The sequence below is a fragment of the Grus americana genome, chromosome 3, assembly GCF_028858705.1.
Source record: "Grus americana isolate bGruAme1 chromosome 3, bGruAme1.mat, whole genome shotgun sequence".
NCBI lineage: Eukaryota > Metazoa > Chordata > Aves > Gruiformes > Gruidae > Grus > Grus americana.
This window is the reverse complement of record NC_072854.1, coordinates 43371843-43516021: the sequence shown is the minus strand read 5'-3', so window position 1 is coordinate 43516021 and position 144179 is coordinate 43371843.

Here is a 144179-nt window from a genome sequence, read left to right as displayed (position 1 = left end):
TACAGGGGGACAATCACTTCCCTACTCCTGCTGGCCATGGTTATGGAGCTGACTTTGATAAAATAACTTTGGAAGATGGTCCTAATATGACAAGTCCTGACACTGAACTTCTAGAGAATTACAATCAATAGTCAATGATATATAAATCAAATCCAAGCTTTCAGTTGACTTCTCTTGGAAATAACCAGTGCTATCTAATACCCTTCTACAATCAAATTCCATCCTACAATAGAAACTTAATATAAGTGCCTGACACATTTTCTGAATGCATTTGTTCTTACCCTTTAACAAGAGAGAGAGAGAGAGAGAGCGAGCCTCTTGCTTGGACTAACTTTGACTGACAATAGATGAGATGAATCCTACTTTGTATGGCCCATATATATATTCAGGAGGAAGTCATAATACCTAACAATTAAATATGGTATTAAAATGTCTGATTTTAATTTAGAAAACAGCTCACAATATTTTTGCAGCAAAACACAAACAAACATGTTTGTGAAAAAAGTATGAACATTATTGAAATTAAAAGCAGCTTAGCAATAAGTGACTAACTGCATTTTTCTGTTTATACTAAAGAGCAGTGACAGATGCTCTGCCATATATTCAATCTGTTTCAGTAAATTCTATCACAGGAAACAGATAAGATTTGGGTTTTTTTCCAAATAAAAAAGAAATCCTTCAAGCCACATTTTCACTTAAAAACCTTATTTTTTCTTCTAATGCCTTGTTTTAATGCTGAACTCTTCTGTCATATGAGTCTGCTACATCAGAGGGTATCCATTTGCACAAATTTTGGGAAAACAGCATATTTTAATCAGCACAAAAGGAAAGAACTTTAATACTGTTTCTTGAGAAACAGCTTTTAAACAATGTAGAATATAGACAGATTTTTGCTTCCGTGTTCTCTACTGGCACATATCATAATCAAGTCTCACAAATAAAATTCAAGGACACAGTCCTTCACAGGGCACTAACATTCAGAGACTACACGGCAGAGCTGTCTGGTAAAATACAAGCAGGGTAATGCACAACTGTTCCTAAACCTATCATTACTTCCCTTTTCTTTTGTTATAATGACAAGAATTGATTTTTTTTCTAGCAAGTCTCTCCAACCAAGGATCTGAGAACAAAGTAAGAGTCTGGAAAATCTCTTCAGTTCAGTTTGGTATGTGTAAAGCTAATATTAAAATACAAAATTAAAATGCATGTTGATGGAATTTTCTTATGCTAAAATACTTTTTCAACTTTCAGAGGGCACGGAGGGTAACGACAGAGTACTCTCAGGCTGTAAATAGATGTTGTTCTGTTGTGGTACAGCTCTCTTGTTCTTTTTATTCCTGCTCGGTAACATAAGGAACAGGGGGCTGAGTGTCCTCTCCTATTTTGCTCATCCCGCAGATCTGCCTGTTTAGCCTGGCTGTTGGCATTTATGTTTGGACTCCAGATCTGCCCTTCTCTGAAGCACCAGTTATTTGACACATCCGGAGAGTGGATTTGATGCGTTACTTAATGTGATATTCTAAAGTTTATAAGCTTGATTTACAACAGGATAGTGCTGCACATTTTATTGCATATGATACCTCTGATATACACCAATGTAAATGAGTTTCAAAATCATATTAATTTGCCACATTGAATAGAGTGTATATAGGGAAATCATGAACAGTTCTTTTTTAAGGACAAAATAGTTCTACGTTTGAGAGTATCATCAATTCAGTGTTAGATCCTTTGTGCATCTGGATAGCATACATGGGAATGTAAATACATTTGTTTTACTGTCAAAAAGTTCCCCAAATTTGTTGTAGTTTTACAGAAAAGAAGTTTAATAAAGACAGTGAAAATACAGTTAAATATTAAATATAAGACTATGGTGCCCAGGAAGAACCAAACAAAGCAACACACAAAAAAAGCAGTATCTAAATGTATTTAGTTGGACAAATAAAATTATTGTTATGGACACACTTAGATATGCTTATCGAATGGTATATAATGTACCTAAAATAAGATTTCAGTGCTTTTCACTGTCAGGGCAATAATGCAGATTTCAAATTAAGTTAAATTCTGTAACAAGAATAATAAAACAATAATGATCTTTCCTAAGTTGCCTTCAGCTCACTAGTGTGATTCAATTTGCCATACAATTACATGGTCTAAGTGAATATAATGAACATGTTTAGAGAATGAAGAGTTTCAAAATTATTCTTTCATATAGATGTACTTAGTGAGATGCTCATTAGTCAGTGTATTGCCTTGTTCTGTTTAGATACATGTCTTCTTTTAAGCATTTTATGTTCTACATTTCTACTAAGGTAGACCAAGGGAAAGAAACCAGAAAGAAAAAATCAAAGCAAACAACCACAAAAAACCAAAACCTCATCTCTGCAGAAGCTAATAACTTCAGATTTCTCTGCAGTCAGCACTTAATATGATTTCTAATCTTTTGATGAGGTGCATTCCTTAGAAAAAGAGCATATGATTCTTTTGTATCTATTGTTTGTTTCTTTTATAGTTCATGCATATAGAAAAAATAAAAATTAAAAAAAACCACCAGCACACTTTTTCTTGCTGACATTGTGTTTGTTTAGAGAAGCAGCGGCAAAAGAGCAGAGGGATTTCGTATTTTACTGACTGAGCAAAGCTGTGTGGCTTATTAGACAAATTGGGAACATGTGGGCACTGGTGACAGCACAAAATAATGGGTCAGATTCAAATTGATATAAGTAGATATAGGTTTATTGAAGAATAGGAGGCAGATCAGTCTACCTTAGCTGAATATCTGGTCTACACCTTTAAAAGAAACTAGATCATTAGTCAGTTGCTGTATGTCACAGATTGAGCCTAACGTGAAAAGACACTATTGTATTATTGTCCTTTTCACTGCTGGCAGTAGATTTCACAGAGAAGCCTATTTCATCCTTAATTAGGACATTCCATTTTTTAATAAGCTTACTAGAGAGTTGCTGAATTTTGCTGGCTTCTCTGTGACCTGTTATCATACACTTGAGAGGCGGAAAAAAAATCCACACCGTTTTCAGTGGGATTTTAATTTGAGTAAACACTGCATGATTGGCCCTCAGAGTGTGGTAAAGATGAATAAGCTCTGGTTCCATTTGGCTACTGTAAAAGCAAGGAGATGGTATCAAAAAGCAACTTATTTGCTTTTGGAGGTCTGATTCACGGCTCGCTGGATCCAAATGAAAGATTCTTAATGACTTTAATATGTTTTGGATGAAGCCTTACATCTGAGAATAGAGTAGACATACAATAGTGAGATTGAAACACCACACTTACATCTGGTGATTTTAAATCCCGCATTTTACGACTGTCAGTATGGTGCGGCACTTTCTCAGCTGTGACAGGGTTCCCTAGGATTGGGGCTACCTCAGCGTACGTCTGTTCACAGTCTGGCGGGATGCAGCGTATCAAGGGAGAGGCCCTCTGTATGCAAAAGAGAAATTTTATGGGGGAAATGGAAGAGTGGATGCTGTTAATTATTTGTATTTGAAAATAAATCCACTTTTAACATAGTCTCTGGCTGCCCCTTCTTTAACAGTGACTTCAAACAGCCATGTTTATGAAAGAAAGAGGACTAAGTAAGCTTTCAGGTTATACTTCCTGCTCCTTCTGAAGACGTTTACATCATGAAACATTTTTTCCACTGCTCGGACTTCTGAGATGTGAGCCGGATAACTCTGCCACATGCAAAACCACCTAGGCATTTGTTTGACCTCCAGCACTGTGTGAATGAAAGGTGCATACCTGTGTTAATGCCACACTACACACCACTAAGGTGATATAGTCCACAGCAGGCCGTTCTGATGTGCTGTTATTGTTACGTGAGCTTTACAAGAGCTTAGACGTTTGCCAGAAATTCTTTTCATAGAGGAATAAGAATTATTCCATTACAGGAATTAGTCCTCAAAACCTCCCTTAGGGAGAAATGCTCTTCTTGCAGAGGGCAAAGGTAATTTCCGGCCCGGGCTGAATGGCACAGACTGAATGGGGATTAACTGCACTTTGCAGGAACTGCTGTGTTTTGTATTACCTGAATAAAAAAATTTACACTTTCAAAATATTGTTTTCATGCAAAAACCCCAGAAGATGTAAGGAATTTGTGTTACCCTTTTCATAAATGTGTTAGGGCTGAATGTTTTGGATTTTACAGACCTTGGACAACAAACACAAATCTGTGATTTTGAATTTGTATAAATGTGTGAGAATCTTTCCTGGAAACATTTCCACTTTTCTCTGATGAATGTGATTATGTTCGATAGTATAAATATAGCCTTTCCATCACTCTCTATTGCTCAGCAGCAATGGCATAAGTTTCAACAGCCAGCCTTTCTGACTGTCATTAGTTGTTGGTTACATACTGTCTTCTTTATTGCAGTGTCTATAAAAATATCACTTCACGTTTTTTCTGAAGGGCAAGATTTTTAATTGTTTTGGCAAATATTCTCCTTTCAGTTTCATTGCAGAATTCATTTAAAGTTTTGGTATGCATTCACTTTGTTTGTTTTACTGAAGTGTCTCAGATACTAAATCTGCTGAACACTATTTTGTGCACAGATTGAGACTAAATATTTGAAAATAAAGTATGCATTGCACAAAAGCTCTTTTACTTTGTTTGGGATTAACTGACATTAATATTAGCTATTTAAAAGGCAGAAGTGTAGTTTCATGGGGCTGTCCAGGCTCCCTCCATATGCTTTTGGAAAGAAACATAAACTGCATCCGAGTAATTCACCCGGTATAATAATACAGGGTGATCATCCCCCTGAGTAGCCCACCTTTTCAGTGAGCAGTAGCAGGAGCCCTGATAATTAGCTTATTAGAGCAGCCTAGATTTTAGATGACTAAGTTAACTGAGATGAATCCCACCATTAGGATGTCACACTCTCATTCTGTATTTTGATCTCTTGCTTCTTAAGGTCTGGGAATTGCATAGCCCCAGTGACATATTATTCTTTACAGAGAGACAGTTTTCCATTCTCTGCTTCTCGGGCTGCTTCCTATATTAATCAGTGATTTGAAAATCTCCGTCATCTTCCAGACTCCTGTATTAATTTCTAGTTTGTGATTTTAATTATAGTTCAAATCACTCCCTAGATATAAGACTATGCGTTTTGCCTACATCCTCATTTTCCCCTGTATCTCAATTTTGCCGATGTTTTAGTTAACATAGTATATGCCATTGCTCTAATTCTGTTTATGCAAATAGATGAATTCTACTCTCTGAACCTGCTATTTAGAATAGAATACAGTAGAGTTAATTACATTCTGTGTGTAATGTAATTCTGAACTCCATGGGAAGGAAACAGCATTTGAATTTTCTGTATCTTTGCTATCTTATTACTTTTGAGGTTTAAACAGATTTAGTTCAGGTGACCTAATATTCAGAGATTTTATAAGTGAACTGTAGACATCATCTTCATATGGGCTTACTTATGACTTAGTTTTCAGTCACAAAATGGCAATGAGATCTATGTCACTGGAGGTGCAAAAAAATAAAATCACAATCCCTCCAAAAATCCACAAATATCTGAGACCCAGTTTGTTACCACTAAAGTTATATAGTAGCTTTAAATTTACTTTCTTCATTTACTTCCTTTTTTTACATGATCAAGCAAACATGTTGTCAATTTTGAGGAAATGTATGGACTCAGTGCTACTTTTTTACTGTTGCTGGGTTTGATATGCTGTATTTTAGGAAGCTAATGGCAGAAAATCCCATAATTTTCAATGATAGAGTCTGTTGCATTACTCTTGGCAGTGCCTTATGACCCAGGCAAGTTTATTCAAGGTCAAATTTTTAGACGCTGCTGCAACATTTTTAAAGAAAACTTTCAAACTACATTTTTGCCACTTTTGCCATCTTTTTAAGTGTGATTGTGACTATGAGAACTATTGGAAGACAAACTCTCCCATTGGACCTGTAATTCTTTCTAGCTGTAATAGCAAATTTGTTCTAAAATCAGAGGCCACAATTTGGCCATAGGTTTTTAGGAAAAGTGTTTAATCTTTTCTCAGATACAGGCATTCTTTTGTTTTTATTGTGTTCTAAGCCTATAGGCTATATAGTCTTCTGCAGAGTAGCTGTGCAATAAAAATGTTGGGTCACACTGTCCTTGTTACATTTTTTAAATGTTTCTGCAAACAATATTAAACTGTTTGGAAGAAGAAACAATAAAGGAACAGGGATTCCATTGCAATAACAACAATAAAAACAACAAAAAACCTGAGTATTTTTGTCCCCCTAGTATGGGACGGGATAGGTAGGGGTGAGTGAGATGGAATTCCTAGATTGAAATATATATGTTTCCTTATATTTACCTGATGGACTATTAAATAAACCTTACTTTGGGTTATTGGAAATGTGATTTTCCTTATTGTCAGGTGCTGTGTCTTTTCTTGCAATAAAATAAGAACTTTGATAGATCATATTGTTTTCTTCTCTAAGAAATGCAGTATGTTATTGTATCTCTGGCTGTCCCACAGAGCTGTAAATTGCTTCCATTAGTTTCCCTGCTTTTTACTTTTGTTGTCTTGGCAACAAAACATAATTTGTTCTTACACATGTATTATAGTCAAACTCTGTAAGTTAAGGTTGCAAAATTTCTTTCAGTAATAAACTCCTATTTCCACCTGGACATAAATTCCTGGAGAAGTCTGACTTCAATCCAAAACTTTCTTGGCTGAAGTTTATAAGAAATGCACTTTATAAGTTAATAGGAAATAATTAGCTTCACTTGAATGATGCACAATGGCAAAAAAAATTCCCAAGGAAAAAGAAAATATTAATAAAAATGGGATTCTTCTCCCCTAATTTAGGCATCTAAAAGTTAGCCACATAGGTCTAATAACTTAAGGGTCCCTCTCAGTGGAGAGAAACAGACACCTCCAGAGATCTATTAATTTCATTCCAAAACAGGATTTTAAAATAAGGGAAAGTGGGAAGCTGAATTGCACTCTTAGGATGCCTATTTCTCTCCTTTAATTATAAGGAAAATCTTATGAGATTACCTCAAATTCAGCTGGCTAAGTTTTAAATGCCTAAACTGGGGCAGATGAATCCCATTCAAGAATTCTGTTCTTAGTAAGGGTAATGCAAAAGCACGTGATCTTAAAAACTTCCTCTTTTGCATATGACTTGTCCTAAACAAGGCTTTTTTTGCTCCATGAACTTGATTTCAAACAGTTAAGAAACTGTTCACTAATGGACAGATTCTCTCAAGCAAGAGGAGTCACTTGTCCTTGGCTATACACATTACAGGACTTCATACAAGTGTTTTACTCACAGAAGATTGAATGTCAACCATTCCTTTTCAGCCCTTCTACCAAAATCATCTAACGATTTTATAGTGCTTGCTGGATACTTTTCACATTTCATTGTGACAAATATAGAAAATGATCCAGGAGATGGAAAATGCTGAGCTGAATTCCAGGCCACAGAGTAGTCGGTGATCTTTGAGCAGTCATTGAGTCTATCCTTCTCTGTCAAATGGGTCATAATACTGAAGACATTGTACTGACTACTTTTCAAACTGTTTGCTCTTTCTTCTTTTAATTAATATCCCTTTAGGATATAAATTGTCTCCTGCCTGTTTCTGTACCTCACTGAATATTCTGATCTTCTCTTAAACATTTAATAAGAATGCCAACTTTTCATTATTTTTTAAGAGATATTTTCCTAAATTTCTACTCTTTGCACATTAACATCAGCATATGAATTGGATTGTAGACTATTAATGCATAAACTCTAGTGACAGACATCTTGCATCTTACTCAGGGCAAGCTATATATTTCCTGGCTAGACATGTTAGAATTTTTTTATTCTTAGCTTTGGCTAAATGCCAGCCCTGGTCCTGGAGAAAAGGGTTCTGGTTTATTGCTTAGTTTTGTCTCTTTCTTTGTAGAAAAATATGAAGTCATAAGGCTGTAAAGGTAACTTTGTGTCCTTTCTATATTTTTCAATAAAAAGTTACATTTGCTTTTATATGAAATACTCTTTGGACAATCAAACGTGAAACCTACCCTTCTCTTGATGATCTTGTCTACCCTTTTCTTTTTTAGGCCTTTCAAGGGTTACCCCTTTTGAGATTTCCATACAGACTTCAAACCTCTGTAGAGGTTTACATAGCCACACAATGACATTTTCTATTTTGTTCCTTTATCCTTTACTAACAATTTTCAAAATGCAGTATGTCTTCAGTGCAATTAGTTATTGAGCACTGAGCTGATAACTTTATAAATCTATCCACAGTGACTCCAAGCTCTCCTTTCAGAGTGGTAATAACAGCTAACTCAGAGCCCATGACTGTGCATCAATAGCTAATATTGTTTTACCTATGGGCTTTTTACATTATAATAATTTGTCATTTTATTACCCAGACTCCCCATGCTGTGAGATCTCTCTGCATCTCTCTGCAATCAAATTTCATTTTTACCATGCTGTATAATTATGCATAATCAGCAAACTTTTTTGCTGATGATACTTTCTTATCAAAAGCTTTTGGAAGTCTAGTGTGTTTAACAGATCATCACCCTGCAAGCCTGCAGACTAATTGAGAGAACTCTGATAGGTTTGTGAAACATAGTTTCCATCTACAAAACCTCTGTTGCTTCTTTCTCCATGTTAGCTTATTTAACTGAATATTTACTTGTTCTGTTCTTCATTAGAATTTTAAACAATTAACCTATTTCTGAAATCAAACCTATTAGTCTGTAATAGTTTGACTGTCCCTGAAGCATTTTTCCAAAGTTGCTGTAATTTTAGTCTTTCATTCCTCCAATTCTCCAGCTAATTTAAATTAGTCTATATAACACATTTCCTAATTAAAGAATTTTTAATTCTGAGTTCCTTTAATGCTTAGAATTAAATACTACCTAGCCTTAGCAAGGAGTTACTATTTATTTTATTTATTTGTTCCTACTTTCAGCTGACACTGTAGTTTGAGACAGTTCCTCCGAGCCATTTCCTGTGAGGAAAGGCTCCCGCATGGGACTCTTCCTAGGTTTTTCTGTAGTGAAAAGTGATGCCAATCACTGCTTCAGATTTTCTACCATGGTCTTATTCCTTTCCTATATTAAGTATCCTTCCTTGCCTATATTAAGCATCTGTTGACTCTGCAAACTTTGTGGCAAGTATTTTCCTTCTAGCATGATTGAAAACATCTTGTTAATAACTTCATGCCTTTGGCAAATTGTTCTTCAAAGTCTTTTTTTGGCTTATTAAAGTTTCAGATCTAATTTGCCAGAGCTTATGTTTTTTTCTATTCACCTTATCTGGAAACAATACTCGTTTTCTGAAAGATAACTCTTTACTTCTGTTATCCATTTTATTTTTACTGTTTAACTGTTGTTATTGTCTACTGTTTCTATTCTTTAACCAGATTGATTTTATAGTTACTTTGTCCCTCTGATAAGGTGTATTGAAGGAAGCACCATACTATCTACAGAAGTTTTCTTCTTTGGCTGGTTCTTTTGGTTTACTTTTAGCAAGTTTTCTAGTTTTACGTGATTTCCCTTTTTCGAAAGTGAACATCTCTGTAGTGGTTTATTTTGTGTGTGTCTTTCACTCCTGTTGTACTTTTGAACTGGAGCGTATCACACTTAGAGATACATGTTTTGAAACAAGTCCAATGTACATCTCACAAGAACTGTTTACTCACAAGTGTAGGCTTGCTTGAACAGCTGTTCTAAGAAGAAGCTGAAGTCTAACAAAGTAGCTTCCATCATTTGCAGTTTGATTGGATACTACTTGTTCAGATATTTATCCAAATCTTCCTGGAAATAACTACAATTTCCCATCATTACTGTGTTTATTGCTCTTGCAGCTTTTCTGGTCTCCCTTAGTCACAGTTAGTATCCAGAAAATGGTTATGAGTGTTGTAATATCATCCTCTTCCTGTTAATGTAAATATTTTAGTTTTTTATTTTTAGCCACGTGACTTATTACTTTCTTTGCTATAGCCAAAACCTTTGTTTGGCCTACTTAAGTCATTTTTAACCTGGCATGACATGTTTGAAAGATTAGCTTCCTCCTCCCAAGTTCATAAGTCTGTCAAGTTACTGTCCTCATTAAAAATCAGGCAATCTAATTCACCCATTTTATGCTCTACACTTCAAACATATAAATACATGAATGTATCTAGTTCCTCTTGGGATGGTTGTCTCCCTATATATGTCTTCCTTAAAAGGAGTTTCATTTGTTGAAAATGAGCTTGGTTTTTTTAATTCTTCATTGTTTTACAAGATCTTAACTCCTCTTTACTTAAAGAGTTTATTTCAATGTGATCTATGTGCTCTTTTGCAGTTCTGGACTTTCCCATTGTGCTTAGTGTAAAAGTTCCCCATAAACCTTTAAGTTTCAGCATCATGATTCTATTTTCACTTAGATGAAGCTCATCTAAAATAATAGTTTCATAAAATAGATATTCCACCTATTTAATGAGATTTTTCCAGTTTCCAATGAGCTTGATTATATTTTCTCCACACAACTGTCTTATACATGAACGGAAACTTAATCTGTCCAGACCGGTGCATAACGTTGGTCAGTCTTGGTCTTTTACTTCTCACCCACTCATTTAATTTTGGCTCCAGAATCTCTATTCTCCTGTCCCATGTCATGCTACAAATATGGGCCATGACCATAGTTTCCATGTTAGCACTATCTAGACTACGAGTTTCTTCACTGTATTAAGTCAACATATTCTCATTATTGTCATCACAGACCCAGCTATCTATCTGCCTGATCTACCTCCTATTACTGCTCACTTCTTTACTTCAGATTTTCTGGAGGAGGTTCAGGATATTCCTCTCTATCTAGTCAGATCTTGTCTGCTGAATATTTTCAGCCTTTTATAGAATCACAGAATCCTAGAAAAGTTGAGGTAGGAAAGGACCTCTGGAGATCCTCTGGAGATCTGGAGTCCACCCCCCTGCTTAGAGTGGCGTCAACTAGGAGGTTGGCCAGTACCATGCCCAGCTAGGTTTTGAATATCTCCAAGGATTTAGACTCCACAATGCCTCTGGGCAACCTGTTCCAGTGCTCAGTCACCATGACATTAAAAACGCTGTTATGTTCAAATAGAAATTTCTGTGTTTCAGCTTGTGCCCCGTGCCTCTTGTCCTGTTGGGCACCAGCAAGAGGAGTCTGGCTGTGTCTTCTTTACCTCATGCCCATCAGGTATTTATATATATTGACCAGATCCCCTCGAGTCCTTTCTTCTCTGGGTTGAACAGCTCCAATCTCTCTCAGCCTCTCCTTGCATATCAGTTGCATCAGGCCCTTCATCAGCTTCATGGCCTTCTGCTGGACTTGGCTGAGTTTGGCCATGTCTCTCATGAACTGGGAAGCCGAGACCTGAACCCAGCACTCCAGATGTGTCTCACCAGTGCTGAGTTGAGTGAAAAGGTCACCTCAATCAACTTGCTGGCATTCCTTTTCCCCTGATGGAACTACAGATGCTTTTGGCCTGCTTTGCTGCAGGGGCACATCACTGGTTCATGTTCAACTTGTTGTCCAACCAGACCTCCAGGTCCTTTTCTGCAAAACTGCCTTTCAGCTGCATGGCCCCACAACTTGGGCTTATTCCTCTCCAGGGTCACGGCTTGGCATTTCCCTTTATTGAACTCAGTATCCTCCTGCCAGGAAATGGTTTCCCCCAATGGCCTGGAAGTGGGCCTACTTAGGATGTCTGTGTACTTTCTCTGTGGTTAATAGTGTCACATTTAATTTATGTCATGTATAAAAAACAAATAAATAAAGGGAAGGAAAAAAGACAACAGCATGGTTTTGACCTATTGATCTGTGGTAGGTATATTCTACATCACTATGCCTGTCTCTATTTCTAAATTTACCTTTGTCTTTCTGTACCTATGCTGATCAGATATATGCTACCTTGGCCATGATATAGAACTAATAGTTTCAGTAAGCTAAATGATTCTCATTCAGATAATCTTAACATTTCTAATCTTCCTAATAGAACCTATATCATATGTTAGCATATGCTGGCAGCTGGTGCTGTCCAGTGTCTTATGATTCCTTCTAGTCACTTTTGCTTAAATAAGTGAGTAACAGTGATTTCTTACATTAAATACTCCAACATTTTTTCTCTGATAAGCAAAATCTATAGATTTCCTTAAGCTTTTTGGTTTTTCCCGCCCCCCCCCCCCCGCTGGGGCTGTTCCTAAACACTGAGTGATAGTCTTGCCACCACAGTACTGCTCAACAGACCTTGAAATTAGCAAGAGGAACTCAGGCTGTCTGACAGCTAGTCCTACCACGGCCGCCAAGTCTGAACAAACAGCAGCAGCTATTTTGCTCACAGGGGAAATAAGGTTAGTGAAAATATTAAAGAAAAGTGAATGCCACCGCTGGCATGGCAACACTTTGCAGTAATTGGCTCCTTGTGATTCATGCTGGCCTGACTCTGAGAGCTACAGATGGGAAGCTTAGAAGCTTTAGTTTGGAAGCTCTCGTTTGGAGCTTATAAGCTCTTCTTAAGAAATGGCAAACAGATCAAAAGTTCACTGAAGTAAGTGGAATTCTGTAAATTCCAAGAACATTTCTTGCTAATTTATTTTTGTTTGAGAGAATTCATCTATTTGAACATGTAGGATAATAACTACTGTAACCATTAAGTTGCAGGTGATATTTTTCGTGAAAAACTGCCATCTTTAATCTTTTCCAGAACAAACCCTAATTCATTCATCAACAGCTAGCACTGTCCATTCCTTCTTATTATTGAAAGTAGATTTGTACAACTAGATAATATGATTTATTTTGAAAGATGTTGCAAGTATCTTCCTGACAGTTTGGTGTCAATATTGTTAAAGTGACTAATAAAGAAGAAAACTTGTGTTGTTCAAAGGTTAAATACAACCCCAAAAAATCATTAACTGACACAAACAAATGGTGAACACAACTTGAAAAAATTAAATTTTCCACTCAGATATATATCTCAGTTATTAGATGCAAATACGAACCAATTCTGAGCTGTTCAGCTTGGCAGTTCAAACTGGAATTCTCAAATTGATTAGACTCCTGGTAATGTTGAGAAAATTGTTTGCTTTTGGTACTCTGTTGCTTGGCCAGGAAAGTGGCAGTTGATGGAGTTCATATTTCTGTTCCTGCTCCTGCCTTAAACTGTGAAATGGATGAGAACAATTAAAAAAAAAAAAAAGTGAATTTTCCAAACCTTTTCCAAGTTTTACATTTAGATGTGGGGATATTGCAGATGTGTTTGAGTGAATTCACTTCTGTCATTTACAGAGGATAAATGCTGCTTTCATCATCTGACCAAACTTTTACTGACTGACAAACATGATAACACTACAGGTTGATAATGATAGTTAATAGGTTGTCCAGAGCAGATATGGAGTCTCCATCCCAATTGGACACGGCCCCAAGCAAGGTGCTCTCGTTGACCCTGGTCTGAGCAGAAAGGATGGACTAGGCCATCTCCAGAGGTCCCTTCCAAACTCAGACATTGTGTGATAATCCCCCCAGAAGACGACCCTGATGAATTTAATGGTTGTGATATTTTTCCTAGTATACTTCTTTCTTGCCATGTTATATCAGAGCCCTGATCCTCAGTCTTCTGAGACTGCATGGGGTCTTATGAGGCAGGTAACCATTTACATTGAGCGTTCCACCTGGAGTACTGCGTTCAGCTCTGGGGGCCCCAGTACAGGAGAGACATTGAGCTGTTGGAGCGAGTCCAGAGGAGGGCCATGAAGCTGATCAGAGGGATGGAGCACCTCTCCCATGAAGACAGGCTGAGAGAGTTGGGCTTGTTCAGCCTGGAGAAGAAAAGGCTCCAGGGAGATCTAATTGTGGCCTTCTAGTATCTGAAGGGGACCTACAGGAAAGCTGGAGAGGGACTGGTTACAAGGGCATGTAGTGACAGGACAAGGGGTAATGAATGGCCTTAAGCTGAAGGAGGGTTGATTTAGATTAGATATCAGGAAGAAATTCTTTCCTGTGAGGGTGGTGAGGCACTGGAACAGGTTGCCCAGAGAGGTTGTGGAGGCCCCATACCTGGAAGTGTTCAAGGCCAGGTTGGATGAGCCTTTGGGCAATGTGGTGTAGTGGAGGGTGTCCCTGCCCATGGCAGGGGGGTTGGAACTAGATGGTCTTTAAGGTCCCTTCCAACCCAAACCATTCTATGATTCTATGATTTTCATTCCCTCTCAGTTTGTTTATAGGCAAAAATATGTAATTAATCTGAAGTTGAGTATACAACAATATGCCAAAATAAAGAGTACTTTAAAGACTATTACTGTCTTCTCAAAACTGCAAATGTTAATCTGGAAATGTAGATGTAATGTTGCATTTAAAGAAAAGCACATACTGTGAATTATGCAGCATGAAACAGCCGCCTTTATAACCCTGAAAATTCAAAAGAAATAGAGAGGAAGAACAGAGTGAAGCGGTGTGTTTCAGCCACTGTATCAGGTAGGTGCAACACCACCCATGTGGCTGGCAGCTACTGAGCCAGAAAATCAAGCTTTACCATGAGTGAAACATTAGATCCCACATGAGCCTAGTTTCCAGTCTAAATGGTTAGTAGCTTTAGTGGCATTTCATTAGGACTACTCACATCACCACATCCCAGTGATCCTGTTTCATATCTGCTCTGCCATCAGTTACCAACAAAATTCTTATATACTCTGCTTTGATTACCTGCAATATGAAAATACATTCAAAGATGACCTTTTAGTGAGTTATTTTATACGTGCTGAGGGCAGTTCTACTTTGACAGCTGAATTAAACAAAATATAGAGAATATAGCTAGTCGAGGCTTCAAGCATATTGTTTTTAGCATAGTAACTGCAAACAAAACTGCTTTATTCCTCCACAACTCATTTAACCTTGGAATTAAATATGCATGTAAATGTGATGGTCCCACACCTCAGTTCGTGTAGACTTATAACTATCCACTGTATTTTGTATTTCCAGATGCCTTAGAAATTCAGGTTGCCAGCTCAATTCCTTAAAGACTTGTCATGCCTACCCAGCAAAGTAATATTATGGATGTTTGATTAATGTCCTGATATTCCACTCAAATTAGCAGTGCCATTTCAAAGTATTTCATCTCCTGAAGGGAAATTGTAGCCCAATATTCAAGGGATTAAGTTGCAGATAAAAACAATTATCTTTTAATGATATCTCTCCTCCTCATTTTCATATTTTTTTTTTCATTATAAGGCAATAATACAATTTATAAACAGGAAAGGACTATGTAGCCAGCCTAACATATTTAGAAATGTTACATTTAAAAGACTGCATTGTTTGTCTTAGCAATCAAACAAAAGAAAATGTGACAACTCATTCAATCATTCTACACTTCTGCAAAACCAGCTTTTATTAGAACTGTAGAAATTCAGCAGAGGTGTGCATCTTCCTAGTGATCCCTTGTTTATCCTATGACTATTTTTAAATTTTAAAATAAAATCTTGGAAAACAGACATATTCATTGCGTAGTCTGGCTAATAAGAAGCAGATATCCTGTCTAGAGTGGACAGTCTCACTGAGCTCTCTTAAATAGGCCAGGACTGTAAGTAACAGCTTTTATTATCCTCAAAAGGGACAATAACAGACAGGATAAATGTAATAGGAGAAAAAAAGTCTGAAAAGCATACTCAAAGAACAGTACTGGGAACTCAATAATGTGTTTTAGTAATCAACAACCATTGATACAACAAAACCATCAAATTTATTCAAGGTTATATTGATCAGGATAAATAAATAAATCATATTTTTATCTCAAGTCAATTAATGTGGGACACATGTGATGACTATATATGAATCTACTGTTCATTCTCTTATTTGAACCTGTTCTGTGCACCAACCCAAAGAGTGGTGGGTGCAGTTTTGATCTGAACAAGCAAGTTGTTTGGCCTTGTGGCAATGATGATATTGTATAATAAAAGCATTTCAGATCCTGGAATGAATGGGACTAATGGGGCTACTGAACTATGTCAGGGGACACAATGCTTTCAACATCATAACAGTGCTTTGGACATTGGTCTCCTTCTGGTCGTTTCAGAAGAGAAGCATGTGATGCCAGGATTAGCCAGCAGTTATTTCCCTGTCCTTTCCGTAGACAATACTGTGAAGAAAAGTAAAAGGAAAAGAAAAAAAGAAAAGAAAAAGAAAAATTTTCAATCAGATACCTGTGAACAGAGAAGACAGCTTTGTCATACCTAAAGGGCACCGACAGGAAAGCTGGAGAAGAACTGTAAGGAATGTTTACAAGGGTATGTAGTGATATGACAAAGGGTAATGGCTTTAAACTGAAGGAGGGTAGATTTAGATTAGATATCGGGAGGAAATTCTTCACTGTGAGGGTGGTGAGGCACTGGAACAGGTTGCCCAGAGAAGCTGTGGATGCCCCATCCCTGGAAGTGTTCAAGGCCAGGTTGGACGGGGCTTTGGGCAACCTGGTCTAGTGGAGGGTGTCCCTGCCCATGGCAGGGGGGGTTGGAACTGGGTGATCTTTGAGGTCCCTTCCAGCCCAAACCATTCTATGATTCTATGATTTTTTCTCTAGTTGCTAATCTGTTCTCAGTGTGTTTAATGAAAATATGATAGGGACAGCTTCCTTCAAACACAGGACAGACTTACCACTGAATACAAGACCATTTCTGAACTTCCCTGTTAATTGATCTCTGCTGCAATGAATAAAATAGTGTCTCTGGATGCTGTTTCTGCATTTAAATAATTCTTTTGTTCCTTTCCTTCTATTTGGTTTACCTGAAATTGGTTCAGGATTGGCTTGTGACTTGTGCTACAGTTTCTGCCCAAGGAAGAATGAAGATGTCACAATGAGAGGTGTATTTATTCTAAAATATCACAGTTCTTGGTAGAATACCATGGGACAAAGCCCTGGAAGGAAGAGGGGCCCAAGACAGCTGGCTAATATTCAAGCATCACCTCCTCCAAGCTCAGGAGCAATGCATCCCAACAAAGAGGAAGTCAAGCAAAAACACCAAGAGGCCCCCGTGGATAAACAAGGACCTCCTGGGCAAAGTCAAACAAAAAAAGGAAGCCTTCAGAGGGTGGAAGCAAGGGCAGGTGGCCTGGGAGGAATGCAGAGAAACTGTCCGAGCAGCCAGGGAGCAGGTTAGGAAAGCCAAAGCCCTGACAGAAATTAGTCTGGCCAGGGACGTCATGGACAACAGGAAAAGCTTCTATAGGTATGTTAGTGATAAGAGGAGGATGAGGGAAAATGTGGGTCCCCTCCGGAATGAAACGGGTGAACTGGTTACCCAGGATATGGAGAAGGCTGAGGTACTCAACGACTTCTTTGCCTCAGTCTTCACTGTCAAATCCTTGAGCCACGCTGCCCAGGTCACAGAAGGCAGGGACTGGGAGAATGCAGAACCACCCCCTGTAGGAGAAGATCAGGTTCGAGAATATCTAAGGAACCTGAAGGTGCACAAGTCCATGGGACCTGATGAGATGCATCCGCAGGTCTTGAGGGAACTGGCAGGTGAAGTGGCCAGGCCACTCGCCATCATATTTGAGAAGTCCTGGCAGTCTGGTGAAGTTCCCACTGACTGGAAGAGGGGAAACATAACCCCCATTTTTAAGAAGGGTAAAAACGAATACCCAGGGAACTACAGGCCGGTCAGTCTCACCTCTGTGCCTGGCGAGATTATGGAGCGGACCCTCCTGGAGACTATGCTCAGGCACATGGAAGATAAGGAGGTGATTGGTGACAGCCAACATGGCTTCACTAAGGGCAAATCGTGCCTGACAAACTTGGTGGCCTTCTATGATGGGGTTACAGCGTCCATGGATAAGGGAAGGGCAACTGACATCATCTACCTGGACTTGTGCAAGGCATTTCACACTGTCCCGCATGACATCCTGGTCTCTAAATTGGAGAGACATGGATTCAATTGGTGGACCACTCGGTGGATAAGGAATTGGCTGGATGGTCGCACTCAAAGAGTTGTGGTCAAGAGCTCAATGTCCAAGTGGAGAACGGTGACGAGTGGTGTTCCTCAGGGGTCGGCACTGTTCAACATCTTTGTTGGTGACATGGACAGTGGGATTGAGTGCACCCTCAGCAAGTTTGCCGACGACACCAAGCTGTGTGGTGTGGTCAACATGCAGGAGGGAAGGGATGCCATCCAGAGGGACCTCGACAGTCTGGAGAGGTGGGCCCGTGCGAACCGCATGAAGTTCAACAAGGCCAAGTACAAGGTCCTGCACATGGGTGGGCACAATCCCAAGCACGACTACAGGCTGGGCAAGGAATGGATTGAAAGCAGCCCTGAGGAGAAAGACTTGGGGGTATTGATTGATGAGAAGCTCCACATGAGCCGGCAGTGTGCGCTTGCAGCCCAGAAAGCCAACCGTGTCCTGGGCTGCATCAAAAGAAGTGTGACCAGCAGGTCGAGGGAGGTGATACTGTCCCTCTACTTGGCTCTGGTGAGACCCCACCCGGAGTACTGTGTCCAGCTCTGGGGGCCCCAGTACAGGAGAGACATGGAGCTGTTGGAGTGAGTCCAGAGGAGGGCCATGAAGCTGATCAGAGGGCTGGAGCACCTCTCCTATGAGGACAGGCTGAGAGAGTTGGGATTGCTCAGCCTGGAGAAAAGAAGGCTCCGGGGAGATCTAATTGCGGCTTACCGGTGCCTGAAGGGGCCTACAGGAAAGCTGGTGAGGGACTGTTTATCAGGGAGTGTAGTGACAGGACAAGGGGTGATGGGTTTAAGCTGAAGGAGGGTCGATTTAGATTAGATGTTAGAAAGAAATTCTTTCCTGTGAGGGTGGTGAGGCACTGGAACAGGTTGCCCAGAGAGGTTGTGGATGCCCCCTCCCTGGAAGTGTTCAAGGCCAGGTTGGATGAGGCTTTGGGCAACGTGGTCTAGTGGAGGGTGTCCCTGCCTGCAGCAGGGGGGTTGGAACTAGATGATCTTTGAGGTCCCTTCCAACCCAAACCATTCTAGGATTCTATGATTCTTTACTATGAAACAAACAGCTCTAAAATTCTTTCACAATCCACTTGATTTGAAATGGGTTTGCATGCAATATGCTGACTTTTCTTCTCTGCACTTTTTGCACTATTCAAACACCATTTTTTAAACTCATAAGACAGAATATTAAAGTGCTTTAAACAGCGTACCAAGAACATTGGTGGAGCTTTCACTTCCTGTTAATATATGTGTGCACAAAGGAAAAATGCACTCCCATCAATATTTGCAGTAAATAGACAAACTGAGTACACTCTGAGTAAAGAAATTGGTGTGTGGTAATTTCAATAAAAACCCCAACATATACCTTTTCAGAAAATACTACTGCTCCTGGATATATTTTAGTTTTGCATCAATAACACCTCAGGTGACTGATTCTGTACATATAAAAAAGAAAGCTTGATTTATTTCCCAAAGAACTAAGTAATGTCAGTGTCAAATACACAGTGCAAACACACACGCTTGTGTATATACGCACGCAATCACACATACAAAGACAAGGTGTTAGAGAACATACGGCAAAATCAAACACTGCAGAGTGAGGAAACGTCAAGCAGCTTCCTTCACCTTCATGCTTTTATTCTTTGTAGAAAAGAGCACCTACGAAACTTTTGCAAGCTTTGCTTTTCTTTTCCCCAAACCCACAGCAGTCTGGCTTCACACTGATGGATTTTCATCAGCAGCAAGAACACATCCCAGACACAAAGATCATCTCCATCAGCCAGCAACGCGTATATTGTCACTCTAAAATAAGAATTGCTAACTGTTCTCAAGAAAAGTCTGCCAGAGTATTTTTAACATAGGCAAAGAAAATATTTTTACTTCACTTGTTCTTAGAAATGTCTGAATCATTTTGGCTGAAATTTTCTGGTTGTTTCTTCAGTGACAGATGAATTACAGATCTGACAGATGAGCTAAACTTTCTACTGGAGAAGAGATATACTTCTGTGTGTACGTTTTGGGTATTCAATCTGTCTACATAAAAAGTTAGAATACATATTTCCATGTTTTACATATGTATTTCTCAACCAAGCCACCTTGGGATGTGGTTTGTTTGTTTGTTTAATCTTTCATTTATTTCTTTTCCCCTTTATTTTTGCCCATAAGTCATTAGACAGTTCACTTCCTCTGGTGCTAGGGCTGTCCTTTTCACTCTTGTTTCTAATTGTCACCTTTTCTTAGATTCTAACACAGGCAACTACACAAAGAACCTTTTTTCGTATAAAGAAAGATATTTTTAAAAAATAGGATAATCATACAAAAGAAAGAGAGAAAAGAGGAATTGAGGAATGAGTTTTGCATTTTGTTGATCTAGTACATGGAGCATGTCAGTGGCACTCAGGGGTATTGTACTGAATCCTGCTCAGGTGCAGATTTCGTGTGTAACCTTGGTTTCTCTGCTGCTTAATTCATGTGTGTAAGTTGAGGACACTGTTTCTCGAGTATAACTAGGTAATTAGAGAGAGAGAGGCATCTCTGGAGGCCATTTCATCCTATTCTAAAACAGGTGTTTAAAACAGAGGAGATAAATCAGCAGAGGAAGTGACTGCCTCTCTCCATTGCCTTAGAGGGAATTGGGAGAAGTAGCTTAGATTGGATACTAAATTTATGGATAGCTAAAAGTAAATGAGACATATCACACTATTGAGGAAGAAAGTACTTTTGCTGCTTAAAGAATTGGTTGAATTTTAGTGTAAATAATTAGAAGAAAAATTCTATATTTCCAGGTAATAAAGAAAAAGTAGTTTGCTTTTCTGTCTGTGCTTCCCTTGCATACCCACCATATTACTATCTTTTTTTTTTTTTTTTTTTTAAATAGATTGTAGCTCCTGAGTTTTAGACAGTAGCCTTGAATTTTTGCAGCCCTTTAAGTTGAGTATCTGGTACCACCACTGTGAAAAGCAAGTGATTTATGCACACACACTTTAAGTTAAACATATACTGTTTTCTGTACGCAAGTCAAAACCGATCTTCTTTCCTTAGACTTCTTGTGTCCTCCCTTATTTCCCTGACTGTTATTTCTTTCCTTCTTCCTTTCTTGTTCTTCCTTTCACAAACTACTTTTTTCCTAAACTGTGTTTGGCAATCTAAGAAATGTCTCTTAAATCGAACAAGAAATTAACATCTAACAAGAAATAAGATGTGTTGAAATAGGCACTTGTCATATACACCATTAAGTAGGAAAACAATTCCCAGATACACAGAATATGAGATCCTAAAGATTCAGTTATATCCTCTAGAAATTATAATTTAAACCCATATGATCTCTCCAAAAGTGCATTGTTTGTTTTGGAGACCACCATGGTCACCTAGTTCCCAGAATGATTTTATAGCATTTTTGGGTTTACAGTGCTCCATTATAAGGGAAGATGAGGGAAGAACTGCCTTGCTGAACTCTATTTGTCAAGACAGACATCTCTTTTCCACTTTATTACATTTAGAAATCTCAGAAAAATATCTGTCCAAACAGCTATTAAAAAGTAACTGCAAAGATTTTGCTGCCAGAATGCAAAATACAATATATTTATGGTAAATATAAGCAAAGTCTTCTATCATATTTAGATAGTTCTCCTTCATAAACCTAATGGACTTCTGATTTTTAAAGCCAGAAGAGATCTTAGACCTACTGATTTGGGGTTTTACATATGACATGCCATAGAATATCATCAGAATTAGGCAAAATAACTTACAGTTGCCTAAAGCAGATGTCCTAGACATTTATTTTATCTTCCTCTGAAAATTTTAGGAAATGGAAGTCTAATGGAAAACAGAACTCTCTATCTAGTTTCACATGATGAACTGACTTTTGACCAAATGGAAATATTTGTAGAAGTAATACAAACTATCTGCTGGGCTTGATCAGAAATTGTGGCACGTCCGCATTATATCATTGGTCCAGGGCAAGATTATGACTGACTAATTTCTTGATCTGCCACCTTTGTGTTCCAGTAAGTACTTGTGAGTTTCCACATGCACATCTGAAAGTTTCAAGAAATAAAGTTCAGGGAATAGCTGAAGGTTATAACACTCTGCTAACAGCAAAACTTCACAAATCTGTATCCTAGAACTTTCTGCATAACGTAGTTTGGGAAGTGCACTTTCATAGGGATTATCCCACTGAATTTACTGTCTCCCAGCTGATGCATGATCTCAGTGTGATTACTCTTATTTTGTTTCCCCAATTAGATATCTAACAGATTAGTTGAAACCACTAGTGAAATTGGTTTTAGCAGGCAAATAACTGCATCAAAAAGGGCACATAAATTCATGTAATCAGTCTGAAAACAGGTATCTTCTTCTGGATCACTCTATAGCAGTAGAACAGGTTACTTTCTTTAGCTGCTTGTCATGCCTTCCTAAAAAGTTATGGCCTTCATTGATCTGTCAGTAGTGTAATTTGTATGAATACCCCCTAATTTGCTGAAAAAATTTAACACCAAAATTTTTGTCAAAAATAATGGAGCTGATTTTCACAATACTGCAGTCATGGTAGATTTGCAAAATACTCACATGCTTCATGAAAGTGTTGAGGAGCAATTTCAGATATTCAGCCAGCTGGATCAAAGGAAGACATCTGTCCTACAGCCTCATTTGCAGCTTAGAGACAGTTTAAGAAGCAGCTGCCTACTTTCTCCAAAATGAGATACTGATGATAACTGCTAGTGACCAAGCATGTAAGCATACCTTGTCCATTTCACTACAAAATCAAAACAGGTGAGTACCTTTGGAGATGACTTGCACAGAAATGGGCTGAGGTTGTTCACACTGTTAGTTAAAATCTTAAAGTGGTGTAAGAAGCTATCACTCACCCACTGTCTTCGGGACCCTGGGTGCAGACATAGCAAGAGAAGGTGAAACATCTAGGATCCAGAGGTGTAAGAGAACAGACCGCTAGCAAGAAAGACTCAGGTGCAAGCTGGGTGCACCTAATTGGGCATATACCCAATTGGACTCCAAAAGGTAGAATCTCACACAGGCTTTGCCTGTTTTGGCAAACTCATTAAGGGCACTGATTCAAGTATCAGCTCTTGATTAACTGTATTAATGATTAATTAGCACTTACAGACACACCAGGGGCTTTCCCAATTAGCAATCAGGAAGGTCAAAGACATACTGGTTTGGAAAGGATGAGAATTTACTTGTATGAATGTAAGTTGTACTATGCAGTTCTTCCTCTGTGCCAGAGATGAGTCCTTGACCTGTTTTTTTGTGGGTGTTTTTTTTTTTTAAATATATATTAGCAGGGAAGTAACCATAAATTTCTGTGTCTTTCTTTTTGATTGCAGCCTGTTATGGCAAAACTTGTAGCTGCTTAAGCTTAGGTGAACTGGATCTTCTAGAACCCAATAAAAAAAAAATCCTGTTACTAAATGCAGGTATTAATTGAGGACCAGATCTGAGGCATGAAAAACATGCCTGCAAGACAGGCAGATTGACACTCTGAGTGTCCTTCTCTACTGTCTTATAGCTAAAGTAGTTTGTAGAGTTATTATCATACTGATTTTACTATTACTTCTAATTATTCAGAAAATTTCCTTGCAAAGAAATTTTACTTTTTGTCTGCACCTTTCCAGGCCCATTTACCCTTATCCCTCAGGGAAAGTCCTACCAACCCTGAGAGGTATTTGACTCTTCCAAACTATCATGCTGCAATTTGTATAACTGGGTGTGGACTAAAAATTCAAAACCAAAATGAATCCAGAAGATCACAACCTGCTCTCTAGGTGGGTTGCCACAGCAAGACTGTGTTTATTTGATGGATGATATATATGCTGTCTGCTACATATAATGCATATTAAATTTTCTCAGTAGATCACAGTCTTAAATGATAGCTTAAAATATCTTACTAGCACAAAATTTTATGTTAAACTTGGTGATACTCATGCACATAGATGAGATGGGAAGAGGATAGTGAAATATTTTAAAGATTCTGCCTGTTGTCAATATCAGTATTCTCTCTTATTTATGATTTTAAGGAAAAAAAAAAATCACATTAATGGTTACCTACTTTGTTCTGTCCATCATGTTCCCCCTCCCTGGACTAAAAAGATATATTTGCTTGAACAGATCTTGATGCTTGACTCTTCTCGTGGTGTTATGTTCACCATGATGTGACCTGACTGACTCCAATTAAGTGTGAAGCACATTCTGTTATACACGTTTTTGAACAGTGAGTTCAACTACAGTTGCTTGATTCATATATTTTTAGCTTTGGGTCTGCTACTATCTGCTGCTGACTACTTGTCATAGTTTTCCCCATATATTTGATTTTATGCATTTAAAAAAATAATGATACATCTGACGTATATTTATGACAGTTGCCAATTCTTATGTTTCACAGCTTCTGTGTAAAGGATTGTGATTTTTACATTAGAAGAAGATGGCCTTACTAGAGCATAGATACTGGGTCCCATCCAGCACAGTTTAAGCTGTATGTGTTTTGCATTTTTCAGGGACTCACTAAGTGTTATAAATCTTCATTTCATTGGTCTCTTCTTCTGCTTCAAAGCGCAAAAGAGAAATGAACATTAGTTTTAATGCATTTCATTATTACTCTGATGATGTGTGAAAGGTTTGCTGGGATCTTTTTCTGGAAAACTTCAAAGCAGGATTTTAAAAAATGACATTGCCTCCCTTTTCAATCTGAATTTCACATGGTGTGGGATGTGAATGAAGTTAGGTGCCTCAGTTGGCCACACTTGAGTTGATGGGACCGATTATTAGAGGTGTGTAAAATTCATTGCTCATTGTTAAGTAGAGATCCTATAATATGTCATACTGCAATTAAAAAGAAAAACTGCAGATGTAGCCAATAAACTACTTCATTACCACAAAAGAACAACAACAAAAAGATTTATTATCACCTTTAAATTTAATGAGATTATAATTTTTCCACACGACCCACACTTTCCTTACATTTCTCACAAAATTTTATAATTCCACTTAAGCATCTGACTGTTGTTATTTATTTATTTAGTGATTGAAGAGAAATCAGAATATGTAAGACAAATTAATATTAGGAAAAGGAAGCCTTGCCATTTCACTAATTTGTAGATACATATATATGAGATCTATATGGTGGGGTAGTAACATCTGCTTTTGTTAAGAAGAGACAGCTAAGTAGGGATCCTAGTGTCCATCTTTAACTCTCTAATGGCAGAGTATAGTGAAGATGGAGTCAGATTGTTCTTGGAGGTGTGCAGCAAAAGAAAAAGAGAAAATAGATAAAATTGGAATCAAGGAAAAATCTGATTGGATATCAGGAAAAAAGAAATTTCACAAAGATCTGTTAAGGTTTGGAATGAGAGTCTGTGGCACTGAGCTACTGAGCAGGAGTAGCTGATCTCCAGAAGTCTGCTCCAACCTAAACTACTGATTCTATACAGGAAGTTTTCAATAGAATTGTAAACTGAGCCCTAATTTCCTATATATAACATAAAGTTAATGTAATCCTGTGAGCAGCAAAAGCTTGTTCTCTATAGCTTTCTGCATCATAGAATCATAGAATGGTTTGGGTTGGAAGGGACCTCAAAGATCATCTAGATCCAACCCCCCCCGCCATGGGCAGGGACACCCTCCACTAGACCACATTGCCCAAAGCCTCATCCAGCCTGGTCTTAAACACTTCCAGGGAGGGGGCATCCACAACCTCTCTGGGCAACCTGTTCCAGTGCCTCACCACCCTCACAGGAAAGAATTTCTTTCTAACATCTAAAATATGTTTGGATTCTCTTGAGCATTATAAGGCCAAGCTGACCTTATAGTCTTTCCCTGAGTAAGGTCACTAATAGTACTATTCTTAACAAGACAGCTGGTTTTCATAAAACTTGTAGGAACTTTATGGCTTAAAGACCTTTAGCCCTCTTTGAACACCTGTTGAAGTTGGCCAGTGGTTCAAGAGCTGTGGACACACATACCCAGTGCGATCATATAAATGTAGTTTCCTGAGGGATCCAGGCTATAACTGGTATGATTATGTGCCTGTCAGTCAGCTGGGACATCTTCAATTTCATGAACATTGGTGCTTCTTCCTACCTAGCTTGCTGGATGCAAGCACTCATGTGCCTGGATACAAACAGAAGTTCTTATACAGGACTTTGTGGACCCCTTCCCTCTCTATTGTAACCCTGAGTTTCCATTCTCTACAAATGGGAATATGGGTGATTATGCTTCTGTGTTAGTGCATTATTACTCATTTCAACGACTTTTCTGACAAAGAGAAATGAGATCTGAGAATAATAGGATCTTGTCTGTTGTAACTCTTTCTGCACCAAAGTAAAAGGTAAACCAGATTGATTGATTTATTTATTAAATAAAGAGCACTGAGGTGTGTGCATGTATTTACATGCACAGTCATGTCATTATGCAGGATTGCAGCCAGCAAGATTTGCAAGTCATTGGTGAAAGGATTATTACCAGTTCTTTTACTCTTTATTTATAATGTTGTGAAGTTTACAGAGATAAAGCTAATTCTTCAACATTTTGATGCTTAGAAATTTTAAAAACCCAAAGCAGTAGAGATAAGAATGAGAAGGTTCCTTGACAGGCTCGTACTCATGTTCATTGGGTGGAGCTCGATTATTGCAGGTTATTAATATTGTAAAACATAGTTAGCCAAGATATTTGTGTCTGAAGCCAGTAAATCCTCTGGACAAACTCTCAGAGTACTAGTTACTCAGGAAAAGAAAAAAAACAAACAAGCATCCCAAAGAGCTTCAAAGATGAAAGGTACACATGTGAAATGATCTTTCCAGAATTCATGGCCACATGCTGCAAATTAATGATTATTTGTAACATGGGATCATAAAGTACTTTGCTGGATTGAAATGTAGAGAATGAATTCTTAAAACTTTACATGTTAAAAGCCCCAGCTAATACGCATAGAAAGAAAACATGCTGGAACGGCTGAGCAGAATATTGTGAAATTACAGTTGTATCTGTATGTTTGGGATTTTTTAAAAAATCTTCTCTTAAGAGGAATAGAGCTGTTTAAGTCCCCTGTTGAACAGAAAAAGCTCCAATTCTTCCTGTTATATAACTATTCATATCAGTTCATCCTGGTAATCTTCAGAGTCAAGGAATAGGATGACATTAGAATTTTATGGTACTGATTGAAATCTGTGCTCTGTCAGAAGCCCTGCTAGAAAAATATAGGAAAAAAGAAGAAAAGTTTTGATAGATACTATGTTTTCAGACCAGCCAGCAAGTATTCATGAAGCCCAATGAATTCTACTAATTTCTGTTCTGTTTCCCTCTTCATCCTGCCACCATAAAAGCATATGTGTTCAACATCTTCTACCAAAAGAATACCTGTTCACTTTTGTAATTTATGTTAATCTCAAACCACTCCATAAGCTACCATAAAGTTCATAAAATGCAAGCATGTTATTAAATGTTGTGCATAGTATACTTTGTGGAACGAAATACTGAATATCAACCTGGGTCTTCAAAACAACTGAGTTTTGTTCCCAGTGCTGACACCAGCTTTAGGTAATTTTTCTCTTGTCTTTAAGTCCACCATATCTAAAAAACATTCACCCTTTTCTATGGCAAAATATCTATCGTATTGCTTTTAAACAATTCACAATACTATGTAAGTATTGATTATTATTTCTACTGTGAGTATTATGATGATGATTCATCAGCTCAGTCAGTTGAAATAAGGTGCAACATCATTTTAGCAGACATAGTGGCTGACAAACTAACCTGGTAACTTTCTCTAATAAAGTTATTTTCTGAGCGAAAGAAACAGAGTAGATGCCATGCTTCTGGACTTTTAGAAAAGTATCAGTTCCATGGGAGAGACACAGAAAATCATTAATTAAACCAGAGAAATACATAAGAAAGAGCTAGCTAAAAGGAAAATTACAATAGATAGTGATGTCAGGTTCATTATATTACTGTCAGATTTCCCTGAGGATCACAATAGGATAAATGTTAAAATCAGTGAAGCAGTGTTGTTTAAATTTGCTGATATCCTAAAGTTCAGAGATACTGCTGCAATGAAAGCTTGCTGGAGTGTCAAGAGAAATTGTATGATCTTGAGAACTTGTCTAATGAATATGAATGAAATTTAATAGTAAGGATTTCAGAAGACTCTTAGTAACTAATAATAACAATCTAAGCGTTACTCTGGAAATGTCAGCAGTTGGAATTTACTGAGGAAGAAAAAGAACTTTTCACATTAATTGATTACAGGTTGACTATGAGCAACATGTATCATATGGCTGTGAAAATGGAAATGTGATCCTAGATAATGTCAGTCTAAATATTTCCAGTCAGGTTTGGAAAATATTAACAAAATATAGAGCCTGCAATTTAACAGATACTGTGAGCAGTTCTGTCACGCAAGTCACCCATGTTGAAGAAGGATAAATTTAACCTCAATAAATGCAAACAAGAACTACTATGATGATCTGGTGTGCCTGAAAGTCAAGCATATATGTATGGTGTACAAAATGTAAATATGTTTAGCAAAGGTCTAGAAAAAGGAAGGAAGGGAGGACATGGTAGGTCAGTGTGTATGGGCAGAGGTGTAGGGAATGAGTGATATTGAGGGAACCAGAAGCACAGCTGCTTTCATTAGTGGGCAATGATGGTACTAAACTTATTAAATTATCCTCTACCATACAAGAGTCCAATAGCCTTCCAGTGAGAATATGGAGGGCAAAAAGTAATTCATAAATGGTATTTTATTCACTAACAAATAATCTGTGATGTAATTGCCTTCAGGGGTCTGGATTCAATAGTCCACATAGTCCCCTCCTATAAAAAGGTCGCTTTACTATAAGAAGTACTCAGGAAGTCAGTTGCCAAAAAATGATCTGCTTTTGGTTCTTTCTTAACAGGCTTACCAGGAGGAGGAGACCTATAGACTTGCAACTTTACCTGCATGTAAATGAGAGAGAGGCTTCTGCTGAGAGTCAGAGTAGCTTCAGGATGAGTCTATATTAGCATTTTAGTTTGGATCAGGAACATATGTTTGAAGGAAATCTCCCAGTTGTATCTGGTACTGAGTTGTGACACAAGATCTTGGGCACATAAGTTAGACTTCCTTCTGCTGAAACTAAAATACATGATTCACTCTGGGAGCCACCTAATACACTTTGTGCCCAGTTGAATGCTCAGTTCACAAAGCAGCGAGAAGTAAAATTTCATGAAATGTGTTGTGCACATTGGATCCTTAGCACCAGCTGCTCCTTTATATGGATCTGCTCCCACTGGGTAGCTGCTTGTTAATGCAGATATACCCCACGCGTCTCCCAGGGCTAAGCATGACCAAGAAGTAGCAAGCCCCAGACTGACTCTGGAAATCTGCCAATGGGTATGCTTATGTGTACAGATGACAATCGGTCTTGTTACACAGCTGCCAATATCTAGGAGTTTGACGTCCTTATATTTTAGTGCAAAAAATGAAAGAATGTCAGCTATAAGAAGAATTGTTTATAGCATGGGGGGTGAATCACGTTAATGTTTCATTAAGTCCTTGGTAGTGGGTTCCCACTATAGTAACCATTTGCTTGAACTGTTATGAATGAAATGAACCAAATTCCATTCTGCTGTAAGGTGGCTCAGCAATAGAGACTTGAATTTGGCTTCGATGTGTCTGTTAGAGAAGCACTGGTAATCTTAGAATGGATATTCTCCATGAGCGCATTTTCTTTTTTTTTTTGTTAAAATGCCTTTCTTATATTTTGTCGTGCTTTTGCCCCAGCCAGCAACTAAGCACCACACGGCTGCTCGCTCACTCCCCCCAGCAGGATGGGGGAGAGAATTGGAACAGCGAAAGTGAGAAAACTCATGGGTTGAGATAAAGACAGTTTAACAGATGAAGCAAAAGCCGCACGCAAACAAAGCAACACGAGGAATTGATTCCCCGCTTCCCATGGGCAGGCAGGTGTTCAGCCATCTCCAGGAAAGCAGGGCTCCATCACGCATAACAGTTACTTGGGAAGACAAACACCATCATTCTGAACACCGCTGCAATCCCCTCCCTCTTCCCCAAAACCAAGGCAGAAATGACGTCATATGGTATGGAATATCCCTTTGGTCAGTTGGGGTCAGCTGTCCCAGCTGTGTCCCCTCCCAACTCCTTGTGCACCCCCAGCCTCCTCGCTGGTGGGGTGGGGTGAGAAGCAGCAAAGGCCTTGGCTCTGTGTAAGCACTGCTCAGCAGTAACGAAAACATCCCTGTGTTATCAACACTGTTTCCAGCACAAATCCAAAACATAGCGCCGTACTAGCTACTGTGAAGAAAACCAGTTCTGTCTCAGCTGAAACCAGGACATATCTTTAAAAATAGTAACACTGAAATAATAACACTAAATTATATTTGGATTTTATTTACTGTCCTTTTCTCTTAATGGTACTCTGTGTCTTTTATTAAAAATGAAAACAGCTGCAAGTTCTGCTTAATTTGCTTTCTGCACAGTGCAAGACTGTATGAAGAATATACGTGTTAATTCATTACCAAGATGCAATAAGGGAGAATTTATTGTGGTACCAGCATGCTTTCCTACTAAAGATGAGCTATTAAACACTGTCTCACTTACACAGGGATTGCCTGTGATGAATGATACCAGGCGAAGATAAAAGTAAAGTAGCTGATGTAGATAATCTACTTACATAACTGTAAATGATATCATGTGTTTGCATTTATTTTAGAGTCTATCAGAAGTAACAGAAGATAATGATGGCAAGTGGTAGAAAACGTGTTGACCTTTTCTTTCATCTTTGTGCGTTTGTGACTAACTCAAAGCTACAGGATTCACAAATCATTGTATCATAGAAGGTAAGTGGGGGAAAAAAAAGCATTATTAATGAGTTACCTAAACCTTGGTTTATATACAATTATATTTGAAAAGGTGTATTCAGTACTCACATCTACATCCAAAGAACCGCAATTGATAAGTAAGGGTAATTAATGTTTGCTATATGCAAGTTCCTATTGCAATGTGTAATCTCCCTTACTCTGCAGTAGGAGATAAGCATTCAAACCAGGTGAGAACTTCTTGGGCAAAAGGCAGTCCCAGAAAAGGATTACGCTGGGACCCTGTTTCCGCCCAGTTTCTTTTTACGAAGCATCTCACTTTCGGTTTGATACTCCCTGAGGGAACCTGTTTTCAAATTAGGAAAAGGACTTGGACTCAGCTTTAACTCATTCCACGACTAGGCTACAGGTAGCTCTGAATGACTGTATGTACTTCAGTTTCTGCTGTGGAGTCATGGTGCATTGTAAACCTAATGAATGATTCAGTGGCATAAAGAAAGACTGAATGGGTACCTGGTTGATCTCTAAATTTTCTCTTTATTTGGCCCAGTGAATATTTACTTAATTCACACAAATATGGTGGAGATTCCATAGCAGGAATAGAAAGAGCCTTTATAGCCCCAGGCTTATTTCTTGGTGGAAGGGATATTTTCTGTGGACCATGTTGGTGTGTGTCTTCCCCACATAGCAAAAGATAATTAAAATTTTAATTGTCCAGACAAAGGCTGCTGGATAAAAGAGGGCTGGTGAAAACATACTGTCCTGGTGTTTGCTTTCTGATATGGTTGTTTTATCTTTCTCAGACTAGTGAGGACAGATTGAGTTGCCTAAACATAGGCTATTTTACACACTCTGGGGCATTCAAGACATCTGCTTGGAATTTACAGCTCTCACAGGCCCTGTGAGAGGCCCACATCCTTCTGGGGTGGCAGCTGGAGGATATTTGTTTAGACAACTAACACTATTGCTCCTCTAATTCTCTGAAGGGTTCTGCTCACTCTCTGTGATTATGGAATCTACAAGAGTTGGGGTAATATCAGTGCATGCTCAGTGACAGAAGTAAAGGACCACATGCAATTTATTGATATAATTTGTGGAAACGTGGGCAACCATAACACGTCAAAGGCTCTAGGATTTGAATTCTGAAACGAGGATTGCGAAGCTGCTGTTTGACCTGATTCTGTATCTGAATCTGACCTCAAGGGACAGAGGAGAAAGGTTCTTGGGCAACCACACAAAGAATAGTGACTAAATATAGCCAGGTTATCACAACATTTTCCTTAGGCTAGTGTTTCCTCATCTATACGGATCAACTCAACAGAGAATCATACTAGAACAGCTTGAAAATCATCAACTATTTTTCACATGTTAAAGCAATAAAAACCTCAAAACACTAGAAGTTATAAACAAAAATAGGGGTTTTTTTTCTGTTTCTGCCAAAACGACAACAAAAAACCAAAACCTGACCAAAACCTAACTTTATTTTTAAGATTCCATACCTCCCATTTTAACTTTTTTTCTCCACTTACTTTCTCTAAAATAATCCTTCCTGCTTCTCCAACAGAAATATTTTTCGTGTTTTAATTATTTTTGGTAAAGTAGGGATTATAAAATAAGGTAAAATGTCAAAGAAAAATGTCTTTTAAGAAACTTTTAGACAAAAATAATTTTTCTTCAAGATATATCTTCATGGGAAAATTTCATGTGCTCTAGGTAAAATCCTGTGATGTGACTGCAGTTATTTGTACAACTATTGTGCTGTTTAACACATGTTTTATACATATAGGTATTTCATAAACTACTTTTATACTAGTTATTTGAAAATTAAAGGAACAGCTGAGAAATAAGTATGAACTTTTCTATAGTACTTTCATAGAATTATATAGGCAATGCTCTATATTTTCTAGAAGTTATGCAAAACCTCCCAAAGTTCAAACTTAAGAAAAGCTTGACTTAAACAGTAGTGTTACTGAAGTACATGTAAAGATATACAAACATTATTTCTCACTTTTCTGTAAAATGATCATTCTAATAAAATATAGAACTTTTTGCCACTAATATAAATATCCTGTATTTTATTTTCTATTGAGACCTTGATGAACACCACCCTTGGTATTTATATTCCTTTTCAAATAGTTTTAAATGGACATATCACTAATATCTTGTTTTCTTGTTAACCCAAAAAAAAGGCAATAAGACACCACTCTCTTTTTCTAATGAAAACCAGTGCTATTTTTATTTCAGTAATTTTGTTCAACATTAAAGAAGGAGGCTGATAGTTCGCTGTTGACAATTTCAAAATCCTGAACACTGTTTCAAAGGAAATGACAAGGCTCTTTCTGTCACAATTCTGATTTATAGGGAATCTATAAGTTCCCCTGGGATCCACAATGTAGAACAATTGGTCATATTATAAAAATGAACAGAATCATTATTGTGAGTTCAAAAATAAGCAAATAAATTTGAAGGAAACAACTCTGTGAATTTGTATACAGCTGAACATCGTCAGGCAAAGCAAGAATTTCAGGGTTCAATATTTCACCTGTTGCCTCAAAGTAATTATTTCCTCAAGGGGCTAAGGAAGGCAGGAAAGGAGATGGGGGAGTATGTTGGGAAAAGTGCTGCATCACCCTTCAAGAAAGTAGGGTACTGTCGCCCAACACTAAGGGGACAGGTACTCATAACATACAGCTATATCCCAAACTCTTACATGCAGTAGGCGTGTAACTGTGGGCTCAAATGTGTCATTGTAGGCTTTAAAAGTTTTCTTCATCACCTGTCTTCCTCCCTTTACAATCCAAGAGGTTTTATGGACAGAGATGAAGGAACACTTTGGACATATGAATGTCTTGTTGAAGTCCTGTTGCTTTGCTTTGTGTTTTGTGCTTGTGTGGGGTTAGAACTAATGCAAATGGGACTCAAGTATTATTTTCACCACTCACATATGAACAGTCAGATCATTATATTATTCATAAGTTATATAGTACTGTGAAATGAGGAAAGCAGCTGCCTCACGGTTGCAGCAGTATAGCACAGATTGTTAATATGTTATCAAATAAGTAATATAAAAAATAATTTTAAAATAGTTTTGGTAACAAATTAAATTAATTTACTGCCAGATTCAATAACACCTAATTTTATCCCATCCTTAGAGCCTTTAACTTTTCTTCCCTTTTTAAAATTTATTTCTACTGTGTATTTAATCAAAATCAATATTCACATTTAGGCTAGGCTTGTGTTTTGAACACCCTTCAGTGAAACTTACATTATGGGTGTAAAGCTTGAGTAGCAGGCTTTGTGTCTTTTAGATTGTGTTGGAATTAATCAAAACCTTTATGTTTAACCTCATGGCTTTAGGCAATCTGACCTCTCTTTACCAAAGTGGTTTGGAAAAATGACTACAAGTCTTATGGGTGCTAAATTTTCCTCATACAAATGTGTTGTCCTATTTTTATAGTTTACCAAAGCCTACTCTTACCACTTTAATAAAAAGATTCTATCCAGGATAGGCAAGTGTGCATGGAAGAATTAAGATGCAAAAAAGGACCAGATTAACTCCTGATTTTTGTGAGGAGATAACTTATTTTACCTGTTGATCACTTCCTGTTTTATAAATCTCATCTGATAAGTCTATATCAGAAAATCTTGTAGACCCTGAAGACTTATGATTAATGAATTGAATGTAGACAGATAGCTTATATTGTGACACTGTACTGATGGGACCAGGCACTGAATAGGTATCCTGAGATCCAAATTCTATTTCTATTGATTTCTAAATGATCTGAAATGAGTAATTTCGGTCATTTCTCCTTCTACCTTCACAGGTTTCTATCTGTTATGTCTGTCATGTGTGTTGAGATAATTTAATTCATTGAGGCATGGACAACTTATAAAGTGGTTGGGACATTGGATGTCTCATTTCCTCGAGACCCTCCAGGTACTGGTGCATTAATAAAAACAGTGGAGTGATGGGTGGATAGATAAGGTCACCTACACAATTGGGAAGTGTAGACCCATTGGAAGCTCTAAAGGTTTATGGATCAGCACTTCACTAAAGCAGTCGTAGGAGAACTAAGACAAGGTGGACTCAGGGAAGGCAAAGACTAATGCTCAGGAGCTGTAAAAAAGTTGATTATATGTGAGTACAATAGCAGGTCCCCAGAGGTATTGTTCATGAAGAGGCTTTGGTTTGTGAATGAGGGATCGTTCTTTGAATTGGATAAGGTAAAGAAATAAAAAACTGTGTCATAGATCTGTTTGGTTTTTCCTTTCCTTTTTAAAGGAATAGAAAAGAGAGAGGAGGAATTCATTCAGTGTGGGTTGGGTTTTTTGCTTATCAAAATAATAGATATCTGCCAGCTTGTTATAATTAAATTGTCATTGAGACATTTAGAACGTCAGTATGTGTTTCAGATCAGTTTGGAGGAAGGAAATTGCTGTTGCACAACTATTTAATATTGAATGGATAGTTATTTTGAAGGCTGCATTACAATGAGAGGAAAAAGAGGTTCTGAAAATGTGTGAAGTTTATTGTTATAGGTTTATTATTGTTCAGCAATGTGCATGCTAACAAAAAGATCCAAACTACACAGAGGTTACACAAACTTACTGTATATGCTATTTATAAAGGTCCCATCACCTCTCAGTGTAGCTGATTAGAATCACTTGTAGCTATGAGAACGATCGTGTAATCAAAGACACATAAATGTGTTTTTTTAATTATTCACACCTGCACACATTCAAAACAACACACCCTGCTGTATCTTTTAGATGCTGTAAAAAACCCAAACATGCTGTTCAGATTCAGTGTGCTATTTTTAAACACCTGCAATTTGTTATTTAAAGCTCAGTTGTTGCATGTTTTTTTTTTTCCTTAAACATAGCAAAAAGCAATGTTTATCATGCAGAATCATGCAGAGAGATGTACAATTTTGTTTCATTTGGTATTGAATGCATTGTTCCATCTGAACTGAAAATGAAATGTTTGGTGTTGGGCTCTTCTAAGAAATCTAAAGGTAAAGAAAAATGGATTCATTGAATATATATTTTATCCAGCAGTTTGGGAATTACAGTGTTCACCCAAGACTGCGAGACATAGATTCAGTTCCCTACTTTGTTTGAAGAGATCTGAAGCCATACTGATACCTGTAGTGCTACCTGTAATTCTGTGTTAATGCTGAAGAATGGTGAGGTGGAAGAAGGAAACTAGTTCATGTCATATAAATAATTGGACCGTCACTGAAAAAAACTCCTAACTGGTATCACCTCCTTTTCTAGTGAATATATTGGATAAAACCCAAAAGATCATTCTAGTGCATGAGTCTCTGACTCACAGAGTATTTAAAAAGTCCTTACAGAGTGAACCCACTCTAACAGGAAAGATAGCCGTTGCAGTGCTCAATAAACAGGTGCTTAGCCTTCATGCTGATACCTACTCCAACTCTCACACTACATCTGTCTTTGTCTGATTCAGAAAAGGGATCTAAACTTGAGTCTTCCACCCTCCAGTTGAGTATGTTAACTGCACTGGGATACTGGCCCACTGCTATGTCATAAGAGTAAGATATCTAGAGAAGAGATGCTGTTATTTTGTTTCGACAGTGACTGTGATTTTATATAAGCTGTCCATTGCTTCTGGTTTTCCTTGACATCTTATATATTCAAGGAACCCCTGGGAGTCTGCTTGGCCTGTCCAGGCACAGCAAGGTTTACAATTTGAACTTACGGAGCCCCAAGGAGGCTGCTGGACACACTCCAAGAAAGTTGTCATAGCCACAGAATCTTCATTCTCTTTATTTGTATATGCTCCCCTATGTCATTCCCCCCATGGTGGTAATTCACATTAGACCTCCAGGATGTTGCTGTTTCTGTGCCTTAAACTCTGTCTACATCACCTGTCATTATTTTCAGGTCAAACTACAGCCAGGCCTTTTTCTTTTATGGTTAGTTGGTACTGCTGCTTTTCACATTACCTCATCTGGCTCCCTTTCTGTGAGAAAAAGCAGAGAAGAAACTCATGGCCTAATACTTTACTTGCTCTTTGCTTTCTCTTTTCCATCTTCCCTCTGGGTGGGCACATAAGGGGTCTCCATCTTTTCTCACTTGTTTGTCCTTTTCCATTCCTTTCCAAATAGGGATAAAAAAGAAGAGAATAAAACTTGCCTAACAACAGCACAACTCTGCCTCTACATTCCTCCTCCTCCTTTAACATTTATAATACAACTGCCTAACATTCTCTCCACCCAAACAAGTGCATACATTTACGTTAAAATCAATCTACTCAGTGAACCCTGTGAAGCTGGTGACGGCAGTTCAGCCCTGAGCAGGCAGCATCCACAAGCACAGTGGCACTGTGCCACCAGGATGGAAAAATTACCCTCCGTTGTGGAAGAGAAGGAAGAGGGAGGTAGACAGTCTGAGTCACGTAGATGGGCTGCAGGGTTTGGGATGGATCAGGAGGTGCATGGTCAGCCATGTTGTCCTACACCAGATTACTTACCTGGGTTTACCAGTCAGAGCCCAAAGGCTTCAAGTGCCACTGGTTTGTAGTCACACCCGCAGAGGTAGTCTTAATTGAGGGCAGTTCACAGCACTAGTGTAAAGATTTTGCTGATGTATCTGTCTATAAACAGCTGGACTTAGCCCAAGGATGAGTAGCCTTTCAGAAGCTTCCCACAAGCACCAAGATCTCTGTGAATTTTAACTCCCTTATACCTAATGCCAAAGGAGAAAAAACAAAAAGGATACCGTTTAGTTCTTTAAAATGTTTTAACAACTTCACAATTCCTTCTGGCAAGAAAGATTGTGTGAATGCATTTCCTCATAAAACCCACACTGGTGGAAACCTGAATTCAGCTCACACGTGAGGAGACCCACAGCATGTTTCAGTTCCTACCTGCTCCTGCTCCTCTGCTTCTCCTTCTTCTGAAACACATAGCCTGCAGTTTCTGAACAATTACTGCAGATAAAACTTCTGATTGTGAGGGCCCCTGAGTGTGCCACCAGTCCTTGCTGTCCGTGTCCACACCCTGGGCCTCCCCTCACCCTGCCCATGGACCAGGACACCACTTCATCCCCCTGGGGCCACCAGCCCCTGCCCCAGTGATGTCCTGGCAGGGCTTACCTCCAGCTCCCCACAGCCCTGCCCTGCCCGACCATGGGTCCCTGAGCCAGGCCCGCCTGCGGACCCGTGTCCCAGCCTGAGCTTGGCCTGTCCCCATCCCCAGTAAGGTGCTCGCTGTCCCCCGGCTGCCCTGCTCCTGGCTGCTGCGGTGGGACAGGCACTGGCTGGTGGCCCCCTGGGAGACCCTGGCCCTAACGGTGAGCAGAAAACTGAAGGAAACTTCATGAAAAGGGGAACGTTAGCCATTTTGTGAGACAGACGAAATTAGTAAATTTCAAACCATGAAATATTTGTCTTAAAAGTGTCTTATTTTTAACTTCATATAACTTTGTACAAAGAGTTGTAACAACCTTTTTGAGCTACCATAATCCTGCTCTGGAGTGGGGCTGAAAGTGTCCACCCAACTGTTTCCCAGTCTGTATCTTGTACCCTGACTGCGTGTTTCTGTTGCTTTCCTTATGCTGACAACTTTTTCATTTTTAATTTTTTTTCAGCATGCGAGGGGTGGGAGGAAGGCATGGCCAAGGGAAACTGCTGGGTGTGGGTGGTCTATCTTTAGCTGCAGCAGCATGGTTTTAAAATGACTTAATCTGTTTGAGACATCCTAAGAAACTCCAGGTTCATGTGTGATTCTACTAATACATATTAAACGTGGTTCTACAAATATAAACCTTCATGAGAGGATTCACAGGCGACTTAAATAAGGGGTTATATCACCTCATGGTAAGTGGGTATAAATGGATGAAAGTCACAGAAAGGTAGGAGTGCAACATGAAAATCAGCTGAGAAGGTGCGTGTGAGTGAGCAGATTCATCATATTTATTAAAAAACAATAGAAATATGTACTGGGATGCTTTTACTCTACCTCTGAAGTGCAGAGAAGTACTCAATATGCTTTCCTTCTTTAATGAATAAGGGAATAGCTACTCAGTTGTACAACAACCTTTCAGATTATGATTTTTTTTGTTTTTTAATCTGCAGGGTTATTTCCTGACATATGAGTTTCCGAATGTGTGTGGATAAAAGTAATTTATTGTTTTAGGTTCCAGCTTCAAGCAGCAGTGAGGAAGGAAGCTACACTTATACTAATGGATCCTTACCTTAGCTTTTAATATAGTTGACGTGGTTTAGCCCCAGCCGGTAGCTGGGTGCCACGCACCACTCACTCACCCCTCCCCCGGCGGGCTGGGGAGGAGAATGGAAAAACAACGGCAAAGCCTCGAGGGTTGGGATAAGGGCAGTTTACTGGGACAGCAAGGGAGAGGGAAACAATCAACAACAGTGCTGATAACAGATATTCACAATGGGTGATAACAAAGAACAATTTACCGATCCGAGGACCGACCGACCGACCGACCCGGACGCTCAGCCTGTCCCGGAGCCACACCGAACCCGCCCCTGCCCGACCAGCCCCCTTTTATGGTGAGCATGATGTCACATGGTATGGAATAGCCCCCGGCCAGCTGGCCTCACCTGTCCTGGCTCTTTGTGAAATTAACTCTATCCTTGCCAGAACCAGGACAATAGTCCAAAATTAACACATGCAGTTTAAAATGAGACACACGCAAACCCAACAACAACAGAGCTAGTTCCTAAAAACCTTAATTTGAGTTTCCAGAACACATTGATGGATAGTGCAAATAAAATATCAATGAGTTATTTCATTGGTAGCTGTTGATAAGAGCTAAAAATCAGTAAGTCATATAAAGATCCGGATGATAAAGTAGGGCAGGGATGACGGGGGAAGTGCAACAGTACTTGACACATTCAGAGTAAGACTCCTGATGGACAGTTGTTGTAGTGCCATTGCCAGCCCAGGAGTGTCTGCTCCAGAGACCACACAGTCAGGAAAACCCTTCATGTTTAAGTGGAGGATTTAAGTGTATATACCATACTGGCTGTTTAAGTGTATATACCATACTCTTTCAGGTGGATATCAGAGTACTGGCTGAAAATTATTGTCCTTTGAAGTGGCCTTGTATCTGCTCAAACAAAAAATCCAGGCTTCAAGTTACTCTGATGCAACGTTACTGCCTACATCAAAGGTAAATCTGTTAAGTATTACTGTCCCTCCCCAGCTGTTATCCCCAGCACCATTGGTGCAGCAGATTCTCTTTGTGTCTTGACTTGCAGAAATTAAAGATTTACCACAGAGGACAATAGTATTTATTGACAAGGAAAAAAGTTTCAAGTCTCAAAATATGGTCTTTACACACAAGAGGATCCATATTTATTTTAATTTAATTCTATGGTGCCCAAATTTCTTTGTTATTTAGTTATCAGCTAGGAAGATATAGATCATAGAACTGAAGCAACTCATTCTGTCTCCTCTGCTCCCCAAGTCCTCTACTTCTAGGGTCCTTTGAGACACTGCAGCTTCTTCCTGGACATTTTGTTCCCTAAAGGGTCCCCTACGGCCCATCGCTTCGCGGTCTGCTGGTGGCAGCCATCTAGGTCAAAGCCTATTTTCTCTCCACTGGCTTCTCTTCAGAGGTACATGGGAGAAGGGTCTACCTTTCCCTCAGGTTACTGCAGCTCTTCTAGTCAGTAAATGTGTCACAGAGAACCTAATTGGTCATATTTACAAAAACTGTTACTAATGTTATTCCTGATAACTTGGCACCCTGCCTTTCTTCTTTATATTGAATGTGCTTTTGCCTCAATATGCTGTTTACTTCTGCAGAACAGACATAATAGCAAGTTAACACACTGATAGAAGAAAAAATAATCCTCTCTGGCTGTGGTGATGCACTTGTCCTTTTCATATCTCTTTTGTTATAAGATTTGCAGTAATGGTTTTTATTAAGGAGGAAATCAAACTAGTCTTTCTCCCCCAGAAAGAAGAGGGTCTGCAGCTGATTGTCGTGAGGTTGTTTTAGTGATGCAGGGATATGGAGGAACAGGAAAAGACCTGTGCACATGAAAATCCCATATTACTGATTTTTCAAATGGGTGTGGAGAATTACTTGTCTTTTATGCTCTATTTTATTAATTTGTAAAATGGAAGCTATTTCTGTTGTTTTGCATGACAGTTACAGCACTTTCAATGCAGAGTGCTCTTGATGGATTTTAAGAATTATACTGTTTCTTTCTTAGCAAACCTGTAATAAGATAGAACATTCAGTAAGTGAAGTTTAATAATGTCTAAATTACATGCCCATGCATCAAATCCCCAAGTCCTTATTTAATGTAGTTTAACATTAGCCCTTATGCAGGTAAAATCTCCTAATCTTTGATCTCATGATCCTATATGTTCTATTGAATACTACTTTACAAGTATTTGCCATTGCCTCTAAGAATGAGTTAGGTCAATAAGTAATTAGAGTGGTCAAAAGTTTTCACATTCTGTATTGTTTTTTAAACCAAAGCTCCATTTCCTTACAGACTGCATTGCAAAAGAATTAAATTGCTTGAAATGCACACTGATGTATGACAAAAAGGACAAAATGAAATGGAGAACTTCTAATTCATTACCTACTGCAGGATATTTGAATCAATCTAGGCAGAAAGATATTCTTTATTGTTACTAAGAGTAGATTTCTTTTGCTTGGCAAACCTCCCTTTCCTCTTGATCTGAAGGGATACTCAGCATTTCTTGATGAAATCATTTCATGGCTTCTAAACAATGGTCTGCAGTTTGACAAGGGAGGTAACATGAAAAAGCCTCAATAGTTTGTAGCCTGACATTTAATTTTTACAGACAACATATTAAAAAGGACCGTTGCTGCTTTGTCACTGTGTCGGATTACTTTGACAATTTATATATCAGATTTTGTTATTTTAAAATAAATTCCTAAGTAGTTTTTGAAGGTGCTTTTCTTTAATACATTCAACTTCTTTGCATTGAGTTTACATCCAAAGTCTCAACAAATTTCACATAACACACATTATGTGTGTTAGAATTATGTATGACATCTACTAATGATCAGTAGGTTAAACCTCAAGTGTTAAATGAATTGCAATTATAAAAGGTCATAGATTGCATCTAGACTATAATTAGGCATTTGGGAGTGCTGGTTCCTTAAACCAAACATAAGAAAAGGTATTTAGTGAAAATTTTACCTAGAGATTTTATGCTATCCTTCCACTGATGAACATTTTTGTTATCTCCTGAGAATATACAGCTAAATGGGGATACAGCTTTTTTACAGCTGAAAAATCCTTAGGAACTTTCTTTACAGTTGTGGGGTTTTTTTTTTATAGTGAAAAAAAAAATCACAAAACCTATTAGTATTTATATCAAAGGCACATTTCAGATACAGACCAACTTTTCTGTCTTAATGGATGGGCAGAGTTCCAGAGCAAAATCCTGGCACACTTGGCAAGGATGAACTTTTTAAAGCCATGAAAATGTAAAAGCAAGAGAAATGTAGAAGAAAAATCTGTATCTTGTCATGTGACTCCTGCCAGCTGCTATTGCAACAGCAAAATATGAATATTAGGATTTGTTTTCCTCTATGAGTCTATTACACATAAAGGCATAATGAAAAATAGATTAAATACAACTGATGCTCACTCTGAGCATAAGATTTGTGTCCCTTCTCTTACCTAAGTATTCTTTTTATGTCAACTATTGCTGTTCAACATCTTGGACACCCATTACTCCAGACTGCTTATCCCTGTCTATTTGATTAAATACATTCTTTCAGCTTTCTGTTATGTTTTAAATAAATATATGTCTAAAAATGATAAATCAAAATTAAAAAAAAAAAAGCCTTGAACATTTTGCTGATCTTTTGAATACATTTTCTATATTAGAAATTAAGACTAGCTTATTAGCACTGTGAATACACACTCACTATGTTAAGACCTTAGGCACTTAATATCACAAGTAGACATTAAACATCTAAATATATACAAAAAAAGACTTTGAAAACCTTCGTATTGTCACCATTTAATCTTCAAGCTTATGTCTTGGCACTATTATTAAAATATCCATAGTCAGCTGAATAAGTAGACTTAGGCATTTTGACACTTTGAGTTATAAAGTCTGTAAGTTATGCACCTAACTCTGAAACTATAATTCATTTTTCTCACAGAGGTGTTACAGGTATCCCTGTACCTACACCTCCAGGATGGGATGCAATTAGACTGAGGCTGATGCAGAGAAGACTGACCAGAATGCTGAATTCTGGGATGCTTTTCTTAGCAGAAAGAATAAAAAGCATCAAAGACAGACGTGCATCTGAAAGTGCCTTTCTGCAGGGTCTTCCTTAGCTGCTTCTGTGCGACTGGGATTTAGGGTTTTCAACTTCCACTTCGGTTCATATGCACAGGTCACGCTTTTCACTTAAAATACAAGCAGGTAAAAACTCTACCTTTTTGGAAAATACTTTAGTGGTAGGAGCACACTGTGGGCAGCATAGTACTTGGTTCAGGTCTCCTTAACCTGGGAGGGTCTGAACTTCCATCTCCTCCATGTATTCTATACAAGTAAATAGACCGCAAGGGTAAGTGCTGTGGCACACCTCATGTCCTTACGGTGAAACTCTCTTTGTGGTTCCATTCATATTGTTTAGCTGGAACAAACCCTGGTCTGGCTATGTGGAATTGTGCCTCAGAGAGTACTAGTATGGTATGGACTGGTATGGGCCAAAACCATGCTGAAAGCGTGCTGACGATAGAACACTCTGAATGAGAAAGTGCCAGTATTAGACCACATGTCCTGGCCCTGCTTAATTTAGTAGAATAGACATAGTTAATGAATACCATGATCACAAGGTCATGGGGTGCTCTGTGTCCTCATCATTCATCCTTTTGGAGCAATGCCACTCTACAGCCAGGAATACTTGATTCAGAAGCCCAGAAAGAGAATAAATGAAAGACAATTGATATTGTCAGTGGAGTTTAAAACACTGTAAACAAAGAAAAAACTAAATCTAGGAGTCTTACACGCTTGACAAATGTTCTAAATGCAACATAGAACAAGCAAACATCACCTCTATTTCCCTCCTTATTATGTCAAAGAGCATAAGAACTGCTCAGTTCCTTGAAAGCATGTTTTTACCCTGTGGATTCAAAGCAGATGAATTCACCTTGAGCTTGAGGAGACAGAAAGATAAAAACTCAAAGATGCCCATATCTCCAGTTTCCTGCTCATGTTACCCTACAATGCAGAGTGCATCCACTTTAATAGGCAAGGCTCCTCCTAAACCCTAGCTCATTTGTACTGCAGACTTTGCACTCCATTCACCAGACCACATGAGAGGTAATCACTGAAAGAAGGTGGATTCCAATATTCTGGTCGGAATTTCAGTAATAGAAAGATGCGAAGAATTCTTGAAGTGTATTATTGATAGACTGATAGATTTTTTTTATCCTCCTTTAATGACATAGCTTGTGAAAAATATTTTTAGGTATTTTTTGACTGTAGAGGTGTGATAACTCTTTGGAGAAAGCCTGCAGGTTTTTTTAGGCAATTAGCTCCACAAAGCTGAAACAACACCTACAATGTGCAATAAAGCTGACTAAGACTATTTAAAGTCCACTTTAAATCACAGCTATCAACAGAACAGATGAGCCTCAATTATTTAATCCACACAGATGTTGTAAGTTGTATTCATTATTCTATTATAATGGGAACAATTGCTGTCTCAGGGTTTTCCTAAGTGTAGAGTGCTCTTTCACCGGTTCATTAAATACGTTGCCCACTAGGTGGGGGTAGACAACCTTATTCAAGCAACGGTATTTCTGGAAAAGGGGAGTTCAGGCGAAGATGGTATAAAAACCATGCTAAATTTAGATTCTTTGAGAGGTTTGGGTTCTAGGTTGTTTTTTTTTTTTGTGTGGGTTTTTTGTTGGTTTATTTTGGTTTTTTCTCCTGTGATAAAACGAGAATTGCTGTTTGTTAACTATTGGACATTAAAGGTAATAATGAACTAAGGTCACAGGCAATTAAGTTTAATATGAGTTGATGGAGAACTACAGTGTTGAGCTTCCAGTATTACAAGTCAGGTCATTTCTATAGCAATACAAAACATGTGCATTACTGGAAAATAAAATAAGTAGGTGAATTACTGAAATATCACACATGGGTATAATACATGTGCAGGCTACTGTGGATTGATTACTTTCAACTGCTTATTGAGCATCAGGCTCAATTGATTATAATAGGTAGTCTGCAATAGGTAGATCCAGGAATTTTTGAAATTTTAGAGGTAGCCATAGGAACAAAGGCAAGATGATCTACCTTGTTAGAACACAGTGAGGCACCACAAGTCAGTGTAGGTATGATTTAACTAGCAAGTTCACAAGACACAAATATTGTATGTGCACCTGACACATTCCACGTAAGCCTCTATTTCTGAGTGAAAATTGCAAGGAAAGTCAAAGTGAAGTCATAGTGGCTTCAATTCCTAAGGTGCAACACAGCTGAAGCACACATAAAAGACCAGATAACAATGAATGACTGCTTTTTCTGGAGGTCAGCAAGTAAAAATATATTAAAATAATATACTTAAAATATTCTGAAAACCTAGTTGGCAGGAAATGCCAGCTATTTCAAATTCTAGAGGCCTGTCATAAAGCAGATTAGTAAGGAATAGGAGGATATTGTCAGATTAATGGTTTTTTGTGGCCTCAGTTAACATTTAAAAAGTGTGCTACCTGGAATCAAAGGTTAGTAAATTAATCTACTGTTTTCTTCCTTTTAAGTAGCATCTTTACTGCTACACATTTCTTAATTGTTGTAACACATACTGTGATTTGAGACAAGAAGCTTATGATTTTATGAGCACATTCAATTTTGCTTAATTAGACAAAGTCAATATGTTATTTGAGAACAGACAATTAAAGTTCAATTTCCAGCACTTTCAAACTATCATTACAAAAAAAGATCAAAGTAAAAATGAAATCATGCTGTAAAATTCTAATAGCTCAAATTATTTGTGTGCTGTAATACCTCCTCTTTTTCAATTTAGACACTCTTTTCTAATGAATTTTGTCACTTTCCTTCCACAAAGTACAAATGTGTTCCATCTTTTGTTTCAGTCTCTGTCACCTTTCCTTTGCTTAAACTGCAACTGTCTACTTCCAGAGTTGTTGGGGTTTTTGTTTGTTTGTTTTTTCTCATTTGAGCTAATAAAGAGCAGGTTTTCTATTTCACTACCATATTCCAGTTGCATCATTTTGCTGAACCTGGAATAAATGTGCAAGGGGAAAAAAATTATCATTGTATAAATGTTAAACTTACTTCTGCATGTTAATATTTTCCCATAATTGAATGTGACACACAGAGGCATTTTTTCCTATCTGTGAAAAGACATGTCAAACTCAAATTTGGAACTTGCTTCTCTATAGCAGTTGTAGAAAAAGCATTTGCAGCAGCTCTGGTCCTATCAGTGGTATTCGGTTTCTTTCACTAGAGCATTTAATGATACAAGAAAAGGTTGACAAAGCCAGTGGATATGCTTTGAAATAAGAAACAATACTTCAGAATAGATACCTTTCTGATTTCTGTAATATTCTATGTAATACTATTGAACTACAACACATAGAGTCATGCAATCTTTTAGGTTGGAAAAGACCTTTAAGATCATCAGTCCACCACTAACCCATGTCCCTAAGCACCACATCTATGGGTCTTTTAAATACCTCCAGGGACGGTGACTCCACCACTTCCCTGGGCAGCCTGTTCCAATGCTTGACAACCCTTTCGGTGAAGAAATTTTTCCTAATATCCAATCTAAACCTTCCTCGGCACAACTTGAGCCCACTTCCTCTCATCCTACCACTTGTTACTTGGGAGAAGAGACCAACACCCACCTGGCTACAACCTCCTTTCAGGTAGTTGTAGAGAACAATAAGGTGTCCCTTCAGCCTCCTTTTCTCCAGGCTAAACAATAACATGTATTTTAAGAAATTAATATTATAAGCTTCAAATATGCCTTAATTAGATATTTTCAGTGATGCAAATGATATATAAAAGTGTATTGAAGTACTTTAAACTAATAGCCATATCATATTAAATAATACCTCATGCTCAGATTGGTTTAACACAGGTTTAAACAGCTTTTAAAGAGTCTTAAAATTTAATCTATTATGAGAAGTAATCTAAAATGTGCCAAAGTATCAAGTGCTTAATATGTTTGCATTACTATCAAACCACCCTGAATGCTCTTTAGTTTTAAGACACATTTTACTGGTAGATTACTTAATCTGACATAAGAAATGCTTTCATATACTGAAGTAGTTCCATGTGGTGTAGTGATACACACTCATATTGTACACATGATGAATATTTACCACTTTTTAGATTATCAGCTTGGTTATCATATTATATACTCTTTTCTTAACTGATTATATGCAGGTTGGAAGACAATTTTCTATTTCCCGCTGTGTTTTATTCAATCTATTCAAGAACCCCTTAAGTAAAGATACATGCCAACGACCATAATTGTTTTTCACCTTCTTTGTACCACAGCAAGCTATTCTGAAGCTACTCTGAGTGATGAGACATCTCACTTCTGCATACTGTCTCTGTCATTTGTCCAGTGCATAGCCTGAACACCTTTCTAATCTAATTGCTCCACAATCTCCTTTCTTTTTTACACTGTCAACATAATCCAAAACCTACTGCAGTTATGGCACTTTGTATGCTTCTGCATAATTATGCAGTAATAGTTACAATACCAGAAAGAGAGAAATCTGGATCCCCCTGATGTCAATGACAGCTTTTGCACCATGAACTGGATTTCACTATCAAGCTTTTAAATTGTAATCTAAATATTCAGGTCAGTTTGCAAATACCAAACCTCCTTTTTTTTTTTTTTTTTTTTTTGGTTTTTTCCCCCTGCTATCTCCTAAATCCCAAGCAGAAATATGAGTGAACATGCTGTGAACTCTGCAATGCTTGATTGTCGAACAATATCATATTCTGCACACACCATGTGGACACTGCATACACATGCAGCCAGTTCGGCACATTGTAAATGTGTCAGGTGTGTTAAGCACTTACTGATACACTCTGTGAACAATCCAGTGAATTCCTTATTATTTCAAATCTATGCAACTGCAGAGAGTTTTAATTGGGTTTTGTTTTAATTTATTTTAATTGCTCTTGCTCTGATGGAACAACTGTACTTCTGGGAATCCAGTATAAATGACCAAATTCCTCCTTTCCTACCTAGATAAATTCCTTTTCCTCTAGGCAGGAGAAAGAAAAAAAAAAAGAAAATAAATAAAAAAAAGGCATGTTCAGAGAAACCAGGACACATAGCTATATCAGTAGCAGTAAATTAAACAGTGTCAAGACCTACTCTCTGGCTTTCAGGCCAACTGACACAAATAAGCCATATCTAATTAGCCATAACTAAACTTTCTTATCCTTCAGAATATGGCATCTGCATTCAAACTAGTAACTGGAAATTCTCTTGGCCTTCATACTCACTTCAAGCCATGTCTAGAAAGTGTCTGGGATAATACTGGTTTGATCAGGCCAAAATCATGCTAAGTGACTACTCTAACTACTTAACAGGATGAGGAAGGATTTGGCAAGGTTTAGTATGTTAGAACAGAATAGTCACAATGCCTTTAAGAGTGATGTTGATTGGGTGAAAAGATTGACCCGAACAGACTTCTGCAGTATTAAGTCTCTGCATTTGCAAGTATTTTAGCTATTAAAATAGGTTTTAGTTTTGTATTAGGAAATTTTGGCTTCCTTGACTATACAGCAAATTGTAATAAATCGGAGGTCTTGTCTTTTCTTTTCTTTGGGGCGGGGGGGAAGGGGTTGGATTGGGGGTTTTTTTGTTTGGAAAGAACTTATTCACCAAACTTTTTCTAGTAGCTGAAACTACTCACAAATTCAGATCAAATATATAATTTTAGTTGAAAAAAAATAAATGAGACATTCAAAAATATCAGATAAGATAATTTCAGCTGTTCCCAGATGGCATATTCTGATTTTGGTCTGCAGGGAGGCATTTTGGGATCCAGGTGTGATTCCACAAATTCAGGCCAGAATTACTAAGCGGGCAGAGGGAAATTTACTGGAAGGGACAAGCTACTGTTGAGTTCTGTCTCTTCCTATCTCAGAACAGAAGTCGCACTAGGAATTTTCCCTCTCAGCAAAATGCCTTAGTTTGCAAGCTATAGAGTAGCCTGGAGTGTGAAGCTGTTCCAATTTGTATAAATTGAATGCTTATTAATTCAGAACCTGGTAGCCACCTACCTCCCTTCCCAGATGAGCGCTTGAATCACAGGGTTTGCGATAGGTGGCATGAAAAAATGAATGCTGAAAAGTATACTAATTCATTTAAAAATTTCCTTTTAAAATCTGTGGACTTGAGACAATAGCCTTCTCTTGATTTTGAGAATTTCTTTGATTTTCAAGAAATGTGAGAAAACCCAACCCTCAAACTGAATCAAGTATATTGGACTGAATTTATTTATTTTAGAACTATCAGAACAGCGAGCACTCAATTATCCATTGGATTTGAAATAGAAAAGAAAATCTCCCAAAACAGACTTCTGCATTTTATTTTTACTTCAGTCTTTGAGAGGAAAAAAGTTACTGCTTCATGTTACTTAGTATTCTTTTTCTTCCAGTTCTCAACTGAAGTCGAACAGTTATTTGATTTGATTTTATCTTACTTTATTTTCCATGTTTTAGTTGGAAAGCCAGCAAGGACACTAACGTTCTGCATATCCTGGTGTGTATGCAAAATAAAAGGCTCAAAGCATACTAATGACTGCCAGTTCACGCTGTCTGCGGAGGATTACTAAGGATTACATGTAATTATCTGAAATTGCACACTGTTTTTTGCCAATTTTTTTTTAAAAAGTGGAATGGATAGGGCTTCTAATTTCCTGCTAAGATTTTACTTTTACATTTTGCATTTAATATTTTCTCTTTTACGAAAAATAAATAAAATACTATAATAAATGAGACTCCCTTAAAGTCACTCAGTGATTAAACATACATAAATCTCAAAACCAGATGAAAAAAGTTAGAGAAAATACCAGTAATTTATCCTATATAGTATAGAATCTTGTGCAAAATATAGTTTTCAGCTGTCACCGAACCATGGACCAGATTCTGATTTTAATTTTAGTGATTTAAATCAGAATAGCAGAAGTCTGTGGGATCATTTCAGATTGACAGTGCAAAAGAGAAAGATGTGTGACTGAAACAAACAAAAAATAATAATGTCTGGAAAGTTTTGTAAATTTTCACATTTTAAACTCAAATTGCAAGGTTCTATAAAACAAATCAGTCATTATTCCTTGAATCTTAGGATGGACAGTGAAAATTTTAGGTTGAAGAGATTTTAAGATGGAAGTTTATACTGTCGACAGTCAAAGGTTAACTCTTCTAATTAGCCATTTACTTTACAAATCTTGCAGAAATATAGTTATCTTTAAGACCACTCCTCATTTGCTGTCTTTGATGAAATTGGACAATGGGTTTAAAAATTAAGCAAATACTGCAAAAAAAAAAAAAAAACCAAACCCAACCCCCAAAACCCCAAACCCCTAATAAATGAAGAAATACAAACTTAGCAAGAAATTCAGATTTTATTGGAAATGAAAAATGGAATTTGTGGAAATTTATGTGCCACTTGATAGCCGCAGAAATGTTGCTATTTTCTGTCTAACATTTCAGATACTTAAAATCCTTAGGCACTTTTAGTAGTATGTGGACATTTTTCAAGTCCTTGTAGTTCCATGTGATTAAACTAGATCTTTACCATACCAGTGGAGAATGCTTGACTACTTTAAAATAAAAGGTCTTCTCTAGTAGAAATTCTTCTGTCTTATTTACTAGAGTTGACCTTGGGCAAAAAGCAACCAGACATGATCAACCCAAATAGGGTAGAGGAGTGAGCCCAGGGCTCTGTGCCTGTTACTCATGTGAGAAGAGAAGCTCTTGCTCTGCTAATATGGAAGTAAGTAAAAGCTAAGCAGTTTTTGATGCTTAATTCTAGAAGAAGATTTAGGGACAAGGATCTTGGATAAAATTGGGCGTTCTTTTAATTGTGGTGTCAGACACACAGAGCAATTTTTAATTTCAGTCCAACAAGCTCTCGTCATCAGTCTGCCTGGCCAGTTTACACGATCCCGCTTTCTCTGCCCTCCCCAAGTTTTCCAGTTTCTGTGAGTCTGTGGTGCAGGAAAGGAGTGTAACAAAACTCACTGTAAGAATTTATGGAAGGAGAAGTGATGTTTGTTTTGCAAAGTTTTTAAGTGATTTCACTTTCTCATATTCTCACACTCCTGTCTTTGCAAGCTGGGGATTCAGACAATCTGGGCCGGACCACTTCTATGCCAGCTACTGAGTTCTCATCACATCTCTTGTGGTATTTTTGACTAGTGATGACAAACTAGTTTTTCTGTTAGTCTTTTTATACCTTTTAGATTCCAACAGTTACATATATGATTCTTTTTCATCAGAATTTAGCTCATCTAAGCCTCTAATAAATATTAGTCAAGGTTGCAACTCATTGCCTCTTTGTCTTTGTTTAGAATACACAAATCTTTATAGTTACAGCCTGTCTTCCTTTTGGACAAACAGAAGAAATAATGGCATGTGTGGTGTGCTGTAACTTTGTTTTCATCCTCCTGTTGTCACAGTGCAGTGCCTTCTGCCAACAAGTTGTCTGTGCTGTGATCTTACAGACTGCAGGCCTTCCAGTCTTGATAGAAGAAAAAACATATTTTTCAATTTTATTGCTGTGAATGCTGGTTTTTGTTAACAATAAATATCACTCTCTTATCCCTTGTTTTGCTTTTTCTTCTGATGTTTACATGTATGCATTTCCATTCATAGTTCATATCAATCTTAATATTCCTGTTACAGGTCTCCTCAGTGGCATCTTACTTCTCTCAGAGAGTCTAAAAATTGAACTCAAAAGGGTAGAAGGACACCTGAGGAACAAACCTAAGTGGCCTTGAGGATATAGCTCTTTATGTACAGAACCTTAAGAGAGACTTTCAGGAAAAAATGATCAGTTTTAAACTGTAATGGTAGGCCAGTAGGGACGAGCCTGTCCTGGTCAATGTTATCACACATACTTCACAACAAATTAGAAATTTGGTAGTTCAAGAAGAGAAATAGAAAAAAAACCCAGAGAAAACTATACATGAGATGGGGCAAAACCAGGATGGTTTTAGTCTGTTGCAAACACTTTCATCACACCAGTCCTTACTCTCACTAAGGCGTTGTCATAATAGATTGGAGATTCACCATGTCTAGATGTAGGTTAGATGAGCAGAGGCTGTACAGCCAACAGGTGACTCTGCACTCTGCATAGCATATAAAGTTTATGCTAGGATAGGAGAAGGATTCTATTATTTAAAAATCCTTGGACCATTTTTATTCTCATTGTTATAGGTGCTGGGTGAAAGACCAGCAGCCTTAGTGCAGCATGTGGTGCACATATCGTTTCAGGCTACTGTATGAGTAAAAGTTACTTGTTACATTCAGTTTTCTTAAGGTTCATCAAGAATCGACACTTGCACTTTTAAAGTTTGCCAGAGGAGGCCTCTAATAGTTTCTTTTGGTCATTTTGGTTGATCCCTCTACATTTTATGAAGCCCACTATGTCTGAAATAAAAGGTTTTCATAATTACAATGTTCAATTTTTCAGCTTATATGAAAAGCTTTATTTAAAATTTTTTGTCACTGTTAATGAGTGATATGAGATGATGACTGGTACATTCTAATTATATTTCCCAGTCTAGGGAATTACCATAATTAGACCTTCCAACATCATTCTTGTCACTTTACCATGAATCCCAAATTCCTGGTAGAACTTTATTATCGCAGGTTCCAAAAATTCATCAAAAAGCACATAAAATTCCATCTCTACACCCAGATTACACCTTTATTAGCAAAACTAATTAGTAGCACAGTTAAAGGAAAAGAAGAGGAAAGAAAGAGAGTTTCAGATCAGTCTTAGGCAACTAAGTATTTGACAGACTTATGAAAATCTGTGCAAGAGAATTCATAAAGTAAGATAGTTGAGTGAAAATCAACACAACATTCCACAGAGGATTTGAAATCATTGAGTGTATCATACAGGCAAGTAAGAAACTACTCTGCAACATCTCACACACTAAGCAATGCTTGCAATACTATAATGATTAGATTCTTTTTCAGGACTCACCTGATGAAACCAAAGCTTATGAAAGTGTCAAAAAAGTGTCTTAATTTCTCATCTAAAAGTGTCTTGATTTCTCATCTTCACTATGTGATAAAGTCGTAAAAACTATCCTTTTACATGTAACTTTCATTTGAAGACTATGCAGATATTATTCGTCAAGGTAAAAGCTTAGAAATATAATTTCTTTTTTAAAAACTTATTTCAAAAGAAAAGTTTCAAAAACTAAAAAGGAAGTTATATAGCAAAGTCTCTTTGATTTCCTTTGGGATCTGAGGACATGAGAGTTGACTGTGCCCTTGAAAAAATTCCACTGAGAATCAGTCAAAATTGGAGAACATCCCAGAGTATCATCTCACTGAAATCCTTTGGCTGCCCTACATCAGATGATGAGGCCATGGGGGTGTTATGTGTAAAGAAAACGAGGGAATTACTTTTTGAGGTCATCCAAAACTGTAAAGGCTGGTGCTGACTGAAGGAAAAAAAAATGTTTCCATTTTATTATTTATTAGGACTGTACTGAACTAAAAATTATATATGAGTTTGGTAAGAGTGCATGTAGAATGGGCTTATCTAAAAAAGTAACATATGAGGCAGATAAAGTGAAACGTCTCAAAATGCCAATATAATTCCAGCTTTGTCAGCTGGTCTAAATTCATACTGTTCTGCTGCAGTTTGAGGGGTTATTCCTGTTCATCCCTGCTGAGCATTTGGGCAATTAAATGTATGAAGTCCTGGCAGTCATGTCAGATGTCAAGGAAAACGTCAGTTTGAATGAAAACTTGGAGTTAGTGAAATCCTCCACATGCAGTTAAAGAGTGGGCTGCCAAAAGGTTAAATCAATGCACCTTATAAAAACCCCCACACTTCATAGTTCAACACTCAAGGAGTTAAAAGTGGATCAAGAGCTCATGAAAGGTCTAAATGCTAAGGTTGGGGAAGTGCCAGAGAGCGGTGCTCGGGAAGTTGTTCCTGTTGCAGGACTATCAAGGGGCTGATTAGGCTTCCCACAGTCTCGACTTCCTCAGGTGGTTTGTAACCTGCATTAAATCTAAAGCCTTAAAATGTCTCAAAGGTCAAAACAGTTCAGGACAGATGCCTTCAAGATTTAAGAGCGACAGTTTATAAAGGAAATCTAGTGTTAAAGTCAGGTCTGAACACTAGTATGCTAAGCACATCAATCTGCTTGGATTACAAAAAAATTCCGGGATTTGGTTGTATAGGGAATTTATACCTATGGGACATGATGACTGCTCTGTCAATAGTATTGAAGATATCCCTTATGCTTTTTAGTGGGCACTTTTGCTAGCTCTCTCTCATCGGAGTCTTCAAGCCAGGTGAAAAACTTCCCACCACCACCACCACAAAACGCACCCTGTGGGAGGGCTGCTTTCAGATGGGCAGCTTAGGAATGAGAATGATTTAAGATACAGATTAGAGAGAATCAGCAGCTGCCGTCAGGATGCTGCAGTAGATGAACACAGACTAGTAAACAAGTAGTGAATTGTTGCCACGTCTAAGAGGAAGGAGCAAGTGACAGAAACTAATTCTGCTCCGACATGTGCTTGTGCTGATTCTGCTGCACCCTGTTGCATTACAGGAGGTAGATGTGTGAGAACCAAAGACTAATTAGGGAAAACAGATTAGCCTTTTAAGTTGGCCACCTGGTATCCACCCAGTTCCTGCGCAGCTATGGACCCATGCTGCTCATTGTAAGAAATGTGTGAGGGGGGTTTTCTTTTCTTTCTTTTTCTTTCTTTTAAAAATATCTCCCCAAAGCTAAGCTTCAGTAGGACTGTCAGATCAAAATCATATCAAAATTGAATTAATCAAGGTGGACTCAATATAGAATTAAAATTAAAACATGAGATTAATTATAAAAAATAATTAATCTTTATAAATTTTAAGAAGATTGCTATCTACTTGGGTATAAATTCTAATTAGATAATTTGGTCAAGTCAATCAATACAATAATTTGAATGTGTAATGTTGAAACCAAATTATTATCTAATTTTTAAGTCAAAATTTCAAGAGTAATACTAAGTTTTATGCTTAGATTCTATTCTTGTATGATAGTTAACCCTTTCCTCCCTAAGAGAAGATATTGAATAAAAGTTCAGTAATTGTCACTTGTAACAAATTGTGGAGGGAAATTTCAATCTTGGTAAGGCTTTAAATGCAGAAAAGAGAGCATAGTCATATGGTTAATTTTAAGAGAAAATATTTAAGTGAGATTAAATCTCAAGTTGTTACTTTTTGTGCCTTCCCCAATAGAAAAAACAAAGATGTCTATGAATGTGCATTCAGAAAGAACACATGGAGAATTCAAGCCAGCTACTTAACGTTTATTCATCTGCAAAATGGAAAATAAGTTCAAATTTATGAGTAATAGACTGACATCAAATTCCCCTGAACCACGATTTTCTGTTGATCTTTCCCTTTTGGAGATGTCAAATAGCTTATCCTTGGGAAGAGGACTATCCAGCCTTGTAACAATTGCATTTTTTCCACTATATTTTGTTCAATGGCTGGCAAAAAATGTAATGTGATACTGGAAAAATTTGGGTTAGGCAGAATAAATTAATTTACTAATAAAAATGTCATTTCAAAATGAAAAATAAAAATATTTTGCTTAATAAAAAAATCTAGAGTGTTCCAATATTTATATTTTCCATTTTTATGTTCTGTTAGACTTCAGTTTGACCAAAGTTTATGAATGTGTTTTTCCTCTACCCCACAAGAGTTTATTTTCTATTTTTGGAGGATGAGGTTACAAATTTTCTGTGTATCAAAAATTCTGACTCAGTTTTAACTTAAGATCTATAACTGTTTGAATTACTTCATGAAGGAAAAAAGAAGTAAAAACCTTTATCCAAAAAGCAGAAGAGTGCTTCTGAGGCTCCTTCTGTCAGTATATCACAATGTACTTGTATGCATAGTATTACACAGTATATATTGAATGTTGCTAATAAACAGCTTTTATGTATATTAAATGAGAGAAACAATGTTTACATTGCTTCTTTTTACAAGACAGCATTCCAGTCCTGTTCAAGAGATTGGACCAAAACCCGGGAGATACTTTTTTTTCTCCTTTTGCATCAGTTTAATTATTTGATGGTTTTTTTCAGTGCTGAAATTATGAAGAGTAGCTACTTTGTATTTGAAACCTAGAAACCAGTTTTCTGGTGCATTGACCTTATCCCAGGACTAAAGTTTTGGAGACATATATCACAAGACACTTAGGATACATTTTCAGGATTTGAAAATGTAAGGCAGGTTCTGTGGTTTATTTGTATCTTTGAGACTCTGTGTGTATGTGTGCTCACCTTTTTTCCATCATAACACAAAAGCCTTTGAAAGCAGTGGAACTGTTCATAAGAAGTCCCTGTATTCATCTGAGGAGGTACGTAGCTTTCTGTTTGCAAATGTAGTTTTACTTTCATATCCTAATTTGCAAATGGACTAGTTACTAATAGATGTTTAGGTTACTAGTCTAGAAAAACACTTTTTTTTTTTTTCTCTAATAAGTTGTTTTAATTTTATTCAAATGTCTTTCATGGTGCTGTTCCTGTTGCTTCCTGATTCTATTGAAATATGCAAGAATGAAGAATAAAATACATTCAGTCTAGATAAATGCAATATTAGTGATGAGAAATACGAACGTCTTGTATGTAACCAACAGATACTCCTTCCTACTCCTTTCATCATAAGCCAGAGAAATAAGAGCAGCTCCTTAATAAACTCTAAGAAAGGTTAACGAGTCTGCCTTCAGTGAATCATGACAGAGGGAGTAGAGAATGGCTTTCTGTGTGAAGGATCACTCACAGCAAATGCCCTGTTTCTGCTACTAACTTCTTTTAAAATTAGCAGACGCAAGTTCAAACCCTTGCACTAAATACAGTAGTGGTGCTGTCACATGCAGCAAGAGAAAATCTGTCAGCCAGCCATAACATTAAGCTTAAAATATTCCAGCTCTAATCTAACTTCAGAATTTAACACCATCACTCAAGCAATAATCACTTACAATTAGTAACTAAATTGAACGGTGTTTTCTACAACTTCTGATTCATATTGCAATGTGTAGGTAATTTTATTTGGATCAGTCTCTCTAACTTGATTTAAGACTTTAATTATGGAAATATTATTTGCCCTCCATTTCCCCTTTAAAAATGTACTGAGTTCCCTGGAAGCTTTATTTTCTTGGTAATAGAATTTAATCTGAGGTTAATGACACATAAATTCTACCTGAGTACTTAATTCCATATTTAATTCATTTTTTTTTCATTTAACTTGGTTACAAAAGACTATGGTAGAACTGAACTAAGCCACTGTGCTTTTTAATGCTATTTTACCTTTGATCTACTTCAAAAAAAAAAAAAAAACCTTCTACCTTTTGCTGAAAGCAAGTGGCTTTAATCATAATAATTCCAAGTTAATAGATAAAGTGCCTTGCTTCTTGAATGGAGCACTATCGATGCTAGTAGGATGATGTTTGTCTCTGCTTCGCACTGGATATGGTATTTGGTTGTGCGAGAAGCTCACCATAGGAAAAACACAGTAGGGAAAATTGGATTGTTGAGAGTTTTTTTCTTGGGAATGCACTAATTCATTTTTCTGCTCCTATGAAACCGCTCAGATGGAGAGTTACAATGAAGACAAGCGTCTTTTCCCAAGAAAACACTAACTCATATTTGTCAGAGACAAATGCAGCTCAGTGCCGTGCAATGCCACCTTACACCAGGGCAGGAGACACGGCTGGGACGGAGAGCCAAGTTCTGATGGGAAGCTCAGCACACTTGCCACATGGTCAGCAAGGGGACAAAACAAACATGAATTATAATTATAAACATAGCCATGTTTAGCTTGCTGGTAGGCAGAGAGCTGCCTGTGAAGCTGACTGCTGTTCTCTAAGGCTCTGTTGTAAGTCTGTATCTACTTTTTATCACAAGCTTCCTGTATTGTTATAAATGCTCTGGTGAATTTGTGCTGCTTAATTGCGGTTTGCACAGCACCTATAGCAAAGTAGTTCCTTGACCCCCACTGTGCTCCTGGTTTTTAAACATACTACCAAAAAAAAAAAAACAAAACAAACTTAGAAATAATAGTAAGCAGAGATAGGTGTAGTGCAGGTGGATGAGGCAGCAGGAAGATGAGAGCACAGCAAAGTCATGGCTTTGAGAAACAGGAGTGAGCCCTCTCAGGCTGGGCTCTGCAGGAGTTCAAGGGACACAGCTGGTTCTCCAGAATTCATCTTCCCTGAGCACCTCGGGGTGCTGCAGGGTCCCTAACCCCAGCAAAAGGGTGCCCTCGTGAGTCTATGCCTGGCCCTGCTCTGAACCACCCTGGCTCTGCTAGCTGCTGCTCGGTGCAGAGGGGACACACGCAGTGTAGACTCTCGTTTATTTAAGCAGAAGGAATACGCTGGCAGCTGTCCATACTCTGTCTCAATTTTGTCTTACCCAAACTGGCTATAGCACTCCTTTTTAAGAGGGGTCAGGCAAGCTGTTCAGATGGGACTAGGGAGCGGTGCAGCTCCCATATCGGACCAGGCAGATGGGCAGTAAAGCTGTTTGCTGAGGACAGTGCCCGGGACAATCACTGTCTGGCCTATCTTGCTGAGAAGCCTGAAACCAGCCCTGCATAAATGGCAAAACCCAGGAATCCCCTAATTCAGTCAAGGTCAATGTCTGACACGAGTCTGTGGCCTTGCTGAAACTGCTCAAGAGGTCTCTGAAACAGTGGTGAGTTCCTTACCTTCACTCTTGAGAAACACCAGCATCCTCCACAAAGAAAGAAAAAAAACCTTTTGAAATAAAACTTTTGGGGGGGGAGATTAAATCAATGTCAAACTATTTGCAAAGATGATAACATCAGAAACAAGGAGGAAATGCTCAAAATGCATATGGGAGTCAGACAACAAAACATTCATAGAAGAACTAAAACCATATATCACTGTCTCAGAAAAAATAAAAGGCAGGCTAAAACAATTAAAATAACACTCTTTGCAGTGCTAGCCAAAAGAGATTATTTCAAGAAATCTCTAGAAGATCAGTCACGGAAAACCTCAGCTCACAGACCCAGAATACATTATCAAGATCTGGAGAGACATGTAGGAGAATCTAGCTGAACTGCACAACTTCAAATGAATTCAACTGGAGATTCAATAACACGAAAATGTAAACACAAATAACAAAAATGACTAAGACAACCTTTAAAATCAAAGAACTGGAAAGCACAAGGACCAGATGTCATCCATGGTTTTAGATTAACTGCTTTGCTCTGCTACAGCCACTCTTTCTATGCATAAAAAGAAAAATCATTGAAAGGATGACACACAGCAGAAGAGCACCAGAAATGGAAAACAAAAATGATCAAGTGATTTCTAACAACTAATCAATTATATGTTTCCCTTCCTTTTCCTTCCTTAGAAACTGCCAAGGTTGGCTTCATAATGTCAGTTTTTGAACTCTGATTGACATTTAACATAGGATCAAAATGTAGACAAATGAAAAGCAAGAGACATGAAAGCTCTACTTCTGATTGCCTTCTGGTTTCAAAGATTATTCAGTCCAAGTCAAGAAATTATAGCTGGGAGGGACTTTTCACAGACCCCAGAAAAAGATTGGATTCAGCAGTCACCAGGACTCTTGAAACTGTTCCAGCCTGCACCTGGCTGTGTATAAATTACCAGAGCTGCAAGATGTTGGGCTTTTTTCACCAGATTAGGCAGTGTCTTTCTGGGGACACATTGCCTTGTAAGCTGTCACTTTGTCCTTAAACTGATGCCTGCAGCAAAACCAGAAGCATACTTACAAATCTTGATATTCCTAGATTCATTTTAGCTTCTTAGACTTTGTTGGGATGTCTCATTGCATATACATAATTTGTTTCTGCAGTAAGCAAGTGTCTCATATTTCTCAGACTCTCCAACTTCTTTCTTAAAAAAATGCAGAAATTTAAAGTCAAAAGCATGCAAGTTTAATCTAGAGATGCAAAAGTTGAAATTCTTGATTACAAAGCCAGAAATAATGTTACTAAATCAGGAAATTTAAACAGTAAAACATGCTCCTTATTACCTTGCTGGCATCAAAGCAATCTACCATTTAAGGTCCTTAAGATATATATGGGCAGTAATAAACAAAGGCACAATTCAGCTGAGCATTCATCCATCTTCTGGATGTCAGCGTTCTGAATAGGACCTAAAATTACTTCGACAACCAGTGCACCTATGCCCTTTCTCTCCATTGCTAATGTTGTTTTTCTGAACTACATTTTCTCTCTGTGTTCAAGATGTTTCTCTCTCTCATTTTAGTTTTAACATGGATCAAACTGTAGCTGCACTGAACTGCAGTTCAGTACATTTTCCATGTTTCATTGGCATTGCCGTGCTTTTATTTTTTAACTCGTATATACCTTCCAGCTTACATGCCTTTCTATCATCGTTTTCATGATACAATAAGACATATATAATAAAAAGTGTTTCCTGAATATATGTCTTATAAAATATAAAGCCTCTAAGTTTGTTTTGAACTTTTTATAGAATCATGACATAGTATTAATCAAACAACAGCCTGATCCATGAAAACATTTTTTCAAACCACCATTTCCAAGATTTTAGGAATTCATAGGAATAGTTTTAGATATTTCTCTATTGGTAACACTAATACGAAAACCGTATCACAAATCAAGAAAAAGCAGCATCAGTTAGCTCATGACATCCAAATGGATACTACCTTATTTGGCAGAATTGTGCCTTTTCAGCTGCATCATAAAACTGGGCTCAGGGACAAACTGACAGCACTAAAGACGATGACAGACAATCAGTACGTGTAGAGTTTTACTTCATAAATTATACCAGCTGAAGATCAGCTTTAGAGATGATAGGCAAAACCCTCTTAAATGGGCAGAAGTGTTAGGAAGCTGATGAGTATTCTGCTAAATGATCCAGAACAGACTATTTAAAACTGTTCATTTGTTATAGATTCACAAAGCCAGGCTCTTCACACAAATTCACTAGCACATCATGTTTCGAAACACCACAGAAATACAGAAGATGCAATATGTATAGCAAGATTATGTTTCTGAATGGTGCTTGCAAATTCAATAAGAAATATTGGGGAAGTAAACATAAGCCTTCACTAGGACCTATATGGCTAATACTGCCTCCCTATCCCTGCAAGGTGGTGGGAACACAGGCAAGAAAGCAGTAAACGTTACTAGAAATTTTCACCTAGTGACCATCTATGTTATTAAACTATGCACTCTACCCAAAAGAATCCGTGTCTGAGACACCGTGTGAGAGATTTACGTGTCCAAACATAGCTGTCCTGTGCAATTTTAGACAACCTAAGCTTTTTTACCTGGCTAATAGTTGAAACTCCCAAGCCACACTAGATGCTAGTTGTTTAGACATCTTAATCTCCCCCACACCCTGACACACGTGCTTGTCCCTGTAAGGAACACGTCAGGTAAGAAAAATAAATAAATAAAAAAATCCCCTCTTCCAAACATTGATCCTTAAGAAGGGGGAAAGAATCAACATGTAAAAAAAAAAACCCAAAACCAAACCCCAAAAAACAAACAAACAAAACACCCCGTAGGAATAACCTGCCTAAGGTAGCTTAGCAGCTCTGCTCAAGAGTATCCATGCCTTGGGTATTTCCATCAGAATGCAGAGCTTGCCTAGTAGTGTTATTCTGAAGAGACATTCCATACCGGTAGAACTCACTGACCTTCTAAAGATCCGGCTGCTTTAAGTTCTACATGAAAGATTGCCAACTTGCACACAATGACATCGGTACATGAAGGTGTGATTTGAAATAACAGTGATCATGGTGCAATAAAACTGTTCTGATTACACTTGAAACATTTATTTAAAAGTGTAGGAAATGCACCAGTTTATAACAAAGTGTCACAACTCCAATATTTAGAATGTGCTGACTACATTTAAATCTTAAATGTCTTTTCTTAGTGTTACTCATTCAAGCAAAACTGATTTATTTCAAAAAGTATTTTGGCTGAGTAAGAAGCTACAGACTCTTTAAATATCTAACACTACTAAGGTGAGGAGGCAAGTGGCTACAGCAAACAATTAAAATCTCAAAACAAAGATTAATTCAGCTATTGAATTTTAATTTTCCAGTAGAATTATAGCAAGAAAAATGAAACAAAACCTCTCTCTGGTACCTGAGTATACTCCCAACCCAGCTAAATAGAAAAGGTCATTCAACAAAGTGTCCCTGCTGCCAGTCACTGAAAAAGAAGAGGAGAAATCCTGTGAAAAGAATTCTCAGAGGATAAAGTTTTATCATGAAAACAAAAATAAATTGAATTCAACAGTTTGCTAACTGCAACTTGCTAACCTTATAAAAATATATCAATGATGGTAAAAATAAAAAATGCAGCCAAGGAAAACAGACAGATTCCTGAGGGAACAGACTGAATTCTCACTGGCAATGGTTAGCCACTCACCTTTCTCATCCTGATAAGCAATTAAGATGCTATTCTGTTAAAGCTCAATGCCAGCTACTCTTAGTTTGGCTCAGCTTAGATGGATAAATGAGCATGGACTATTCCTTCAGTTCCCTGCCTTTCTTTATTTACTGCCTATGCACAGCAGGTTGGCAGATCTTGTGCAATAAGTGTTAATTAAGGCTGCTGACACATTTTTTTTTTCCTACAGTAGATATTTAGAATTCTTTATATTCTTTATCAGCCAAATGCTACACGGAATTTCATATACAGTACTCACGCTACAGCCATTGGAAGCTTTGAGCATCAGTATGCTGCAGAAACATACGTTCCTAAATGTGACTGATGGGGATAGCTTGCAAATATTTTGGATTCTTATTTTTTTTTCCCATAATTCCATCCTGAGGTGAAACACAGATCATTTGTAAAATTTTTAATAGCTACAGTTAGGGTCTTGGTACTGACTACAGTCAGAGGCAAAAGCATTCATCTAAAGATTGTTGTCCATGTCTCTCTGCTATTGAATGTTTATTTACTTACACAAAAGGAATAGGTCCAACCTGAGAGATACCCACAACGCAATGGCTTGGGGGTTAAACAGTCACCTGCCACTGAGAGGAGAAACAAAGCAGAAACTTTCTTTCACTTACATTTCAGCAGAGTATCATCATCACATGCTAGTATTTCTCTCTGCATACTGTCCATGACTCACACCCACTAACCAGCTGGCTTAGGAAAAACCTTTCTCTACAAAAATTTCAGCAGAACTGGTATGTTCATGTTAAAAAATCTAGTTATGATGAGTGTTCATCTATAAGAAGGAAAAAAAACCCCACCTAAACAATGCTGTTGAGAAAGAGACAACATTTAGATAAGGTTTCTTAGGGGTTATCATCATCCTAGCTTATCTGTTTTAGTATTGAACACAGATACATTTTATATCTCACTCGTATTTTGACAGTAAAATAATTTCTGACTTTACTAAGGCCGTCACTGGTCTTAAGCAGGCTGCAGCTTTTTGTCATTTGTGGAATGAGAAATAAATGGTTTGGAACTTCATTTCCTTTCATAAGAGCTGAGAGCCAGACTCACCTAGCCAAGGACAGCGTGAGGGTTGTGTCAACACAGACAACTCAGAAATTGTCACTGCCATAACAAAAGATTTGACAGCGCTGTTTCCAACTGACAGCAGAGAACAGAATGCATTTTCAAGCTTCTATTGCTCTCAGAAAAAAAACTCTATTGAATCTTGCAGAGGCAGCTGACAGGATTATTTTCCTGCAAATGTGTGCCCTGCCCACCTTCTGCTTCACATTTCTATCAAATGTATTAGTGCAAACAGCTGATGAGGGCAGGTTGGTGGTGGGAGAGTGTCATGTGGATGGGATGGATGAGAGTCAGGGAGATTTGCCATTCTTTGCAGGCTACTAGAAGGCTGTTTATGTTGCTTTTGCACCAGGTGCTGTAGAGGTATGCAGTGGAGAAGGAGGGTATAAAATATTCTGGAAAGAAAATAAGAGTTGGTTACAGATCTGCCAATCTGTGTATGTCAGCAGTTTCTAGTGCTATTATGAATTTGGTTGTGAGAAATTAAATTATTGTTGAATCGTTTAGGTTGGAAAAGACCTTCAAGATCATCAAGTCCAACCATTAGCCTAGCACTGCCAAATCCACCACTAAACCATGTCCCTAAGCACCACATCTACACGTCTTTTAAATATTTCCACGGATGGTGACTCAACCACTTCCTTTGGCAGCCTGTTCCAGTGCTTGATAACCCTTTTGGTGAAGAAACTTTTCCTAATATCCAATCTAAACCTCCCCTGATGCAATTTCCTCTTGTCCTGTCGCTTGTTACTTGGGAGAAGAGACCAACACCCACCTGGCTACAACCTCCTTTCAGGTAGCTGTAGAGAGCGATAAGGTCTCCCCTCAGCCTCCTTTTCTCCAGGCTAAACAACCCCAGTTCCCTCAGCCACTCCTCATAAGACTTGTGCTCCAGACCCTTCACCAGCTTTGTTTCCCTTCTCTGGACACACTCCAGCACCTCAATGTCTTTCTTGTAGTGAGGGGCCCAAAACTGAACACAGTACTCGAGGTGCAGCCTCACCAGTGCCGTGTACAGGGGGATGATCACTTCCCTACTCCTGCTGGCCACACTATTCCTGATACAAGTGTGAAAGTAAGAAAACTCGTGGGCTGAGATAAAGACAGTTTAATAGGTAAAGCAAAAGCCGCACGCAAGCAAAGCAAGATGAGGAACTCCTTCCCCACTTCCCATGGGCAGGCAGGTGTTCAGCCATCTCCAGGAAAGCAGGGCTCCATTATGGTTACTTGGGAAGACAAATGCCATCACTCCAAATGTCCCTCTCTTCCTTCTTCTTCCCCAGTCCCTTATATGCTGAGCATGATGTCATATGATATGGAATATCCCTTTGGTTACTTGGGGTCAGCTGTCCTGTGTCCCCTCCCAACTTCTTGTGCACCCCCAGCCTCCTTGCTGGTGGGGTGGGGTGAGAAGCAGAAAAGGCCTTGGCTCTGTGTAAGCACTGTTCAACAACAAAAACATCTCTGTATGATCAACACTGTTTCCAGCACAAATCCAAAACACAGCCCTGTACTAGCTACTATGATGAAAATTAACCCTATCCCAGCCAAAACCAGCACAACAAGCCAGGATGCTATTGACATCAGGATTTGGATACAAGCCTGACAGAAATTGAGGTACTAACTGCAGAGAAGATATTGGTAGAATCCATAATGAATTTTGTTGATAAATCAGGATGGGTGACTATAGAGTCACAGATATCATTTCTGTCATAGTATATCTGAAAACTTTGGAAGGTCCCCTCTTATGTTTCTGTATTCATGTTCCTGTGTGATTGCTATAATAATGTTATTGTATCCTGGTATATGTTTAATTAATTTCTATTAAAGGAGAGAAAATACAGTTGACATACACACTGCAACTGAATCTGACATAAATTGATAATGCCGATGTAAATTATGAATAGTGTTTCTGATTTTAGGATAAATAGAACTTAATTTTTACTATGTTAACAACATTTTGTCTTTGGATATTATGATTAGACTACATTCAAATAAAGTAAAATAAAATAAAGTTTTAAACATTGGAAGTAGAATTGTCTCAAATTTTCAGCAAATTTGAGAGAGAATGGGCTTTGTGTCTACCCATTATAGAAGCAAAAAGTGATTATCAAATTTAGAATGAACCTCCTCAGCGGTTTATGCCTTTTTGTTTCATTGAGTTTTGCAAGGAACCAGATTCTATGCATATTCTATGAATACTCCAAAAGAACTCTGTGTTTTCTAAGTGCCAGCTTCAAACTTTGCAGAAGACTTAGTCCACCTTCTGTCACCATTAAATTTCTCTTCAGAACAGTCCTCACTCCTGGAACTGCAATCAGACTGAATCAGGAATCAGGAAATGCTAGCAAAAAAGGTGGTTTTTTAGTTTATATTCATTATACGGCAGCAGAATAAGGAGCAAAATTCACAACTAAGCCTTACAGTTTTTACTGAATTCTTCTAAATTCAGAGAATTTAGGCCCTCAAGTGCTTAAATTCAGAAATCTAGAACAGTGCAATGACCATGAATAATGTTTCAGTTGCTAAAGTCTATCTCTTCTTGGAGGCTGGGAAACTTTGGATAAATGCCTAACAGAGCTGCTGTCTAGTTGCCAGACACATTTCTTCCTTCCTTTTGGAACTGCGTTTGTGCAATACATTTGAAGATAGGATCTCCACTGTAGTTTAGCTGTAATCGGTGTTATCAAAATAATGCATGACTTACTTGCACAAAGCTTCTCTGTCTCTCAACTTATACCACTGTGTTTACATATATTCCCATAAAATCCACACATTAAACTACTTTAAATACTAATTGACTGTATTAGTCCTCTAAATACCTACTGTGTAATGTCAGTTTAATACTGAGGAATTGTGCTCTAAGCAATAAAACAAAACAGAAAACAGGTATTTTTTAAAAAGGAATAGAAGACAAAACACCCCTCTACAGTTACTTTTATAGTTAAAAATAAAAGCATTCTGAAAGCCATAACACACACATTTAAATTAAATTACACTGGTAATACACATTCCACTTATACTAAGATACGACTCATGACTTTCCTCCAATCAGAGAATAATTATTTTATTCTTTATTAATAAGGGATACAGATCTATGAATTCCATTCATCAGGTTCATTTAAGTAAAGACTATAGGTTATATTAAATCTCCATTTTGTTTAATTCAGTGTCAATTCTCACAATTTGCAACAAAATACTGTGAAGACAGCTGCATGGAAACTTGATAGGTTTTATATAAGCATCAACCAAATTAAGATAAACCTTGTGTCTTTTTTGTTTGTTTGTTTGGTTTTATTTGTTTGTTTTAATAATATTGAGACATGTAAAGTGTTAACGGCCTAAACATGCTTGATTTTGTTATTGGCAATGGCCACATTTCCTTTTTTTTCTTAAAGATGCAATAATGTGAGCTAGCTATGAAATGTTCTTGCTCTTTATTTCTCTTTAACATCCTAAGCACATTTTGAATTGAGACCAGACGATGGCTTTTTTGATTGTGAACGTAAACTTTATTGGCTCTTTAGACTGCTTAATTCTTTCATGTAGCATGTTACAATTTTAAGTTCCTGGACTGCCATACTACTTATTGTGAATATTATAAACAGCACAGAACATGCACTTCACTTATACATTTATCATAAAAGCCCTTGTTATAAAGGTAACTTTACTCCCCAAGTTACTGCAGGAAGTACCAATTCTGTTTCCATGGGGGAAAAAATAGTTAGAAATTAGACCTCATCTCCATAAATACAGCTTCCTTTAGGTTGCAAAGGCATTTGAATCTATTTGTTGAAGTCAGTCAGATTCCAGTTTTGTATTATTAACAGCTATGAACCGATAGATTCATTAGTGAAAATATGCAACATACACATATTTTTCACATTTGCTGTTAACTCCGTCCAGTATCTGTATTATAATGTTACTGTGGAAAACACTTAAAAATTAATACATTCAGGAACAGAGAAATAATAAGAGAAATAAAACTCGAGAATAACTTGTATAATTTCTGATTTATTTGCATCAAAACACTTGCAATTATTTTACTAATCAGCCTGTGTTTCCATCAGGCATGAACTCATGCTACGTCAGATGGAATATTTGCTTTCCAACATTAATCTCTTCCTTCCTTCCTTCCTTCCTTCCTTCCTTCCTTCCTTCCTTCCTTCCTTCCTTCCTTCCTTCCTTCCTTCCTTCCTTCCTTCCTTCCTTCCTTCCTTCCTCTTCTTCAGAAGCAATGGCACAGTCAGGCAGCGCACATGAGCTAGACAAACCATGCTCATCCTAGGCTGTGCTGTGAAGAAGTGGATGGAGCTGGGAGCATCTCTCCCAGCTGGGTGAATGGAGCTGACTGGCACTGGCTGAGGAGCCAGACCTGTGTTCTCTAGCTATGAAAGATGGACCTTAATTACTATCATTTAGCCTATTTCAAGCTTGGAAGATAGAAATATCTTCAGAATTAATTATTGGGTGGTGTGGTTCACTGTGATGAGTTTTATTTCTTTATTTGGGTGATTTCCATGTGTATTAGCTTTCTTGCCTTCCTTATCTTAAATGCTTAAAATATTAACACTGAATATTTCTTATCTTACCCCCCCCCCCATTTTCCTGGCTATTAATTGATGTTCAGCCTCAAGTTTTTGCAATAAAAAAAATACTCTAAAAGGCCCCCAAAAGTAAGCAAAAATAATAAAGATAGTATATATTATTGTAGGCAGCTGGAAGTGGAAAGTCACAACTTACTTACTTATTGTTTCCTGGTCTAAAGTTTTGTCTTTGAAAATTGCTGGGCATTGTTACAAAGAGGTGAGCTCTCGCTGGAAAAATTCAAGGTTCATTGTTTCTACTGTTGTCCCTGCTTCCCCTTTTATAGGCCAATCTCTGTAGCATATAATCTATAATACATAACCTGTGAGACAGTGTTTAGTTCTCAGTCCTTCTGAAAGTACATGATTTTAGAGGTGCCTGATTCCTAATCAGTTGGCTTGCCTATTTCCAGCATTTGTGTGTATTCACAAATAGGGTAGATTTTATAGCATGCCATGGTTCTTCTTCATTTCACAGACCTTACCTTCCTACTGAGCTAATCAGAAGATCGAAGAAAACAACTTTATTGGGCATTAAACATCATTTGTTTCCTGTAGGAAGGTCTTCAAGGCTTTTTCTGGCACTGGATTGATACTCTTGGTTCACAGCCGGAAGACTTGCTTTGGTTCTCTAGTTGTCCATTTAATACATGGAGAAAGTTGTTATCTGGTAAGCATAACTAATTTAGGAGTGATAATGGAGATCAGAAGTGACGTGTCTGAACTTTGTTGAGGGAATAGTGGATGTTGCTAAATAAAGCTAAGTTGTTTCACCTAGTGTCTTGTAAGAAGCTTCGTGCATGCCTGCATGGATGAGGAAGTGACAGAAGGGTCTTGAAATTTTAAGATGCAAACCACGGAAAATAACATCCATTTGATATTGTGGTGACCCATGTATTTGATAGAGTAATGGCTACTGATCTCTTTGTATAATTTCTTATGAAATATGTGTATGAAGGGGCTCAAAAATACTTTCATCATTCCTTTCTTTATCTCACTACAATGAAAAAATTCAATTAATCACTAGCTACTGCTAACAAGGTTAGCAATTTAAGCTATCATCTGTATAATTTATTGGCCAGGTTTGCTTCTTTGGAATGACCAGAATCCCTGCCTCTTGAAATCTTTTGGACAGGAATGGTATATTAATAATATATATTTTAGAGGTATGGCTCATAACTTTCCATTTAAATTTCCTGACTTTATAAAGGTTTGCTTCTCTATAATGAAATTTTTGGGCTATTTAGAAATTAAGTATGGGATTTGAATGGAAGCTTTCAGGATTCATGTTCCTAACATGTACACAAAAGTTCCTGAAGGGACTATATGAACATCAACATGGGAGGATTCTTCTCACATGACTTTGGCTCTCTAAAACTTTGGTATCTAGTTTACACTTTAAATCTGGACTGGCTCAATAGGTGAACTCTTCCCACCCTAATGAGGTGCCTGTTTTTCTTTATTGATTATGAGAGTAGCTTTAATAATTAGCTATGATGTCCGAAATTAGGCAATATGAAGCCATGTAATTATTATTTAATTATTTCATAGTAATGAAATAATTACTTTCATCATTATTTCATGAGAATACAGTCTTGATGTGGACTAACTTTAAAAGAATATTTAAAAATATGCAAAGAAGGGAGTGGATTTGAAATTATCTGCAACAAATATAATCCTGGGGTTTCTAGTTCATGAATCCTGACATGTAATAGACTTAGTTACACTTAGCTCTTCAGACTGTTTTCCTGTGAAAGAAAAAAGGGAAGGAAGCAACCATTATGCTGCTGCCATCACAGCTATCTACTGTACATCAGAGTGTAAAGCCCTCCAACACTGTAATGCAGACAGTTTCTCATCTGGCAGGAGGAGTAATTTAATCAAGCTGTCCCAGGGGAAGTTTCTACTGGGAAAGATAAGCTGCCAATTCCTACCTTTGGGTGACAAGAAAAGTCTATCTTGTCTTAATCCTCTACCTCAGAGCATTATCTGGAGTTTAAGGAGCTCTTATGACATCTGACACAGTCAGAGGAAAAGCAGTGAAGTCAGTATCTGAATGGCACTGCTCGTGTTTGTAAGAGTAAATGGGAGTTTGGAGAATGAGTGAATGAGGAGAGCAATGGCACTTGGCCACGTTCTCTTTCTGCTCCGGTTGCCTCACCACTATCAACCCCTCCCCTCAAAGGGCATGACGTTTTGGTGTTTGGTGTTGAATCAGGTCTGTACGGTCCCAGAATAGGTATTTGAAATATGTCCACAATTTATTCTAAAAAAAGCTAGAGATGAAAATCATATTTAAAATGGTTACATTTGCTCTTTCAGTGAAACCTGAACCCAATTTCACAGGACAAAAGCGGGCACTTTCCTAGCTCTACAGATAAGCTTTTGCAAAAAACCTCAACAATGAAGATTTAACAGCTGCTCAAAAGTCAGCCTCAAACAGTTCTTTTAATGGAGAGTGCAATGTACTCTACAAGCACCACTGTCCCTATAGATTATGCACTATATTACATGCTATTAGCATATCCTTCTCTCTGGTCATTCAAACTGGTACAGACAACACAATTATTTTTGTGAAGTTTTCTGTGAGCGTCCTTCTAGACTTTTCTGTTCTGTACATTATTTTGTAGACATTTATCATACAGTTTTCTAATCTTTTGGTTAGAATTAACCCCTCCTAGCATCCTGTATCAAAACAAACAAACAAAAAAATCCAGAAAAAACCAATATATGTTTCAGAAGACATGAAAAACCCCATAGATCTCTGGATTTCAAGACGTGAAACTAAATCTCACAAGAATTTAAAGTCATATTTTCAACAGTCTTATCTGGTTAGCTGTAGCTCATCAACATGATAGCACACTGAAGTTAGCTGCTTCTAAATCTATCTCCTTTGGGAGGGAAAAAAGAAATGTAGTCATCCAATACTCCTTCACAGAAAGCAGGCGGATGTGGAAGAAGACCATATGGTCTGCAAGGATTAATGAAAGTGTTATCATTCAACACAGATATCCTCAAGCAAGCTCTAGAGCAATAAATTATTAAATATAAAAATATAGCACCTGCTGCAGCAAAGCTAATGGTGCAAATCTTTTGAAAACAAGAACTAGCCTGCGGTATAATCCATTAATATATTCTGCATCTAGAATTTTTAGTTTAATTCTTCAGAAGTTACAGATTGAGCAGCAAATGCATTGATTAAAGTAAAATGGCTTTACTTGTATAAGGGATAGGCCTCACTGTGATTCTGTAATGCTGCCAGTCCTCTGTTTATCTTTGTTCTGGCTGTGTGGCTCTAAATCAAGATAAAAAGCAACTCAACATGAAGGAAAATAAAAAGAAGGTCATTTAATCACCCCGTTAGCTTAAAATGATTATTGATTCCTGGAGGTGATGTCTAATTCTGCCAGAAAATCCATTTCAGTAATGATTACTGCCCTCTGTTTTATCTATTATCCTGGAGGTTATTAAAAGTGGGAGTCTCCAGGGAAGTATATAGCTTTAGACCACTAATATCATATTTAATATGTTTTTAACAGAACAGAGTTTCAGATTGTGCCCTTTAACCTACAAGTGAATCAAGAGTAGCCAGTTAGGAAAGTGTAGGTCTAATTATTATATATACTCCGCTGGGATCTAGTCACACACTGCATGATAGATAAATATCAGCTGGGACAAGGGCGTATTGAACTCTTCATCACTCTAAATTACCAGGTGCACACAGCTCTAGAAATAACGTACTCAGAAAACTTGCAGCACCCTTTTGAAATAGTTACTCAACTTGCTGTTGCACTTTACCAAATGATGTTCACATCCTGTGACACTTGTATTATGTTTTCCTCCTGGTTGCTCTTTCAAAATCACAATGATATAAACTACTGTGGGAATAAAGAATTGCCTATGTGCTGAAACATCTGTATTACAATTATGTATATGCAGATGTCTCTAGAGTGGCCCATTCCAACCTAGATTACAAAATTAAACTCATAATTAGGGTAACCAGATAAAATTCAAAGGTCATCCATTCAGAAAATCAGACTAGATCATCTGACCTAGTCATCTTTTGTGATCCTAATTTCTCTCTATATGTGAATCTCCAACTGTAAAAAAACAGGTAAGATGACATATAAAATAGCATTTTATATTATTTTATATGCTATTTTGGTATTCCATGGACCACTTGGTGTTAATCTTTGAACATTTTTGAACCAAAGCACCAATATTAACACTTATCATTTTTCATAGATCATAATGTGTTTATGTCATGATTTTTAAAACTGGAAAAATGGTATGATTTCACAGATCAGCTGCTGATCATTTTCTATGGAGTTTTGGACCACCATTGGATGTGAATGTGGAGACTACAAACTGAGACTCTTTCACACAGAAAATAGAATTATTCTGCCCTACTCTAGTTTGTTTTGGGTTTTTTTGTTTTTTTTTTTTCTCATTTCAAAGTCCCAGAGAAACTTTTTAAAATTTTATTTTAAAGAAAATTGTTTGAACAGAACCTGATTTCTGAAATTAATTCATCTGGTAGTATTTACCAGTGTTAATATGTAAAAGTAGCTTAATAACCATAATAACTAAAACCCATATAGTAAAATTTATGATTGACTCCTTATTTATACCATGATAAATACCTTCACAATGCAAACAATAAAATAAATCATTACTTTATGATCTGCCATGACCAAGAGATACTGTAGATCATATCAATGATACTGCACTTGATATAACCTGATGTCCAGAATCAATGAATGGAGCAAAAAGGTAGCAGCAAGTTGTAGTCCCAACCTACTACAGATACTTTGGGCATTACAGAGCATTGGGCACAACTACTTTTCATTCTTTGTATGCACTCCCTATGGCCTTGTGTGAATGATAATAATAGCTGCCTGTTATATATCTTCTACCATTGTGAAGGCAGTTAATGTTATTATTTTTATTTTACCCAGATAAAACACATGGAAGATTATATGAATCTTTCATTTTTCTGATCCCTTCCCATTTCCCACAAGGAAGAGAAATCTGAACTAGTTGATTCTCTTATCAAGGCATCCCAACAGTAGGAAATAAGTGCAAGTAGGCAGTCCTCTAAGACCTCAGTCAGAAGAAGTGCCATTCACACAAGCAATAAGCCCCCAAAAGCTATGCAAACACTAACAATTACATGGATTTTAAATGGTTTGTATACAGAGTTATGCAATGTCACTACCTCTAGGAAGTTAGCAAATAATAATTTCAATTAATATTTGTCAGAAAAATATATCTTTTTATCTCATGATCTTTTCAGGGTAATTTTCTTTTCTCTTGCTACTCCTGATATTATTACAGCTTTCAGACTTTTGGTAACTGATACAAATTCAGAGAAGTTGCTGGAAAGATTATAATTGATTTTAAAGAACTTTTGTATTAGCTCAACAATTTATTATACCCTAACAGAGGCAAAGAGAGCCTGATGATTATATTTTGAGATGCAGTATTCAAATTATTGGCCAGCCAGTACATACTAATAATTATTAAAAATGTCATAGAAATTTGCTTTAAAGTTTTCACTTCAGTTGTTTTCCATATTACACACGGTTGATGGACATGATCTATACTTTACAAATATAATGTGGGAAATACTGGCACTATTGAAGTCAATGGGTGTTCTATCATTAACTTTAATGGGGAAAAAAGGTCTCACACTACATTGTAAAATTAAAAAGGCATGTATGCTCTTTAACACACTGTGACTCACTGTTTAATGGTTAAGTATTTCATTCTTGAATTGCTGCTCACTTTGAAGGATCTGTGGCCCAATAAATTCTTTATTTCAACTGTGCCTGTGGATGCTTTGATCTTTTTATGAAATTCTTTTTATAATAATTTATATAATTCAATTCTTTTTATGTAGTTTCAGCAATTCATTATAATGTAGAGAGATATGTCATCTATGTCACTTTTAGGATAGCACTGTATTTTCTTGCTATGTTGAATGATAGCTGGTTCATTTATTTATTTTGAGTCTTTATAAGTGGACTTGTATTGCTCACCATTAGGACATTTACCAGAAAATCTGCTGTTGCTTATCACAGGGACCTCTAGAAGAAAAAAAACCCACAAAAACAATCCTAGACTAATGTCCTCAATGTGTCACTGTCAGAGAAGTCAGCCAAACCACAATGCATTCCTTAATGGAAGAAATATCAGTTATTTTCTCTTCTAAATACAGACATAAATATAGTCACAACAATAAGGGAAAAAGAAAAAAAAAATCGTTGACCAAAGCTGGGGTCAAATCCTCAGCTGCCATGAATTTGCATGCTCCATTAATGTTGATTGGATTTATGCTCCCTGAAGACCAGATGTCCCATGTATCTCTGTGTATAGCTCTTTCAAAATCATAGTAGGTTATTTGCTTTGGCGTTTTTTTGTTGGTTTTGTTTGTTTGTTTGTTTGTTTGTTTTTCACTGACTGGGTATTATTGTATTTCTTCTTGTCAGTCTTTTTCAATATTTAAACTTTGTCACAGTTTAGACAGTTAATTATCAGATAGCAGACTGAAGTTTAATCAATCAAGTATTTGGGGTCTACACCATTTTTAGTTAAGCAAGTCTTCTGTATTTGGCGTATTAGATTATTTATTTATTTATTGTATTTTCATCAGCTGTGAGACCAAATAAATAAGATTTGAACCCTCACTGATAGTTTTAACAGTTCAACACTGATAGTTTCTCCCTCGTCCCACCTCTGCTAACCTCTTCATTCTCTCTGTCCCCTGTTAGAAACAAACTGATTGCAGCCATATACTTAAAAATCACTCTTTTCCGTAAAGTCTTATACAATACCTATTGTGATCGAAGATTTTTCAGTGTTTGGGGTTTTTTGTTTCTTTTTTCTGAGGATGAAGATTGGATTAAAACAAATAAGCAAAAAACCTACTACATCTTCTTTAATATAGTCCAGCAATGAGATTGCTTTTTTCACCACTTCATACTGAACATTTTGTTCAAGATTTTGTCAATCAGCAGGTTTAGTTAAAAAACTTGCCATTAATGATCTTCGTGAATCAGAAGCTATTAAAATTTTGTCCATCATTGCCCTTTTCTATAGATCTATAGAAGAAAAGCAATGATTTATTCCACAAGATATACTGTGTTTGTTACTTATTAAGTTTAATACATTATTATTGCTTTTAAGCAGCACAAGAGCTATATTTTGTGTCAGAGATACAGAGACTTCCGCCGATTTATAGAGAAAAAGGACTTCATTTTCATGTGGAAAACTTACGACACTTGTGAAAATAGAGTTGGTGTCTGACAAATGTCACTTGAAGAAAATACAGCAGATGTACAAATTTGAGGGGAAAACTAGCACCAACAGTTTGATAAATTGACAAGAAATTTTATCATACTGCTATTAGCTTTATTTAATATAAGCCTATAGTTTCTTGTCTAACACAAAAGCACTAGAGTCCTAGTGGAGCAATTATTATGGTTTTCTTCTTCTCCATCATTGTCTCCTAAAGTTCCGTTTACTCTTCTGGCCCATTTTCCTTTTTACCACAGTATCATAGTAAAAGAAGATAGAGAATGGGAGTTGTTCATAGCTCCCTTCTCATATCCATTTTACCTCTAAGTCCACCCATTATCAGTGGCAAATATAGAACAAATTTGTTTTTCCATAGCTCCTGACTATCAACAAACGACCCAACAAATGTTCGTTGACTGGCTTTTGGAGGAGTAGGTGTGTCAAAACCAGCTTCTTTTTCTTCTTGTCACTTACAAACATCACAGTGAAGACTAGAAAAACTCGTATATATACGATGGGAAACCCGGTGCCTGTTGAACTGTGAAAAGAGCTGCCATTAGGCAGCCCAAACATTTCTGTTAGGCCAACAAAGTATGAGAAAAGTTCCCATTAGGCAGTTTATAACTATACACCTCTTTTTTCTTCCCTTCCCTCTCTCCTCCCCCTCCAAGCTTTTGATAGCCAGCAATTCTCTTTGCTGGCACACACTGTGGCCTTTCTCAGAGTACAATTCACAATGTTTATAACTGTCATCATTTCAGTCTCTGTAGTTTGTATTTTTCCATCTCATAATCTTTCCCTTTTCCAGGTCCTTGTCACCCTGGAAAAGCACTAGTGTTTATAACCTCTCTGGCTACATTGACTGGCTTTGTCATCAGAGGTTTTCATAGCATCCTTAATGACCTGTTAGGAAGAATCTTGTAAACATTCTGTCATAGTAAGTGTTAGGCTGAAAATCTTCTGTTATCTTAACTTGTATGCTGGGAATATTGGCATATTAAGTGCTTGGTCATTGACTGATGTGATGGGCTCAATTTAGTAAACTCTTCATATATTGTTTTTTTCTGAATGGTATTTCTTTTTGCCAGAAAATGGCCATATTAATCAAAGAATGGGTGTATTATTAGGCTGTGAATTGTTGGGAACTTCTGTGCTAATATTTACAAATAAAATATTTCTCCAAACTCTGCAATATTCATCTAGAATAAAAAGCAAAAATAATTGGATATATTTTTGGTAAAGTTTTGAGCAATATCCTAAATCTGACATACAGGAAATTCCAAGTATTATTTTTATATATATATATAGCCCTTAATTTTAACAAAGGAAGAATATAGGGAAGCCCCAATTCTGCTCTATTATTACAACAATAAGAAGTGTCTGAAGCATCCAGAAAGTTTAGCAGAAAGTTGTGTTACCTACCACTCCAGGCTGATTGGTAGGTTTTGTAAAACCAGTTGTGCTAGTCTTGCAATAGCTAGACTTCCCAATTCCTTTGGAGTAGTTTCGTGGCAAAACTGACTGTCTGTACTAACATTTCATAGTTAAGAATTAGGTATTGCTCAACTCAAAAGATGCACCAAAAAAGTTGGGATAGTATATTTATAATTTCTGTTTCAATTTCTGTTTCTGTTTCAAGTTATAATTTCTGTTTTAGGAATCTGTAAGAATATTTAAATTGAAATAGAATGCTGGAAAACCATTGACCTTTAGCTGTGGTCTGTCCAAGGTGCCACAATCTACACATTCATGTCTGTCTCAGATAGATAGTATCCATATGTATCTAAATACAAATACACACACACATATATATAAACATGCCATTAATATATGGTGAGGCTCACACATTATGAAACAACGATGATGATACAAAGGAAAGATTTTCATTTAATACTATGTTTGACTTATGTATCATGTTATAAAAACATAGATTTATGTCAAGAAAGTAGGTTAAAGTTCACCTTGTCCCAAGGAAGCACTAGGTTGCCTGTCTGTAATGGCTTAAATAGATATAAAGCTGTTTTGAAGAGTAAGAAAACATCAGCTATTATTTTGGCAGAAAATTGGGAGGCAAATCAAAGAAATTAAGTAATCCTCTTCACTATATGGATTTATATCTCCCATGGACTTGAAAGTCAGAATTACAAGTCTGGGTTCTGGCGAATGTTCCAATTTCCCTTGGAACGAGGCAAAGGACACACTGCTAACTGATCACCAGTTCACTGCTGCCAGGAGTGCACAGTGGTCCAAATGGAGAAGTCCACTGAAAAAAGACTGGGATGTGTTTGAATGAAATTGTAAGTGCATGAGTACGGGCGACACTGGAAAACTCAGTCATCTGGAAACCATGACATGAGTATCACCACTTTATCCAAACCTTTCCACCATACTTAGAGACAGCAAGGCATATTGCTCCATTTTCAGGGATCAAACAATGCTTATGAATAATAGCATCACAGTCATGGTGTTCATGTCAAACAAGGCACATACAGAAATACCTGAATACCAGGAAAAGCAGAAAAACACAGTGAATGTTGGAATTCATCCTGGAGAATGTTAACTAGTAGTAGCCAAAAAATCCTCAGATTTATTCCAGGAACCATTTCGTGCTTATCAACAAGAATGCAGAAAGCCTATCACAGCGGTCAGATGAATGAACTACTAATGGGACAAAGCAATCTGGAATAATTAAATTTTTCAGATAATGCACAAAGTGTAGCTGAATGGATAGTACTGTAATAGTATACCTTTATCTCTGTCAGTTCTGTATTCCTACACATGAAAAAAACCAAAAACCAAAAAACAAAACCAAAACAAACAAAACAACAAATCCCCCAACTTTTGAAGATGATCAGAATCCAGAAATTTCCTCAGCCATCTTTCTTCCAGTCTTTGATCTCACTGGAATTGAGCAAGTTTTAATTTCCTTCATAAAGGTATCCATGCACATTATTTTTTTGCCAACACATTTTCTTTTAAATTCTTTTTTAATAAAACCCAGTAAAATAAGAGTTAAGATCCTTATTGCTAAAATCAAATATTCATCAGGAATTTTAAGAATGTATTTAAGGTGGGCAAAAAAGCTGTCATACTTGAAAAGTTTGTGTTTACAGAAAAGTATAAATACTGTCCATTGGAGAAAAAAAATTGACAAGAGGAGGATAAATTTTAGACTTGTTGCTTTGATTTTCAGACATTAGTATTCAGTCATAGCATGGGCAGAAATATAATCTGGATAGACCAAATGCCTGAGAATTGATCATTTGTATGTGGTTTCTTTTTTTGGCTGTCAGTGATACAATCAACCCTCTGGCTGGAAGAGAAGGTCAAATATACCTCAGCATCAGTAGAAGAATCAGGTGATAGCAGAACGAGTAATAATATTTTTGAATTTGAGATATAAAAACAGATAGATCTTTTCTAATAAAAATGGTATAAACATGAATCAATCAGAAAAGAGAGTAGTTTTGTGATCACCCAGTCTGGGAAAGCTCTGGAATTAAGACACTGTTAGAAGTAAAAGTTCAGTAATACGCCCAAGCTGGTGAAAGGACTGTGACAAGAATGGTGTTAGGGGAAGCAGAATTCAACTGTTCTCACTTTAGTCATAAATTAGACATTTTGTCCAGATTAATCATCTAAACTATTCCATAATCAGTGAATGTTGTTGCATTGGTTAGCTGTAGATGAGTAGTTTAAATAACTAGTATGAATAAGCTTTCTAATTTCCTAATACCTGAGATACAAAGCTGACCTAAAGCCTAATTATCCTCTTTTTATTTTAAAAATCACTTAATCATTGAATAATATTTAATAATTTAGATTAAAAGAATTCTCAGGAGGCCAGGTGGTCCAGCCCCTTGATCAAAGTGGGGCCACGTTACTTGAGGTTGCTCATGGCTGTGCCTGGTGAAGTGCTGAATAGCTCCAAGGCTGGTGTCTCCGCAGCCACTCTAGATACCTGCTGCAGAGCTTGATTACCCTTTTTGCTGCAACTTCTGATCACCACCTTTTGTCTTATCTCTGTACATCTTTGAGAGGCGTCTAGCTCTGTCTTCTCTATACCCAGCCAAGAGGTACTTGAAGAAAACAATTCCCTTATTTTTTTTTTTAATCTGCTTCAACAAACCCAGTTCTCTTGGTGTCTGTCATATGTCATGTACTCCAGCCACTCACCATCTAGGTATCCTTTCACTGGACTTTCTCTGGTATATTCAAATTTTTAGTGTACCAGAGAGCTCTAAAGTAATGTTTTATTGCCCCCACACACTGTGCTACTAGGTTCAGAGAACCTGAAGATAGACCTTAACAGAAACTAATACAGAGAAAGCATTGAGTATCTCAGCCTTTTCCATGTCCTTTGTCACCAGGTCACATACCTCATTGAGCAGCAGTAGGATGGCAGTTTCATTAGCCTTCTTTTTGCTGCCAAAGTACCTACAGAAACCTTTCTTGTGGCTTTTCAAATCCCTCACTAGTTGCAGCTCCGCCTGAACTTTGGCTTTTCTAACTCCATCCCTGCATACTCAGGCAAGGTCTCTATGTTCATATCAGGTAGCTCATCCTCCAACCCTGTTCATCCTACTTACGCTACATTCAAAATGTTTTAGTGGCAACAGGGAGAACCTGTTTGCCACTACATCTTTTGTAGAACTAAAATTTTAATTTGTCTGATTAATACTTGAGCAATATAACAAAAAAGCAAAAAAGTTACTATTAGTCCAATTACAATATTAATATTTATAGTTTGAATTAAGAAATTAATGCCAAAAAGTTATTCACAAAAGTTAAAATTGTTACATGTTAACTATCCATTATTCCAGTGTCCCTGTGGTCAATAATGCCAGCCTTCCTCGAACAGAATAAGGCTGAGTGTTTGTGTGGATTTTTGCTAAAGGGCGCATCAGCAATCTGACTTCTCCACCTGAAGCAGTGTGATATCCATGGTGAGTGGCTCCAGTTTGGGTTATTTGTGTATTTCTTCTTTTAAAACAGTCTACTTACTTTCCATTGGTTTCCAGCTCAAGTTTCAAAATTTCACAATAGTCTATACCCACCTCATTCAGCTAAAGACTGTGTCCGGATATGAAAAACAGAACAAAACAAACCTCAAAACAAACATCAATAGCCCAGGTGATTCAAAATAAATAATATGAGAGGACAGTGAAACTTGTTTGCTTCTTTTGTTGTTATTCTATCCCCATTAAAAGTATTCTACATAGCTCTTTAACACAATTAAAAGCTGCAGCAGTGCACATCATAGATCTTTAGTATAGAAATATGTGACGATACACCACCCAGGAACAACTGGAATATGAAGTATTTAAATTCAGTTTTTACCCCTGATTACTCATTAATGCTGACACCCTTAAAATACATTCAGCGAACATAGCAAGAGATAATTAAGATGGGGTTGTAAGTGAGTTCTGATTTCAGCAAGACAGTCCTTTTGTTGGGAAGACTGACTGCAAAAATCTTGTTCATAACACTTCAGATTCTTAGGGATGTCCCATTGCAGTGCACTCACCCAAAGTCACTCCCCCTGGAAGATATCTCTTCTTTAACTTTTTTTCGATCATCTACCATTTATGCTTTCTCCTCTTGTTGCATCTTGAAGCCTTAGCCCCTAACTGCCATGTTCCCCTTTCATTCTGGCTCTGGGGAGCTGCTGAATCATCCTCCCTGGCTGCCTTCCTTTCTGAATTGTCCCTTCCTCTTCCTCTTCTGTTACTGCTTTGGTTTTCTAAAAGTCTGTGCACCACTGTTCCACCACAAGTTTCACTTCAATTCTCAATTTACTTGTTGTTGTCTTGCCTTCCTCCATGAATCCAAGCCCTTCACTTATGTTTGCTGAAAGTTCCCACATTCCTTTCTTCCTGGGGGTGATGCTCGCTCTCAGTTCTCTTGTGTTAGTCTCTTCCAATTCATCCTATTGCAAAGCCTATTGATAAAGATGTAGATCTAATTCTATGTTTATATACAAATTTATAAATACAAATTACGCATTGAAAACACACGTTTGTCCATTTACAGGCTAGATAGTAAACAGCATAAATTATTAGTAGTGCCATTCGATCTGAAATAAAAATTATTAAATTAAGTAAAAGAAGAAATAAGACTGAAATCTGCAAACATAAAGTACATGAATTACCATCTAACAGAAAATTTAGGATAGAAGTGCTGATATAACTGCTGACTGACTCATAAAACTGGGCAGATCTCTTAAGGTCTTAGGATCCTCTTCTATTCAGGAAACATTGTTTCTAGTTCTTTTCTAATAAGTCTACATCTGGAATGTAGTGTAGGGCAGTCCTGTTCATTGTTTTATAATAAATGTATGCCAAGAGGATAAAGGGCAGAGGGAGGGCAGGCAGAATACACGAAGCCAGAGAAATATGAAAACTTAACTTGAACCAGGTCTCTCTTCAGACAAAAAGAAAAAATGAAGTGTGATGTCTTCTGGGTAGAAGAATCTGATGAAATTAGGGACAACAAATGTTATAAGGTTACTTAAATTTAACTTAAACTTCAATTATATGAACAAATAGGAACAAATATAAGTTTAAAAAAGAACAAAGGTCTAAGAGACTTTGTTATCAAAAAAATATTAAGGCACATACAGAATGAATGTGGTTGCAGTGAAAGTTTCATATCAGAAAATAAATCTCATTAAATTACTCAAGATCTCCTTTCTATTCAGGAATGTTTACCATTATTCAAAAGAATGCATTTTTCAAAAGCAAGCACGGTGGTTTTGATTAATCAGAAATTTTTATTTCTTTTTTAACATAAACTAATATTATCTATATTATTTGTGGAGAAATGAATGACTATTCTTTACGCAGTGAGAAATATTATGTACTTCTCCAAACAACTTATTCAAATGCATATGCAGAAGTAATATAATGGCATAAAAATAAAAGCAAAGATCACAGTGTAATAATATATCTTTAAATTCAGAGGCTGGCCATAATGCAAGTCAAAAGCTATAACTGCTAATCACGATATGGACAGATGCATAAAGCATAATTTCTCATATAACCGTGATGGTGTCATTTGTTCTGAACTTCACAATCTCCTTTTTATCCTGGCCAGACCTCTCATGAGAGGAAATCAAGGCAGCAAAGGAGAAACAGAGAACTTATAATGCATATGCACAATAACTTTAAGGACATGTTTTGGGATCAAAGTACTTTATATAATGTCTGTCTTGATCCTTCTATTCAGGAGTATTCAGCATTACTCTCTTTTTTCCAGTGAACACAATGCTTCTGGTTAGTCTGCAGATGAACCTGTCCTTCTCAAATACGTCTGCTTAGTGTGTAAGAATATAACAACTTTTCATTAATGAAAAAAAAAAAAGAGACCAAATCTAACAGATAAAACAATGAAATTGATTCCATCTATCATTTTCTTTCCTAGCATTTCTAAGACAAATATCTATGTATGAATCTATTTCTCCATTTAAATATGGATCCATAGCTTTTCTTTTCCAAACAGGTTTTCTGTCCTGTATTTAAGCCCATATTTGTAGCTTATCATATTTAAGCAAAAATTGTAGCTTATATCTGGTGAATAAAAACAATGAAATGTATCTTTGCATGGCTTGTAAACAAACAAAAATAATCCCACCCCCCAAAAAAAACCCAAACAGGTTATACAGAGCAGTCATGTTCTGTCATGCGAATATAAGTACAGTTAGTCAAAATACATACATAAATGCAAAATTAATATAAATATATAAATTTAATCAGTGAATTATTTGTAAGTAGCATTTATAAGACGAATCGTTCACTACAAATTATTTAATGGCCAGTGGTACATGAATATGTCCAAACTATTTGGTGACTTAGTCAGAAATACAATGTCATTCCTTCTTCTCCATAAGTATTTTTTTTAAGAAAGCATGGTGAGTATGTGATGGTGAATACAGGCCAGAGTACACAAAAAAGAAAATCGGTAAACTTCTCAGAAAGAGAAATGAAGCCTATAGTTGCATGAACACAATGTCAGCCAGGTACATAAGGACTTTCGCTGCTAGGAAAGAAATTTTCACTGGTGATTCGTGTAACTAGAAGCTGAAAATGAAGTGATTGCTTGCATTTATATACAGTGACTTTGGAAATGTCATGATCACTTAAAAATAGATTTCTGACTAACAGTGCAGCAGTAGCACTAAGGCTCTTTCAACTCCTCTTGAAAGCACTGTTCTGATTTCAGTGGCCACACACTGCTAAATGACTGACTTCACCAGCAACGCAGGGCACTCTTAATTCAGTCTGTATATTAAAGTAAGAACAAATTACTTTTTGTATTCCCACTGAGAAAAATATATACTTTCTGGTTTGTGTACTCTATGCGGAAAAAGTAAAACCCTTCCATTTTTCTATTCCTTTATGTCAAAATTATTTTTATAATTCTACTTAAATAATTTATTTCAAAAGATTTTTTTTTTAATGACTGGTCCATTATCCTATTATTTTTAGCAGATGTAAACAACAGCATTCATTTCTTTATCTTCATGCAGAAAGAATGCAATAAGAAATCAGATTTGCAGAATTCATACCTCCATTTATGGGAATAAGTTCTTAGCTTTTTCAATTCACTTCCAAGACTGACATTATCAGCTGGGACCCAAAAGCAGGCTGAGCTCCAGTGACTTAACACTCCCGAACAGAAGTGTCTCTCTTCACCATTAGGACTGAATTTCTCCACTTCCATCTTGTCCAGGCTTTGGATTACCTAGAGCACAAGTCCTTTAGGGCTATACACTTTCTTCCGGAATGCTCCTTTTGGCAATTTCAATAATCTATACCCAAGACCAACCTACCTGGAAGAGCCCAAAACTGTCAATACATATCTTACTAGGCTGCATAGCATGGTATGCTGCCATACTTATACTATACCCTCGTGGTACATTCCTTCAAAAAATTCTGAGGCAAAAAGTGGATGTATAATAATCTTAAGGCTGCCATTTCTCTCTTTCATGAAATGAAATGATTTGCTCATATAAGCAGGTGAGCATGTACAATTTTGAAACAATTGTGAAACATTTTGGTTACTAAAATGCAAAATTCAGACAAAAGGACAAAAAGGGTTCTAGACAGTATTCAAAAAGTACTTATTAACTGGATTAAGACCATAGCCTGAGCTTTGTCACAAAAATTAAAACAAAACAAAACAAAACAAAACAAAAAGACGACAATGTGATGCCTCCATGCAGTAGAGGCATCACATAACTACTGGAGTTCTGAGACACTGGTGTGATTGTCTAGAAACATAAAATACTTGCAGTTTAAAAATCATCAGTGCGGAAAACAACAAAATCTAAGCAGCCATAGAAATTAAAAATGTGTTTTCTTTGCAAGCTGGACCTATGTTCAAAATATTTTCATATGATTAAATGTAAGACTTCAACAGCAGCATATACAGACCTGCCTACAGAAGTCAGCTTTTGGACAACCAATTCAACATTAGCTGTTGTTCAAATGTGGTCAGAAATGGTCTGTGCGATCCTCAGAGGTCTAAATCAAAGACTAAGAGTGAGAAGTCGAGTGCACCTTTGCATAGCACTGATGACACTGATACTGAAGTGGTGAATGTAACTCTGTTCTCTAAATTTGGAAAGTGGAGCAAGGAAAAAAAAGAACCGCAGAAATAGCTCAAGAGCTAGAAAAAATCCTTTATGGAGAGCTCGATATATTTGGCTTTTCTGAAGAGAGTTGAATTAGAGTGTATAAGTGCCTTTATGGTGGGTGTGGATACTGGATGTAGGAGCACTCTTTAAATTAATGCAGAAAGGCATGACAAGAACCAATTGCTAGGAAGCTGAAAAAAAAAAAGAGAAATAACAGAAATGAGACACAGAACTTTGTTTCTGCCTTTTGAAGTAGTTATATATTGCTTGTGTTTCAGTGGTGTCTAGGAATCCTAGTCATGGAATAGAACAAACAGATTTTGGTTTTGTTTTTCTTTTTTGCCTTAAAGAACTTTCAGTTATAATGTTAAACAAATGAAAACAGCTGAACGTAGGCAACTTTGTAAAGTATAATGGCTGGCAACTTATGAAAGGCCGTCTTAGATTATATGAGATAAAAATCTCATAGATGTCTGGTTTAAAATTATGTGAACTTAAGTTCATGATTGTGCAATGCTCAGAGTTTAGTTAGGACACTGCAAAAAAGGAAGTGTAAATGGTAGAATGTAGGGAAAGAAGGTCAGAGATCTTTGGGATTGCCTTAAAAAAAAATCAATTAAACTCAAAGAATACCTCCCAGCATGTGATTTGCAGGCTAACAGTTACATTTACTTTTGCTTTGCAGGGATTATTAAAAAGTATGTAAACCAAATGATTAACAGGCCATCCATCTTCTTCCTTTGCCCTCTCACTTTTCTCCCAAAGCCTAGTGTAAAGCTACAGCTCTCCCTGACTGGTGGAGGCAGGCAGTGCATAGGTCTCCCATAGCACTTGTGAGGTGGTAAGAGAATGCAAATATCGCTAAACTCAGTCATCTCTACATCCGACCTCTGACTATCGGTGTATGTTGAAAGTATGAATGAGCAAGGGAAATGAATGCTCTAGCCTTGTGTGCTTTCTTTCCTTCTTTCCAAGCCAGCTTTGCTCAGATGTTTTTCATAAGTGATATTTTTACTGAAGAAAATTGCAAAGTCTGCAGAGTTCAAAATAGAAATTATTTTTGCAAACTCACACACAAGTACATATATATTTATAAATGTATATTTAAAAAACATCGGGAACAATTTAGTCATGAAAGATGGGAGGAAAATTCTGAGCAGTCAAAAATATGACATTATCAGGAAGTTTTATAAGAACAATTTGGAGAACTGTAGCTAGCATTGGGTCAGAAACTAAAACATGAAAATACGTGTTCTGAAGGTGAGGGGATCACACCACTGTAATGGCGGTTTGAACAGGTACAGAAGTGAAGTAGATTTAAACTGACTGCTATATAAAATGATCTCCATAACCAGCATAACCAACCTGTGAACCCCAAACAGAGAAGAAAAATGCATTTTAGCAAGTAGATTATAGGTACTGTATAAAAAGACCAGTCCTACTTCAGAAAATCTACAAACCAAGGTTTCAGCAGCGTCTATAAACTGAAAAGGAATGTGTGATGTGGTAGAATATGAGCAGAAAGACTGGGTAAGAGAGTCAGGTTTGATTGATTCATATTAGTGGTTCAAATTGCCTTCATAGTCACACCTGGTTTCTGGACTAACCAAGGATAATGGTGACAAATTAATTTACCTTAATTTTATTATAAAATGTTTCTTTGTTGGTCACTGCTCTAGGTGACTCTACGGTACTATTTTTACAGTGACAATTGTGCTGATACCTCAGACTTTCTGTCTGAGGTATTACTGATGCAATTTAATTAAGTGTCCTTTTATGCATATAGTTGAGATGGATCCAAGTTGAAAGAAATAACTTATAATAATTTAAAATTCAATCATATCATAAGATGAGCTTCTGTTTTTAAAGTTCTGATCAAATATCCACTCATTTTCAATATCTTATTGTAAGATTTGGTCAGTCTGAACTAGAGGTATTGTATGTTTGAATTTTTCCTTTTGTTATGCTTTACTATAGATATTCTTCTATTTCTGAATCCCCGTCAATGAAGATCTTTTTTAAGTAAAACAATTTAACTTTATATGACAGAAATGGAAAACACTTCTCAAATAGACTATAATGAAACATCAGATCTGATATGCCACATGACCTTAGCTGAGGACTGTCTGATTGGTGTTATAAAATATATGACTGACATTTTAGGAGATATTAGTGTCTTATGCCTCCGTATTTCCATAAGAACTATTCAGTACTGTTTTCATTATGATACTTTCTACTGTAAAGTTAGCTTAATCATAAATGTTTGGACTACAGAAACACCTCTGTAGGGTAAACCTGAGCTCAGCTTCAGTCTAGAACAGTGGGAGATGTCCTGCAAATACCAAATTAAATGGTTACCTCTGTTTCTGTTTGATTTTTTCCTCCCACTTATGCATAAAGCTAAGGTGAAAATTATCAAATGATAAGAGGTACTAATTTATTTTCAAGTTTAACTAGGGCAATAGCAGGAGTCCGACATAATGTTCAGTATCATAAAATTTCAACCTCATGAAAGATACAGATCTCAGTCAAGATTTTTCTTATGCCAGAATGACTGTTCGTCACGATTAAGCAGCACAATCAGACTGAGCAGCTTGTTCATCAGTGATTTCTGTAAAAGTAAAATTACACCCTTACATCTGTTCTTCAATTTGCCTTCAAAGAATACCATAGACCTCCCTGGGGCTGCAACGAGAGCTCACGCTGAATTGTTTCTCCATACTAACCTCTGAAAGAATCTTGAGCTCTCCCGAGATTCACCGTTCTTTAACATGAAGGTCAACGAAAAGGGGACGTATTGGGTAAGAATGGAGCTCTTGGTGACCTTTTGCTGGTGGCAGTGCTGGTGGTTTTACTGTAATGACGTATACTAGGCCTACTGGAAGCAATTTAGCTCTTTGTAAAAGCCATCTGAGAATTAAGTGTCCCTCAGAGTGCCAAAGGGAGTCCGTTCCCTGTCCAGGGTGACGTTCCCAGCAGCCTTAATGGCATTCTGGCTACATCAACCATGAATGTAATCAATCCGTACACACCGACATTTGGCTAGGGCAGATGTTCTCTTCCCACTTGTGAATATGACAGTATGCCAGCATGGAGTGAAGGAAATACATTATTTCCATCTCCCAAGTGCTAATCAGTCAGAAAAAGAAAAAAAAAAAAAATCTTATTCTGTGGGAATAATATCAGAAAACATGATATTAACACTGAAAAATGTCATCCAGCAGCTCTTAAATCATCATGAGCAGATAAGCATGAAGTACACAAGGGAAGAGTATCAGTGTCAGAAGTAAGAAAGAAAAGTGAAAAGTAAATTCACTGGTTGAAATGCAAAAAATTAGCATGCATTAATTTAGAAGTGCTGCCATGATCTCATTTATGGTTCACAGAGCTCCTGCAAGTAGAATAGCTTCATACTAAGACAACTCAATGTAGGAGGTCTTCTCTAGTGAAGAGGACTGAGTCCTTCAAGTATCCTCTTGTTACTAAAAACCTTTTCCTCAGGTAACACCATGCAAATGTAAATGTAAAATGATCAATACTGAAATAGACCAACAGGTTCTGAGGTTCCTTTGAATAATCTGGAATATTTCTGATGCAGCCTGGTACAAAGACAGACTGGAAGACAAAGAGTTCGATAGTTATAACCCATACCAATATCTGGCTTCATATTTGAAAATAAGTCTTTGGATAGCTTTAATTCTCAGCTAACCTGTGCAGGATCAGAGGTGGTTGAAAGAGACATTGGAAATAAAACCGCAAGGTGTAAAAGCTGATGGAGAGCCTGGGAAATTCAGAGGCTGAAGATATCATGGAGGAGAGGAAAGGGATTAGGAGGATGCATGGAGATATAGAGGGAGAGTGAATTTCAGGAAAAAAAAAAAAAGAATGGGGTTTTTTTGTTTTGCTTTTAATAGCTATTTTAATAAGCTACAAACATGAAAATTGGTTGTAACTAATTGAAATTGTTCTGTGATGTTATGTTATGCATCTGTATCACCAGACGCAATGCAGCTCTAATCTGAGTGAACTCTATATGCAGCTGAGATATGCTGGAATGTGTAGGCAGTGCCTATGGAGAATCACAGCCCAACTATCCCTCTCTCCTGCACCCAGTAACTCCATACCTAACAGCATGTAGAACTAGGAGCAATGGAGCTTTTTAGAATCATAGGTTTGGGTTGGAAGGGACCTCAAAGACCATCTAGTTCCAATTCTCCCCTGCCATGGGCAGGGACACCCTCCACTAGACCAGGTTGCGCAAAGCCCCATCCAACCTGGCCTTGAACACTTCCAGGGAGGGGGCATCCACAACCTCTCTGGGCAACCTGTTCCAGTGCCTCACCACCCTCACAGTAAAGAATTTCTTCCTAATATCTAATCTAAATCGACCCTCCTTCAGCTTAAACCCATTACCCCTTGTCCTGTCACTACACTCCCTGATAAACAGTCCCTCACCACCTTTCCTGTAGGACCCCTTCAGGTACTGGTAAGCCACAATCAGATCTCCCTGGAGCCTTCTCTTCTCCAGGCTGAACAATCCCAACTCTCTCAGCCTGTCCTCATAGGAGAGGTGCTCCAGCCCATTTTTAGGGTGTATTTGAAATTGCAAAAAGGTATGAAAAATAACAATAAGTTACTTTTTTTGCTATTTTTAAAACAGTTTATACCTTGCTTCCTTTTAAATACATCTGTATTTTCAATACTAAAGTTAATGTGAATTAATCAATGCATTACTCCACACAATAAAAATAAAATTTCCTTTAAAAAAAATACAAAAATTTTCATTTAACATTTTCATCATCAAACTAATTGGGAAAAATTAGCAAAAATATTTTGAATCAACACAAACTTGCATGTCTTGTCCACATCCAGTAACTTGTTCATGTTTTCTCATGTATATTTGCATTGATTTTTTTTTTTCCCAGATGCTGTAATCATTCATTAGTGTGAAAGGTTTTGAGCTTTGTCTCATTATTTTTGTAGGACAAATGTGAGTTATGTCTTTTTCCAAAAGAGAATAAATCCATAAATAGTGTTTTCATTGTTGCTTACCCTGTGGATATGTAATAGCAACTATCAAGCACTGCAAAATACTTACACTTAACGAAATGTAGGAAAAAACGTTTCTGAGGCAAAACAGGCACTCACTGATAACGTTAGGTAATTACATATACAATTAAACAAAGAGCTGTAAAATAAACTTCTTGAACCTGCAGGCCAGAAAAAATTAAGATCTGACGATGGCAATTTAGCTAATAATTCAAATAGCAAGGTTGGATAAGGGAGGAATTAGTAATGGTTGCCCACCCCCCATTCCTATGCTATTATCACAGCTGGGTGTTCCAGTCAGTGAATGATGTGACATCTACATAAAAGCAGCCTTGTAGTCTTTTACCACTGGGTACTAAAGGAAAGAGCACAGTGAAGGTACATCTCATCTGGCCCCTGACTCCCTGCAGGTAATTTGCTTTTGCCCTCTGACAGAGTTCAATCCTTTAATAATACAGGCAAACATTGGGTGAACACCTCAAGTAGCGCAAAGACGGGAAGAATTACTCTGAATTTAAAAGCCTCTCTGACATTAATGGCCAATTCAACAGTGCAGAAGGAGACGCCCTTCCTACTTCTAATCGCGTTGAGCTACTTGGCTTCATTGTTTTATTCACGCGCTTACCTAGAGATTTCCATCCTGTTATTTGGTTGTGTTTGTGTGCAATGCCTGGCCCAGGAAATATAGTTAGCCTTGGAACAGCATGAAAATCCTTTCAGGACTTCCTGGGGTGGGATCTTGTCTCTGCTGAAATCAATAACAAAAAGCTGTCGTCTTCAGTGTAGTCGGAAGTTCACCTTAGTTTTGTGTGCATATATGTTTGTGTGTGTTCAAGCCCCAGAGGTAAAAGAACTCCTACTTTTTAGTCAAAGAATTGTGGCATTTTCCATAGAAATAAAGATTTGGTAATTCAGCCTAGAGGAGAGTGGTGATGGGGAACTAACTCAAAGTGTTTAAATGACAGGAATCTGCTAACAGCTGACACCCATTAGAGCATCATTTCTGACACACCCAAGCTCATGATTCAATCTTTCCTTTTTATGGTGCTCCTTTAGACTATGCTCTGCAGCACAAAACTACCGTACTTCAGTTTCTAAGTGCTATCTGCTGCCTCTTATGCCACACCATAGTATTTTTCAACAATGGCTCTTCAGCTGTTTTGTTCCTAAGGTGGCTGTTCAGGAGGGTGCAGGATAATTTTCAATCTGTTTTCAGAGAATGTGTTTATAACTATATGTGTATCTACATAGCTACAGTGTCCACGTGTCATACAATTCAAAGTGCACTAAAGATTTTCTGTGCTGATGGGTTAAAACTGAGACCTATGTGCCTGTTTAACACTAAGGCTCACTGTTATAGTTAGGTACTGAATCTGGCCCTTGGAGATGGGAAAAAACCTACATTATAGACCTGATGCATAATTAAAAAACAAAAACAACAATAAAAAAGCACATGAAATCTAGATGCAAAATCTGAATGGTAGTTAATTTCAAAATTAGTGCCACCTTACCTGTTCTTTTCTTAAGAGGAAGGACTTTTTTTTTTTCTCTCTCTCTCAAAGAATGAATGGAAGAAAATTACAGATATTGTAATTGTTTCTTGGCAACATGTTTCCAAATCTTCCTAGAGTTCTGTACTTGCCTTGCTTGTCATTTCATCCTGAATTTACATGTTTTGGGCTGATGAAACGTGAAAAATTTCTCTTGTCTCTTTTGAAATAGTAGAACAAGCATGGAAAATGATTTCATCTTTTTCAAAGAACAGGGTTCTTCAGACTCCAGGTGGAGCAGGCTGAGCAGTAGCTGGTAGCCGTCTGGACAAAGGTAATAAAAAGCACTTTGAGGATTCAAGAACACCTTATAAAACTGCTACCTAGTGCAGAAGCTGAAATCTTCCTTATGTGAGTAAGGGTTAGGCAAGATGAGTGTTTGCTTTTGGGGGGTGGGTGTGGGGAGGCTCTCCACTAGGTGGCACTGCTGAAATGTGTGAAGATTCACAATTCGGCAGTTTTGGGTTTGGTGGTTTTTGGGGTTTTTTTTAATTCTTTGCAAAAAGAAAAAAAAAGAACATTTCCCCCCTAAACCCCCAAAGATATGTTTGCTTCAGATATCACAGATAAAAAAAGACATACATTTATGCAGAGGTCACCTTGAGATGTGCAGCTATGTATAGGGAAAATTTTTTTGGAAGAGAAAATAATGGGATCCCTATTAAATTCCAGATTTGAGGTTTGTGTAGTTACATCCTTTTTAAGAATTATTTACTTAAGGCTTGTTGACCTCCACTTGAAATCACAAATCTGTATTACCAGTTACTGGCACGGAATAAATCCTGTCTTTAGAGATTATCTTCGGGGAGCTTGCAATGTCAGTGGACAGAGGAGGACAGAACTAAGGGGTGAAAATCCCAGGGTCGTAGATGAGAAATTGAAGGAAAGTGCATATTTTCTTGTGTTTCCACAAGTGAATCCAGATCTTCTGAGGCCTGCTTCACTGATAAATCTTAATCTGACATCTTAAATGTGTCATTGTGGACTACCGTTCACTACGAATCAATTAATGAGACATTTGTGATCTGCCTTGCCCTCTGGAAGCAAAATATATGGTGACAACTGAAAAGCTTACAATACCTTTGGCTTGGAGATGGCTTACTTTTCTTCATTAAACCAGGAACAAGCTGTTGTGTATCATGGCATTAGGCTTCAATAATACATCCCTGACCCTAATGAAATACTGTGTATCAATACTCTGTAGTATGGTGTTTCTCAGAAAAACTTGATTTCTGGGTGTAACTGAGCCATCATTCAACACTGAAAAGGATCACAAGAACCATGGTTAGACCATAGTCAAAATAGCACAAACTGAGAAATAATTTTTCACATTTTCTTTTCAGTGAAAAGAAATCTTGTGTTTGTGAATACTGGTCACCTGCTAGACCTGCGCTAACAGATGCTTACTGGTGTATCCAAGCAGTAGTTAATCACTTTTTTAAGAAGTTCAGAAAAGTTGCTGTGGTTTATTTGGAGATATCTCACACTTTGCTGAAGTCTCCAGGGCTCACTGACATTCCTGACTCTTTGTGAATGAGGCCTTTTTTTATTTTCCCTTCATTTGTTTAGCTCTTTACCTAATTGATTTTCTGTGCTAATACACTAAAGGTCTGAAGAAGGCAGAGCCTCAGGTGTGACAGATGAAATAAGGTGCTTTTAGTCATTGCTTTTATCTTCCATGTCTAATGTGTTGGTTACAGCTGTGCAGTTTAACAGCAAAATCAATACATCATTTGCTGCTGGTACCTGAAAGAATTTGGAAGCCTCTTGGTATTTTAACTATTAGGTTTCCACTGAAAGACCTTCCTTCCCCTGCTCCCCCCACCTTGTCCCTCCCAAAATCAAATGTTGCGGGAACACAAGATCCCTTTCTGTCTCCTGGTGGTTGTGTAAGCATGTGAATTTATTAACCATTTACCTTATTGCCAGTTACCTAAAGTACCTTCTTGGAAATTGCATCTTATAGTTGATTTATCAACTTTGCATTTACCTCTAATATAAATGCTATTCAGGACATATTTACTGCTAGTGTTTTGAGAATACAGTTCATGAACGTGAAATGTATGACAGACAAATAGGGAAATCATTTGCATGGTAATGAGTGAAAAAAACCTCATGGTCCTGTATGCAGCCCTGATTTGCTGATGCAGCCACAGAATTAGTGCTGTGTAACTACTTTGTCCCTATTTTTTAAATAAGCACATTTTAATCTCAAAAAATGACAGAAAACGCCAAGAAAACAGGCAAAGTGGTGTTTTTTAAATAATCTGTTGAGTCATAAATCAGTTTAATTCCTTGTCACATGGTGTTTGTTGTAATATTTTCTCCTCCTCTCCTGACTTGACTTTAATTTGGGGGAACTTAGTCCTTGCCACATTGGTGCAGTGTCATTTCTGTCTTGTTTTCCTCTGACTGACATTGTTGTTTCTGTGATCTTTCACACTGCTATACTTATTGCCATTTCCTAAGGAAACCCTCAAACACAAAAATTGCCCTCTAAATAACATGATTACCTTATTATTGATTTATTTCATAGTTTACTGTAAGTGTTCTATTCTCGTTACACACTGAGAGATCTGTGCCAAACAAATAACAGGTTCCTGCGCAGAAATGACGTGCAGAGTAGTACAGTCCTGCAAAGCGCTCAGTCATTCCCACGAAATGCTGTGCACCTTTACCTGATGTGAATTTTGACCCTGCCTGCTTTGGTCACGCCCTGCACCATGACTGATCACACTATGATGAACTGGTTTTGTGAATGAATTCTGAGAATATTTTAAGGACTTATCTGAAATAATCATCTGAGAAGGACTTATCAACTCAATATTAAAAGATAATACACTGCTGTTATGATTATAACTAGGATTGACCAAATTATTATGGATAATAAAAAGCAGCCTGAATGTTCATCCCAGTAATGAAACAGATGAAACAAGTTTCAAGTTCAGGATAACATGATTTTTTCCCCTGGTTTTTTTTTTTTCTCTGTTCATATATTTTCTAGACATGCCCTAAACTGGCATAATCAAGTATTAAAAGTAACAGCTCGAATGGTACTTCCAGCATAGATGAATCCAATAAAATTAGTTTTATTACTGCTGCTCAGATATCATCAACAATATCCTCAGCAACCTCCAACCATACATGAAGATAGCATGCTTATATTGAAGAGGTCTTTTCAGATATAGCAGAATTATTTTAAGAGACTTTTACTACTGAGCACGTGTTAAATTTAGGAGCCTGGTTTCATAGTAAATCATGTTGATGATAGGACTTTACTATTATTAAACCATTACTTGAATAGCTCCATACCTGATTTCTGACAGTTACTAGTTATTTCTGACAGTTGTTAATTGCAAGTGATATTTACACAAATTTTCACCAAAGCAAGTCTTCAACTTCACTGTAGCTAAGAGATTTCTTGATGGATTTCTACGGCCAAAAGGTATTATCATGGTCAGGTTGACTGTCCACACAACACAACGCACATAATTTTACCAAGTGGCTCCTGAACCAAGTTCCTGACTTCTTGCCGTCTTAGAGCATAACTCTCAGAAAGGCACTCTATCTTAATAAAATGATTAGCACATTGGACAGTCACAACTTTCAGAAATTGTGCCAACTCTTAATTGCTCGCAGAGTTTAAAACATGAATGTGGATGGTATTGGCTTCCAGTCATTAGAGTTTATTATGCCTTTGTTTGCCACTTTAAATAGCACCCTTATCTGATTTCTATGCCTCCTGGAAGTATTCAAGGATAGTAATCAAGCCATTTCCTCTTTTGGATAAAAAATAGACTCCAGGCTAACAGAATAATTTTACATAAACTTAGAATCCTTTTCAAACTATTAACATACTTTTCAACCTGTAGGCAACAGATCTGGGTGTGGTGTCCAATTAATAGTCTCGCCAGTTAATAATCTCATTAAAACTGACAATACCACTTTCATTTTGATTTGATTTGCTCCCACCCCAGTGTGGGAAATCATACGTGTTTTGATATTTATTGTAATACCCAAGCCCTTTCTAAAATCACCGTTCTCAGAAATAATCCATAAAAATTCTCTGTAAGTCTAAATTAGTGAACATATTCTGATTTTTGATCAATGAGCCTGGATTGGCTATGCTATGTTCAGCACCGAGAACTTCAGTGCTAGACATGTTTACAAATGCATTTTTAAAATGCAATACCTTTGTGTGATTTGGAGAGGGTTTTTTTGTTTGTTTTTTAAACCTGTCATGGAACTTCTTGAATCTAAGATGCCCTTAGGAAGGTCCATCACATCCTTTTCAGCTGATGTGGCAAGAATTGGAGAGATCAGAGTTCATTTTAGCCCATCATAGATTCAGGATGTTTTATGATGCCTTAATGATGCCTTTGTGTTGTAGCCATTATGTCCTATTTTTCAGGCTTTGCTGCCTGGCTAAAGACCCCTGCCATATGGATGTTTTGGATACTTTTGCTCCAAGATATCCTTTCCCTTTCAGACTACATTATTCCACTATTAGTGACCCTTTACCGCCTGAGAGGAGGAAAGTTGCTGACAATGATGGTAGAGAGCAGATGTTTGGTACCTTGAAGCCATACACAAAGGAAAAAAACAGTCTTTCACTTCAGAGACTAGCTTTAGATTATACAAGAACTAATCTTATCTGTACAGGGATACATAGTAAATAAGATGCACCTTTTGAGATTCCCATACTATAAAGTAATTCATTCATGTAATTCTTCAAAAAAAAAAGTGAGCTTGTTATTCCTAGATATAGAGGGCTTTAGTACAAAGTTAAGCCTCAGGTACTCGCATTGCAATTGTCTTTTCATCTGATATGTGCCAAAATAATATTTTTTAAATGTTGGTATGGAGAACTCTATCGCATATTTAAACCTGCATAAAATCCCTGTTCAGTTGGCAACTGTCAGGGTGCAGCGGGGGCCAAGGACTTCTGAGGCGCCACCAGCCAGGGCACATCCCACCGCCCTTGCCAGACCCGGGTGTTGCTACTGGAGCACAGCATCTGCCCTATAAGCAGACCATACATGAGCCTGTCATGCTTCTGCTGTGCATCTCGCAGGGGCTTGTACTTTCCATGCTTGAGTGCCAGAATACAGACTCTGCCGGTACTTGGCCCTGGTATGTAAACACAAAATAAATGAAAGTGTAGCTTGCCATGTTTATTCAGAGGTGGCTTTACTGGTTTACAGTGGGTATTTAAAGAATTAAGTCAGATGCTTTTTGGATATAACTGTTTAGAAAAGAAAAACAAGTATTTTAAAGAAAAGCAATATTAAAAAAAAAAAGAAAAAAATGGTTCTGTGTATGAACATATCTCTTTTTCACTAGTCCTGGTGTAAGAGAAAAGAACATTTTTGGTCATTATCTCAATCACCATCAAGGAAAAGAAGTGAAGAAGCACTTTAAATTTGGTCAACACAGCCACGGATGAAATAGAGGGTATTGTCTCTCCAGTTTGATTCAGAGAAAATGGTGGTATTCTCCTTTTTGTTTGTTTATAAGGCATCTTAGGAAAGGATGCTATTCTGTGCATTCCTTGGCTTCAAGCCAGGCTTGAGGTAATATATTGTTCTTGTTTTGAAACCAGTTTTTAAAAGGGATAAAATAGAGAAACATTAATTTATGTGTCAATACATACCCCTCCCAGCATACTTCACCCCAGAGCTCCCCAGTTAATCAGCTTCAGAGAGTAAAGACCTATTTCCCCTTAAAATGCTGAGAGCATCCTCTGGGATGGAAAAAGTGTATGTTCTTAGAAGTCTGTGATATCATGTCTCATAAAGAAGGCTTCAAAACAGTCACCCTCTTTTTTTTTGTTGTTGTGGGTTTTTTGGTTTTTTTTGTTTTTTTTTTAATGCCAATGAAAACCAGAAACATTTTGCTGAAAACTTGTTTCGTGCTCATACATTTTGTAACTGTTATTTAAGTTTATTTGGGGTTCGAAATCAGACCTTTTATTTTTATCTAATAAATATCTCTTGGACAAGGAAAGCCATTGCAACCAGCTGGAGTTATGTGACTCCTTCTGCCAAGGTTGGCAGAACTCCCTGACATACCATACGATTTAGCTACTCTGGGCCAGATGCTTCTTTTTGCTGCAAAATATGGAGGCAGTGTGAAGAGGGAAGGAAAAAGACAAGTACGGACCTCAGTCTCCCAAAAGGGAAAGAAGGGTGGATCTTTTGGAAAATGCTTCTCCCTGATCCAGAAAGCTCCATCACACACATGTGAGTGCATGCACGCACACTCACCCACAAAGAGGTGATTAATCCTCAGAGCTGATATGAAAAATGATTTGTAGATGTGGGATTTGTTCAGGCAGTAGCTACTCTATAGAACATGTTTTTATTGCAGTTCAGTGGAATGCTATTCTGCTCTTTGCAAGTTCCATTGTTCTCTTTTTTGGGGTTATTCTTGCTTTTTATTCAATGACATTTATCCAAGACGCATACTAGCATCCTTGCTTTTTTCCAAGCAAGTTCAGAAGTAAACAATGAATGCCTGCTTGCTTTCCTTCTGAGGCATGAATATTGCATTCTAATTTTGTTATGGCCCAAATACAGATGAAAAGGTGGAGAGAGAGAGAGATACAGTGGCTCAGCTCATACTGTACTTTTTAGGGTGCTCTTTTGGGAAATGGAAATCTAAATGCTTTGGGTTTAAGCCAGTGGAGGAAAAAGTGATAACAAGAGTAGCTAAGCAATGGTTATTGCAGTATGTGTTTTGTAGTAATTTATACCTTTTTATCACACCTGGCCTTTACTGACAGTAAAGCAACCGGGGACTTTGTCTTAAGCACTTTTTTCCTTTGGCTGTAATGACATCACAAGGAAAAAACCCCGTGCTTCAGTATACGGTGTTCAAACAAGAAAATCAAAATAGTATATTCTGCTTATCCTCTTGGACTCAAAATCAGAAATCTTCTCCAGCTAGGCATATCTTTTTTCCTGATTCCTGACTAATATTTACCACAGATGTACCATAAATATCTTCTGCACAATTTTCCCACAAAAAAGAAAGCAGGTGATTTAAGTCAACATGTCAAAAATGTATGTCTTACCGCTTGAAGATCCTCTTTCATATTTTCAAGAATTTAAAATTAATTTAATCTATCTATCCATACTTCGTTTTTCTTTTCTGAAAGCACAGACATTGGTCATTTATTCACTTCGAACATTTTTAATTCCAAACGTGTATTTTTAAAATAAATAAATAAGAGCTTTTGGCCTAAAGACTTTTACTCTTGAGACATCCCCCAGTGATCTAATTTGTCTGTCTTTGAAAACACACGCTCCATTCCAGACCCCATGGAGACAATTGCTTCCATACCCTCCTCTGCAGCTCACAGAAGTCAGAGGAGACAAAAAAGGAGAAATAAACAAAAAGGCAAACATGTACGTATTTTTTTAATGAGAAAATATCCAAAACTTAGTAACATTCTTGAAAACTTGTGTGTGTGGCAATGTTCAGCTAAATTCAATTCAAGAATAAGTTGTTTGGAAACTTGGTTCAAAATATGATTTCTACTACTATTCCTTTTGTTTCATTAAAAATTCTCGCTCCCATGTGTGATTTTATTACTTGTTTAAACTGTGTAGAACGAGGAGAATTCACATCCTTGTGCTCCCTTTCCGATGCCAACCTTAAGCAAAGAGCTGCCTGTTCATCTCAGATCAAAGCTAAAATTTGCTGCACATCCTTTAGCCTATGTATGTGTTTTTGACAGTGATTTTGTTTCTACAGCTGAGCAAATGACAGAATCGTCTTTTTACTTTCTTTCCCCATCTCCTCTCCAGACAAAGATTTCATAAGAATATTTTGTTCAGTCATGTCCCTGATATCTCTGTGACTTGCTTGTTTTCACTGTGTGTGAACATTCAGGTGCTCAATCTTCATTAGTGCAAATAATCAGGAAAAGGACATGTTAATCTCTAGTTTGTCAAAAACAATTTAAAAATTGTCTGTTTAATTGTAATACTCAGTTCATGCTGCTTTGGTTAATTAGACGTGTTAACAGAGGCAAAGAAAAAATATAGCAGAAGCCTAGCAATGTAACTGTGTGCAAACTGAGAACTGTGAACATTCATTGAGCATGGTTTTTTTACATACTTTTGTATTTCTAAAATAAAAAGGTTTTGTTGGTTTTTTTTTTAATAGAGGAAATAAGTATTTCAAGATCAAACAAATGGCAAAAACTTTTTTTTTAAAAAATAAACAACAACAAAAAAACCCAGGAATGGTACTGTCCTCAAATGAGATATTTCTTTTTGAATTATTAAGTTTTCCTTTTTTGATGAGAGTATTCTTTTTTCCCAATCTTAAACCGTATGTGTATGTTAAGAAAGCTAAAGTCACTGGGTTTCAGAATTACAATGTTTAGTTTTCTTTAGTTTAAGGATGTTTAAGTGAAGCTGCATTTAAAAGTACATTATTTCAGCTTGTGGCAAGCTCTTTACTGTTCAATGCTCCAGTCTACTGTCCAAAGGAGGAACTAGGATCAGACAATAAAAAAAAGAAAAAAAAAAAGAAAAAAAAAAGAAAAAAAAAGAAAAAAGAAAAAAAAAAAAAAAAAAAAAAAAAAAAGAAAAAAGTGTGGGTGAGGGAGGAAGAAGTGAACTAATGTTCCTCAACAAAAAGAAACCCTGTGGGTTTCCCTTCTCTGCAGAATTCCCCATGAGTCCTTAATACTCCCTTAAGGCAAAATTCAGTTCCTGATGTCCAGCTCTCTCCTAGGTAATTGATGTGTCCCCTGCATCTGTGCTCCAGTCATAAAAGCCAAGAACCGCTTAACTGAGTGTTTCAAAAGAATGTCTACCTGAAGTATGTCAGAAATTTAAAAATAATTCTCCTTTTTGAAGTAAAATAATAATAATTTATTTCAGTGAGGTCAAGTTCTTACTCTTCTTTTTAATAACATTTTCATGCTTATTTGTGAAAGTTTCTATCGACAGAGAACTAAATTTCAGTTCCATATTTCCCATTAAGGTTAAAACAGGGTTCAGAGGAAGGTTTGTCTAAACATATTAGGGATTCTTCAACTTTTATAATACAACATAAATTAAATACTTCTAGTAGGTATGAAAGCAAAGAGTAATTGTGTTTATGCAGCAATATTTCATAGCGATTTTTCATTTATTAATTTGTTTTATTGATTTGATAAATCAATATTAAGCCTATATATGAGAGAACAAAAGAAAAGGAAATAGACTAAATTGATATTTACAAGTATGAAATTAACATGAAGTTCAAGGTTTATTAAGAAGTGATAATGTGGTTGAATGAACTGAAAATAGAATACTTATCAGAAGCATTCATTCTGTATCTTACAGTTAAAATTTTGTGATTATTAATGCTTTTATAGAGTTTTATACATATTCTAAATTCAGAAGTCAAAATAATTTTAGATAATAATTGTTGTGATAGTTTCTTTCCTCTTAAATCCTTCCTTTCACTCTTTCCATATTGTGTCTTCTTTCCTCAATCATGAATCTTGTTCTCTCTGTCTCTTTTTTTATTTTTCACCATCTTTTTTTTTCCTTTCTAATTACTTTCCTGTCCTGCTCCACTCGCTTAAACATTTACTTTTTCTCCTATATTATCCTCCTCTGAATCAGTCTATGATATACTCTCATCTACTGTAACCAAACAGGGATCTCTCACAGCCAAACTTAGCCTAATCACTCACTAGACTGAAGGATAAAGAGATGAAGGATTTTTTTTTTCTTCCTTAGTTGAGACATCCCCCCAAAATAGATTGTGGATTAGAGAAGGTGGAGGGTAGGGGTGTGAAAATTTCTGGCTGTTGGCTGTTGCAACAGCCAAGCAAGTGGGAGCAAATGTTTCGAGAAGAGAATCAGATTGCTTTTCTTTGTTAGAGAAAAATTTACAGAACAAAACTTGTGTGTGGATTTCATTGTCAAGGCAGGACCAAAGGGATGATCAAATCTAATATAGACCTCAGGCTAAGAATACTATGGATATTATTCCAGAATTGCCGAATCACAGTACAATTGAGATAGGAAGGGATCTCTGCAGATCACCTAGTCCAACCCCCTGGTAAAAGCAGGATTAGTCATCCAGGATTTTGTCCAGTACAATGTTTAAATGTCTCCAAGATACTCTACAACTTCTTTTAGAAACCTTTTCCAGAGTCTGACCACCATTGTCAGGAAAACAATATTTATTTATTTTTTCTTATGTTTTGAATGGAAATTCCTGTGTTTGTTTGTTCTGTCTTGTTCTGTCACTGGACAGCGATGAGAAGGGTCTGGCTCCATCTTCTCTACTCCACCTCCCCATCATATATTTATACACATTGATCAGATCTCCCTCAGCATTCTCTTCTCCAGGCTGAACAGTCCCAGCTCTCTCAGCCTCTCTCTATATATGTCAGAGACACTAGTTCCTTAATCATCTTTATGGCTCTTTGCTGGACTTGCTTCATTATGTACATGTCCTTGTGGTACTGGGGTTCCAGACTTGGACCAGGACTCCAGATGTGTCTTACTAGGACTGAGCAAAGAGGAAGGCTCGCCTCCCTTGACTTGCTGACAATGATCTTCCTAGTGCAGCCAAGGATGTTGGGCTTTTTTGCTGTGAGGGTGCATTGCTGGCTCATGGTCAGCTTGTTGTCTACGAGGAGCCCTGGATCTTTTTTTGCCAAGATGTTTTCCAGCCAGTCGGCCCCCAGCGTGTACTGGTGCATGAGGTTATTCCTCTCCAGGTGCAGAGCTTTCCTTCTCACCTTGTTAAAGTTCATGAGAATCCTCTCTGCCCAGTTCTCCAAGTTGAGATTCTTGAGTGCAACCATCTGACCTTTCAAACAGTCCTCAGTTTTGTGTCATCTGCAAACGTACTGAGGGTGCACTCTGTCCATGATCCAGGTCATTAATGAATATGTTAAGCAGTACTGATCCCAATGTCAGTCCCTGAGGCATACTGGCCCCAGCTGGACTTTGTACCACTGGTCACAGCCATTTGAGCCCAGCAGATGGGTTTCAGTTTACCTCACTGTCCTTTTATCTATCCTGTACTACAGTCTATGTCTGTAACAATGTTATAGGAGAAAGTATCAAAAACCTTAGTCAAAAGTCAAGATCAACCATATTCACAGCTCTCCCCTCATCTACCAAGGTTATCATTTCATTGTAGGAGTCTATCAGTTTGGTCAAGCATGAGTTCTCCTTCATAAATCCACACTGACTACTCCCAATGACCTTCCTGTTCTTTATATGTCTGGAAATTATTTCCAGTACTATCGGTTGCTCTATCACTGTCTCAGAGATCAAGACGAAGCTGATAAGTGTGTAGTTTTCTAAATTTTCCTTCTTGCCCTTCAAGATAGGAGTGACATTTGCTTTCTTCCAGGGTCAGGAATCTTCCCCAATCACTGTAACATTTCAAGGATAATCAACAGTGTCCACAAAATAACATTGTCCAGCTATCTCAGCATTTGTGGGTGCATTCTATCAAGTCCCATCACTTAGGTATGTCCAGTTTGCTCAAATGTGCCCTAACCTGAAACCCTTACAGCAGGGATAAGTCTTTCTTGCTCCAGACTTTCCCACTGGTCTCAGGAGTCTGAGATTCATGAAGGCAAATATTATCAGTAAAGCCTGAGGTGATGAAAACATTAAGAACCTGAGACTTTTCCATGTCTTTTTTTCACCAATTCCCATGCCCCATTCATTAGCAGGCCCACATTTTCTTTAGTCTTTTGTTTCTGAAGGAATTGCAGCATTCCAACTTGCTGCCTTTCATATCCCTTACCAGATTTATCTCCAGGGTGGCCTTGGCTTTCCTAATCCTATCCCTGCATGATCAGACAACAGCTCTTCATTCCTTCTGGGTCACCTTTCCTTCTTTCCATCTCTTGTAAGCTTCCTTTTTGGTCAGGAGCAACTAGTTTGTCCATACAGGTGTCCTGCCGTTTTTGCTTGACTTGCTGTGTATTGGGATAGACTTAAGCTTGGAGGAGGTGAGCCAGGAGGTCCAGCTGTCTTTGGACCTCTCCTCTCCAGGACTGTCTCTAATGGGATTCTTCCAAGCAGATCCCTGAAGAGGCCAACGAGTGCTCTCCTGAAGTCCAGGGCTGTGATCCCTTCTCTCAGGATCTTGAACTCCTTCATCTCACAGTCACTGCACCCAAGGCTGCCCCAACTTTCACCCCCCCTGACCAGTTCTTCCCTGTTTGTAAGTATGAATACAGAAACCTTCTGGATTGCTGCTGAGTTGTCCCTTCAGCAGATATCAGGGTGGCTGAATTTCCCTGTGAGGATCAAGGCCTGTGATCATGCAGATTCAGTTGCAAAAGCATAGGAAAAGTGTTCTGTCAGAAAATAAATAAATAAATAACCCCACACACAAACCAAAACTAAACCTTCTTCAGAATGCATCTATCTCCTAGGCAATCTCAATAGTTTGTTCTGAATGTCAATATCTCATTATACAATAATTATACCTGTAATAAAAATATTATTATCATTGAATATCTATTTTTTTCCTAATCAGATTTATTTTTCAATGTGAAGCTTGCACTGGGGGGCTCCTGAGGGCTTCTTTTCCCTTAGGGTCTATTGGAGGAGCTGACCCTTTTTTAGGTCTGCTTTCGACAATTTCCAGAATCAATCTGTGACATTTTTCAAAATGAAATCTGGAAATTAATTGTAGAGAAAGGTTCCTGTGCCTTCAGAAAGTGTGTGGGTGGTGTAATGTGGGAGATACATTAGTTGCTATACATAGGAATGAAGTATGCACAACAAGAATAAAAGGAGGGAATGTGATCAGTGCTGCTACCCACACTGTTCTGGATTTTGGATGGATTGTAATTAGTTTGACCTCCATACTTTAACAGGTAATGTCTGGAGAATTCTGGAAGTTGTAACTTGCTATTATTATTAGCATTATTAACTGAATTTTTTTTAAAAGATATTACCATTAAGAGTTACGCTTTATTCTATACACTCAGCTATACCTAGACACCCCCCCCTGCTCAAATCAATACCTGATGTTATATCATCATGACATTTTCGATCCTGTATACGTATCCCCACATTTAAAAATCCTAGGAGAGAGCAGGTATTTTGTTGTTTTGATAAAGCATCTGGGTTTTATCGTTCAGAAGTCTGGGGAAAATAAGCACAAAATATGTGTTAAACTGAGATTGTACTTTCAACAACAAAAAAAATCAATAAAAAAGCAACAAAAATCCTACCCAAATAGGCAGCACCTAGTGAGTAATAACTTCATTTCTGTATAGCTCAGGGGGGTTGCAAGGGGAGTGTGAAAAGTTCATTATTATCAACCAGAAAAAAGAGCGAGTGCTAAGAAGAAAGAATTGTATTTCCTATTGGGATTTCTCTCAGACTACATGATTTGCATGAAGGGCGCCACATCAAACACATTGGGTGCCCTTTTTCAAATATTAATGTGAAGCTTGTTTCAAGTTCTTTCTTGACTTTGTGCCACCTTGTATCAAAGGAAGTTAAAAGTAGGACTTAGGAGGAAAAAATACTTTTCCAACTGTTTCAGCACTTAGGAAAAATCTTTATGTGTTTGATCAGTTCTGCTTCAAACTTTTATTATTTTGACAAACAGGCACATTTTTATAGTTGTGCCTTTTATGACAATCTGATTTGGACTTTTTTCCACTCTTTTTTTTGAGATTTTCCGTTTTGCAGCGATGAGTGCCATGACTGACCCACTCAGAGCATTTATGCGCTACATAATTTAATTATCTGTCTTTTCTCCCACATGTGATAAATTCTATTAAATATTTATATATCTGAGCACGATTAAACCAAAGTATGTCACAGAAAATGGAGCCCTTAAGATTAAATGTGTGTAGTCTGAGCTGTCTTAATCTTACCCAATTGAACTTTTAAACACCTATGTCTAAGCTAATCAACCTATATTCCTTTTACAGTTAATGGGGAGAAATAGGCTTCTCCTCAGGATGGTTCAGCTAAATTAGTTGCCTGAGAGAGATGACATCCAGCAGTATCAGTTTCTTCTAACTGACTATAAAAGGAGCCTAAAATGCTCAGCTTATATTTAACTTACTAACAGTTAAAAAACAAAGTGGACATACTTTCTGTTTGTTTCCCCCTCTCCTCAGAAACAAAGAGAGCGAGAGAAAACTGGCGGTAATTTTTGTTGAGCAATTCAAGCATAAATAACTTTCTCATAAAAATAAAAGAGATGACACATATTACATAGCATGAAAGCAATTATTAGAGGAGATAAATGAAATTGTGGAAAACTGCAGAACAGCAGTCCCAGGAGAAGTTGGTCTTTTCAGAATGCACAACCCACAGTCTGCAGGACACAAACATGAAATTACAATGAAGTAGGAACAAAATGTAAATTGTAATTGGTAATTTAGGAAGTAGTGCTATACTAGCCTGAGACGTAAATGTTCTCCACAAATCCTGGGAAGAAATCTTCATTGACCTCTCACAGGTTATGGTAGAGGAACTTTTAAATTCACAATTGTCAGCCAGGTTTGCAGCTGAAATAATCACCATGGAGGTGGTACGACTAAAAGTCCTGAAGTGTTTTCAGAAAAAAAAAGTCCAAAGTGCTCTGAAGAATGAAGGTAAACAGGTTGTTTTGACTGTAAGACACAGATCTACTAAGCCCTTTTCCTTATTATTTTTGATAAAGAAGAAATTAGAGAGAGATTAAAGTGAACTACTGTCAACAAACATCTGAAAAGCCTAACAGTGTTACTGAAAAACAGAGTAACATTTAGACCTAATGGATTCTTTATGTACTACTTAGTACACAGAAATATTTTCACACTGAAGTCAATAAGACTGTTTTTCTTGTAAGTCACAGAAGTAGTAAAGTTTTATAGGAAATTCCTGTTGATTTTTTATGAAAAAAAAAGCAAAGTAATTAACATTTTTCTGACCAGTGCTATCTATGGTGATAAACAAAATAAAATATAATGATCCAGTCTTTAAAAACATTACCTAGCCCATACACCAGTGAAACAACTATCTGATCATTAAGAAAGGATGGTGTGGATAATGTTCTTTCCTTTTGCATAGAATTAAAATTCCTGATTTTAATATAGTTGGGTTTTGGTTTTTTGTCTTCATTCCCTCAGGATAAGTTTTTTGTCACTTGTAGGCCGGATGTCTTTTGCATGAACTTTTTCCATTTTCTTTGTTTTTGTTTTTGTTTTTTTTTTTTCTTGATTCAGTTAAATTATATGGGTATTTTGCACATTTTAAAGCATTAGGGCCAAAATATTCATAAAAAGACAAGAGCTGAACTTTAATATCATATTGTAATCCTATGGAATGTAGGTTGACACTAGTTCCTAATTTTAGGTATGGATTACAGTTCGGAGACTGGATTCTGTTGTACATCTTTGGTAGCCCCATATATATTATATATTATATATTATATATCGTATATCGTATATCGTATATCGTATATTGTGTATTAATTTTCTGTTGGAGCATATAAAAGCAGAATCTAGATCTATGAAATTAGTGATAGAAAGGTTTATTAGATTGCCTAGCTCATAATACCACAAATCACTATGAGTACTCTAAGCTGAGAAGAATGGGCATAAGACCTTTTATCACTTAGCAATGCATTATCTGTGTATTTGCTGCAGTCATAAATGACAGACATGTAATATTAGAAAAGGTCTGCACTAGCAATTTTTGTTGGACATTTTCCAAGTAATATGTCTGAGCTATTTGGTTCTTAGTTTCCACTATTATCAGTAAAATGAAGTTAGAGGAAAGAAAAACAGCATTGCACATCTGCATCTTTTGCTGTCATTGCTCTGCTATGAAATGTCCTGAGAATGTTCCATTTCAGGTAATCCTGTTTCCAAAATCCTAAAGCAGCTTTTAGTTCTCGACAGCAAAACCAAAATTTTGTCCTTTTGCATAATTGTTAAAAATTCTGTTTTTCAAACACTATCTTCTTTGATTCTGATTTTTCCTGAGCAGAACTTTCTGCCATTTCAGCCTTCATAAAAACGGGAAAAGGGCTCTCCAGTCAGAGTGTGGCAATTTGTAAAGACTTAGCTGACAGTTTGCTTCTCCTAAGTATTCGAAAAACTGTTTTTCAGTTAGTATACATCTCTTTAAAAAGTGTGATTCCTGAGGTGGTCACAAGGCAAATTATTCTTAAAAAAACTTCCTCTTCAAGATCTCTACAAGTACATAATACAACGTATTGTGACTGCTAAACTCTGAATCATCAGTTTAAGAAAGGGAAAGAAAGGCCATAAAATATAACTTCATATCTGTCTTTCCAACTCTAACCCTCAGCACACATCAGATCAGAAACTCCTTTTCTTGGAGTGAATTAGAGCTATTCAAGCACGTACCAGACAGCAGTTCTGGGTAATATGAGAAACCTCCAATTTTGTATTGTTGGGCAACGGTTCCATATGGCTGTGCAGCCTTACGGTTCGGACTAGCTGCATAGCCATGACATGTATATTGCATTGCACAACTTGGTATTTATATTATGCTAAAATTTGTAACAGGACAAAGTTGTACTCATAAAACAATGCAATTCACTCTCAGGACTTTTATCAAAAGCTTATGTGAAGTAATTTTCTGTCTTGACTATTCTAATGGATCAAGTCTTTGATGTGTTTCAGAGCTGTACTTTCCCACCTTTTTGTCTCAAAACACACTTTAAAAAATAAAAACAGTGTTTCGAGTCTGGGTAGAAATATGATGAAAACTCAGTTTTCCAGGGGAAAAGCAATAGAACAGGCATCCCACTGCATATATCCAAGTCTCCAGATACTGTTTTCTAGTAATTTAAGTTGAAGTTTATCCGTTGGTATATGGAGTTATGATTTCTTCACACTGAGGGCTAATACAAAATGCATTAACTGCAAGCAGGGAGCTATAAAAATCCTGAAAACCAATGGTTTAATACATGAATTTCCAACTCAACTGATACTGTATAAAGTGTTAGCAGTAAACAGCGGGCCACAAGGGGATTATCAGGTCGTAATGTACACTCAGCATAAGATCTCAGCCACGCTTCTGTTTGTTTGATGCTGGTGATGTTGCTGTTTGCCTCCCCAGCCTGTAGCGGAGTAACAGAATCAGTTAGTTCTTTTTCACTGATGTCTCTTTTTTGACCAATATTTTATAACACAAAAATGTATATGGGCAACAGAAAATTTTAAAGATTTCTTAGGATAAGGAAACAAGAAATACTCTTTGAGATTACCATAATACTTCTTTGATAGTGTCAGTTTATTCTACATATCAAAAGAAAAGAAACATATATATATAAAAGTCATATGAACCGTCAAAAATTAAACTGATACAATACACTATGTAAAGGAAAATATCCTAGAAGTATCCTAGATTTACAGAAAGTGTGATAAAAGATATACCATGACGGAAAACTAAATTATAATATAGTTCTTAACTTATTAAGGAGGATTTAAATCTGGGATGTAAGTCCAAGGTCCTTTAATTGTACATTGTTTATTCAGAACTTTGGAACAGACACTTCATTTCTGAAAGCGGATAGTTTTATGTTACTCAGTTGAGCTGTTCTTTTCCTAAGGTAGGATTTTATAAATTAAATATTATTGGATCATAAAAATTTTCCTAGAATGGCAAGAAGTAATAAATCCATAATTTCATTAACTGCAGAAAAGTTAATAGACATTTTAATTAAAGAACCACCCTAACAGGATTAGAAGTCACTGCTCTATAAAGGCTGAATCGTGCAGTGTTTCATTATCATTTCTGAGAAAGTACAGGTGCTAAATTAACTACAGGAGACCCCATCTTTTGTCCTTGCATAAAATAAAAACATATTGTAAATTAAAATGAAAAATTAATTTACGAGGTTATGACTATAAAGTTCAGACAAAGCCTGTTGGCTAGTAAAGCTGGTCAGGAATTTGCTGAGGTGCTTCTTAATTTGAGAATGTTGATCACGGGAATGGATGATTTCTGGGAAACAGATCTATTTCATAAAACTTCAATCAGTAAAAGTATCTCAGGACTTGTCAGCTTTTCTGAGCGTAACTGGAGCGCAAGAGACTTGAACATTTCGGTGGTCGGGCCTCTTACCTCGCAATACAGGCAGCTGCTTTGTACGGGGCCACGTAAAGAAGGGACCCTGAATTTCCCACACCTACAGAGCGTGCCAGCGGTGAGGACTGCCGGCAGCCTTTCCCACCTAGTAGCAGAATAAACGCCGTGCTGTGCGCCAGCTAGAAGGCCATGTATTCAGAGCAGTGCTTGTCTTCTGGCTGACATCCTTTCAGGGGTGTATCTGACTTGAGCTGAACCATGTGGGTACAGTATCTCAGTTTCACAGTATCTTGGAAGGATTTCAAAATAATAAATCACAAAATCTTCACATTAAAGAACAAAGAAAAAACTCCCACATTCAGTCAGGTCTCTATTTTGTAGCAAGCATGTATACAACCAAAGTGTCATGAAATTTACACTAAATACTATGCGTTGTTTTGATACTTAGCCACCAATTTTTTAATTCAGTCCAGAGTATTTTTCATGCTAAAGATTACTGGAAGAGATTGCTGGACACTGACTGAAGACATAATTTGTCAGAAGTAATCTGTTGATGGAATACAAATGCAGATGATTATTTCCAGTGGTTGGAGGAACACATAAATGATCTCTGCCTTTAACTTTACTAACAGCAATGTTTTCCATTCAGTCTCTTGTTGGATAAAAATGAAATAAAAAATCAGCCAGCATCCCTCAACTCAGCAATATGATGCCAAAAACTATTTGCTCCATTTCTGTAATAAATGCATCATTCCTTGCATAAATTTGTGCCTCTGAATTCCCAGGCTTTATAGATCAGTTTCTACAAGTTAAATGTTTCCACAAATAGGAAGACTTTTACAGGAAAAATAGAAATTCTTTTATGTAGCATTGAAAACTGGCCCTTTTTAGCAAAGGTTCACACATTCATCCACTTTCTTATCAAAGGCTTTCTATACTGATGCAGGAGGTCAGGTTCATCTGATCTAACATAAACATCCGCTTTGTAAATGTTTGTATTTGAGCTTGTGATCAAGGCTCACTTCAGAGTCAACGGACTCAAATTGGCACTATACGTGCAACTCATGTTATCCTAATGTTTACACATATAAATAATGAATCCTAATATATGTATGCCTATTTCTTTCCATTGGCTACAAAAAGAGCCTAAAGTAATAAGATCTGAGTTGTACACAGCAAGTTGTAGATATCTGGGAAAAGACTTGTTAAGAAATATATTTGTAAGACTATTATTCTGAAAGCAACGTTAATGTAAGTTAGGGACAGTACAATACACATGAACAGGTACACTGCAATGGTAACACGATTAATGACATATAATATTACTGATCACATTGATAATGAAATATTTCACTGGCTTTTGGAAACTGGTGTGGTTACTATCTTTAACAATGGCATGCACAAGTTCCTCTTTCAAATCCAGTCCCTTTCCCTTGCTTAAGACAGCAGCTATATGTTTTCAATACTAAGACTAATAATACTACACAGGAATTATTTCTTTATTGCCATTGTTACACAATCATTATGTTAATACTGTATCAGATGCATCACTATAAAAATAGTGTAGAGTTATCATTTATAATTTCCCAGAGCTACATTTGGATATGAATTTTAAAGAATGTATTTTGATTCCAATACATTTTGAGAAATGAACTCTCCATCTGTTCCTTCCCACTCTTACCTTATGGTTGATATTTAGTTTAAAAACAGCAAAGTCAATACAACCCATTATAAAAGAGACTTTAGTAGGCAAATATTTCTATGCTATATTGAATACGCTCTGTATAATAAAAGAAGTGATTTGAACAACCTGCACTCTACTTCAAGGTTATTAGTTTGCATAAAATATGGGCTTATATCAGGAAAGACGTACAATGCAGTTGCTGCTGTATTACAGCAGTGTGAACAAAGAGAATAATTATCAAAATAGGACATCCCGAATAATCTTCACATTTTATAATCTAAGTACATGAAAAGATAATTTGAAAATAATGTCTTCATTTTACACACATTGAACTCCTTTGCAGTCCCCTCCCCCTCACATGCTGATTTCAATGGAGGAGGCCCACAGCCAAGAACATTTTATTTATGCCTTTCATCATTTTGTGGAAAATAATTTCAATACCGAGAATGGGAGGGGAAGAAAACAGAATTTGCCATATGTTCTGCTATATAAAGACTAAGCAAATGCTGACACATCATGGATCTAGCTCTTCATTTCCCAGGCTGTTCCTTGAACCCCATTTTATACACAAATGCAATCTGTGCCATTGAGCTGATGGAGAACTCAGGCGGCCCTGAGTCCTGGCATCAGAGTCCTGGAGCATACCATGGCCCAGGACTGTCTACTCCCCAGCAGATAATCTATATGTACATTTAGATACTCTATATGTACCACTAGATAATCTATAGGCACACAAAGGAAAGGCCATGATCCTGGTGCTGGGCGTTGGTTCTGTTTTAATATCATCACAAATAAAATAATAGAAGGTAAATTACAATTAATCCCTTCATCCAAGTTATTCCATGATCAAGGTTTTTGGTTTATTTTATTATTTTTTTTAGCCACTTATATGTTGCCTATTTATGTCAATTATAAGGTTTTTGAATACTAAAGGTAAGCTTTTTTTGCCCCCTTCCCTTCCCTTCCCTTCCCTTCCCTTCCCTTCCCTTCCCTTCCCTTCCCTTCCCTTCCCTTCCCTTCCCTTCCCTTCCCTTCCCTTCCCTTCCCTTCACTTCCCTTCCCTTCCCTTCCCTTCCCTTCCCTTCCCTTCCCTTCCCTTCCCTTCCCTTCCCTTCCCTTCCCTTCCCTTCCTTTTTTTCCCTCCCCAAACCCACAGCTAAAATAACTAGTGATATCTGCCATATGGCATTGGGCAAAGGAATCTGAAATGAAAGCCCTGTGTGAGATTCCTAATTTCACTGTGCTTCTGCCTGTTTTCAAACCAAGAAGAACTGGGCTAATAATTGCCACAGTTTCTGTGCAGAAGCTGTTCCCAGGTCCGCAGTTTGGTGGAGGCTGGGTGCAGAAGAGCGGGGCTCCTCCATGTCCTACATAAACCCTGCCCCGGTTTGCCTGTCGCCCGGCAGCCCATTGCTTGGTGCAGCAGCCACATCCACCTGGTTTACCCACAGAATCGTAGGAAAAAAATCCTATATGCCACAAACATTTTTGACTGCCTCCTGGTAGGTATAGCCTGTTTCTTTACAGCTCTATCGGAAGAATACCTGCTCACTGTCAAAAACAATTTCTTCAAACCCGGGTTGAGACGCGTTTGCAGGATGCAAACGAGTATTTGCAGGATGCTATGGTTACTGTTCTCTGTGTCTTGTGACACACAGGGGAATCCATTTTCATGTTTGAAACATGCAAGTTTATAGAAAATTACTTTCAATTACACACAAAATATTTAGGCAAGCTAAGTATTTATGACAGGTGGTTTACTTTTTCATTTTTTCTTTTTTTTTTTTTTTTTTCCATCTTGCTCCAAGAATACAGGCTACAGGTCTAGCAAGGTACAAAAAGCCAAGCACTCATTGTTCTTTCTGACTATCTTTTTAAGCAGTAATCTGGTTACTCTTCTTAACTACCATTATTATTATTATTTATTATTATTAAATTATAATCATGTTAATTATTATTATTTTAAGCTCATAGTAAAGTAGAAAATGTTAATATTACCTTCAAAATTCAGAAGCGTATTTTTAAAATAAAATAAAATAAAATAATCTAGTAAGACTTGGCAGAAAGACCAAGAACTCTGTGGAAAGTATTTCTAAACATTATTCTTTGAGTTTTGTAATTAGGCAATGCTAATCCATATGGTCAACTAGTAATTTCTTGTTCTTATCTATTAAGGTCTCACACAAAATAATTCTTTGAGTTGTTCTTTCAGGATGACATAAAAATCACAAAAATAAAATTCAGGCTATCAGCATGCTGAAAATAGCAAAAAAAAATAGGAATTAGGAAAATAATAAAAAAAACCCCCACAACCCAGAACAAATTTTGCCATGCCTATCGTTTCATACTGTCCATTTTTCTAAAGCAGGCAGGCAGCATATGCAATGGTTTAATTCTGCAAACATTTCTTCTTTGGACTAAGTGTAAATTGAGACTAACAAAGAGGTTATCATATGGTTTCATAATGCTTTATTCAGTGTTTTACAATGCATTGAGGAGTCATCTGATGGACCTAACACAAACACTTAATGTAATTTTACTTTAACTTCATTGTAGTGATAGGCTACCTGCTATCCTTTGTGACCTTAAAGATTTCACCGCTCCAGGCTCCTGTCAATTAACACTTTTCAAGGGCTCCCTAACAGTCTGACTTGGCTCTGATGTGTCTAATGTACTGGAGAGGAGCTGAGCGGAGTGTTATTAAATAGCTGCTGTGCAGCAGCTATCTAGGCAGGACTGAGATAAATAAGTCCATTTGTTTTTTATTCCCTCTGGTTTAAGCAGTTTGACTGCCTGCCTGTTTAAGCTGCTCAAGCAAGTTTAACAGTTTCACCTCCCATTCAGACTCAGGGTTATCCAGAAGCTGCCTCAGGTTATTGTGAGTATTTGAAGTAACTAAGGTGAAGAGACTATTTGATGTGAATGTGAATAAAGGCCATATGATGCTGCTTATAGACCTTTTTTCTTGTCCTCCCCCCCACCCCGCCCCCAATACAATTTAGAGGACTACATGCAAAGGGATCCGTGGTTTGACACTGGGTGGCTCTGATTTGAATAAGCCACGCCGTTTTTTACAAGTCACAACAGCAGGCATGAGGCAGGACAAAGGGACCTCCCATTGGGCTACTCAAAATATCGTCCAGATAGATGTTAGATCCCACATCTTGAAAGTCACCGCAGCTCTTGACCAACATTCGAACAGATCAAGAAAAAATATCAAAGGGATTGATCTAGGATAATTTACTCTATGTTGTAGATGAGGACTCTTCTTCTATTGAATTCTAATACATTTTAGGAACCTCAAATGCTATTTTGTAAATATTAACTTATTTTTAATTTAACGAGATGAAAAACACTGTACATTCTATATCTTCAGTTTTAACACATGCCATTAGTTTATCTAAATTCTTCTTTCTAATTCTTATGGCATGTCTGTTCTAAATCTCTTCAACAGAAAAAATAATCAACCTTTTCTAAGATTGGGCTATTAGTTTTAAATTTAATACCTCTGAAATCTTGGTTAAATTTAGAGCAGGAAAATGATGTTTAAGGCAATATTAATTATTAGAATTGGTGGTTTACTGGAGTCATAGAAAATAGTGTGCTCAGGTTAATTGAAAGTAAATGCATACTGATGTGAAGGAGAGTTTAAAAATTCTGGTTTTGCATAGAAGATTAAAGCAAAACACCGTAATGTTTAATATCTTTATAAGTTCTAGTTCAAAAACCCTAGATTTTTGGACAGAGCACAGAAACATGAAATCACTGTTTATAGGTGATTGATTCTTCATTCGAGGTTTGTGTATATGAATAAGAGTTCTGGCCAAGACTTATGATGGAATTTAAGATCCCAGCTCTCACTGAAGTTGAATGGAAAATTAGGTTGCTCGGCATGCCTTTAAATCTAGTCCCTTACCTTTTTTACTGCCTCACAGGGTGGCAGATATACTGATTTTATTTTAAGCCTTCAACTTTTTGCAAACCTTTTTCAAGTGAAAAGAGAAAATAATTAGAGGAAAAATCCAGAAAAATTATATTTGACTATTGCTGCCCAGAGCTATGCTTTAGTACGCAATAGAAATATTGCACACATTAATATGTAGTATCAAGTTGAAAAGTTGCAAAAAAAAAAAAAGAAATAAGATGATAACAAGAGCTTGTTTACCTATATGGCTGGAAATGCTCATAATATTGTTAGAGAAAAAGTCCTGAGATATCTAAATCTGAATTGATATTCAAGTAACCTTTGAACACCATGAAGTTTGAGTATATTTGAATTCAACTTTCCAGCTAATGTTCATTTTTAATTAGAAAGGTTGTGTATGATTGGAATAATTAGACTAAAATTTCTGTTTCTAATTGTTTCTTGGACCAAGGCTTATCCATTTAGTCTGGAATTTTCTTTTTAAAAAAACCCCTCTGCCCTTTACTACTAGTGTCTTCTTTCAACAATTATAATTGTGCATAACGGTGACTTACTTGCTTTTTTATTTTGACAACGTTGCTTTAAGGACTCATTATTCATAAAGTAGGAGGCAACCTTTGAAGATGATAAGAGCCATGCAATGTGCTCAGTTCAAGTAGCGAAAATAGTACTTGAATTCAATCTTCTTTCAAGTTTGATCTGCCTCTGAGAATCAGGAGTGGTACAATAGAAATTAGTATGTGTATGAACTACCTACAAAAAGACTTTCTGCAAAGGGTTCTGTCTCATCCTTCCCTTGCTCTCTTTTGCTCTCAGTGAACTTTTTTCCAGGTTATTGAATGTGATATATTAAGAATTTAAACTTGTCTCACTAGAGTAGGCATATGAAGCAAGTAATCAGAGAAATAAAAACTTGGTTTGTCTCTTTTACCATTTTACTCTTTTAACCTACAGACAATGTCCTATGGCAAACAGAGCTGACCTACATGGGAATTTCAATCAGATTTTGGGGAAAAAAAAGAAAAAAAAACAGCTCTTTTCTGATCTAACTTGAAAAAAATGAAGAAAAAAAATAGATAGAAATACTGTTACAGTTACGTAGATAGCTTGATTAATATCACCTCCTCAAAGTGTAAACAGAATAGAACGCTTTATGTGTCTGCTTGATTCAGTGAGGCAATAGCCTTGTACTTTGCTTATTTTTTATTTCTTCCATTTGCTGTCTTGTGTTTATTTTACATTACAGGGCATTTATTTTGCAGGAGGAACTTTTCCTCTTATATCATTTCTCTCTTGTGGTATCATACTGTGCATGTTATGTTTATTCATGAACAGTGAAACACATTTCCTGGGCACTGAGGAATGTATTGTTTTAGATTGAGTCTCAATCTATCCTTAAGTCCATTCCTGTTCAGAAGAATTTACTTAAAGGAACTTAAGCATTCAAATAAGTCAATTATGTGCTCAAGTGTTTTGCTTTATAGATATGAGAGTTCTATTAATTATTTCTTTTCAGTTTTTAAAATGGCATTGTTTTATAGACTGCGTAGTGAAGATACTGAGGCTGGTATATTAGCCTCACCTTATTGTTAGATATTCCTCACAACATGATTATATACAGCTTCAGCAGATGCATAGGGAAGTCCTATGTGTAAGAGTAAGTTTCAACATTATTAAGTCAAGAAAGGACCAAACTATAAAGCCTCCATACTATTTGAATGCTACTCATTCTTCAACTAAGTAGATCCATCTACAAATTTCATGGAGAGGCCATCCCAAACTATGTTTTTTATCTACCTCTTCTGTTTAGGTTGTATCACATGGTAGTATGGTTATTTCATAAAGCTGCTGAATTTTTTTTTTCCAGGTTCTCCGGAGAATGGCAACAGAGCGTTCAAGAACCATGGAAGTGGGTGCTCCTGCAAAATCAAATAATTTAAAGATTTTTGATTGTACTCCCTTCTGCAAATTTTACACAATACCAAATGTCATTGAGTACACTATCAACCAGGAACCCCTTAAAACTGCTCAAGACAGTCATTATGGGAGATGGCAGTTTAGAGGTAGCTAACAGTCACTGCCTTTGCATTGTTCCTTGATATAGTCATATATTCTGGCATCCTGTTGTGGCCGATTAGGGTTATAGAGCAGCTATAATTTCAAAACTACAGACAGTTCAATGGGGAGCAGAAAAGTGGGTTTAGATCCAGGGCTTTTATCTCTGGATTTGCCCAGACAAAAGCAGGACAAATTTGCATCATCTTCAGTGTAATTGGCTTTTAATCAAAAGTGATTCTAACATAAATATTGAGATTTTTGTTCCTGAAGCAGCATGATTGTTTGCATTTCCCTCAAAGCAGGATGTAAGTGCAGATGCCATTCAGCTGGAACGCTGACAGCCAGCCGAACTCCGAGGGCCATGACCCCAGTGAAACAATTATTTATACTGAGGCAAAACTTCCAAGTACCTTCAATGCAGAAAGTAGAAAAGCAGCACTTTGTAATGAATATGTAGTCTCTTAGTTACAAGCTGAGATGAAAACCAACCAGCCAAACCAACTGATTTTTCATTCACGAGCATCCACAAGGTTCCATCAGCAGTTAGGACAAACACAGCCTTACTAATATAAATAATACAACTAATATGAAATTTAAAAGTGAGCGTGCAGCCCTGCACTGAATACTATTGTTCCTCCAGATCAGATCTTTGAGGGAAATTTAAAAGTTAGATTGTCACGTGGACTATCTAGCCACCAACATAGCCAAGGTAGGATGAGGCTACTCTTCTCACTCCTCTCTGTGTCAGAAAAACACAGCACAAGCAAGGTTATATTCCGGCTACGTTACTCTCCAGAGTTCATGGTTGGAGAGAGAGGAAAGATAAGAAAAGATTGAATTGAACAAAGGCTATTTATTGTTGCTTGCTACGGGAACACTGCTGAAATAGCATGTATGCTACTAGAAACAAACCAAAAAAAAAAGCACAGAAAGAGTGTTGTTTGGTGGACAGGCTGTATTTTGTCAACAGGTGTGACTTCACTTTATTTACCCTCTGAAGTGATCATAAACAAGGCATTTGCAGAATATAACTATACCTCGAAAATGATGAACTCAGCATAATCTAATAAGCTTTCTGAGAGGTGGGCAGTGCTAGTCCAGTTCAAGCATCAAACCAGCTCAGTTCATGGGCAGAGATGAACAAGACCTAATGTAGCCACAGTCTGAGCCAAAATGCCTTTGAGGTTTTTCTCTGGAGAAAGTGAATCTACCTCAAAGTTGTGTCAAAGGACAAAGAAGCAAAATGATCTAAAAAAAAAATTCAATGAAGACAGATGCAAAATGGTAATTTAAGGGAAACCCACAGGAGGTATGCATACACCATAACAACCCCGACATCAGGTATCACTTGAAAAGAGACTGTGGCTTCATTGTGCATATATACATTTTTATGACCATTAGTTCAATGCTCAGGGACAAATGCAATGTTAGGGAGTACTGGGAAAGGAACTGAAAATAACTGAAAAGTCACAGGAAAAACTAAAATCCCAATTTACTAATCCATGATGCACTCATAGTGCAAAACCCACATGAATTCAAGTAACAGTATTACAAAAAATGATAGAGAAGAACTTGAGAAAGACAGAGAAAGACACAAAATATTATCAGAGTTGAAGAACAGTTTCATTACAAGGCAAAATTCATCAATATAATACTCCCAAGCTTGGAAGAAAGACAGCTGAGGAAGGAGGAACACATAGAGAAGGGAATGGATAATGCTGATGAATTACAACTATTATCTGCAAGTTTTAATAGCAGAAAACCCAAGGGGCACAAAAAAGAAATTATCAGGTGGAAGCTTTAAAGCAAACAAAAAGAAGCTTGTTTCACACAGCACATAATTAAAATGTGATGCACATTGCCAAAGGATGTTTGGATACCAAACTATAAATGTGTTTGAAAAATGAGTAGGCAAATTCACAGAAGAAAAGTTAATTAAAGTTTACTAATCACAGTACTGAGGATAAAACATCCAGCTCAGGAAGTCCATAAACTGGTGATTTGTCACAAGATAAGAGGAATATAGCAGGGTCAGAAGGAGGATATGATGATAGAAGTGTCATTGTACTCCTTTTGGTGCACTGCATTGAAGAACCAACTACTCACCTCATCTAAAACATTGCACAACATGGACCAAAGAGTTTACTTAGCAGTCACCGCATATAGCTGAAACTGTTTTACCATGGAGTGCATTATTTGGGAATTGTAAAAGATGTGCTAACTTACCTGACATCATTAATAAAAATGTTAAAATGTCTATGTTATGGAGAAATTATATCAAATAATATTCTAACTGAAAATAGATGTGCATATTCTAACAACTGCAGGATAAAACCAGTACAAACCCCTGCTAGATAAGAAGAAAAGAGATCATTATATATACATTTTAGGAGACTGCTAAGCTTCAGTCAAAAGTTTGTTCCTATATGTAAAGTTTTTGTTTTGGTTTGGTTGGTTGGTTTGGTTTTGTTGTTCTTGTTGGGGTTTGTTTGGTTGGTTGGTTTAAATAATAGCCTTCCTTTAGATTAAACAAGAATTTTCTTGTAAAACAGCAGTGATATTTATATCCCAAGTTATCAATTAATTCATTTATTCAGTGATTGTATTAGCCACTGTAATAGTTGTCTTTAGAAAAATATTTCGTTGCAAAGTCAAGGGTTGTTAAAAACATGCAGGAAGATACTAGTTAAGGTTGATGGTTGCTAAACGACCATTTGTTTTTCCTTGATAAGAGTAATACAGTTGTTTATTATGTGGGTTATGTGGGATGTATGATACCTTTAATATTAATTTTCTTGCTTTTAAAATGGTTGAGTAGGTAACTTATGTGGACCTGAGCAATTCACTGCCTGGAAAACCCTTTTCTAAACCTTTTCTTAAACCTCAGTCTTGAGATTTGTAGAGGGAATTACAGAGACCCCCGCACAACAAAGACCTTAAACCATATGTGTGTGTATATATATAGGTGTGTGTGTCTGTGTCTGTGTATTTATGTACAAATACACATACACACATGTCTTTTACAAAATTCTCAGGGTTTTATGTTCCCAAGGTTAAGCATGGGCATAAGTGGTTTCCTAAATGAGGACCATCGGTGCATAAAATCACTAATCAAAATTCCTACAGATGTATATTTGAAGTTTTGTCTTACTAATGTTTATATGAGGCTATTTTTTGGAACACTGTAAAATATCCCAAAATATCCCAAATACTGAGATTAATTCAATCTTTTTTTTTTTTTTTAATTCATTGAGCCAAATCCCAGGACCTTTAATTCCAGTATAACCCAAGGTCCATTGAGCTAATGGACCTGAGAGCCAATGTTGAGAGGAGGGTTTGGCCCAGACTTTAGGAAGACAAATTATGGTAAATTTTTGGAAAATCTCAATGCAAACACTTTCAATATCACAAAGTTTACATGTGTAAGAGCATTAATCAAAGTGTGGATGGAAGCCATGCTATTTTTAAATATAGGGTTGTAGCTGTAACGTCCTATATGTGGGCCTGAAAATTTACTGCACAATTTACGTGTACATCCACTATTTCTCTAATGAACCTTACTTGTTTGGCAACTAGGAACAACTAAGCTAGCAAAAATCAATCTAAATGCTCTATCTTGCTAAATCTTCCTAATGAATACAGTAAACTGAAACATAGTTGCAATAAGACACAAATCTTAAAGTTAATTAGTATTTTAGTGCAGTTGTTTGTCATCTGGACGTAACATCTGAAGAGTTTAGGTGATAGATTTGCTCCCGGTTATAGGTTCGAAATGCAGCTCGACATTGATTGTATAATTAAAATTCCATTTACCACATAGTCTTTTACCGCTGTCATGAAAGAGAAACATAGTATATTTGGGATGATTTCATAAGAGAAATCCATGAATGGTCTTGCTGTTACTACAAGAAAAGGTCTTCAACAAACTAAAAATCACACCAGCGTGACTAGGCAGATTCTGCATTACGGGATTACTATATGGTTTGCTTCCTTGCTGGGCAATGCAACTGTCTCTCAAGCTAGGAAATACAAGAGACATAGAGACACTTACAGGCTGTGAACCTTACGCTCTTTCAAAATAACTCCTCCATGGAACACATTAGTTTCAAAATCAGCTCTAACTACTTTGTCTTTTAGCAGAGATATCTTGAGCACTTTTTTTTTTTATCTGAGACAATGTCTATATGAAGCATTTACACTTAGTACTGTCTAATGTTTCTCCCTCAATTTTAAAAATACAATTTTTGTCTCCCATATCTTAAAGAGGTACGTCCTTCATAGAAAACAGGTATTCGAGGTGGCTGTTCGCACTACTCTGTCCTCTTTCCTGAGAACTGGACCCGGTGAAGTGGATATGGGATGTTTCCATGATGTAAATATTAAGGATGTCATGAGGTTTTTGTCCTAACCTGTGTGATTTCAATGCCTTACTTCAATCAAAAATCACAAAAGATTGCACACTCTGTGCTAATTTTCCTTTCATGCACGAGCATTTGTACAGAATAGAAAAGCAGCAGTAACTTATGATACTTTGACCACTATAATAGCTAATGGATGTTGAAAGGAGCACAGTGGGCTGAGCGCTGTTCTGCTAACCTGCTCCCTGTCCCCGCCACCCTTGGCACTACAGAAGTCCGCACGGCAGCTGTACGATGACTGAGCAATGCCTTGTTGCTGGCTTTGCCCTCCGCCTGGCTCTTCGGCTCTCCTTTGTGGGATTTGCATACAGCCCTTTGTGAATTCTTCTCAAATATATTTTAAGTACAGTAGAATTCTTTACAACTTGTCAGGAATACACAACAAAGATGCACTAATACCAGAAAGCTTCAATGAAATACAAAGGACTTGCCTTTGGGATGCCTGATTTAGTTTCCCTTTTAAGGAAAGTGTTATACAGTACATCATTCTGGCTGGCATCACGCTGGATGTCTGTCAGAAGCTACCTTTTTTAACTGTCAACCCATCAAATTAATTGCTTTGTTCTGAATGTGGGTTGGGTGATGACATACTTTTTTTTTTTTTTTCTTATTTAACCTACTGATAAAAAGCTAGATATTTGGAAGATAAAGTATAGATATTTTTGAGAAGGACAAAATGGACATTACAAGAACTGAAAAAGTGATCATGTTTATATCCTTATGAGGTATAGTAAAACTATACTGAAATGGTCGAACAAATGCAGGCCTCCTGCCAGCATAACACTCAGACTGCAGTATAGCTCTTTTAAAACTTTGTCAAGTATTTTGGCACTGAGAAACTGCTGACAAATTAATATGTTTATGTGCTGTGTACAGCATCTATTTTGGACAGTAGTGCCGCACTAAACGTATTTTCCCAAATACACACACTTTATCAGATATATTTTTTTTCCTCTGAGAGGTTTCTTTATCTACCTTAAACTGTGCAGGAATGTTTTTCTTTCAACTATTTTTTATAAATATTTCAAATTAACAATTCATTTTTCAATCCTGTAGGGGCTTTGGACACTGCAATAATTGTAATTTTTGCTATGTAGCATATAACTTTATCAAAAATGCAAAATTCTTTAGGCAACTGGAAGCTTTAGGATGGTGTTCATTACGGATGTACAAGAATGGTGCTGTATAAGTGATGTTTCGCTTTCCTTGCTAATTTAAAAAATAAAACAAACAAAAAAAGCTTTGTTACCACTGGGCCAACAAAACTGTGTATACACACAAATAAATACAAAAATTTTATCTGTATACATATATACACACATATTTGTGTGCATGCATTTCATTCAATGTGAAAATGCTTCCAAGGAAAACATTGCATTTATATTGTGCTAAAAGGTATCTCTAATGAAAGTAAGTAAAGGAAATGAAGGGCTAAACTGTAAATGCAGTGAGAACAATGCCCTTCTTTTAGTGGATAACCTAGTACTCACAACCCCTATTCAGACTGCAGGAAACTCAATTCAATTCCTTCTTCTCTCTGATGAAATTTGAATCCAGTTCACTCAGGTTGAAAAACTGGTCTAAATGTCCTGCAAAACAGTACAAATAGGGAAAGAGAAGCAGATTCATTCAGTTTCCTCTCTTCATATTGTTGCATCCTGTCAATACTCTTCACACTTCCACTGTCTGAAAGTGTGTGATGCGTATGCTGAACACGCATCGTTTGGTGTCTTGGTGCGTTTGCTCAGCGCCTTCAATAACCTCCACAATGAGAATAAGCCTTCCTCATCGCCGCTCCCCTGGACAGCCCATAACATTTGACAGCGTGTATGGATCCAAATCCTCTGGGCGCAGGAGGTAGTTGCACTGTCTGCCAGCTGAATAGTGTCATGAGCTGAAGACTGATAAAAGAAAATACTGATTTTGTGAATCTCCAGTCTGCCCCCAGATTTCAGGTGAAATTGGTCGATCGTTAACACAAATAATTCATATTTTTGCTTTAATAAAAACTGCATTCTTAAATGAATAAATTATTTATCAAAAACAAATTATTAATTTCATTAAAGACGCACAATGGGCTTCAACAGCATAGGCTCTTTTTGTTATGCCTGACACGGCAAAGCATTACTACTATGCTAGAGATGAGACTGATTTACATCATTGTTTAACATTTCTAAATTGTAAAGTTCAGAGGCTGCTTTGGATGATCTGGATAGAAGTACATTGTAGGTGCTCTCACACCAAAAGACATCAAAGTTGACGATGATTCAATGCAGTAACTGACACACTGTATCACCCCTTATTATAATGTCAGTCATTTTTCCAGTGCGAACCTTCTTTCAGATTCTTACAAAACTAGAAGATAGGCATGTCAGTAGGAAGAGGCAACAGACACTCTGTTGTCCAACCATACTCTAGGATGAGCAAAGTACTTCACTGGTAAATGGCTACACCTGTATTCTGACGGATCCTTGGGGTGCCTATAACTATCCAAAACCTGATTGTCACCTTTATCATTTTAACCACCTACCACTAAAGGTTGGTAAGATAATTCTCTTTACTTTCACTAAATGACTTCAGAGAGTAGGCAGTACCTGTGTTTGGAAATGCTTTATGGGGAAAGTTGATCACTCTTTTTTCCCCTTTCCCTCCAGCCCTTTGAATTCTAAGTCAGAAAATAGTTGTCAACTCTATTTTTCTAATTTTAACTAAAACCCCCATATATTTGCATCTCATTAATACAGTTCTTGCAATGCACTTTGGTGGCATGAAGTTGTACTTAAAGAAGTGCCAATATAAAGTAAAACAGTCAAGAGGGCACTGAGGAAGGCAATTTTCCTGCTAATATTCCTGCTAGTATTTTCTGCTGTAAAATTGAGCTATCTAGCTCCCTTTGTAAATGCCTGTCTACTTCCAAGAGCAACTTGTGTTAACGTAATAGTGTTAAACCGAAGACATCATCCATTCACATAAAGATACATTTACAACCAGAGAAAGAGAAAGAAAAAGCCTGGGAACATTATGTTCTCTGATAAATTGATAGTTACAGAAGTCCAGATAAACATATCAAGGAAGATCTAAAGGGTGTCTTCAAACACAGTCATTATATCAAGCAGGACAGGAAAAAAAAAAAAAAAAAAAAGTTGCTGGAAAACCCTGTAGTAACTAACTCAAACAAAAGAGAAGCAGAAAATTGATAAGAAAATAGAACTGGCTTGATTAGATCAATTGTATTAAAATCTCTGAAAGACAATAAATCTGCAGTTCAGGTTTACTCAGTAATCCACTGGAGGTCTTTGTCAAAATCTTTTGACAAGCTAATTAAAAGGAGACAGTTATGCAGCACTGAGTATTTACCTCTGTGAAATGAATCAACCCATCTTCAATATTCTATATCCACATTTACTTCTTAGAAGTGTCACAGTGACCTTTCCGGATACCATTAATAAATTCCTTCTTCACCCTGATAGCTTCAGAGTAACATGCTATTTGACTGTATTCTTTTGGGGAAGGTTTCTTATCTTTAAGTAAAAACATGGAGAAAATACTATATAGTAAAATTCTAGGTACTGTAAACCTCAACAAATGGTCTATCTTACAGATAAGGAAAACACCATGAAAACAAATATAATAAAACCCTACATAGAATTCCAAATAGCCAGAATATATGATGAGAATACTTAAGTGTTTTAAGACACTATGATGACAATATATTTCATTGAATAAGTATTTATGTTATTTCCTGAAGAATTCCTACTTTGGCTGGAGTAACATTATTTCTTCACACTATTTTTAAAAAGTTGTTTAGAACAAAACAAATTACAACACCCCAGGTCATATGTTAGCCCATGTATTGGGTTTGCATGGCAAGGTTTTGGTATTGGGGGGGCTACAGGGGTGGCTTCTGCAAGAAGCTGCTAGAAGCTCCCCCCATGTCCGACAGAGCCAATGCCAGATAGCTCCAAGATGGACCTGCCGCTGGCCAAGGCTGAGCCTATCAGTGACGGTGGTAGCGCCTCTGGGATAATGTAGTTAAGAAGAAAAAAAAAAAAAAATCCCAAACCACCAGGAGCAATTGCGGCCAGAGAGAGGAATGAGAATGTGTGAGAGGAACAACTCTGCAGACACCAAGGTCAGTGCAGAAGGAGTGGGAGGAGGTGCTCCAGGCGCCGGAGCAGAGATCCCCCTGCAGCCCCTGGAGAAGACCATGGTGAGGCAGGCTGTCTCCATGCAGTCCATGGAGGATGATGATGGAGCAGAGATTCCACCTGCAGCCCGTGGAGTACCCCATGCTGGAGTAGGTGGATGCCCAAAGGGGGCTGTGACCCCGTGGGAAGCCCACGGTGGAGCAGGCTCCTGGCAGAACCTGTGGCCCCATGGAGAGAGGAGCCCATGCTGGAGCAGGTTTGCTGGCAGGACTTGTGACCCCATGGGGGACCCCACGCTGGAGCAGTCTGGTCCTGAAGGTCTGCACCCCATGGAAGGGACCCACGCTGGAGCAGTTTGTGAAGGACTGTAGCCCATGGGAAGGACTCATGTTGGAGAAGTTGGTGGAGGACTGTCTCCCATGGGAGGGACCCCACATTGGAGCAGGGGAAGAGTGTGAGGAGTCCTCCCCCTGAGGAGGAAGGAGCAGCAGAGACAACGTGTGATGAAGTGACCACAAACCCCACTCCCCAGCCCCCGTGCCGCTGCAGGGGAGGAGGGAGAGAAATGAGGAGTGAAGCTGTGCCCGGGAAGAAGGGAGGAGTAGAGGGAAGATTTTTTAAAATTTAGTTTTTATTTCTGATTATCTTACTCCGATTTGATTGGTAATAAATTAAATTAGTTTTCCCAAGTTGAGTCTGGTTTGCCCATGATGATAATTGGTGAGTGATCTCTCCCCATCCTTATCTCAACCCACAGGCATTTTGTTATATTTTCTCTCCCCTGAGAGAAATTCTCTGAGCCAACAGAGTGGCTTTGGTGGGAACGTGGCCACCAGCCAGGGTCAACCCACCACATCCCAATGCCCCACATGTTTGTTTTAGGATTATAAAGTTCTTATATATATTTATCCCCTCTCCAGAATGTTATGATTTTTCTGAAATGCATCTCAAAAAGGATCTAAGAAATCATTATCTGCTTTATTTTGCCAACAACAATACTGTGTAAATTTCTGAATTGTATTTTTTCTGTATCACATAAAAATAAAATAAAAAAAAATATTAATCTGCATGATTTTCTTCAGGTTTACAGATTCTCTGTGTGAGTTGCATTCTTTACTCAATAATTGCAAGTTTGTTTCAGTTATCCTTGACCAATACCATTTCTTCAGTGGAAGTAAGTTGATAACCAAGGCTCTAGTCACTACTCCGTGACTGACTCTCTGTACAACCGTCCCTTTTCTGCACTTCACTTTTTGCTTCAATAGAAAGAGGCTAATTACGCTTGCACTAGAAAAGCTTTTTAAAATATGTGAATGGTAAGACACTTTGATGATTTAAGCTAATGCTTATCTTTCAAAGCTGGGACAGCTTTTTAAAAACCACATTGGGTATGTGCAGAATCCATAAAACTGTGTCCGGATGCTGCTGCACTGAAATTAGGGCCAAAAAAAGCTACAAAGAAAAGTCTGTTCCTAAAAAGGAGGAAACAAAAGGAAGAGTCTCCAGAGGACACCGCGTGTAACAGCTTTCAGTTTTTCCACAAAAGACCTCATGAGCACACCTGTAACCTCTGCACTGCTTCCATAGGATGGCTTTTATGTAGCATAATTCACAGTAATATTTTGGAGGGAACAGATTAGGGCTAGTCTGGTTTCTTTCAGTTATCCGTTAGCTAGTGCTAAGTGTCAGGTAAATGACATTGTTTTGTGGAGTTTGAGGGAATATTGGTTTATGGTACCATGTCCCCTCAGGTTGAGAGACCTATCAGTCCCATATTTGAATTAAGGCAGGACTCTGAAAAGGGTAAATAAATGCAGCTGGTGCTTTTACTGTAACTGACCCTTCCATCAGAGTCTATGGATATTCCCACATTAGCATTTTATTTTGGCCCAGGAGTGAGATTTGAAGCTGATTTACCATTGATTGTCCCCTCTCCCAGTGCTAGATAAGAGCGCACAAGCTGGATTCCTTCTGGACAGCACCTAACTGGTCCGTGTGTGCTCAGAGCACACCTCAGATGCTTCTAGGGCTAGCAGGCATTCAGTCCTCTCAGTCAGGCTGGAATGAGTCTGAAGCACCCCTATCCTCCAAAACTCATGTAGTGAGGATTTCATGTCCTCATCAACAAATATTATGCTCTACATTCACATCTACTGAGCAAAAACGACCTACTGGTATAAGATGTAGCCCGAGAACTGGCAAAGTTATCATCTTCTCACGCAAAGAATACATGATACTCATTTCCTTACAGTACACATTCTCATACCTATGTTAAAAATATTTATTGTTATTCATGGATTTATTGTAAAATAGAAATAGTGATTGAGCCTTTAGTTTTGTGACATTGCAGAGTCATATGTGTGTGTGTATTAGAAGTTATGCCAGTTGCATCCTTGTTGTGTTTTTATTGATTCGTTTTGGAAGGACTTCCTCTTTTTCACTACATAAAGTATCTAGAGAAAAGTCTTCTTTGCCTAAGACCATGATATAATTTTAAGTAATTTACTAGTGTACTCACCCTTATTAATTTAAGCCAACTTGATCTGGGATAGTGTAACATTCTTGTGAAGATATCCGTATATTTTATATCAGCTCTCAAAACTGCCGAAACCATGTTATTGTCATTTTAATTCCATCTGTCTGTTTTAGATGTTCTCGGAGTTACATAGATTCAAATTTGCATTTTGCAATCTTCAGGGTCTATTCTCTAATAATTGACTTACATTTCTATTTTCAGTTTTTGTTGACTGGCATTTTATCGGTATTTTAAGGTATGTTTAACACGTTCTTGTTAGATACGTGAAAAACTATAACATTCTTATCTTAGTGAGACATCATAATTTGATACACAGCTCTGTGCACCACAGAGATCATCAGCATTCCCTGCATTTCTTCGCTGGGCAAGGGAAAATAAATAAAAAGTTAATATTATTCTCATAGAAACTGGAGCCTGTCCTCTAGATATACGCTTGTGCTCCTTATTAATGCCAAGTGAATTGATTTTGTCATTGCCCCATTCCCCTTTTTCCTCTGATGATGTCTGAGGGTGCTTCCAGAGAGGCTTAACCTCACAGCATAGCTGGCTGAGAGAAGGTACGCAGCATGCTGTCATTCAGGGGCTTTATTCATGAGCCTAGCAGTTATCACATCGCACATTCCAGCCTATGATCAGGTCTCATGTCGCATTGTCAAAAAATCATTAACTGATTTCCCACGCACAGTTCATTTGTATGCTAAGTCAGCAAGTGATCCTTATTTCAACAATTTGTCTAAGAGTGAGGCTTTTTTCTACCAAATTTTGTATTCTAAGAGTTTAATCAAAATGATGGCTGGTCATTTTGACTATTCCTGTGCTTAATGAAGAGAACTAAGAATTCAGAGAGGGTAAATCCTGTCTTCTGCTTTAGACATCTATTTTTAAATGGGATAAATTTCTTCTGGAGATGTCTCTTTCCGTAGACAGAACATAGATGCTGAGGATGGGATTAATCTAATGTTTATTAGTCACTAAAAAGTTAGTTATTTGATTCAAGACAATTACTCCAGACTCTCTGTATAAATAAAGAAATAAAGAAATCGAAGGAGGAAATCAGTCTAAGACATCATGTTTGTGAGGTGAAATGACTTCTGGAAATACCACTTTTCCTTCTTTCCTTTCCTGTAAAGAGAGACCAGCTTTGACTACCTTATACAAACAACTTATAGATGTTTAAATGCATGTGAAATGAGTACCCTGGTATGTGAATGCCTTGCTTGACAGCACTTACGCCTGTGGGTCAGTGGCTTGTGGGGCAGGAGTGCCTACCATTTGTATTTATTCAGGAGTCTAGTCAATGTGTGATACTCTACATACACTAGATAAATGTACACATAGTGGTACAATGCCCAGCACAGCTTCTTTTCTCTCTACAGTGGATACCCACAGATATTATAACTGATTAAAAAATTATCATAGTTTTTTCCAGTTTTTGACATAGATGACGTCTCAATGATTTTCTGTGACAGTGAATTTCCCCGGCTGACCACACATTCACTTAAAAAAAAAAAAAATTAAATTCTTATAATTGTGTTCCATTCTACTGACTTTTAATTACATTGAAAGACTCCCTGTGTTATGGGATCATTATGCATTACGCCACTGCTACTCTGCCACAGGATAATGAGGAGGGACTTTTCAGTTCTGAATTTTTAGTGCCTTGGCTAAGGCCCTTCTGAGTCAGTTCAGTTCAGCATTAAATAACGTTAGGCTTTGTAATTTCTCATCAAATGCTAGGTTTGCCATGATGCTTGCTGGACACCTTCATGGCTCATCTCCAGATTTTTCATTTGGTACAAGACACACTCCAATTTCAGGCATCTAAAAGTGAAAACTCTAAATCCAGCATAATGGCTGATACGTCTATGCAGTTCCTAACATGAATCAGTATTTTTAAAGCCAGTCACTTCATGCAAAGATGCTATCTCTGAGTTTTCTCTAGGTTATTATCAAACACAGATGCAGTGGTGCTCTCTTGAGATTAGAACATTTATTTTTTCTTAAGCATTTGCAAGATATACAGATCTTCAAATTATAATAATATTTTTTGTTATTTTTCTCCATGCTAATTGTTTCTGTGAGATTTAATTCAAAATTATCATTTAATTCTTCTATAATTTCATTTGGTGAGAATTGCTAAGATTTGGTTTCATCCAGGGAACACTTCATAGGGGCTAGTGGAAATGATTGCACATTAAAAGATTATTTTGAAGGTAAGAACTAAAGCTTATGATATTTTTTTTATTTTTTTTTTCCTAGATGTCTTATTCTTTGGTAACCTTTAGAGGAGTGTATGGAAAGTTGACGTCTCCTTGTTGAACCCATTGTACTTTTTTATTTTATTATACTAAACCCATGTTCTAGGGCTTTCTAATGTGCCTTTCAGCTAGCAGAAAGGATATTTTTCCCCTTTTTTAACATAGCTTACCCTCTTATTTCCCTTTCTCTACAGCAGTTCTGATCATAAAACAAAACCCTACATGATCAGCCACTAACCTGGTCACGGCTTTTATCTTGAGATATTTTTCTATGATATTAAAAATCCTTTAGGTGGCTGTATGATTGTTTTGCACATACCTTCAAACCACTGTTGTTTAGTTGCTTTTTTTGATTGAGGTTTTTTGTTTGTTTGTTTATTTGTGGAGATTTTTTTTTTCTTTTTTTTTCCCCTCCCCTTACCACCCACCTATAACTTTCACAATCAAAGCAGGACCCTCAGTCTCTAGAGTTTTTTCAATGTGGCAAAATACAGTTTCTGGCTTTTGGTCTTTTAATACGGGTCTCAAGTTTCTTACGGAGTGCTGTGTTCTGCAGCCTATGTTATACAGGACTTGTGAAACAGACACTGTGTTCCACTTCTGGACTGAGAATCTAAGCATCTTTTTCCTGAAATTTCAGATGACTCTGTTCAATTAACCAGCTATGCCCCTCTAGTCTTCTGCTTCTTTATATTCAGGCCCTGTTATTTTCTCAGTCAAGTCAACATGAGTTTTTGAAAGTAATTTCAGCAGATTAAGGCCCATAGGATTGGGACAAATGTTAATGTAAAGCCTGTAGTGCTAAATCCTGTGAGATTGTGGCCACAGAATGGCTCACAGGAGGTGTTTGGCACTCAGGGACAATGCTCAGCATCTTAATGAAGTACATAAGCCCCCATCACACAAAAGCCAATATTTGCACCTAGTTTTCACAAGAGAAATTGATTCTGTAGAGCTGAATCTGCAAGTAAAACTGTTTCTGTTAGAACTCATGCCAGGAAAAGATTCTGGGTTTTTTTGCTGTGTTGTGTGTGCATGTACGCACTTGACAGGCTTCTCCAAGGCAGTGTGTTTTCACATCAAGCAACTGTATCCGTGAAGATGTCGATAGGCATCCCAGACTATCCTGGCATCTGCAATGTTGTAGCACCTTCCTCTTCTTGATCAGTTTTTCAGTATTTGTGAAAGATCATCCTCTGGCCCAGAAAATAAAAAGGCAGTGTTAGATAAAAGGCTTAGCACACAAGAAAAGACAAATGATGAAATGGAAAATGATGAAACTCCTTTAACAATTCATGTAAAGTTGACCACAACATATAAAGTGCATCAAACTTGTTTCCAGACATGTCAGCAGCTCCCAGTATAGGGGTTTTTTTTGTTTGTTTGTTTGTTTTGTTTTGTTTTTTTTCCAATATGTTCTATACTTATGGCCTTGTTGAAGGTCTCAGTAAATACTGATAAATTTATCATAAGGAGAAGTGATTCTGGTTCTTACTGCTCAGAAGAAAAAGGCACAGGTCTCCAAGGATATCTCCCTGTGCCAGGGCCCCTCTGGCCCTACTGAAAAGATTTTCTTCCTTATGGTGAGGATGACTTGTGATCATATTGCAGAATTGTATAGCCGGTAGAGACAATGTAGCTCTTTCTGAAGGGTATGGCCAAAACCATCACAGAAAAAAATGGCTGAAATTGTGAAGACTGACAAGTGGTGGATAATTGTGTGTATGTGCATGTGTTAATGTACAAAATTTAACTACTGAACTCTCAAGCACAAGCCTCCTATGTGCTAGCAACACCTGGTGTAGCCCGTTGTAAACTTTTATATCACCTAGACTGAAAAAAGTGGCACATCACAAACCCTCCAATTAATGGAGACATGAGACAGAATCACTGATGAGGAGGTTGATCGCATGACTACTTCTGTATGTAGACTGATATAATTAGGAAAACAAAGTCCTTTGGTGCTGGAAAGAGAGTTCTTGAAAGGAACTGGTCTCAGAAAGAAGAACGGGGCCTGGAAAGAAGAAGGTAAAGATCGTGGCTGGAGAAAAGATCCTGCAAGTGAAGGAATATCCTGGAGATGAGAGATGCATGGAGACAAATGCCAGGGGATGTTCAGGGATCTTGGTCAGTAACACCTGAGATGGGCAACTGTGAGCAGTGGCGCGGCATGGCAGGAGCCCACGTGGTTTTCTGTGCAACCATCTAAAACCAGCAGTGACCTCCCTGGTGGCTGCAGGGATATTGAAGCATAACACAGCAGATGGAAGTGAATGAGTGAGTAAAGCTCTCATCTCATTGGCTCCTAAGTAAACAGAATATCCAGATCTACTGCAGATGGACTTTTACTCTGGACTTTTGCATGTGATGAAAGCACAAAAATACTGACCTGAAAAATTTGTTGAAATGGTGTGAGTGAAAAAGGCTTTTGATTAAATCAAAGTAAGTCCGATATAAGCAGAGAATGTTTGCCTTTCTCTCCGAGCCCAGCAGAGACCTCTCTCTACGTTTTTCTGACACTGAATATTATGACAGCATGTTGTTCCTTTGCTTAGCTCTCTCCAAATGCAAGACCAAATCAGTATATTTTTAACTGAATATTTTCAGTGAGGACCCAGGGCTTGACTCAGTTGCTCATCTTTGGGAAAATTAGAGTAGTATTTGTTTAGCTCTTAAAAAGATTTTGACTGTAATTTAGTGATCTGGATCAATCTTATTAGGACAATTTTGTCGGTATGTGTTCCTTTTCTAGGAACATGAGATAGCTCCAGTTATGTGTGGGATGGCTGTGTAGTTTCTGCGTTCAGTAAAACATCCGGATCTACAGAGTAGCAGCAGACTGGGAGAGAATTGCTTGGTGCCTGGTAGGAACACTCTTGAAAATAGAATCAAGGTTATGCTCATCTTGTAAATAGACAAACAAGGGACATATCAATCATTTTTTGGTTTATGTATAAAAAGATTTTGCTCTTCAGTGCCAAAAAGAGAATTTCTGAGCCTTACTCTAGAACTTGCTCAACTGAGTTATGCCAATGTAGTCATGACAAAGTAGTGAAAGATCCATCAGCTCCAGCCTCCTCAGATTTCTCCATGTGAGGGAAGTCTGTCAGGCCACAGTGCTGTCTCAGAGCAAAGGCAATTCTCTTCTTGCTAATTTGAAATTTCGGGCTAAAATATGAGCCACTCCTGTAACTTCAACAGTTCAATGTTTAGGAGGTAAAATAAGAGCACATTTAGTAAATATATAATTTTAAGCTCCCTACAATGCTATATGACATAAGAACTTTCATAACTTCATGGCAGCAACAGAATTGTTGATGTTTAGAAGACATTCTGTTTAGTGTTCCTGTATGAATTATCAATGCAAAACTATGGATTTAGTCTATACCTCTACCAGGCGCTTGTAATCCACATAAAACCATTTTGTGAGTCATCTGTGGCCAAAGTCTTGTAGATGTAAAGAATGAGGCTTTTGGATCTTCTGCAACCAGGCATAGTGTCAAATAGTTCCACATCAGAAAGGAGAAGGCAATACAGAAACTTCTGGTTTTGGCTTATTCTTCATGAACAGGCATGCATGTATTTTTGAACCAAGGATACATTGTCCATATCGTGATCCAAAAACAGATTTACTTTGATATTTATATATCACTTATCAATTTTAAATATTATCATCAAGTGATTCTTGAAATCTTCTAGATATAGCCTTGATCCATAGTCATTGGCTTTACTAGCCAACTATTGATCCAACACTTATAACTCTACAAAACCAGAACAATGCCTGCATAAAAAGGAAAACAAAAAGAAAGCAAAACCTTAAAATAAAAATCAAAGGGATTATAGTTACATCTAGGTGAATCTTTGTCACACACACATAGCACATTTGCCTATATACATGAATTTATTATTTTGCCTGTGCTTGTGGTTCTTTAAGTTTCAGTCTTGGTGAAACTTGGAGGCTACTTTGACTTGTGCAAATGTAAATTTTCAGCATCCAAGCTAATTCCTCATGGAGATTTTATATACCATAGGACACAGATAAAGCATAGGACTTAATCCCTCAGCAAAATTTTAGCATGGAGACATTGAAAGAGCCAGCCAGCTCATAACAATTACTGCACATGCAATTACTTTCCAGGAAAGTGACAGGAGAACTTAAAAATTTAAACTCAGCAAATAGCTAATAAATCTTTCAGATGAATAATTTTTCAAAGAAAGGAGCCTGAAGCAAGCTCTGGGTGGCCTATGAAGGAATAAATTCACAATGTTACTTGTCTACTATCCTAATCTAATCTCTTACCTGCTCTGAATAGTTACCTCCTCCTGAGAGATTTGGATTCTGATTAAGCAAAGCACTTAAGTATCTGCTTGAGTTTAACTTGAGGATGTGCTTTATGAGAGCATGTCATCTGGGTACTTCTTCCTCCACCCTTCTCCCTGATTATCCATCTAGTTGGGAAAGAGGGGAAAAAATTATAATATTGTTTTCATCTTTTTCATATCACATTCAATTTGGATTTTCAAACAATCAAGCACCTTAACTAAACAGTTTGCATTCAACTCATAAATACATAGAAAGATATGAACAGCTGTGAAATTTCAAGCTATTGAGATTTGTTTGTAGAAATTTAAATATTCTTTCTTTTAAAACAAGAACGAGGAAGTTATGATATTATATATTAGTCTAGTAGCAGGCTAATTTGCCTTTGAAGTGAGAAATGAAGTTTAATTCTTTCTCAAACTAAGGGTTTTCATATTTGGATCCTCCATCTCACAGGATAAAGCTTCACCAAAGCTGCCCTGTAAATTATTATGGTGAGAACATCCTTACACCTGTTGCTATGGTAATATTGATGGTTCAGTTAAATGACAGTGTTTCTACCATAAAAAAGTACAATTAGAACATTTCTCCAGTTTAAAGGAGATTATCATCTGCACAGACAAGGTCAGCACAGTACAGAAGAGAAAGGACAGAACATAAGTGTGACTCCTGCCAAGAGTTCAATGGCAATGAAATTATATTGCCTTTTAAGTCATGTTTTAGATACTTCTTTATTTTCTTGTTTTGCCAGGAAAAAAGGGGAATTGCTAAGTGGATAAGGAAAGGAAAGGTGAAGTGAGAAACTGCAGACTGAGAAATAGAATAGCAGGCAAATTAGCTAGCTGGGAATAGGATACTTTTAGAAAGAAACATGAGTTTTGATGTTTTCGTTACAGTGTTTGGTCCCTGCTTGAACTATAAGTTCCTGATTGTCTGCTCTGCCTACAGTCCCTTTCCCCAAAGCCACGATGTGAAAGAAGGGAAAGCTGTCTGAGATCTAGAGCCTAGGAAAAAATAACCGCATGTTTCTGACCTTGGGCAAAATAAAACTGTATTGGGCTAGAGTGTGTCACAGGGGAAAACCAGTCAGTTCACGTGGTTCAAACCACGCTAGGATCGAAGCATTTCATTGATTTATTAACACGTTAACAAAGATCAAAGTCAACACAAGCGACAAATCACGATACTGGACAGTTACAGAGTGTTAAACAGCTACACGTTTCCCAACCCCATAACTAATCCCCAGAAGCACACACCCCCGCACCCCCCGGCTCCCAGGCAGAGCCCCCTCCCTGCGGGGGCTGCTGCCGGCGCCCGCGGGGCTGCGCTGCCCGGCCCGGCCCGGGGAGGAGGGGGGCGGCCGGCCAGGTGCTGCTGCCCCCGGCCCCTCCAGGGTCTCCCCTACCCGACAAATCTCCATCCTGACTTTATGTCTTTTCTCAGGCTGGCTCCCTCCGTATTTCTGTTTCCGATCCTGTGCCCAGAGCGCACACGCACCCCCACGCACTCACGGTCCTGCCCTAAGAGCTGGAGCTATCGGGGCCACCCCAAGTGTGGGTCATGCCAGCACCCCCACAAACCCACTATACTCTTCTCTCCAGCAATCGCTCCACGAACAGTTTTCTACAAGACATTTTGCGGCTTTGATCTCTCTTTGCTCCCTGAAATTTCATGCAAGGGAACTGAATAAACTACTTGATGCAATCTATTTGCACTAGTTATTACTGAGAACAACACACACGCACACAAAAATTAATACGATGCGAAATCCCTTAGGAAAAATATTCCCGAGTTCTCAGACTCTAAGTTATGAACATCCAGGCATTTGATTTTATTGGAATTTGGCTCAACATTTTATAAAATAGAGATTAATGAGCCCTGAACACTATCAAACTTTTATGAATATATAAACTTTTATTCTTTTTAGAATCATCTCCAAAACAATCTTGTGGCACAGATATGTAATGCAACTGATACCACTGCCCACGGATTTAAATAATTTGATAGTATTGTATGTTTTTGGAAAAAAAAAAAAATCCTTCTGGACTTGAACTTATAGATTTGGCCAAATTTGAAGTATTTGTTATTCAAATATTTAAAATGGCCCCATTAAAAAACAAAGAAAAGGATTTGCTATTATTTTAGATGTTATTACAGTAGACTATAAATAATATCCATTTATACTAGGGTATGAATTCATCATTATCAGCTAAGGAACATAGTTCAAGTTCAGTTCAAGTGCATTTCAATGTCTGACCCAACCATTCAAACAAATCTAGCGCAAATTTCCACCCCATTAATATATTTGTTAGCAGGGCATTCCAATGTATTAAGGTAGTTAATTGAAAGTATGCTTGATTTTATTTTCTACTGAGTGGATATTTTATTTTTAATATGCCCCCTGAACTCTTGAAACAATAGCTGTCATTTGGCTGATTGGCTTTACTACATAAGTGAAATGGGACATTTACTCTTGTGAAGGCATTAATTTCATGTATGTATATGAAAATTACAGCATCAAGTCTAAGTTGATCAGCTTGTAGTCCCTCTATATTTTATCGGAAAATTAATACGCCCTGCTCTAAATGAAGTGTCTCAAATAAGAAGGATGAAATGCATTTTTCTCTCCTTCCACTGTAAAAGAGAGGGAAGGCTGGATGGCTGATTTGATCAGTTTCCTCGCCTTTAGGCAATGGCCTCTTGCAGGGTGTGATTTTCCACTTTGTACTATTTGTTCTTTTTATTTCTACTGTGCAAGTCCACAGATCATCTGTCCTTTCTGTCTGAAAAGCTGCTCTCTTGTGTATCGATGGCATCCTAGCTTTGTGCCTGGTGTAAAAGCTTAGCTATGTAAAAACTTCTGAAAAGTAGGAGATAAAGATGTGAAGTACTTTAACTTGAGGCTGAGGAACATTGCACTGCCCACTTCATAACTTTCTTTATCTTCCTTCTGTTGAATGCTAATTTTCTTCATGAAAATGCTAAACTAAAATTAGAGTCTACATATGGATTTTAGAGTTCTTTATTATCTCTCTGCTTTTTAACTTCAGCCAGTCTTGCATAAACAGCCCCTATATACAGAATAACTGATGTGCAAAACAGGTGTTGTCTGAAAGCTGCTACTAGTAGTACTTACAATACATGGATAGCATTCAGATTCACAGTTTGTCACTTTGAGCATAACAGCTTTCATGCAGCCCTCATTTTGCTTTACATATGCATTTTTTTCTCTTTAGACCAAATGTAGTTCCCATTTCTATCATAAATATCTCTGATAGTATTATTTTCCTTGAAGGTGTGTTCAAATCTTTTCTGAAAAGGTAATGCTGGTGAGTGAATAATTATAGCCACCACACGGTCAAAATGCGTGCAAATACTGGGTGACAAGCAATAGCAAAACTCAGCGTTAAAAGAACCAGATAAATCTGTGACTACCAGGCTTCTTGTGCAATGCTGTGGGTACATTCAGAGACATCTATATTTTCCAAACTACATCAGCCTTTTGCTTTCTATTACTCTATTACTATACACTGAATCTCCAAATAATGACACTATTTTCATAAAATATCTTGAGAGTTAATTAATTATAGAAAGTTTTGTGTCTTTTAGAGCAAGGTTTGTCAGGTAATCTGTTAATGAGTCTAGAAGCTATACATCAAATATGTTGGGAGCATTCCCAAAAGATAGACACTTGACCTATAACTGCAGATTCATCTATATTCTTTATTTTTAAATAGCCTATAATAATCACCAGAGGACTCAGACCTGTAGCTATTTTATAAAGCTATTACTTAAGTTGCTTTTTGAATGTTTTGGTTTTTTTTTTTAATATTATGCACAGGATGAAACAGAATATCTAACAATTTACAACAGAACATACATTTATTTAGATAATAAACATACATTTATTTAGTTAATAAATATTTACGAATATGTTAAATACACTTATTCTTTGATTAACAACTATGTTTTCATAATCAATTTAAAACATGCACTCTCACAAAACTATTAAGAATTGTTTAACCATGATGTTTCTGTATTTACATGGTGCAACCTTAAGAAAAATGATATTTTACATATCAAATATGTGGAAGGAGGGAAATATCAAGTGCCCTGCTAGCCCAAACAAGGCACATAGGACTGTTCAGACTCCCCAAACTTGGATCCTCATGTTTGTGTAAAACAAAATTTGCAGTGACCCTCTTGCCCTCAAATATCCAGATTTTTTCACTGACTCTTACGATGATATATCTGTAGAAATCATAAAGCATCTGGAACTGGATGAGAAGTCCACCTAGCAAATATCTAGTCTTCTGTAGTGCAGTTTATTTGCATTAACTTATGTCATAGTAAGACTTTCAGTCATCCTTCTTGGCTCCCCACTGAAGTCCACAGAGCAAGCCAGAGGAAAGCATATTCCACCTCTCCTACCACCAGGACACGTCTTCCTCTCACCTCCAACTTGAGTAGGAGCACAGGCAATCAGCCCAGCTGTCTCTTAACTTCAGATGACTACATGCCAATTGCTGATGGCTCATCAGAATCTTTTTTGGCATCAGAGAAATAAAATCTGGACCTTCCAATGGGAGCAATGGGCAAGGCTTAAGCACTGTATGGGAGACCAACATCACTTGTGGTGTGCTGGCCTGCTGTATCAAGGGAGCAGATTTGATGATCTGGAAGGTCTCTGTCAATAATATGGTCTTAAATATGATATCCACGCAGCTGTCATTTTTTACAAACTAAATTACAATTAAGAGCATATCATGGAGTTTATTTAATACTGTTGGGAATAATTAGCATACTAATGCAGTATAATACATTATGTAATAATTATATATAATATAATATAATATATAATAATTATATAATAATACTAATGCAGTATAATGCATTAAGTGGTCAGTTGTCAGGAGAAGTAATATGTCTGACTGGAATGTAACTTGAATAATTTCCTTCAAAGGACTTTATCTCTTTAAGAGAGGTATTCTTAGAATTAAAACTCATAGTCACAATTCAAATATTACGGGTAAAAATTGAGAAGAGAAAGAGCTTGAACCTGAAAATAATGTGGCAAGGTTTAGGAAGAAAATATATGGACCACAAAATTCTTTTACTTTGCTTAAATTCAGTTTTGGGGAATAGAGCGATAAGCTAAGTCGGCAGATTTTCTGAGGTGATTTGTATTTTCTGCTAATTCTCTCCTTTTTGCTAGTTCTCTAACACTATTGTTTTCTAATTGTTTCAACAAGTTAAAGTGTAATAACACTGTTATTCAAATATCGGAAGTGCCAAACTGCCTTTTCAGCATTATATTCTGAATTTTGATAAAATAATAAGAAATTAAGTAGGCTTTAATGAACAGATTATCATCTGTGAATAGAGATGGCTTCAGCTATTCATTGCAAACAATCTATTTGATGAATTTTTCATTTTTTTTTCTGTTTCCCAATTGTTTGTGAAGAGAGTTTGATTTTCATAAATTTGTTCATTTGTTCATTTGTGGATTGTATGACTAGTTTCTGAAAACAGTGAGTTACAGCAGAACACGTTATTGTAATAGCTTTTCTCCATAAAAGGCATTTTTAAATGTGTTGCATACTTAACTAATCAGTTCCATTTGTAAAAACAATATTTTATTAGTGTATAATAGATTACATATTTTAAGATGAGAACTGTGTGTGTCAGAGTAATTTTACCCTCCCTGAGGTGCAGGCAAAAGTCTTTGCCTTTAAACTTACCAGTTTGATAAAATGCCAGGCAGGAATGGATTGAACGAAGGCAGCAAGCAGGTCTCCGTGACACCTAGCTTTTTACATATACATAAGTGTTTGCATAAATGGACAAGGTGAGAGAAGAACTGAAGACCAAGGATGTTTATCATCATTATTGTTTCCCATTAAAGACTAAATGAAATTGAGTCCATTATTAACTTTGTGGGTTGTTCCTGCTGTTGCATGTCTGATTACAAATGCAAATTGTGTTTCATGGGTTTACCCGGGAAAAAAAATTTGCAGTACACTGCAAGCTGTCAATACTACTTAACTTATTATATTTTAATCAATGCTGCTTTCCCCATACTCATCCTCTCTCTCCTCAGCGTTGCCTCTCTTGGGACACATTGCTAATATTTAGAGTCAACTTCAAGAATGGCTTCCACCCTAACTTTTAGCTCGTCTTCCCACAAGCAGCTCTTCTTGTCTCAGAAAAGACTCCATAAGCTTCTGCATTTTCCATTGAAGGCCCTCTGGTCTGTTTTTTGTCAGTTTATTCATTACAGCAGAGTAAAGAGACCAGAAGTATCCTCTCCTTCCTATCATCTCTCTGGCCAAATTAGGCTTCTGATAATTTTCCCTTTTATGCTCCTTCTACCAGCAGTTTCTGTACCAGTAGCAGCTTCTGGTCAATTGATTTTCCGCACTGAAATGTGTTATCAGAATCAGTCCAGAGAATGTTCTTTATCTATTAATTACTGTTAGCACTTCTCCTGGATATTCTTCTTCTTTGACCTCCTTCCCATTAACTGCTTTTGTCTTCTGACTTAATTTCTCTTTGCATTTACATTTTTGCTGTCCATCCTTTTCTTCTATCATTTCATCCTGGATGGATGGAAATTCTTGGTCCCCCAAGACTCCAGTCCTTTATCACTAGAGGAAGTGATGTGTCTAGTGAGCCTTGACTCTTTGGCCAAAATGACCCAAAACTCTGTAACCTACTATTGTACTACTTACAACCTTGTTGCCTAAAGGCAACCGTTGTCATTGTCATGTAGCTAGAACCCTAGCAAAATGCATTTGACACACAGTCACCAATGTCTGCTCTATTACACCTGTTTTATTATGCTCTTAACATTTAATGGCAGATTTCTCCTTCAGCCTTACAGGCAATAGCTTTAGATATCAACTCCGGATTTCACTGACGATGGGAACTGAGAAAAGACAAAAGAGTCAAGGAAAAAAAGGAATAACAATTGAGTATTAAAAAAAAAAAAAAGTAGAGATATTTATTAGACCACTAATTCAAACTAAGGGATCTGTTGGAAGTAATTGTGGCTCCATCTGTGTTCATCTGCTTGGATTTGCTCACGTGCTGTGTTTTTTTCCAGTGAGACCAGGGCACAGAAGGAACACAAGGGAATGGTGTGTGCTTGCACCTTGGCCTGACAGGCAGGCACATGTTCTTGTATGCCAGAGTCAATCCGTGCACGTTTAAAACATCCATAGAAAATGTGAAAAGCTGAGGTGCAGTTTTTTCCCCTCAAGTGATAAATTTGGTGAGATAAGTAGCTTTTCCAGGGCATCTTTTTCTCAGCACTGTCTAACAGGATTTGGTTTCACTAAGATATTTCTTGGATCTCTGAGGAAAGCTTAAAAATTCAGGCTGAAAATTTAAGGCAGATTAGTAGTGTCAGTATTTGTGCATGGTGTAGATAGTTCTAATATAAGTGATGATTCCTTTGCGTGGGAATCTGAAGTCTTTTCCCTTGGAAAGTATTTTATTTTATTTTTTCTTTTCCATTTTCTGACTTGGAAGAGAAATATAATTACCATCACAAGACCACACAAGCAGAGCACTTTCAAACTGATTTTGAAAACTTCATTAAAGCTTCAGATTTAATCTGAACATTTGGCAAGTACCTTTGTTAGAGATTAATTTTGTCTATGACACTTCTGAAAATAAGAGAAACCAAGGTAAACACAGATACACACTAACAGCAATAGTTTTTTGTTTTGGGTTGTGTTTTTTTTTAATAAATGACCATCTGTAGAAGATTGGTGTAAAATTAAACCACTAGCTTTAGTAGTTAGGTTTTGTTTTCTTCTTATCCAGCCTGTTCTGTTGAGTACATGGGGTTGACTTGCCTTAATTATCAGGTGGTGTGATGCAGCGCATTCTCATTTTGCTCTAATGGGATAGATTAACTACATTTATTTCCTAGGTGTAAAGAGGAACTACATGTGTGAAGCTGCTGTATGAAGAGACTCTTTTATATAAGACTTTCTGAGATGATAATACTGTCCAGCTTTTTTCTATACTCCAGAGCAGCCAGAAATCTACAAACACAAGCTTACACTCATAAAACCCCTCTGGACCAAGGACAATGATCTTATCAAGGGAAAAAAAAAAGGTAGGAAGTAATAAAACTTAGCTTTAAAGAAATTTTAAATTAATAATTTTAATTTATTTTGAATGCCAAATTTTGAATGATTTGGAAAGGCAGAAGAATGCATTTTTTGCCTTGAGTTCATTTTGAATCCTTCAAAGTTGAAGGCTGAATATTGGTTTAGTATCAACTGCATTGAGCCTCAGCTCTCTCTAATTCACTTCAGTGGGACTGTTATTGCCTTTACCAACCACAGAGATACTGCTGGGACAAATGAATGTCACACCAATAAGAATTTTGAAAATTTGTAAAGAACAAGATTTTACTCAGTTTCTTGTTTAGGTTTTGAGACTGGGTAGCCAATTTTTAGTGTCCTCTTTTGAAAATAGCAACCATGATGCCTACCTTCAACTTGGAAAACAGTTTGACACGTATTTCATTAAGTAAAACACATCTTTTTCCCTAATTATAGCATATCAAATTTAAGGGAAAAGACAAAACTTTTACCTTCTTTGGTGATACTTTTTGAAAGTCAGACTCTCCCAGATTCATATATCTCTAGCTATTTTTAAGTTTGCTAGACAAGATCAAACCCACCAAATTTCATTTGGTTAAGAAGGCCTTTTCTGGACAACTTACTTTACAGCCCGATTTAGCAAAATAGCTTCCTGAAAAGTATTTGTATATCAAAATGTATATCAGAATAGGAGTTTTGATGGGCAGTCAGCATTTACACAGTAGAAACAGTGTTGTAGGTTATAAGTGAGGTTATAAGGCAAGATTTGTATTAAGCCAGCTGGTCTAGAGAGAAAACGAGAACTTCCAAGCTCCTTGAAATAGATCTCTGTGGCAAAATATCTAAGACTTTCTTCAACCAAGATAAACAATGTTCAATGGACAGCATTCACCAAGAGAGGAGAAAACAAACAGACAAGAGAACTCCAGATCTAATCAGACTTGCTAAATCTGGCCCTTAAACC